The sequence below is a fragment of the Haliotis cracherodii genome, unplaced genomic scaffold, assembly GCF_022045235.1.
Source record: "Haliotis cracherodii isolate W230 unplaced genomic scaffold, xgHalCrac1.p SCAF_17, whole genome shotgun sequence".
NCBI classification, from domain to species: domain Eukaryota; kingdom Metazoa; phylum Mollusca; class Gastropoda; order Lepetellida; family Haliotidae; genus Haliotis; species Haliotis cracherodii.
Genome location: NW_027266272.1, coordinates 17889015 through 18033193, shown reverse-complemented (window position 1 = coordinate 18033193; position 144179 = coordinate 17889015). Strand labels below are relative to the sequence as shown.

Below are 144179 nucleotides of genomic sequence, written 5' to 3'. Positions count from 1 at the left end.
GAGAAGACACATGATATACATTTCAAAGCTTTGGTGAAATATTTTACATCTGGAATTGTCATGGTCTTTCTGGTGTTTCTTTGCATATTTTTTCCTATCGGGTCGAAAGAATTCTTTCCTATAGAACCAGAAGGATCACTGATGTCATCTCCACATGCAAGATCCTTGTTGGCTTCCGTTGATGTTTCATATTCAGATAAACGGCTGTAGTTGGCTTCTGTTGATGTTTCATACTCAGCTGCGTGAGTGTAGTTGGCTTCTGTTTCAGATTTAGCTGCGCAACTGTAGTTGGCGTCTGTTGATGTTTCAGATTCAACTGTGCAATTGTAGTTGGCTTCTGTTTCAGATTCAGCTGCGCAACTGTAGTTGGCTTCTGTTGATGTTTCATACTCAGCTGCGTGAGTGTAGTTGCCTTCTGTAGATGTTTCAGATTCAGCTGCGCGACTGTAGTTGGCTTCTGTTGATGTTTCAGATTCAGCTGCACCACTGTAGTTGCCTTCTGTAGATGTTTCAGATTCAGCTGCGCGACTGTAGTTGGCTTCTGTTGATGTTTCAGATTCAACTGTGGTTTGCAAAACACTTAAGATCCAATCCAGATCAGCCATTTCACATGATGAATTGTCACCGAGCTCAGAATTTGCAGCAGATTCTTCAAAATCATTATGAAACTCATCAAAATCTCCTTCATCTTTGCTCTGTGGTGCAGCAGTGTTGTTCGTGAAGATGTTTGCATCAGACAGACGACTACTACCAGTACTCAACTCATCATGTAACAATTCTCGATTAAAACAAACTTGTGCCTCTCCTGCATATGTAGAATCCAAATTGAAATTTTCTGTTGTTTCACCTGTTCTAACATCTTTTACTGTAGGATCATTACTTCCACAAACATCATCCTGCACCATCCTGCCTGGTGACAAAGAGAACCGAGAAGGTCCGAAAGCTGGTATGCCAGACTCTGTTTCTAAGGCTCTGTATCTTTTCCGATCATCACAAAGTAGTCTATCCATTGTCCACAGAAGGCCTCGTTTGCTTGGGTGTGATTCTTGTTCATGTTCCTGAATGACCTCTGCATCACATGCAATGGCATCACAATACTTGCACCATGCCACCTGCATGAGGTTCTCCTCGAGGTGGTGCACAAGACTCCCAAGATCCTCACACACAGTCTGACACACGCTGCAACTGTATGCTGACAGTTCTCTATGGCCAGCCACCAGATGAGTCTTCAGCAGTTTAAGGAGGTCTGTGGAGAAAACACAGGACTTCTCTGTACATCTGAACATCTTCTCATACTGCGCCAGGTGAGCTTCCATATGACCTGTCAGATCTTCCAAGGCTATTCCTGTAAATCCACAATGGACACAGGACATTGAACCAAACAACAAACACTCCTCAACATGCAACTTGAAGCTTCTGTAGAACAAAGTGGCATAGCCACATTTTGATCCACACACATAGAACATTGTATGGTGTGGAGGTAAATGTTTTTCTTGTTCCATAACAGATTTTGACGTCCCTGTACCATGTGTACAGAAAAGAGCTGGATACTTCTTATCTCCTGGTGTTCCGGTACAGGAAGCCTGTGTTCTAGATCTCAGTAGGTATTTCCTCTCTTCTACCTCAGGCTCTGGCAATACCTTGGTTGTCTCTGCCTTTCTTCTACCTCTTTTTCTCAAAGTTTTGTTGGATTTTAATACTTCGTCATTAGCAGGAAGCTTCTTTGCAGATTTGAATGCTTGTTGACCATAAGTTTTATTGTTTTCTGGTTCTGGACAACTACCGGTATGCTTCTTTTGTAATTCTTTCTGAATCCTTTGACAAGCTTCTTTACTTGAAGAAGAATCTGTTGGTTTGTTTCCAAGCTTAACAGAACTCTTTAAATCCAACAAAGGCTTAGAAGCAGGATGAGAGGAATGGTCATTTCCTGTCATCCCAGGTGTTTGATGACATGCACTCGCGTAAGAACTGCCCCTTCCTTTTATTCTCATATTCTTTCTTTTTGCCCAAACATTTTCACCTTTCCAAGTAGTATGACTGCTGTGTTTTCTGAGGAACGTCTCAAAATCATCTGAGTCTTTGGAATCAACAGAACATGAAGGAACCTTAGTTGGAGTACTTGTCAAGAAAGGTTTTTTCCTTCCTTTTCTCTTCATCCTGTGAGATGCTTTAGATTTACCACCATCAGTTCTCTGGGCATTCCGGCCATCTGTAAAAAAGATGCTTCTCATAAAGAACACATACAAAAACTATAGGGCAGTGGGGTAGCCTAGTGGTTAAAGCGGTCACTTGTCACACCGAAGTGAGTGGGTGTGTATGTTTTACGCCGCAATATTCCTGCAATATCACAAGGGGGGGGGTCGGGGGGAGACCAGAAATGGGCGTCACCATTGTACCATGTCGGAAATTGAACCTGAGTCTTCGTCGTGACGAGCAAAATCTTTAACCACTAGGCTACCCCTCCGAAAAGGCCCGGGTTCGATTCCCGACATGGGCACAATGTGTGAAGCTCATTTTTGGTGTCCCCCGCCATGCTATTATTGAATATTTCAAAAAGCGGTGTAAAACATACACATACTGCTGAAAGCGGCATAAAACCAAACTCACTCACTCACTACAACAATCATATTCATCCCTAATATCAATGTTTGCCTTTCGCAATTTTCACAGAATGTATAGAAGCGTCTTCATTTGCTTCAATAATAATACCATAGAGTTCTAGATAATTTTTGCCATTAAACAATATATCACGTGGAAAACCATGGGTCTGGTTAGTCCCGTAGGTACCAGGGTCCCACTCTGTACCCACCCAACCCAAGTACCCGAGGTACCCATCCCAGCCCCATTTCTTTATGCACTCATTTCACTACGACCACGAATATCCCAAATCACCCAGAATAGGCAATTTTTCATGTTCGTAGATAAATCTCAGTCATTTCTTGAAGTTCTTATTTGATTCTCAAACATTCGTAAAGTTCGCGGGAGTTCGTAGAATTGGCGAGAAAGTTTTTGTTTGTCAAAAACTTTTTCGTGGAAGGGTCCACAAATTGCAATCTTGAGGCTGTATTGTAATCTATTCGTAATTAATTCTTATGTTCTTTAACATCTACGTAATCGATTCTTTTGCATTCTTGGCTATTCTGAGCGAAATGTGGCTCCCAACATTTCTTGTCCTCAACCCCAAAACATCCCGAAACAGCTATGAATGTCCCGAGTCAACTACGAATCATGTAAGAATTAAGTAAAAACAACATTCCGCATATTCGTAACTTAGTTGTAGCTGATTCTTACAATTTGTACATGTTTCAACCCGATTAGCCACGAAAGCTTGCATTATTGGCCAAATCATCACAATTTTCATAAGTTTCCGATTCCGAGTGATTCGGGATATTCGTGGTCGTAGTGAAAGGGGGGCATTACCCGTGTCAGCCCTTATCACTTGGGACACAATATATATTTTTTCTGCTTCCATTCTATACACTTGTGCGTCCTGGAGGCACATTTCTGCGTCCTGTAAAACCATGATAGGGCATGCTGCTTATTGCCCCTGCCATATATTTTTCCTGCCAATAATCTTGTATGAGAGGATAAACTATAGTTCACCTCACCTCTCCAATGATATTACTGAATAAGTGCGTGAGTTAGGTTAATGCTAAGTCTGGCAGGAACAGCCCATGATACCTAATATCATATGAGCATCTCAGCATACAATACACGATACATATGCACTGCATTAGTACACACACAACTTTTGGGCAGATTATCTCATTAACAAAATCACAAAACACATCCTGTTCAAAAACTCACCAAATGTCCTTGCAGTTGTTGATTTTGCTGTGCTTGAAGGTGCAGAGTTTGTTGCTGCAGTTCTTGAAGTTGCTGTACTTGTTGCTGCAGTTCTTGAAGGTGCACAGCTTGTTGCTGCAGGTCTTGAAGTTGCTGAATCTGTAACTGCAGCACTTGATGTTGCTGTATTTGTTGCTGCAGTTCTTGAAGGTGAAGAGCTAGTTGCTGCAGCACTTGAAGTTGCTTTATTTATTGCTGCAGTACTTGAAGGTGCAGAGCTTGTTGCTGAAGGTCTTGAAGTTGCTGAATCTGTGACTGCAGCACTTGAAGTTGCTGTATTTATTGCTGCAGTTCTTGAAGGTGAAGAGCTAGTTGCTGCAGCACATGAAGTTGCTGTATTTATTGCTGCAGTTCTTGAAGGTGCAGAGCTTGTTGCTGCAGGTCTTGACGTTGCTGAATCTGTGGCTGCAGTACTTGAAGTTGCTGTATTTATTGCTGCAGTTCTTGAAGGTGCAGAGCTGGTTGCTGCAGCACTTGAAGTTGCTGAATCTGTTGCTGCAGTTCTTGAAGTTGCTGTATTTATTGCTGCAGTTCTTGAAGGTGCACAGCTTGTTGCTGCAGCACTTGAAGTTGCTGAATCTGTTGCTGCAGCACTTGAAGTTGCTGTATTTATTGCTGCAGTTCTTGAATGTGCAGAGCTTGTTGCTGCAGGTCTTGAAGTTGCTGAATCTGTTGCTGCAGTTCTTGAAGGTGCAAAGTTTGTTGCTGCAGTTCTTGAAGGTACAGAGCTTCTTGCTGCAGGTCTTGAAGTTGCTGAATCTGTGACTGCAGCACTTGAAGTTGCTGTATTTATTGCTGCAGTTCTTGAAGGTGCAGAGCTTGTTGCTGCAGGTATTGAAGTTGCTGAAGGACCCAATGGTGATGTGGCTGCGGGGAACATCTGAGCCTCTGTTTTCCATTCTTCATCACAGCTGCCTGATCTTACCCCATAACCTGTAACGGATACACGTGCAGTACCACCAGAGATTCTACCTACCAGTTTGCTGGACGACACTTCATCAGGAGTAGACTCTGCTGATGCTCCTCTGGCTTGAAGGACCTGAATTGACAAAACTGTTCCTGAACAGTCTCCTGAGTCAGGACACACAGCTCCCGTTCTTCCTTCACTCAAACATTCACCGAGACCATCCAACACACTATCCACCTTGTTACACTGTACATCATCATCATCATCATCATCATCATCTTTGTAACCAACTGAAACACGATTTCCTGAATCTGGATCATCATCATCATCATCATCATCATCATCCTCTCTGTAACCAACTGAAACACGATTTCCTGAATCAGGATTTGTAAGTGTTTTCTGGTCTTCCATCGTTTCGACGACACTTCCACTTCCTAAGCATGAAGCTTGGTTGGCGGGACCATCCGAGCTCTGTGAACACTGACCTTCATATGTCAGATGAGCTCTGTAATGGCTGCCACAAGCAAACAAGATGGCACATTTGTCACAGAAATATCCAATATCTTGAACATCAGCAGCTTCCTGCTGATTCTCATAGTAGGCGGCACCAAAGGTCATATAATGCCTGACTGGTTTATTCACTGCCAGCACTGACAATGGCGGACATGTTACCTCAGACAGTGCTGAAGCTTCTGATAAGTATTTGAATTTTCTTTGATCTGGATACATTTCCATCTGCTGTGTGTGTTCGTGGGTCATAAGAATATGATTTCCTTTTCTAATTTATTTGTTTTGTCTAAAATTCTATCAAGATAATTATTTTCCAGGTCTAATTCTGGAAAAATCTTCCAAAAAGTAAAAAAGTCCATATCATACATACAAAAGGCACAAGAACTCCACATCTATTTGTACTTTTGCAGAAATTGCCAGTGTTGCAAGAGACATGACACACTAAGTGTGTATCACACATTGCCCCCATCACTGATGTGTAGGCGCAGAACACACATCTTACACACATACGAACTCATCATCTATTCATACTTCTGCAGAAATTCCCAGTCTTTCAAGAGACATGACACACTAAGTGTGTCTCACACATTGCCCTCATCATTGATCTGTAGGCACAGAACACACATCTTACACACATACGAACTCATCATCTATTTGTACTTCTGCAGAAATTCCCAGTCTTGCAAGAGACATGACACACCAAGTGTGACTCAAACTTTGCCCTCATCACTGATCTGTAGGCGCAGAACACACATCGGTAGGCCTTGACCTTCGTCTGCAGCAGCCCCACCTCCTCCTCCATCGCCTCCAGCGGGATATGAATGTACTTGTAGTTCTGCTGCTTGTGGCGAAGATCTACATGTCTGGTGAAGGTATCAAAGTGTCCGAATGCAGCTGTGCAGTGAGAACACTGGATGATCAACTTCACCGGCATCTTCGATCTCAAATGTTTGATACTCTCATCCGAGTTTTCAGATCTGAAGTTGCAGGTCTGACATTTGTAGAATGTTTTAACAATGGCATCTCCATCACCTTCTTCTGAAGATTTACAACCTGCCTCTAACAGTTCAACTTCCATCTTTCCACACCAGGCACTGGTTTCCTTTCCTACATCTTCATCCATTTCCACAAGAGGATGGCGTTCTTTGTTGTGCTCAATCAGAAGCTTTAACAATCTTGTCCTGAAAGAACAACACAAGCACTGATGTTCCTCAGAAACATCCTTGTCCTTTCCTGAATCTTCTTTTTTCTTTCCCTGTCTGGTTCTGTAACATGATGCAACACCAACTCTTCTCTGTAAGCCCGAGTCGTTCTTTCTAATGATCGTACTCTTGCAACTGATCTGTTTCCCTGATCTATTGGTTGATGTTTTGTGAGTACCATCAGGACTGACCACAACATATTCCTTCCTATGAAGCCTCTTGCCAGGGACATCAAATAAAATATGGCGTGAGTCGTCTACAGGGGAATACCTCAAACACAAAGGTTCAAGTGGGTGTCTGCTTCTCATGTGTTGTGCAACTTCATATCGTTCTGATCCACAGAAGTCACAGGCACCACAACTGAAGGGCGGCATGTTAAGATGCTTCAACAAGATGTGCTTATGGAAGGAATAGAGAGAGATATGGTAGGACAAACATACACTGCAGTGAAACCTGTTTTTACAGAAAGTGCTCAGATGATCCAGCTTCTCACAGAGCTCTTCAGTCCCAAGGATAGGTTTGAGATCAGACACAAGAACACCATTTTCTTCAACTGATCCAAGAAGGGCTTGAACAGATCTCCTGGCTTCCTCCACAATGTACCATGGAGTTCTCAAGATAATACTCTTTCTATGTTCAGGTCTCAAACAAGTGATCTCATTGCAAACCATACAATGGCCAAGGTTGACCTTGAGGTGTCCCAGCAGGTGGCAATACAGGACCATCTTCACACAGATAACTCTTTTACAGATGCTGCATGCATAGTAGGAGTCATGGTTTTCATACAGCCAAAGGAGAACTTCATCAAGCACATCCTCAACATCTTTTTCACACTGCTTCGATTCCTTGAAACTTCTTGAACTTGAAGATCCTACAACAATTTGTATTTCCGGATGGCAGGATCGCAAATGGCGTTCAAAACTGTTTCTTGACATTGATGAGAAGACACATGATATACATTTCAAAGCTTTGGTGAAATATTTTACATCTGGAATTGTCATGGTCTTTCTGGTGTTTCTTTGCTTATTTTTTCCTATCGGGTCGAAAGAATTCTTTCCTATAGAACCAGAAGGATCACTGATGTCATCTTCACATGCAAGATCCTTGTTGGCTTCTGTTGATGTTTCAGATTCAACTGCGCAACTGTAGTTGGCTTCTGTTGATGTTTCATATTCAACTGCGCAACTGTAGTTGGCTTCTGTTTCAGATTCAACTGCGCAACTGTAGTTGTCTTCTGTTGATGTTTCATATTCAACTGGGCAACTGTAGTTGGCTTCTGTTTCAGATTCAACTGGGCAACTGTAGTTGTCTTCTGTTGATGTTTCATATTCAACTGCGCAACTGTAGTTGGCTTCTGTAGATGTTTCAGATTCAGCTGCGCGACTGTAGTTGGCTTCTGTTGAAGTTTCAGATTCAGCTGCACGACTGTAGTTGGGTTCTGTTGATGTTTCAGATTCAGCTGCGCGACTGTAGTTGGGTTCTGTTGATGTTTCAGATTCAGCTGCGCGACTGTAGTTGGGTTCTGTTGATGTTTCAGATTCAGCTGCGCGACTGTAGTTGGGTTCTGTTGATGTTTCAGATTCAGCTGCGCGACTGTAGTTGCCTTCTGTAGATGTTTCAGATTCAGCTGCGCGACTGTAGTTGGCTTCTGTTGATGTTTCAGATTCAACTGTGGATTGCAAAACACTTAAGATCCAATCCAGATCAGCCATTTCACATGATGAATTGTCACAGAGCTCAGAATTTGCAGCAGATTCTTCAAAATCATTATGAAACTCATCAAAATCACCTTCATCTTTGCTCTGTGGTGCAGCAATGTTGTTCGTGAAGATGTTTGCATCAGACAGACGACTACTACCAGTACTTAACTCATCATGTAACAATTCTCGATTAAAACAAACTTGTGCCTCTCCTGCATATGAAGAATCCAAATTGAAATTTTCTGTTGTTTCACCTGTTCTAACATCTTTCACTGTAGGATCATTACTTCCACAAACATCCTCCTCCACCATCCTGCCTGGTGACAAAGAGAACCGAGAAGGTCCAAAAGCTGGTATGCCAGACTCTGTTTCTAAGGCTCTGTATCTTTTCCGATCATCACAAAGTAGTCTATCCATTGTCCACAGAAGTCCTCGTTTGCTTGGGTGTGATTCTTGTTCATGTTCCTGAATGACCTCTGCACCACATGCAATGGCATCACAATACTTGCACCATGCCACCTGCAGAAGGTTCTCCTCGAGGTGGTGCACAAGACTCCCAAGATCCTCACACACAGTCTGACACACGCTGCAACTGTATGCTGACAGTTCTCTATGACCAGCCACCAGATGAGTCTTCAGCAGTTTAAGGAGGTCTGTGGAGAAAACACAGGACTTCTCTGTACATCTGAACATCTTCTCATACTGCGCCAGGTGTGCTTCCATATGACCTGTCAGATCTTCCAAGGCTATTCCTGTAAATCCACAATGGACACAGGACATTGAACCAAACAACAAACACTCCTCAACATGCAACTTGAAGCTTCTGTAGAACAAAGTGGCATAGCCACATTTTGATCCACACACATAGAACATTGTATAGTGTGGAGGTAAATGTTTTTCCTGTTCCATAACAGATTTTGACGTCCCTGTACCATGTGCACAGGAAAGGGCTGGATACTTCTTATCTCCTCCTGCAGCTCTTTGCGGTGTTCCGGTACAGGAAGCCTGTGTTCTAGATCTCAGTAGGTATTTCCTCTCTTCTACCTCAGCCTCTGGCAATACCTTGGTTGTCTCTGCCTTTTTTCTACCTCTTTTTCTCAAAGTTTTGTTGGATTTTAATACTTCGTCATTAGCAGAAAGCTTCTTTGCAGATTTGAATGCTTGTTGACCATAAAGTTTATTGTTTTCGGGTTCTGGACCACTACCGGTATGCTTCTTTTGTGATTCTTTCTGAATCCTTTGACAAGCTTCTTTACTTGAAGAAGAATCTGTTGGTTTGTTTCCAAGCTTAATAGAACTCTTTGAATCCAACAAAGGCTTAGAAGCAGGATGAGAGGAATGGTCATTTCCTGTCATCCCAGGTGTTTGATGACATGCACTCGCGTAAGAACTGCCCCTTCCTTTTATTCTCATATTCTTTCTTTTTGCCCAAACATTTTCACCTTTCCAAGTAGTATGACTGCTGTGTTTTCTGAGGAACGTCTCAAAATCATCTGAGTCTTTGGAATCAACAGAACATGAAGGAACTTTAGTTGGAGTACTTGTCAAGAAAGTCTTTTTCCTTCCTTTTCTCTTCATCCTGTGAGATGCTTTATATTTACCACCATCGGTTTTCTGCGCATTCCGGCCATCTGTAAAAAAGATGCTTCTCATAAAATACACTTACAACAACTATAGGGCAGTGGGGTAGCCTAGTGGTTAAAGCGGTCACTTGTCACACCGAAGTGAGTGGGTGTGTATGTTTTACACTGCAATATTCCTGCAATATCACATGGGGGGGGGCGGGGGGTCGGGGGGAGACCAGAAATGGGCTTCACCATTGTACCCATGTCGGAAATTGAACCTGAGTCTTCGTCGTGACGAGCAAAATCTTTAACCACTAGGCTACCCCTCCGAAGGCCCGGGTTCGATTCCCGACAAGGGCACAATGTGTGAAGCTCATTTCTGGTGTCCCCCACCATGCTATTATTGAATATTTCAAAAAGCGGTGTAAAACATACACATATTGCTGAAAGCGGCATAAAACCAAACTCACTCACTCACTACAACAATCATATTCATCCCTCATATTAATGTTTGCCTTTTGCAATTTTCACAGAACGTATAGAAGCGTCTTCATTTGTTTCAATAATATTACTGGTGACGTAGTGGATTGAACCAGAGAACCAGAGGTGAAGGTCATTTGTTCGATCCCCTGGCCACGTCATACTGTCATGTGTAAGTAACATTAGTGGTTGTAGAATTCGTTCAAATGACTGAAGTGCTAGTAAAATATAAAGAGTTGTTGTGGCCAGATGTTAATAGCGGTCGGTGACAGAGAGTTATCAACCTTTGCGTAAACTTGAAAATGGCAGACTTAATCGTTCGAGAACGTTCAGGTTGAAGGTTGGCTGTACCTTTATTCGTATGACAAGAGCGTGAGTCGAGGACTTTTCAACCTCACTTGCATTTTATTTACTTGCAAGTGAGGATTGGATACCTATTTGGAAACACCAAATACCTTCCCGCTTCAAACACTATTCTGAATTCAATACTTGAGGCAAACATGTTTCAAAACATTCCAATGTGTCAAACTTCTGAACATTCATGAATGCACTTATATTAATTCAAGGTCAGTGTTTTAACTTTACCTTCAAAACTAGGGATCTAGAGGACCCCCTATTACTGATTTCAAGGCCCCTTACAGGGAATATGAGGGTCCAATAAGCAAAATGGTTCAGTGCACTGTACTGTAAGGTTTAATAACTACCAAAATTACAGGAACTGTATAGTTCTTGTAGAGACGTTCGTCCAATGAATATAATTGTGCATCCCTTGTAAGGATGAGACGAGTCCAAGTCCCGAGTCAACTACGAATCATGTAAGAATTAAGTAAAAACAACATTCCGCATATTCGTAACTTAGTTGTAGCTGATTCTTACAATTTGTACATGTTTCAACCCGATTAGCCACGAAAGCTTGCATTATTGGCCAAATCATCACAATTTTTTAAAAGTTTCCGATTCCGAGTGATTCGGGATATTCGTGGTCGTAGTGAAAGCGGGGCATTACCCGTGTCAGCCCTTATCACTTGGGACACAATATGTATTTTTTCTGCTTCCATTCTATACACTTGTGCATCCTGGAGGCACATTTCTGCGTCCTGTAAAACCATGATAGGGCATGCTGCTTATTGCCCCTGCCACGTATTTTTCCTGCCAATAATCTTGTATGAGAGGATAAACTATAGTTCACCTCACCTCTCCAATGATATTACTGAATAAGTGCGTGAGTTAGGTTAATGCTAAGTCTGGCAGGAACAGCCCATGATACCTAATATCATATGAGCATCTCAGCATACAATACACGATACATATGCACTGCATTAGTACACACACAACTTTTGGGCAGATTATCTTATTAACAAAATCACAAAACGCATCCTGTTCAAAAACTCACCAAATGTCCTTGCAGTTGTTGATTTTGTTGTGCTTGAAGGTGCAGAGTTTGTTGCTGCAGGTCTTGAAGTTGCTGTACTTGTAGCTGCAGTTCTTGAAGGTGCAGAGGTTGTTGCTGCAGGTCTTGAAGTTGCTGAATCTGTGGCTGCAGTACTTGACGTTGCTGTATTTAATGCTGCAGTTCTTGAAGGTGCAGAGCTTGTTGCTGCAGCACTTGAAGTTACTGAATCTGTTGCTGCAGCACTTGAAGTTGCTGTATTTGTTGCTGCAGTTCTTGAAGGTGTAGAGCTTGTTGCTGCAGGTCTTGAAGTTACTGAATCTGTTGCTGCAGTACTTGACGTTGCTGTATTTAATGCTGCAGTTCTTGACGGTGCATAGCTTGTTGCTGCAGCACTTGAAGTTACTGAATCTGTTGCTGCAGCACTTGAAGTTGCTGTATTTATTGCTGCAGGTCTTGAAGTTGCTGGATCTGTTGCTGCAGGTCTTGAAGTTGCTGAATCTGTTGCTGCAGCACTTGAAGTTGCTGAATCTGTTGCTGCAGTTCTTGAAGGTGCAGAGCTTGTTGCTGCAGTTCTTGAAGTTGCTGAAGGACCCAAAGGTGATGTGGCCGTGGGGAACATCTGAGCCTCTGTATTCCATTCTTCATCACATCTGCCTGATCTTACTCCATAACCTGTAATGGACACACGTGCAGTACCACCAGAGATTCTACCTACCAGTTTGCTGGACGACACTGCATCAGGAGTAAGCTCTGCTGATGCTCCTCTGGCTTGAAGGACCTGAATTGACAAAACTGTTCCTGAATAGTCTCCTGAGTCAGGACGCACAGCTCTCGTTCTTCCTTCACTCAAACATTCACCGAGACCATCCAACACACTATCCACCTTGTTACACTGAACATCATCATCATCATCTCTGTAACCAACTGAAACACGATTTCCTGAATCTGGATTCGTAAATGTTTTCTGAACTTCCATCATTTGGACAACACTTCTACTTCCTAAGCATGAAGTTTGGTTGGTGGAACGATCATCATCATCATCATCATCATCATCATCATCTCTGTAACCAACTAAACCACGATTTCCTGAATCAGGATTCGTAAAAGTTTTCTGGTCTTCCATCATTTGGATGACACTTCCACTTCCTAAGCATGAAGATTGGTTGGCGGGACCATCCGAGCTCTGTGAACACTGACCTTCATATGTCAGATGAGCTCTGTAATGGCTGCCACAAGCAAACAAGATGGCACATTTGTCACAGAAATATCCAATATCTTGAACATCAGCAGCTTCCTGCTGATTCTCATAGCAGGCGGCACCAAAGGTCATAAAATGCCTGATTGGTTTATTCACTGCCAGTACTGACAATGGCGGACATGTTTCCTCAGACAGTGCTGATGCTTCTGGTAAGTATTTGAATTTTCTTTGATCTGGATACATTTCCATCTGCTGTGTGTGTTCGTTGGTCTCAGTCGGCCCCTTCAGCTGTGTGGTTTCAGCTTCTGATTGTATGGATTTGTCTCTCAGTTCTTCCATGTTATTCCACTGTGTGTGATGGTGGGTTTCTAAGCCATGGCCTTCCAGTACACCTCTTCCTGGATGTGGACTGTTTCTAGGGAACATTTTGGTAAACTTTTGCTTCTTCGTCTGTTTGGGTTCAGCCTCAGAATCTATCGATTTGTCTTCCTGCTCTTCCCAGCTATTCTGCTGTGTGTGTTGGTCAGTTTCTAATCCTGTGCCTTTCCACACACATCTTTCTGGATGTGGACTGTTTCTCGACATCATTTTGAACAACTTTCGCTTCTTCATCGGTTTGGTTTTGGCATCCGAGTCTTTAGATTTGTCTCTCTGTTCTTCCATTGTATTCTGTTGGGGAATTCCCACGACATGGACTTTCGATACACTTTGATCACTCCCAGGATGCCCCCTTTTCCAAGACATCGTTTCTGTAAACTTCATCTTCCTTGGTGTAGTAGCATCTGATCCTGCAGATATACCTTCCTGTTGCACTTGATGAACTTTACGACACTCTTCATTCCATATCAGCTTTGTCTGTTCCCCAAAAGTATTCTCAGAAGTGTTGCTTTGATCTGAAGGTTTGATCGATGGCTCAGTATGATTTGCACCAGACTGTAACTTGGGACTGTCCATTATCAAACCAGAAACTGCTAATACTGGCATGTCATGTCCTGGTGAACTTTTGGTAGACGCACAATAATCCTTCTCATTACATAACACAGGCATGTTCATTTCACAAGATCCACTTGTGCCATCTTGAACCTGACCCTCTAGCAGCTCCAGAGAGTGAGTGTCTGGCTTGGAACCATTGTCACAGACAGATTGTGGTTCCATCCTAGAATGCATGCAGAACCTAGAGTCTGTTTCTCCACCACCTTCAGTTACCGTGGTGACAGTTTCATTATCAGAATCGGCTTCAATGACAACTTTAATGACAGTCACATCCTCAAGTGGGTCTTGTTCAGTCGACATCTGAATATCGTCTTCAGAATATTGGCTTGATACATCCATCAAGTCTTCTTCTTCTTCTTCTTCTTCTTCTTCTTCAGAAGTATCAAGGGTCAGATCTATTATTTCTGGCACGTCATTACTTGATTCAAAGTTTGGCAAAATCAAAGTTTTCTTTGAATCAACAAGATCTGACATTTTGTAAGCTATTGAAGCATTTTCAACAAATTAAATATCTTAATGGAACTGATCTTTGCTTCTCAAGCTGGCAGATACACGGTGTTGAAAAGATGTAACGTCCTCCAGAAGATGCCAAAACGAAGCTTGTTATCTTCCACATACACTTTCCTTTTCTCCCAGCTTACCCATCTGAACTGCAGTAGATTCTGCCCATTAGACTTGAAATATGCCATCTGCCTAAAATACAAACGAAAGTCTAAGCAATTTGTTCTTATCGATGCAGAGTGTGTGAATTGCCGCACTCAGCAATATTCCAACTGTTTGACAGCAGCCTGCTAAAGAATCAAGTCTGGACCAGACAATCCAGTGACTGATAATATGAGCAGCAATGCAAGCTGTTGGGGTACGCTGACACTCCATTAACCTTGTCACCAAGCCTGACCATCCGACTGAGTGAGTGAGTTTGGTTTTACGACGCTTTTAGCAATATTCCAGCAATATCACGGCAGGGGACACCAGAAATGGGCTTCACACATTGTACCCATGTCAGCATTCGAACCCAGGTCTTTGGCGTGACAAGTGAACGCTTTAACCACTAGGCTGCCCGACCGCCCCTGGGGAAGAGCATGAAAGAATGGGGGTGGGGCACAAAATAAGATACAGTCCTAAGACCAATCCCACCCACCCACCCCTTTAATGATATTACAACACAATACCCGGTACTGATGAATCGGTCTTTTCATTGTATTGTCCTTTCACTTTATTCTTTCTTTCTTTAACTGTACCTTTTTATTATGAGTGAGTTTGGTTTTACGCCGCTTTTAGCAATATTCCAACAATATTACGGCGGGGGACACCAGAAATGGGCTTCACACATTGTACCCGTGTCAGCATTCAAAACCGGGTCTTCGGCGTGACGAGCGAACGCTTTAATCACTAGGCTACCCGACCGCCCCACACCATCCAATCCATTAAGTCACCTCATTTACTAACCTCTTACAACTAGCAATGGAATGCACCCATGAAGATCTGGGTCAGAATAGGTCTTCAGCAACCCATGCTTGCCGTAAAAGGCGACTACGTTTGTCATAAGAGGCGACTAACAGGATCAGGTGATCAGGCTCGCTGACTTGGTTGATGCATGTCATTGTATCCCAATTGCATGGATCAATGCTCATGATGTCAAGAACTGGACTGTCTGGTCCAGACTTGATTATTTACAGACCACAATCATATAGCTGGAATATTGCTGAGTGTGGCATTAAAGAACAAACAAACAGACAAAAGCAATGGAACGTTGGGCCCATTCTAACCCAGGTCTCAAAACACAGAGTGAGTGAGTGAGTGAGTATGGTTTTATGCCGCTTTTAGCAATATTCCAGCAATATAAGGGCAGGGGACACCAGAAATGGGCTTCACACTTGTACCCATGACGGGAATCGAACCCTGGTTGTCGGCGTGACGAGCGAACGCTTTAACCACTAGGCTACCTGACCGCCCCCTCAAAACTGTTGCTTCACTGCACAGTCAGCAATAGTCCCGCAATCACTGGGCCAATACCTATCAACTCTGGATAAGGCAAACAATTCACTAAAAACAGGAGCAATCATTGGGCCAAATGGCTTACAAGGATGACAAGTAAAACAGCCTGACCACCTTACCCGATCAAATCCCCCTTGTGAAGATCCAGGTTAGAATCAGTCTTCATGATATCTGATTAATTGATCTGGGACTTGTGTTGTTGATCTAGGGCGCCCTGTGTGGGGCCGATCTGTTACATTTTGGGTCTGCAGAAACCTGTTCCAAAGTCTGCAAATCACAGACTGAGAGACAGACATATTGGCTGCGGTTCTGCAAAGTCCACATGTCGGGTGTTTTAGTTCTGAAGAATGTTCTATATCTGGCAATCATTTCTCTAAGCTGATCTGGGGGCACGGGTGGCCCAGTCGTCTAAAGCACAGCGATTCGCTGTGCAGAGTTGCGTCCCTTGGGCACGCCAGAAACCTATCTTTGTGGGTTCGAATCCTGGTTCGCCCCGATTATGTTTCTTGGTTTGTCAGCACCATACCCGTGCTCGTGGGTTTAACTGAAGTGGTAAACGTCTGAGACCTGCATCACTTCGTGATTTCCTTCCACATTAAGCTGACACACCGTGATATAACTGGAATACTGTTAAAGCGGCGTTAAACCCAACTCACTCACTCACTCTAAGCTGATCTCTCTACTGATCAATTACATTTCATGATGAGCTACTTTTGGGGAGATTATAAAATACAGTGCACCAGTAGTTATTGATTGCAACACATGCAGATTTTGTTTTAAAAAAGTCTTCACTTGGAACAGGTCGGTCACTTGCCACCTGAAATTATGTTTGTCTTCTAACTCACACTTCTGTATGGCGTATATCAATCTAATAATTACCTTTTAGCCTATTTAATATTGATTACACACAAACAACGGCCACTTTATGCGATATATTTGGGGTCCATGGTTTCTCGCTTGGGACTAGCCCACAACGTCGACTAGCACAGTGGCATTTAGGCCTAACCATGTAGCATAATCTCTCGTGCACCATTTTGTCAAGTCGGTTTGCTGCAAAAAGGATGCACATAAAGAGCAAATTCTACTTATTTGCTGTCCGAAACTTCTTTCCCACGTGATATTCCTATTTAAAACAGACAACTTACCATTATGTGATCTGAGTGCAGAAGCATGGTTGGACTAAGCTCCTGTCTGTAAACAGCTTTGAGCGCAACAATATTCAACAAAAGAACCAGTTTCATTCGTGAGCATTCGAAACCGACCATTCGTGCCAAGCCGAGACTTGCCGAGTGGTCTGAGTTAGTACGCTCGCAAAGTGCCACCATGCAAATTTACTATTCCTGGCGAATGAATAAGATTATTAGCGTTACAGATACACGTACATATGATTTTATTTATGTAAATATGCCATTAACACGCAAAAAGATTCATTTTGTGATGACTTTGTTTCCCTAAGAGAAAGGAATAGATGTTTTATGTTTTGTATTTTATTTCTATTTCCCACTTCAAAAGTTTTAATGATATGGAATATATAAAGCGTAGGTAGCCATGTTATTTAACAGAATACTACCAACTTTACGTGAGCTCACACCGATACATATACGTAAGCTGCGTATTTGAGGATAAAACATACAAAACATTCCCGACATGGATGCAATGTGTGAAGCCTATTTCTGTTGTCCCCCCGCTGTGATATTGCTAAAAGCGGCGTAAAACCATACTCACTCACTCCAAAATAATTACCGATGGATGGTAGCACGAGTAAAGCGTTTACCAAAAATTAATGTGGAGAGTTTGGGAATACTGATGGCGTTATCGCTCGGATGAAGTGCCCGGTGAGATACAATATGGGCGGTGGTATTGTTTGGGCATATAAGGGAGTTTGTTTGCTAATTTCGCGAACACCTGGTATCATCACTATTTGATTGTAATTCATAAACACGTCATGGTGGAACCATTCAATAGACTCAGCTAATAGCTAGTAGAGCTTTTTAATAAACACATAATAGAGACGATATGCATAATGAACAAAACAAAATCAATCTAATGCGTAAACAGGAGGGGATGGACTTGGTGCTTCCGGAGCGGCAGCTGGGACAGGAGGTACTTCCTGTCTCGAGATAAACCTGTTGTCTCCTAACATTCGGTGTCGTATACTATAGTATATGTTATTTGTTTTTTAACGCCGTTCTCAGCAATATTCCAGCTATATGACGGAGGGCTGTAAATAATCGAGTCTGGGCCAGACAATCCAGTGATTGATGTCATGAGCATTGGTCCTCGCGATTGGGATACGATGCCATGCATCAACCAAGTCAGCGAGCGAATCTTAGAAAAGGCGCTTTATTTCTCGAAAACCACCAACGTCAAAGCCTTAAATAGGACCATGCCAATCATCCATCACAGATAAGTTATTATTTCAAAACGTATTTCAATCTGTCATTGTTTTGTTTTTTGTCAGGATGATTAGAAACTGCAGTTGTAGGGGGCACGGGAGGGCCAGTCATCTGAGGCGCCGCGATTCGCTGTGCAGCACCCTTGGGCACACCAGACAACTATGATCGTGGGTTCGAATCCCGGTTTGCCTCGATTATGTTTCTAGGTTTCTCAGCACCAAACTAGCGGTCGTTGGTTTTACCAAAATGGTTAACGTCTGAGACCTGCATCACTCGGGGCATTCCTCCCACATTGTACTGGTCACAACGGCGTTAAACCCAACTCACTCACTCACTCACTCACAACATGCAGTTCACTGGATCTCCCCGCGGACTTCAAGTAAAGTGAAGACCCATCTGACTAAAGTGGAAGGGACCCACACTTGTTTACTGAAATATCACGTGAAAACATGATACTTTGTTATGGATCACAACTTCTATATTCTTTGTAACGACGTTTCAGAGCTACGTCTTGCTCTTTCATCAGGTGACTACTCAGGAAGCGCATAGAGTTTTTATAAATTTTCAAAAAAAGAAACGCAAAGCCAGATTTGTGTGAGGTAGGAAAATACATTTATACGAGAAGCCGTACAAGGTATTGAGCCAAAATGTTGTGGAGAGCAGACTTGGAGATTGTAGTCATCTCTATTACCGGTATATAGGAAAAGTCCAAGGTAAAGGTCAGTTACCATCAATAACGCGTATGTCCCCCGTTGTGTGTGTGAGTGAGTTGGGTTTAACGCCGCTTTTAACAGTATTCCAGTTATATCACCGCGTGGGAGGAAAGCCCGAAGTGATGCAGGTTTCAGACGTTTCCCACTTCGTTGAAACCCACGAGCACGGGTATGGTGCTGACAAACCTAGAAACATAATCGGGGCGAACCGGGATTCGTACCCACAATCATAGGTTTCTGGCGTGCCCAAGGGACGCAACTCTGCACAGCGAATCGCGGCGCCTTAGACGACTGGACCACATCTGATATGGTGTGATAAGCAGCAGATTAACATTGACAACAACAGGACAGTGACCAGCTGATATTTCACTAATCCCCAACTGTGACGTTGTGCAAATTTCTCTCGAAATCAGTCCTGCAGGTGTCTTGCTCAAATCGGATTAAGAGGGGTCGTCTCCAAAGCAATGAGAAATAATTCACCGTTCACCAAATTAGATGTTTTATTAGTGAATGAGTGCGTGAGTGAGTCTCATGCTGCTTTTAGCAATATTCCAGCAATATCACGGCGTGGGACACCATAAATGGGCTTCACACGTTGTACCTATTTGTGAAATCGAACCCGGGCCTTAGGCGTGGTGGGAGAACGCTTTAACCACTAGGCTACCCGACCGCCCAGATGTTTTATTACATATATAGCCATCACGAGCATATACATTGATGTACATCACAGTTTATTTTAATTACTTTTTTATTACAATACCCATAAACAAATACACAGTCAAATTGTTTAGACCAGTTCATTCAGACATTCATATTTTAAGCAGGTATAGGAAGCACTGTCGGCATAGCGCAGGATGTTATTCCATGCCTTTCCAACCTGACAAATGAAATCTGACGTATCACCCATCCTTAATAGTACATAAGGGGCGGTCGGGTAGTCTAGTGGTTAAAGCGTTGGCTCATCACGCCGAAGACCCGGGTTCGATTCCCGACATGGGTACAATGTGTGAAGCCCATTTCTGGTGTCCCCCGCCCTGATATTGCTGGAATATTGCTAAAAGCGGCGTAAAATCAAACTCACTCACTAATAGTACATAACTCGTGCATTTTGATATTGGGAGAGCACATTAAGAATTTAACACTGATTAATATGAGTAACATAACAAATAACATCGCTCACCATCCCCCACCCCCACCCCCACCTCCACCCACACCCACACTCCCGACACGCCTCCTCAATCCGTTTAAACAGCAACAGTTATAAGCGGATTAAGCGTCAAGGGATACCATGCTGAGACTTCGTACGAATAATTAGGCCAAAGGTCGACGTCCTGTGAGTACCCCGTGCGAACTACATTGTACAGCTCACGGCCCAAGATCGTCACAGGGCTTCAGAGCAATCCTGTATAATTCGGATACTCCTGAATCAGATATCACCGAACCAATAAAAGTCATGTAGTGAGAAAATACAAAGCGTACAAATCAATAATACTGATAAATATTTATGCGAATACTGCTATGTATTGCGTGCTAACATGCGAAGAGGGTGTCCATGCTCACGTCTCATTGTCCCGTGTCATCAATGGCACTGATTCAGAGTGAGTGTGGTTTTCGGCAGCTGTTAGCAATATTCCAGCAAAATCACGGAGGGGGACACCAGAAATGGGCTTCACACATTGTACCCATGTGGGAAATAAAACCCCGGGACTTCGGCGTGACGAGCGAACACTTAAACCACTAGACTACCCCCCTCCCCTAAAAAACAAAAAACAAAACAAAACAACAACAAAAACTAGTAAGCATAAAACCATATGACTATACATAACAGTATATCATATAAACGGGTTAAGATCGCCAGCACGGTACACCACAAGAAAAACTCGTGAAGGTCCGGGTTAGAAAAGGTCTTCAGCAACCAATGCTTGCTGTAAAAGGCGACTATGCTTGTCGAAAGAGGCGACTAACAGGATCGGGTGGTCCGGCTCGCTGACTTGGTTGATGTATGCCATCGATCCGATCTCGCGGCGCCTTAGACGACTGGGCCACCCGTGTCCCCCTAATGTACTCACTGCAGATAGTGTGGAGTCGCGTTATGGCTGAATACTGCCGATGTGACTTTCAATTCTAACTCACTCGCTCACTAAGATAGTGTGGGTCATGGGAATCTGCTCAGACAAGAACAGTGATGTTCATTCAATTTTCTGAAAGAATGTTTAATCCTATTTACCTTTTCCCCACCGAAATTTGTTTTTTATCAACAAATTTTCACAAGGAATATTTTGCTCAACCCTTCCACCCACTTGCCAAAATCTACATATATACGATGTATTTGCTGCGAAACCGAATTATAATCGATATTAAAGTATATGCATATCTTAATATCTACCGCTTATAATAAGCTTTTGGGGGCACGGGTGGCCCAGTCGTCTAAGGCGCCGCGATTCGCTGTGCAGAGTTGCGTTCCTTGGGCACGCCAGAAACCTATGATTGTGGGTTCGAATCCCGGTTCGCCCCAATTATGTTTCTAGGTTTGTCAGCACCATACCCGTGCTCGTGGGTTTCACCGAAGTGGTAAACGTCTAAGACCTGCATCACTTTGGGCTTTCCTCCCACATGAAGCTGACACGCCGCGATATAACTGGAATACTGTTAAAAGCGGCGTTAAACCCAACTCACTCACTCACTCACTCACTATAATAAGCTTTTGCGTTTTCTTGTGGTTGGTTGGTTTGTTGTTTAACGCCGCACTCAGCAATATTCCAGCTATATGACGGTGGTCTGTAAATAATCGAGTCTGGACCAGACAATCCAGTGATTAATATCATAAGCATCGATCCACGCAATTGGGATCGATGACACGCATCAATCAAGGCAGCGAGCCTGACCACCCGATCCCGTTAGTCGCCTTTTACGACAAGCATAGTCACCTTTTCTTGCAAGCATAGTCGCCTTTTACGACAAGCAGAGTCACCTTTTACGGCAAGCATAAATAGAATAATCTGCCTTATTCGCCTAACACCCCCATATTTTAAGTTGATAACTTGACATTAAAAACAATTGAACTTTTTCTGATGGTTCTGTGTCACTACACCCCCAATTTTCTGCCCGTTTTAAGGTACAGTAAACTACGTTTAAAACAAACACGCTTATAACGAACTGACCGATATAACGAACTTATTGTTTAGTCCCGGCCATTTGTTGTATATATTCTGTATATATGCTCATAACGAACTTCGGTTATTACGAACTAGAATTAGTGGTCCCTTTGAGTTCGTTATAACCGTAGTTTACTGTAGTTGATTGTTTAGAGGATTTTTCCTATTCTTTTCATAGTTATAGACATATTTCAATACTAACCTATTTGTTATAATAAGCATACATCTTTGCTTCACAACCATGGAAAGTCAAACGACACCAGATACTCTATGCATTACTGTAGATGTATTGTAACATTTAACCCAGTTTAGTACTTAAACCATGTTTGTACATGAAATAGCTTCCACAGAGGATAAAGCGTCGAATTCGAGTGGCGTCGAATGCTTTGGGAAAATCAATACTAGTAATTGCTACATAGAATTTACCCCCTTTACGTGAAAGGTAACACTGAACGATAGAGTCTAAAATAAGAATTATCAATAGTTGAATAACCTTTTTTGATCATGAAGACCAGCTGAAATATCATTCGTCAAAGCACTGATGCTGTCAAACATTTCGGATCTGTTGATCGGGGAATCTAAGTAGGCTCACATCCAGTATATTAGATGAACATATTTTACAGAAAAAAGTGTTAAATTATCTTAATACAATATAATAAAAAGGAGCCCAGATTCTTTCTTCATGTTCAGAACTGAAAACTGCAGTGATCTAGACTTGCCAACTATTATAGACTTGCAGGGGCTGTTTTGGATATATTTGTTTCAGGGTGGGTATGACAGACCAGAATCTAATATGTCAATTGTAAATTCTTGCACACATCCTGAACATGCTTCTGTGTTCTCCATCTCACCAAAACGGTCATCCTGAATGGATATCTGTGCAGAATAATCGGGTCCGGACCAGACAATCCAGTGATTGATATCATGAGCATCTGTCTACGCAGTTGGGATACGATGACATGCATCAACCAAGCCAGCGAGCCTGACCACCCGATCCCGTTAGTCGCCTCTTGTAAGGGGATCGGGTGGTCAGGCTTGGTTGATGCGTGTCATCGTATTCCAACTGCGTAGATAGACGCTCATGATATCAATCACTGGATTTTTTTAGTCCAGACTCGATTACTTACAGACCGCCGTCGTATAGCTGAAATATTGCTGACAAACAAACAAAACAGCAACGAGAAATAGTCCACCCCCACCCCACCCCAGGTTTGTGAGGTGAGGTGAAATTGAGTGTAACGTCGCGTCCAAGATTATTGCACTTATATAGCGACGTGCATGCACGTGTATGTGTATGTGTGTGTGGCTGCTCACTGAGATACCATGCCGCAGTTTAACATGAATACCCCACTCAGACACAGTTTACTGACTCTGAGCCGACCAGTCCTTGTTTTAGCCCCTTAATGCCGAGCGCCAGACAGGGTAACAACAAGTACCATCTTTTAACGTCTTTTTGTATGACGCGGCCGGGGATCGAACCCCGGACATTCCGCTCTCCGGGCGGACTCTCTACCACTAGACCACGGAGGCGGTCCACCCCAGGTTTGTATATCAATAGGAGCGCTGCAGTCGTCCAGACAAACGCGTTATCGTGACCCTGAAACGTTTAGGTTCTCCCGCTGGCTTTTTATAAGTCACTCCTTCCCCATTGTGAATACCGGACTGCTTGAGCCGACACAGTGATCTTTATTCATTGAAAACTTTGTTATACTTAATTGGGTTTGAGTTATCTTTACCTTTTGGAACGCATTTAAATAAATGCCCATTCATATTTACCACTGAGATATTCATCATGGAACCATGGGGATTGTCTATAGTTATTGCTTACTCATTTCTTCAACACAGACGCTGTTGATAAAACGGCATCAGTTACAAAATAATGCGACTGCACCAGACAGTTATGTAAGAAAACACCGCGCTGCATTCGGTAATTCGTTTGTTGTCGACGAGGACTGTATATTGCGAACAAAACACCGTCATAAAGAAATTGCTCATGTATATATCTGTATTCTGTATGGTTACTAAGGGATTTGACTTCATGCAAGAGATTCCTCCATCATATAATGGCATGGTATGAGTAAAGCTTTTGACAAGTCTGAGACAAGGGGTTGTTGTCAGAATGGATGCAGTTAGAATCAGGAGGAATAAATCAATTTTTTTTGCAAATTAAACATATGCTGGAGATCACATTTTTTAAAATATCGTTTTATTTGTTGCATTTCATATTGTTATTACAAAACAGAAAACAATCGTTTCCAGTGTTACAAAAAAAAGGTGTATGACACGATGACAAATATTTATAGAATCTGTCTTAACACCCACTCATCCACTCGGGGCGGTCGGGTAGCCTAGTGGTTAAAGCGTCCGCGCGTCACGGCAAAGACCCGGGTTCGATTCCCGACATGGGTACAATGTGTGAAGCCCGTTTGTGGTGTCCCCCGCCGTGATATTGCTGGAATATTGCTAAAAGCGGCGTAAAATCAAACTCACTCACTAAAAGTACATAACTCGTGCATTTTGCTATGGGGAGAGCACATTAAGAATTTAACACTGATTAATATGAGTAACATAACAAATAACATCGCTCACCATCCCCCACCCCCACCTCCACCCCCACCCACACTCCCGACACGCCTCCTCAATCCGTTTAAACAGCAACAGTTATAAGCGGATTAAGCGTCAAGGGATACCATGCTGAGACTTCGTATGAATAATTAGGCCAAAGGTCGACGTCCTGTGAGTACCCCGTGCGAACTACAATGTACAGCTCACGGCCCAAGATTGTCACAGGCTTTCAGATCAATCCTGTATAATTCGGATACTCCTGAATCAGATATCACCGAACCAATAAAAGTCATGTAGTGAGAAAATACAAAGCGTACAAATCAATAATACTGATAAATATTTATGCGAATACTGCGATGTATTGCGTGCTAACATGCGAACAGGGTGTCCATGCTCACGTCTCACTGTCCCGTGTCATCAATGGCACTGATTCAGAGTGAGTGTGGTTTTCGACAGCTGTTAGCAATATTCCAGCAAAATCACGGAGGGGGACACCAGAAATGGGCTTCACACATTGTACCCATGTAGGAAATCAAACCCCGGGATTTCGGCGTGACGAGCGAACACTTAAACCACTAGACTACCCCCCTCCCCTAAAAAACAAAAAACAAAACAAAACAACAACAAAAACTAGTAAGAATAAAAGCATATGACTATACATAACAGTATACCATATAAACGGGTTAAGATCGCCAGCACGGTACACTACAAGAAAAACCCGTGAAGGTCCGGGTTAGAAAAGGTCTTCAGCAACCCGTGCTTGCTGTAAAAGGCGACTATGCTTGTCGAAAGAGGCGACTAACAGGATCGGGTGGTCCGGCTCGTTGACTTGGTTGATGAATGTCATCGATCCGATCTCGCGGCGCCTTAGACGACTGGGCCACCCGTGTCCCCCTAATGTACTCACTGCAGATAGTGTGGAGTCGCGTTATGGCTGAATACTGGCGATGTGACTTTCAATTCTAACTCACTGGCTCACTCAGATAGTGTGGGTCATGGGAATCTGCTCAGACAAGAACAGTGATGTTCATTCAATTTTCTGAAAGAATGTTTAATCCTATTTACCTTTTCCCCACCGAATTTGTTTTTTATCAACAAATTTTCACAAGGAATATTTTGCTCAACCCTTCCACCCACTTGGCAAAATCTACATATATACGATGTATTTGCTGCGAAACCGAATTATAATCGATATTAAAGAATATGCATATCTTTATATCTACCGCTTATAATAAGCTTTTGCGTTTTCTTGTGGTTGGTTGGTTTGTTGTTCAACGCCGCACTCAGCAATATTCCAGCTATATGACGGTGGTCTGTAAATAATCGAGTCTGGTCCAGACAATCCAGTGATTAATATCATAAGCATCGATCCACGCAATTGGGATCGATGACACGCATCAATCAAGGCAGCGAGCCTGACCACCCAATCCCGTTAGTCGCCTTTTACGACAAGCATAGTCACCTTTTACGACAAGCAGAGTCACCTTTTACGGCAAGCATAAATAGAATAATCTGCCTTATTCGCCTAACACCCCCATATTTTAAGTTGATAACTTGACATTAAAAACAATTGAACTTTTTCTGATGGTTCTGTGTCACTACACCCCCCATTTTCTGCCCGTACATTAAACTACGTTTATAACGAACACGCTTATAACGAACTGACCGATATAACGAACTTATTGTTTAGTCCCGGCCATTTGTTGTATATATGCTGTATATATGCTCATAACGAACTTCGGTTATTACGAACTAGAATTAGTGGTCCCTTTGAGTTCGTTATAACCGTAGTTTACTGTAGTTGATTGTTTAGAGGATTTTTCCTATTCTTTTCATAGTTATAGACATATTTCAATACTAACCTATTTGTTATAATAAGCATACATCTTTGCTTCACAACCATGGAAAGTCAAACGACACCAGATACTCTATGCATTACTGTAGATGGATTGTAACATTTAACCCAGTTGAGTACTTAAACCATGTTTGTGAAATAGCTTCCACAGAGGATAAAGCGTCGAATTCGAGTGGCGTCGAATGCTTTGGGAAAATCAATACTAGTAATTGCTACATAGAATTTACCCCCTTTACGTGAAAGGTAACACTGAACGATAGAGTCTAAAATAAGAATTATCAATAGTTGAATAACCTTTTTTGATCATGAAGACCAGCTGAAATATCATTCGTCAAAGCACTGATGCTGTCAAACATTTCGGATCAGTTGATCGGGGAATCTAAGTAGGCTCACATCCAGTATATTAGATGAACATATTTTACAGAAAAAAGCGTTAAATTATCTTAATACAATATAATAAAAAGGAGCCCAGATTCTTTCTTCATGTTCAGAACTGAAAACCGCAGTGATCTAGACTTGCCAACTATTATCGAATTGCAGGGGCTGTTTTGGATATATTTGTTTCAGGGTGGATATGACGGACCAGAATCTAATATGTCAATTGTAAATTCTTGCAAACATCCTGAACATGCTTCTGTGTTCTCCATCTCACCAAGACGGTCATCCTGAATGGATATCTGTGCAGAATAATCGGGTCCGGACCAGACAATCCAGTGATTGATATCATGAGCATCTGTCTACGCAGTTGGGATACGATGACATGCATCAACCAAGCCAGCGAGCCTGACCACCCGATCCCGTTAGTCGCCTCTTGTAAGGGGATCGGGTGGTCAGGCTTGGTTGATGCGTGTCATCGTATTCCAACTGCGTAGATAGACGCTCATGATATCAATCACTGGATTTTTTTAGTCCAGACTCGATTACTTACAGACCGCCGTCGTATAGCTGAAATATTGCTGACAAACAAACAAAACAGCAACGAGAAATAGTCCACCCCCACCCCACCCCAGGTTTGTGAGGTGAGGTGAAATTGAGTTTAACGTCGCGTCCAAGATTATTGCACTTATATAGCGACGTGCATGCACGTGTATGTGTATGTGTGTGTGGCTGCTCACTGAGATACCATGCCGCAGTTTAACATGAATACCCCACTCAGACACAGTTTACTGACTCTGAGCCGACCAGTCCTTGTTTTAGCCCCTTAATGCCGAGCGCCAGACAGGGTAACAACAAGTACCATCTTTTAACGTCTTTTTGTATGAAGCGGCTGGGGATCGAACCCCGGACCTTCCGCTCTCCGGGCGGACGCTCTACCACAAGACCACGGAGGCGGTCCACCCCAGGTTTGTATATCAATAGGAGCGCTGCAGTCGTCCAGACAAACGCGTTATCGTGACCCTGAAACGTTTAGGTTCTCCCGCTGGCTTTTTATAAGTCACTCCTTCCCCATTGTGAATACCGGACTGCTTGAGCCGACACAGTGATCTTTATTCATTGAAAACTTTGTTATACTTAATTGGGTTTGAGTTATCTTTACCTTTTGGAACGGATTTAAATAAATGCCCATTCATATTTACCACTGAGATATTCATCATGGTACCATGGGGATTGTCTATAGTTATTCCTTACTCATTTCTTCAACACAGACGCTGTTGATAAAACGGCATCAGTTACAAAATAATGCGACTGCACCAGACAGTTATGTAAGAAAACACCGCGCTGCATTCGGTAATTCGTTTGTTGTCGACGAGGACTGTATATTGCGAACAAAACACCGTCATAAAGAAATTGCTCATGTATATATCTGTATTCTGTATGGTTACTAAGGGATTTGACTTCATGCAAGAGATTCCTCCATCATATAATGGCATGGTATGAGTAAAGCTTTTTACAAGTCTGAGACAAGGGGTTGTTGTGAGAATGGATGCAGTTAGAATCAGGGGGAATTAATCAATTTTTTGCAGATTAAACATATGCTGGAGATCACATTTTTTAAAATATCGTTTTATTTGTTGCATTTCATATTGTTTTTACAAAACAGAAAACAATCGTTTCCAGTGTTACAAAAAAAAAGGTGTATGACACGATGACGAACATTTATAGAATCTGTCTTAACACCCACTCATCCACTCGGGGCGGTCGGGTAGCCTAGTGGTTAAAGCGTTCGCGCGTCACGACGAAGATCCGGGTTCGATTCCCGACATGGGTACAATGTGTGAAGCCCGTTTGTGGTGTCCCCCGCCGTGATATTGCTGGAATATTGCTAAAAGCGGCGTAAAACCTCACTCACTCACTCACTCACTCACCCACTCACGTGCTGCACATTTGGAGATGAAGTAATACTGCTTCAGTTCATTCTGGAATATCTGGACCGATGGAATATGCTGCGTATCTTTAAGTGAGAAAATAACATTTTTGCAAAGAATATTTTTTTTAATGCGTCATTACTTCTGAATTGGTATCCAAGCAGAACTTGTCGTTTGGTGGTATTTACTTTGATGAGCGCTGGTATTTAGCCAAAGTTCCAGTGGTGTCCAGCTCGGTTTTTGATTGATTGTCCGAGTGGGTGAGTTGGGTTTAACGCCGCCTTGAACAGTATTCAAGTTATATCGCGGCGTGTCAGCTTAATGTGGGAGAAAAGATCGAAGTGATGCATGTCTCAGACGTTTACCACTCCTATGAAACCCACGAGCAGGGGTATGGTGCTGACAAACCTAGAAACATGATCGGGGCGAACCACGTATATTGATTAAATTGTTTGTTGTTTACATATATGGTGGAGATCACATTTGATGGAGTCGGGACATATGGACAATAAGAGCCTGATGAATGTAAGAGGTTTTAACTCTAGGTTTGCTGGATACAGGCAGATTTCAAATAAATAATGCTATTACCGAAGACAACATGATTCTTCTAAAAGAGAATTCTATTCAACGGTTAAATAAACTGTAAATCTTGATATTAACATATACATTTATCATATGGGGCTGTTTTTGTTCAATCTTTCAGGCCGTCTTCGCCACGCAATGGGGTCATTTTCGCTTTGATAAGGGAGGTTAACAATCTTCGCTTCTACAATCGAGTTTTGGAGTCACATGACCTGTTTCAACGCAACTACAATGGCGTGGAATGTTGCAGTAGTATCAATCACGATAATGGTGAATGACAAAAAACAACTTCAGAAGAATACATATACGTTTATATGTATATTCCAATAAAATATATTCCAAAAGCATGTTGAGGGCTATTTGTTTTTTTTCTTGAAATTTCAAGATACTAATTTGAAATTACAAGATAACTAGTTAACATCCTAAGATATGAAAAATACGTTTACAGTGAATAGTTTTGAAATGTCAAGATCATTATCTTGAAATTTTAACTTATTATCTTAAAAGCTCAACTAAGTATCTTGAAATTTGAACTTAGTATCTTTAAATTTCAAGATACTAAGTTGAAATTATCCTTTAACCTAACTTATGTATCTTGAAATTTAAACTTAGTATCTTAAAATTTCAAGACAAAAATAAAAAAACCAAATGGTCCTAAAAGGCTTCCGTATGTTACATTTACATTATATACATTTCATTTTTGTTGGAGATATTTTTCACGACAACTGTTTCTCTTAACAAAACATGCCAGAGCTTTTCCATCACCTTGAAGAACCCAAACTATCATACTCGAGAAGAAAGTTCCGATTGTATGTGGCGAATCACCGACGGTACCCGAATGCATCACCGACCAGAGTTATCTCCCATCTCGATTTTTCGGGTGTCCTTCGGGAATACTTGCATAGTTCATTGCGCCAAAGGATCATGTATTTTGTAAACAAGTCTTAGCTCATAGGACATTCTGCAGGTATGTCATTGATGCTATATTTGTGTATTTGTTGTTTATTTTTCATATTGGTGATGGTCAGTTCTGAACAGGTTGACAGTGCTTATGGGGCTATTAAAATCTGATAGATCCAATATGGCTAGCACAGTAGATCTAGCAGGGAAAATTCATGATTGCGTGGTCTTGTCTTGGACAGTCGGACCGGTCACTGCTCACGGCTAAAATGTTAGTCGTCGTCAATCGTCCTAAACTATTTCCTTTGAAAGCAGGAGCACGAATGAAGCTACCGAAAGTCGTGTTTGTCATCAAGCAAGTAAGTTGGGACACATGGCCGTAGATATATAACAGCTTACATTGCGGCAATAAAACCAAGTGAGGCGGGGTTTGGTTGTGACACATATCTAATAATTAATTCATTAAACATCGCATGTGCCTTCACTGAGGAGTTTTTTGTTGTTTACTAAGTGAGCTTATAAGCCTACCCATGTGTCTGTCTGTCTGTCTTTCCCAAACGTTTTTCCCAAACTGGAATGAGGCTGAAGAACTTGGGGAGGATGTCAATAAGCTTAGGCCTAATACAACTTGACAAGATCTAGGAATATGAAACATTGATAAATCTATGGTGCGTGGATGTGATTTTGTCAGCCATATAGTGGTTAAACATGTGTAATAGATCTAGATCTACGATTGTCTAGCTACTGAAATAGTAAACTATTTTATATTTTTTTTAAATATTTTGAAATAAGTTTGGCATAATGTTGATAATCTTTAAGAATCTTCTGCAGAAACCACAAAGCCCCCCAAAACAGAAGCTTATGAAGATGTCGAGGGCTGTAACAAGGAGGATTCAGCATTTTTAAAGGGGAGGAGTCCAGTAATAAAACCCTCTCTCGTTGGAGGGGGTGGGGGGTAGGGACTTGATTTTTTTCACAGCTTGGAATTGAAAATAACTGAAAATAAAGATTCTTCATTTGTGGAAAGTGTAAAGGCACCATCTTCTAATAAACCACAAAGTTCAGTTCACCTGCACTCACTTTATTCATTACAGGACTTTGACTATCTGGTTCACACAACACTGGACCAATTATCCTGATCACACAACACTGGACTCTGATTATCCTGATCACATGACACTGGACTCTGATTATCCTGATCACATGACACTGGACTCTGATTATCCTGATCACATGACCCTGGACTTTGATTATCCTGATCACACAACACTGGACTCTGATTATCCTGATCACATGACACTGGACTCTGATTATCCTGATCACATGACACTGGACTGATACTGATCACACTACACTGGACTCTGATTATCCTGATCACATGACACTGGACTCTGATTATCCTGATCACATGACACTGGACTCTGATTATCCCGATCACATGACCCTTGACTTTGATTATCCTGATCACACTACATTGGACTCTGATTATCCTGATCACATGACACTGGACTCTGATTATCCCGATCACATGACCCTGGACTTTGATTATCCTGATCACACTACACTGGACTGATTATCCTGATCTCATGACACTGGACTCTGATTATCCTGATCACACTACACTGGACTCTGATTATCCTGATCACATGACACTGGACTCTGATTATCCTGATCACATGACACTGGACTCTGATTATCCTGATCACATGACACTAGACTCTGATTATCCTGATCACACTACACTGGACTCTGATTATCCTGATCACATGACACTGGACTCTGATTATCCTGATCACACTACACTGGACTCTGATTATCCTGATCACATGACACTGGACTCTGATTATCCTGATCACACTACACTGGACTCTGATTATCCTGATCACACTACACTGGACTCTGATTATCCTGATCACATGACACTGGACTGATACTGATCACACTACACTGGACTCTGATTATCCTGGTCACATGACACTGGACTCTGATTATCCTGATCACATGACACTGGACTGATACTGATCACACTACACTGGACTCTGATTATCCTGATCACACTACACTGGACTCTGATTATCCTGATCACACTACACTGGACTCTGATTATCCTGATCACACTACACTGGACTCTGATTATCCTGATCACATGACACTGGACTGATACTGATCACACTACACTAGACTCTGATTATCCTGATCACACTACACTGGACTCTGATTATCCTGATCACACTACACTGGACTCTGATTATCCTGATCACACTACACTGGACTCTGATTATCCTGATCACACTACACTGGACTCTGATTATCCTGATCACACTACACTGGACTCTGATTATCCTGATCACACTACACTGGACTCTGATTATCCTGATCACACTTCACTGGACTCTGATTATCCTGATCACACTACACTGGACTCTGATTATCCTGATCACATGACACTGGACTGATACTGATCACACTACACTGGACTCTGATTATCCTGATCACACTACACTGGACTTTGATTATCCTGATCACATGACACTGGGCTAATTAACCTGATCAAACTACACTGCTGCACTTTCCACACTTAACATACAATGCTTGCCTCACTTGAAACAACAAGGCCTTGGAGCTGTTTTTCTGTTCCAGTTATTTCAGAGAAAATGGACTTGAATTTTGCATGCCATTTACAAAGCTTAAACCCGTCATGGTGAATCAGAATATTTTAGTCAGCAGATTCTGGAATGAAAATCAGAAAAAGGAAAAGTATTTGCATTACGGCAAAAATCCCGTTGGCATGTCCTCAATTCTTTTTCCTTAATCATGGTTTTGGTGGCTGAGAGGCTCGTGATGCCCAAACCTCCAGATTAAGTTAGACGCTCATCCTTCAATGACCTTGACCTTAGACTATCACGCTACTGATAGGCTGGGATTTGTTTGGAGACATTAAAATATCAAGTTTAATGTCTGTAGTGTTAATGGTGATTAAGAAACTGATAGCTGTGGTTACCATACCTCTGTGCTGCTCCCTATAAATGATATTAAAATTGACTTGTCCCTGCAGAGCTACAGGCTGTCCCATAGAGTCTTCCTAATAGATCTCAAATACAAATCTGCAAGGCACTTTATATGCTTTCAGCTTAAGCAAAGTGCATGCATCTCGATCTAACGACAAATGCAACATGATTCACGTCTTGAGACACGTGCCTCAAATACGAGTGCGTACATTTTTTATCATGCAACAATATATTTACTTATCAAATTGGAAATTGGACTGGTAAAGATTTTTTATCCACCATTGCGCTCAATGATTTCAATCTGTCAAGTACGTAAAAAGTAGCATGATCGAAAGTAGAATATCGCTGATGTTTTGTTCAACAAAGATTTATAAGGTATTTATTTGCTGGTCCACAGGGACTGGCAGTCACATGAATTACTGGTCCAAGCCTTATAAAAACGGGTAATTACACTGCTAAACACTGCTAAAGGCAATTGTTTTAGGATGCGCGTTGGGAAGAAGTTTTTTGGTTTACGATTCACGTACATTATGGCGGGATTGTTAGTGAGGTACATTCCGAAAAAGGAATGTATTTGGAAAACACACCAGACCAGTGGCTAGCTCTGTGTTAAAACTTAAGAGGGAGCTGTAGAGAGACGTGGTTACCACAGCTAGGAAACTGACAAGGATATATGTAACGATGCCTTTAACTTGAATGCCCAAGTTGTAAGTCATGGTGTCTTGTTAAACAAGAATCTACCTACAGCCATTATCATTCATTCAATTCATTCATGTTTAACAGCGTTAGAAATTGGTACGAGTTCTGTAGTCCTTGCCAAACTGCCCAATAGTTTAGGTATCATAAGGACTGCCATATTCGACGTAATAAGCGCCAAGGGCGCTCTCAAAATTAGAAATAGGGGGCTCTTATTAGAATATAATTTTGGTGAGAAAAAAAAGAGTTGAAAGATCATAAATTTCGTGGTTTATGCTGAAAGTCTGAAATGATACAGAAGAAAAGTCGTATTATACACGAAAAATATATTTTCCAGATTTTAATTGCCCATAATTAAGAGTGCATATAACACACGAGTGCGTATTATACACAAATAAATACGTCTAAGTCTTGTGTACTGATTAATTGGAAGGGGTGCTAATTGGGATTGTTCACTAGCCAATATATTAGCAAATATCGCCTTGGGCGCTTATTAGGACGGGGGTGCATATTATGTCGAATACGGTAGTAGAAATTTGCCATTTTCAAGGGTTTTGCTATTTGTTACCATTATTAGGAATAGTGGAGTAAAAATGTTAGTTTCTATCACTGTTTAAATGGTTTGTGAAATTGGCCAACCTGACTGATAGTCATGTGGTTTATGTCCAAGCCTGCTTGCCTGGCAACTGTTCACATTGTATGACCAGGGTATTTTTTAGTATGTACGTTTCTACATTATGGATGAAGTATGATGGATGAAGTGTGAAGTGAAATAGGGTTGAAGGTCGCGTTCAAGTGTAGCCCACTGAAATACCATGCTGCAGTCTCATCAGTCCTTGTTTCATTCACTCAGTAACCTGTTAATATCCGGGTTAGAATTGGTCTTCCCCATGCTTGTGATTATTTGAAATTTTCATATAAAGGGCCCATTTCAGAAAATTCCTAGAGTGAATCCTGCTATTGTTATGGCTTTGTACAGTTCACTTCTATATCACTGACCAATTTCTGCAAAATAATGATTTTTCCCAAATTGCCAACTATAGGCACTTAGTTTGGAGTCCTGGATAAATCCTCGAAGATCTTATTCATAATTGTTGTCTGTTGGAAATGGAAATGTTTTATTCGTCCCTCAGAAGGAGACTAACAGGATAAAGTACACCTGTACCTTGTAACATGACATCAAGAGAGTAAATGAAAATGGAAATCTTGACAATGTACAATTATAGTAACTTGCTGCTTGAAGGATCCATGGCGCCAGTTAACATGCCCTGACATTGAGCAGTCTACCAAAATATTGATGTTCTTATTTTTATGAATTGACCGATGAACTTAACTGCTTAAGGAGTTAGCTCGGAAAGGAAGGGTTTGGTAGGTATATCATGTTGACTATGTTGAAATTAGTTGAAAGGGAATTAGTATAGGGGTTATTCTGACGTTTTAGCAGCAGATATTCGGCCAAAATCCACAGCAAATGTTAGTAAGCTTCCCAAAACGGAAAGACAAATTTCCCACTTCATGTTATTTGGTAGTAACTAATGTTAGGGCTTTGTAGAGGTGACGTGTGCCTCACTTGTTAATTTGAACAAAATATAAATAAAAAAATTCCACATAGCCTGTCTATGGCACTTTGTTTTCTGGATAAATCTCTGTGGTATTGAAGTAGGTAATAGGACTCTAAACTAATTTCATATAACATCGAACATCATTTGGGTGGGAAGAGCTAAAATTATCACACATAGTATATTGTTAGTTGTCCGAGAGTGGTGATGGGATTCCTATTCTCACTTCTGACCAGAAGGGTCTCTCTAATTTTGAAGTTAGGATCATGAAGAGTTACAGAGTTACGAGTGGTCAAGAAGTGCAACAAGACTCTTCAACGCATCATCTCGTTTGCTGTATGAACGAGTCACAAATACATTTGACATGTTGTGACACCGAAACTGAGCTACGTCATCCCCAGAATCTAAGGCGTGATGATAGTAAGTGGATGAAGGATACAACGCCCTTAACACCTTGGGGTACAATGGTCAGTAACCATTAGCGCTGTGTATTGGCAAAAATTGTATTGCAACAAATTGCAATTCAGGTATCTGTGACACTGATTGTACACGCAGATCTTATTTTCTATATACTGAAGTAAATATTACTTATCACGGTCAGTCGTCGCCATGGAGACAGAAAAGACAAAAGCAATGTGAGAGAAGAATCACTTTTTTTCCACCATTTTGTAAATCAGTTTTAAGGGAAACATCATTTGTGAATGCATTCCTGGGTTGATTTTAAGTTAAACAATACTAATCATTTAAGAATTGAACGTCAGTTTGGATGTGTTCATTGAAGTGTGAACGATTTAAAAGCACTGGTTAAACTGTGTGAACCTTCGACCAGGCAAAAATACTAAATTAATTATATTACTGATAAATGCAGGCATTAAAAAGTAAATCAAAAAAAGAGTTAATTGTAAACACCGATCGAGAATTCTTGGAAACCCCAATAAGTAATTCCAGCAAAAGTTCACACGATCAATTTCATAAACAATTGTTCACATCGTGTAAACTTTTTTTGTCCGTTCACAGGTATGTGAACTCCAAATATCAGATCCCGTGACTACCCCTTCAGCCAATCAGCATGAAAGAAACAGTGTAAAAAGTATGAAATTATAATAAAATATGCAGTGCAGTACTAGTAAATGTGATCATCCCGGATATCACTGGCACAGTGGAGATGAGGTGAGCTAAAAATGGTGTAAAAGCACTGGGGCTCGTCTTGTCATTCAAAATTTCGTTTACTTTGACAGCCTAAAATTTATCAAAAGCTTAACCTTGATTGATAAGTCATGAAGAAGAATAAAACAGTGTGTATTTGCGAAAAATAATAACGAGTGTGTGTAGCAAAACCCAATTGTCGTGGGACAAGACTTGATGCACATGGTGGACGAATCACTCACAATGGAAAAGCTCATGTTGATATGGGGTTTCAGCGATTGGGCAGAAATTGTTTCTGAGAAATAATACACGGTTAGAACAATAGAGAGGCATCAGAAGAATGATTTAAGGCCAGTGAATAACTTTTCTTGTTGCTCAGGATTTTGTTTATAATTGACGGGAAAGGAGAATTTTATGTTCCTATTTTATTGTACAGTGCCAATCGCAGTGGTCCATTTGTAATCCCTTTGTGAAAAGGAGTAAGCATATACTCCGTTGGAAAACGTTGTGTTCCTCATAATAAAGAAGTTGACATCCATAAATTCTCTTCCTTATGTGTATCACTTCTAAATGCCTGTCAAAGATCAGATCCAGGCTAGACTAACAGGATCGGTGGTCAGGCTTGCAGACTTGATTGATGCATGTCATCGTATCGCATTTGCGTAAATCGATGCTCATGATGTCTGTCACTGGATTGTCTGGTCAAAACTCCATTATTTACAGACTGAAGACATATAATTGGAATATTGCTGAGCGGGGCGTTAAACAAAAAACAAACAAGCATGCGACAAATTAGGCATCTTGGCACAGCATTTGGGAACAGCTTTATTAACTAAGTAACCAGAAAGGCAAGCTTATGTCGATGCTAGGCAATCGTCATCGTCATCCATAAGCTTTAAAGAACATCTGAGTTTGCGTCTATGGCGGCAGTGTCCAAAAGCTTTCTAGAACACCTGAGTTTGTGTCTGTGGCGGCATTGTCCATAAGCTTTCTAGAACACCTGAGCTTATGTCTATGGCGGCATTGTCCACAAGCTTTCTAGAACACCTGAGCTTATGTCTATGGCGGCACTGTCAATAATCTTTCTACAACACCTGAGTTTGTGTCTGTGTGTCTATAAGCTTTCTAGAACACCTGAGCTTATGTCTATGGTGGCACTGTCCATAAGCTTCCTAGAACACCTGAGCTTATGTCTATGGCAGCAGTGTCCATAAGTTTTCTAGAACACCTGAGTTTATGTCTATGGCCGCAGTGTCCATAAACTTTTTAGAACACCTGAGTTTGTGTTTACATTACCAACTTCTTCTCTGAAATGGATGGTGAGTTTGCTGAAAGTTTGTGTAGCTGTTTGTTACTAAAAGGTGTTCAAATGTGATCCAGGCATCAAAATTGAAATTTCAATATGGCCGGCAGGTAGCCATGTGTATCTTCTTAAAAACTCAAAGGGCCAAAGAGGCCAGAAACTTGGTTGATGAGATGGTCACCTTGTTTAGTACCAAGTTTGTTCAAGACATCTTGATCTGAAACCAGATGTGGCTGCCAGTGTCCATTTGGGAGTTATCAATTGAAATCATCTTTATAAACACACTGGATCAGCGAAAATGAAACTTCACTTCATTATTGCCACCAGTGATGACACCTGAATTTGTTAAAGAGGTTCAAGTCAGATTTTCAACTTGGCAGCAACAGCAGCCATATTGAAAATGCTAAACATAGCCTATATTCATGACATTAAGTACATATATAGTAAATAATAGTGGAACACAACATGTATATTCTGTTTTTGTGATATTTTGAATTTGACTTATATTTGACTTTTGCACTTTGACCTTATGGTTATCAAGCAGCCATTTTGTTTCAAACTGTAATGACAACTGTAAAACTATGTGTGTATTTATGAAAGGTTCCATATTTTTGGCGATATTTTAAATTTTGATATATTTTAGACTTTTATACTTACGTGAAGATTTCAGGGTAGAATAGGTCTTCAGCAACCCATGCTTGCCATAAAAGGCGACTATACTTGTCGTAAAAGGCGACTAACGGGATCGGGTGGTCAGGCTCGCTGACTTGGTTGATACATGTCATTGATCCCAATTGTGTGGATTGATGCTTATGATATCAATCACTGGATTGTCTGGTCCAGACTCGATTATTTACAGACCACCGTCATAGAACTGGAATATTGCTGAGTGCGGCGTTAAACAACAAACCAACCAACCAACTTCAAGAATGCTCCTAAATTCTCTCTCAAAAAACATTTCCTGACATTGTAAATTTCTTCCCCTCAGAAACCAGTGAAGCTGAAACTTAACATGCTTGTTTCCACCAATTGAATCTGATTTTCAACATGGGCGCCATCGCAGCCCTGCCTTCAGGGGATAAAAGAAGGATTGGTCGGCTTTGAGTATAATTTGTTTCAGTGTGGGAATCCATGTTAAACTAAGCTAGCAGTATAAAATCTGCTTAGGTCTGGACTGGTACAAGCACACGTGTGCATGCGCATTTCTGTAGAAGTGAAATAATTTTGAATGCGACATTTAACCGTATTTCACCTCACCACCTCACAAAGGCAGGTTTGTCTCTGCAACATCACTGAAATTGACAGACTGAGGAAGCAGAACTTTGACATGTGTAGTTCTCCTTATGATGATGAGATATATTGTTCAGATCATTAGGACTTTTCTGTGTTTTTGTGAATTTATGAATATTGCAATTAGAAAATGTATTCTCCTCAGAGGGTTTATGAGTTGAAACGATCCGTGAAGATCTGGGGTAGAATAGGTCTTCAGCAACCCATGCTTGGTGTAAAAGGCGACTATGCTTGGCGTAAAAGACGACTAATGGGATCGGGTGGTCAGGCTTGCTGTCTTAGTTGATGCATGTCATCGATCCAAATTGCGTGGATCGATGCTCATGATGTCAATCACTGGATTGTCTTGTCCAGACTTGATTATTTACAGACCGCCGTCATATTGCTGAGTGCGGCGTAAAACAACAAACCAACAACAACAATATGAGTTGAAACTGTGTATGAGGTAAATTTAACTGTTGTATATTGGAAAAGTCTTTTACATTAATACATTCCAGCGACAGAAACTAACATTTTTAGTCCACTAGTCCTTATAATGATAACATAGAGCAAAACCCTTAGAAATGGCAAGTTTCTACAAGTTCATATGATACCTTTACTATTGGGCAGTTTGACAAGGACTATAGAGCAAATGCCAATTTCTATCCTTGCATTTATTCTTGCACCTTGTGGATAGTTTGTTACTTGTTTGTAAGGGGGTGCTGTATTATCAGTGTATCGGTAGTTTGAGGTTCATTCTTTCCAAGATGCGTATCACACTATCATTTTATCAAGTTTGATATATCCGGTGATTTCAAATAGTGATTTTTGTCATGTGTTTGTCATGTAATTTCTTGGTAAAAACCTTCACTGCCCCACAGCATGCATCCAGGGCCGCAACATTTATGCGTATTTAGGAGTAAACATCATGTTGTACCTGCATGTTGTTTTGTTCTATTTATGAACTTCACTTCATACCCTAATGCATCAGATTGCTTCAGAATTCAAAATTTAGAATTATACAATATATTGTCATATGTATAGAGAATCTCACCCGAGTGTCTTTTGATATCAAATATACCAAATATACTTTTTTCATATTTCTTAATATTCTTGTCCTCAGTATTACTGGAAAAAGTATCTGTTTGTCAATAATGATGACAACTTTTTAAAAGTGGTTGTCTTTGTTGACATCTTAAGCTGTTGACAGTGTATCAGGCTTTTGAATCAGCTCAGTTTGTAGAACATTGACATTGTCATATAAAATGTCCTAACCATAGCTTTCAATTTTTGTCAAAAGAATGTCCGTAGAAAAGTTGAAATCATGAAAATGTCTTTATGCTATTTGTCTTTAGCAAAATCACTGATATGTTCAGGTGAGCTACAGTGTTGTGGCACTGTAGCTGACCTGACAGAATGTGGCCTGTTTGTCTGGCATCCAGTGTGAGCATCTTTTCTGCAGAACCCTCGTGGCCAATAAATAAGAAACTTCACATACTTGTTCCTACCAATGATGACACCTGAATTTGTTCAAGAGGTACGAATCTGAGTTTCAATATGGCTGCCATGGCCATTTATAGCCATTACTCATTTTTGTTCAAAATGTAATAACATTTAGTACATATTAAACTGAAGTAAATCTTTTACAATATTCTTAAGTTTCACCTTGATTTTTCCTTTGCACTTTAATCCTACTGAAAGCTGAAACTTATTTTGGCCTTTACTCAGTCATTTTTACACCAATGGAATGAAATTTGATACTTATGTAGTATTGGGGCTCAACATATATGATATATAATATATGATAATTTAAATTTTGACCTTTGTTCGACTCGTGAAGATTCCGGGGTAGAATTGGTCTTGAGCAACCCATGCTTGCCGTAAAAGGCGACTATGCTTGTTGTAAAAGGGGACTAACGGGATCGGGTGGTCAGACTCGCTGACTTGGTAGATATATGTCATCGATCCCAATTGCGTGGATCGATGCTCATGATATCAATCACTGAATTGTCTGGACCAGACTGATTATAAACAGACCGCCGTCATATGTCTGGAATATTGCTGAGTGCGGCGTTAAACAAAAAACCAACCAACCAACCAACCAACCCAAATTCTCACAAGATGCAAAACCTTTTCTAGTGAGTTAATGGATTCAAACTACCTCACCACCCGGAAAGAGGAAAAGAAACAAGATCTAAGAAAACACACGTTCCTTCATTCAGCTTAATGCAAACTAACATGGTGACGATAAAATTGTCTCACTGGGTAGCAACATGCTTGCCTTCAAAGGCGAATGGGTGGTCAAGCTTGCTGACTTGGCTGATGCATGTCATTGTATCCCATTTGCGTGGATTGATGCTCATGATGTCAATCACGGGATTGTCTGATCAAGACTGGATTATTTACCGTTGTCATATAGCTGGAATATTGCTGAGTGCAGCATTAACAACAAACATGTCTTTGGACCCTTTGTTTGACTGTAGAATATGGGATTCGGTAAGGTAGTGAGTTGCCACTGTGCTAGCATTAAAGAGAACAGATGCCAGCCCACTAACGGATGCCCAGTCGATGGCTTCCGCTAACCTAGTAGACACCTGAGCATCTAATAGGGGAAATTTATACAGTAGCCAAGATTGTTTATCAGGCACTCGTCACGATATGGCTGAAATATTGCCGATGTGACGTTAAATATTAACTCACTCACTCATTACCAGGCACTCGATTTTTATTTCAGATCAAGAATTCATTAACCAAACAGAGAATGCCAAAAGCAGCAAAAACATCTTCTAAGAAACATCAAAGGGAGATGAAAGAGTACAACACAAGAATCAGGACGAGGACTAGAGGAAGTCTTCCGATTACAGCTACAAACACCAACAGCCAGCCCCCAAGTTCGGTGAACGCTGCTACCCAGGAGTGCGCCAGCTTGTCTCAACATGCTGGGATCAAGAATAAGAGAGTCCCTACAAGCTCAAGAGGTAGAAGGAGATGGCAGTCTAGAGAATATTGCCTTGAAGTGTGCCAGACAAAAGTTGAAAATCTTCACCAAGGATACAGTAGAAGAATTGGCAGTCTGGGTCATGAGACAAACTCAGGAGGATCTAGCAAGAAAACAAATTGTGAAAGATATGCTACATCAGGCAGGATGAAGCTTCGAGTTCGAGACAATCCTCAGACATGTGGTGGAACTGTTGGGAGTTCTTGTAGACATCCTAACAAAAAACATTGTTTCAGATGTAAGAATTCTGCTTCCTCATCTTTTGTGACATCAAATACTATGGGCAGGAGTGACAGCATCAGAGGAACTCATTCTGGCAACCAAACTGACACTGCTAGAGGAACAAATTCTGCCAACAGGCCTGACCGTGTCAGAGGAACAAATACTGTGGGCAAGACAGACCATGTCAAAGGAACAAATAGCTCGGTCTCTGAGATAATTGATCTCACTGGAACAAACAGTGATGAAGACGTTGAATCATTTCATGAGATAATTGATCTCACGGAAACAGACACTGATGAAGACGGTGAATCATTTCCTCAGCTCATGGAAGAAGATCCCGAAGATGTAGATGATGACTCAATGGTTGTCCGTGTCTTTAGTTTCATTGATAGAAAGGCGGAGGATTTAACAGAAGAGATAGAGTTCACTCACCAAAGATTTAACAGGGCAAGACGCAATTTAGTACAGAAGTCAGAAGAATTTTATGACATTTATTCAAGTCTTGGAACTGAAATTCCTGGTGGAAATGAGGATGAGTTTTCCAAGATTGTGAAACGGTTGAAATGTTTTTCTGATGGAACAGGTGTGAGCCTGGAAGATAGCAGCAGTGATCAGCTCCATTCAGCAGGGACAAAAGACACCAAGGTATGTGAAGGGGATGAAGATAGCAAGAACATGGATGTTGAACAAATTGAACCTGATACTAAAACACCAGATCCAGTCAAGACAGAGACTAGCCAAACTGATCCAATAAGAGAAGAGACTGACAATACTGATGCCATCAGTGCAGAGACTGGCACAACTCACCCAATCAGAGCTGAGGCTGACAAAACTCACCCAATCAGTGCAGGGGCTGACAAAACTCATCCAATCAGTGCAGAAACTGGCACAACTCATCCAATCAGAGCTGAGGCTGACAAAACTCATCCAATCAGGGCAGAGAGTGGCAAAACTCATCCAGTCAGGGCAGAGTTTGGCAAAAGTGATCCAATTAGAGCAGAGGTATGCAAAAGTGATCCAATCAGAGCAGAGGCTGTCACAACTGATCCAGTCAGCAAAGAGAGTGGCAAAACGCATCAAATCCATGCAGAGACTGATAAAACTCATCCAATCAGAACATGGACTGACAAAACTCATCCAGCAAGAGCAGAGAGTGACAAAACTGACCCAATCAGATCAGAGGCTTGCACAACTCATCCAATAAGCACAGAGACTGACACAATTGATCCAGTAAGAGAAGAGACTGCCACGAGTGATTCAATGAGAGAAGAGATTGACACAAGCGCTACATTCCAAAAAGAGACTGGCAAAACTCATCCAGCCAGAGCAGAGGCTGGCACAACTCATCAAGCCAGAGCAGAGGCTGGCACAACTCATCCAATCAGAGCAGAGTGTGGCACAACTCATCAAGCCAGAGCAGAGGCTGGCACAACTCATCCAGCCAGAGCAGAGGCTGGCACAACTCATCCAATCAGAGCAGAGGCTGGCACAACTCATCCAATCAGAGCAGAGGCTGGCACAACTCATCAAGCCAGAGCAGAGGCTGGCACAACTCATCCAGCCAGAGCAGAGGCTGGCACAACTCATCCAATCAGAGCAGAGTGTGGCACAACTCATCCAACCAGAGCAGAGGCTGGCACAACTCATCAAGCCAGAGCAGAGGCTTGCACAACTCATCCAGCCAGAGCAGAGGCTGGCACAACTCATCCAATCAGAGCAGAGGCTGGCACAACTCATCCAATCAGAGCAGAGGCTGGCACAACTCATCAAGCCAGAGCAGAGGCTGGCACAACTCATCCAATCAGAGCAGAGTGTGGCACAACTCATCCAACCAGAGCAGAAGCTGGCACAACTCATCAAGCCAGAGCAGAGGCTGGCACAACTCATCCAGCCAGAGCAGAGGCTGGCACAACTCATCCAATCAGAGCAGAGGCTGGCACAACTCATCCAATCAGAGCAGAGGCTGGCACAACTCATCCAATCAGTGTAGAGACTGGCACAATTGATCCAATCAGAGAAGAGACTGGCACTGGTGATTCAATGAGAGCAGAGGCTGGCACAACTCATCCAGCCAGAGCAGAGGCTGGCACAACTCATCCAATCAGAGCAGAGGCTGGCACTGGTGATTCAATGAGAGCAGAGGCTGGCACAACTCATCCAATCAGAGCAGAGACTGGCACAATTGATCCAATCAGAGAAGAGACTGGCACAACTCATCCAGCCAGAGCAGAGGCTGGCACAACTCATCCAATCAGTGCAGAGACTGGCACAACTCATCCAATCAGTGCAGAGACTGGCACAACTCATCCAGCCAGAGCAGAGGCTGGCACAACTCATCCAATCAGAGCAGAGGCTGGCACAACTCATCCAATCAGTGCAGAGACTGGCACAATTGATCCAATCAGAGAAGAGACTGGCACTGGTGATTCAATGAGAGAAGAGACTGACACAAGCGCTACATTCCGAGAAGAGACTGGCAAAACTGATCCAATGAGAGACAAGACTAAAAAGAATTCTCATAAGACTCCTACATCTTTGGTCCAGTTTGAGCCTCAAGATATTTATGAACAATCCAAACCAACAACTTTGTCAGATAGTTTGTCTATGGTTTATCATAGTATGCAGACCCTTCATGGCAAGAGAAAACTTTCCTCAAGTGTCCATGAAACTTATGGAAAGAGCAAAATACTAAAACTGACTGATGTTTCTACAATTTCGTGTGACATTGTGTCAAGGTCATTGTGGAATGATTTTTGTATCACGACCGAATGCACTGATGTAGAGCATGTGTCTTGCAAGACAGCGGAGTGTGACACTTCTCCCAAACAAGCAGCTGCAATATTTCCATCAGAGACAGCTGGTACCAAAAACGATGGTGAAAGAAAAGCAAATACAGTTGCAGAGAATGATGCCAAGAAAGATACCTCTAATGGGCCAGACACTTACACAGTGGCTAAGAATGACACTGGGAAACATAATACTGATATAAGAATTGTTATTTACCCTGAAAGAGAAGTCATTACTGTGGCCAAGACTGACATTGCCAGAGGAACAAATACTGGGACCAAGACTGACACTGTCAGAGGAACAAATACTGGGACCAAGACTGACACTGCTAGAGCAACAGATACTGCCAACAAGACCGACAGTGTCAAGGGAACACATTATGTGACCATGTCTGACACTGCTAGAGGAACTAATACTGTGGGGAAAACTGACAGTGTCAGAGGAACAAATACTTTGGCCAAGGCTGACTCTGCAAGAGGAAAATATTCTTACAACAAGACAGACAGTGTCAGAGGAACTCATTCTGTCAACAGGACTGACGCTGCTAGAGTAACAGATTCTGCCAACAAGTCTGACAGTGCCAGAGGAACAAATTCTGTGACCAAGACTGACAGTGTCAGAGGAACAAATTCTGCGACCAAGACTGACAGTGTCAGAGGAACAAATATTGTGGCCAAGACTGACAGTGTCAGAGGAACAAATACTGTGACCAAGACCGACAGTGTCAGAGGAACAAATACTGTGGCCAAGACTGACAGTGTCAGAGGAACAAATACTGTGACCAAGACTGACAGTGTCAGAGGAACAAATACTATGGGCAAGAAAGACCATGTCAAAGGAACAAATACTGTGGCAAAGACTGATTCTGCAAGAGAAAAAAAATCTGGCAACAAGCAAGACAGTGTCAGGGGAACAATATCTGTGGCCAAGACTGACAGTGTCAGAGGAACAAATACTGTGAGCATGACTGACAGTGTCAGAGGAACAAATACTGTGGCCAAGACTGACAGTGTCAGAGGAACAAATACTGTGGCCATGTCGGACACTGCTAGAGGAACAAATACTGCCAACAAGACTGACAGTGTCAGAGGAACAAATATTGTGGCCAAGACTGACAGTGTCAGAGGAACAACTGTGACCAAGACTGACAGTGTCAGAGGAACAAATACTGTGGCCAAGACTGACACTTCTAGAGGAACAAATACTGTGGCCAAGACTGACACTGCTAGAGGAACAAATACAGTGAGCAAGTCTGACAGTGTCAGAGGAACAAATACTATGGGTAAGACTGACAATGTCAGAGGAACAAATACTATGGGCAAGACTGACAGTGTCAGAGGAACAAATACTGTGGCCAAGACTGACAGTGTCAGAAGAACAAATTCTGCCAACAAGACTGACACTGCTAGAGGAACAAATATTGTGAGCAAGTCTGACAGTGTCAGGGGAACAATTTCTGTGGTCAAGACTGACAGTGTCAGAGGAACAAATTCTGCCAACAAGACTGACAGTGTCAGTGGAACAAATACTGTGGCCAAGACTGACACTGCTAGAGGAACAAATACAGTGAGCAAGACTGACACTGCTAGAGGAACAAATATTGTGAGCAAGTCTGACAGTGTCAGAGGAACAATTTCTGTGGCCAAGACTGACAGTGTCAGAGGAACAAATTCTGCCAACAAGACTGACAGTGTCAGAGGAACAAATTCTGCTTACAAGACTGACAGTGTCAGAGGAACAAATTCTGTGGGACTGACTCACAGTGTCAGAGGAACAAATTCTGCCAACAAGACTGACAGTGTCAGAGGAACAAATACGGTGAACAAGACTGACAGTGTCAGAGGAACAAATTCTGCTTACAAGACTGACAGTGTCAGAGGAACAAATACTGTGGCCAAGACTGACACTGCTAGAGGAACAAATACAGTGAGCAAGACTGACAGTATCAGAGGAACAATTTCTGTGGCCAAGACTAACAGTGTCAGAGGAACAAATTCTGCCAACAAGACTGACAATGTCAGAGGAACAAATTCTGCCAACAAGACAGACAGTGTCAGAGGAACAAATTCTGCCAACAAGACAGACATTATCAGAGGAACAAATTCTGCCAACAAGACTGACAGTGTCAGAGGAACAAATACGGTGAACAAGACTGACAGTGTCAGAGGAACAAATACGGTGAACAAGACTGACAGTGTCAGAGGAACAAATACGATGAACAAGACTGACAGTGTCAGAGGAACAAATTCTGCTTACAAGACTGACAGTGTCAGAGGAACAAATTCTGCCAACAAGACAGACAGTGTCAGAGGAACAGATACTGTGTCCAAGACTGACAGTGTCAGAGGAACAAATTCTGCTAACAAGACTGACAGTGTCAGAGGAACAAATTCTGCTAACAAGACTGACAGTGTCAGAGGAACAAATTCTGCTAACAAGACAGACAGTGTTAGAGGAACAGATACTGTGTCCAAGACTGACAGTGTCAGAGGAACAAATTCTGTGGCCAAGTCTGACACTGCAAGAGGAACAAATTCTTGCACCAAGTCTGACACTGCAAGAGGAACAGATACTGTGGTCAAGACAGACAGCGCTGGAGAAATACATGCGCTGGGGAGGACTGACAGAGTTGGCAGTGTTACTGTGGCCAACAAGGGAAGCAAATCTGCATGGGAGAACATATCTGGTGGTTCATCACAAGACCTCAAGTCCTGCAAAGACCCAGCTATATGTGTACAAGAAAACACAAGACAGGGCAACAGGAACGTTATGGATATCCCAACATCTGCAATACTTGTGTCTTCAGGTCTAAATAAGTCATTCCCTATATCAGAATCCAGTTCGGACAAGACTAACTGTATTACCAGTCAGCGTCCATCAGATCTGTCACAGCCACTTACAGGAAGGAATTTATTGAACATGCTTCTGAAAGAGACACTATTTTGCAGAACAACTTCTGTGGATTTGCAAACAAATGTCATGTCTGACATTTCCAAGAACCTGGGAGTAGCAGCAGCAGCATCTTTGCAAAATGAGCTGTTGAGACCATCTACTACCGCCTCCTCACTGACTGAAGTCAAAAAGGATGCCTCCAGGGCTGCTGTAACACATGGTCCAGAGCGACCTCAAGACCTGAAGAAGGATCATCGTGTCAGACAAATATTGGCTACAATTCAAAACTATGAAACTAAGGTTAAGACTGAACCTTTGGAGTATTTGTTGCCTTCACCTCCCAAAGGTGCTTTTCCAGAAAAGAACGTGTCTGATTTGTCAGCATCTCCCCTGACCATAGCTGTAAATTCACAGCTTACGATCAAGGGGGAAACGTCTTTACCAACAACAACAGTAAATGTAGCTCAAGATTTATCTGAGATTAACTCTTATTCGGTGTCACATGGATGCAGTCCGACACCAAATCTGAAGACTGAAGTATCTGCTTCTTCTGTGAACATGGGACAGATGTATGACTCAAATGACACTCTTAATATGCAAAACACTACATCTTATGCTCAAAACAGAAGAATACAGGATGGAAAAGAACCATCTGGTTCTGCATGTAAGACATCCTCTTATGGTTGGGCTGTCCCTCCATCTACCACACACCAAGCTGGACCGTCTGATGGATCAAGTACATCTGGTTCTGTACATAAGCCTTCCTCTAATGGTTGGGCTGTCCCTCCATCTACCACACACCAAGCTGGACTGTCTGATGGATCAAGCACATCTGTCAGGATGTCGGGGGAAGTAAGTATAGTAAGAGCATTGCCAGTATCAGGTGTTATGTCTGTAGATCAAACAAAAACTCATGTGCGGAGGTACATCCAAGATCTGAGAGACTTGCCCACAAGACCATTCTCAAATACCTTTCAGTATGAATCTCAAATTAATGATGACAGTCGATCATATCACCTGCCAAATATGATGCGTTCTCCACAGATATCAGTTCATGACTCTAAGCCATCACATCATTCGCCATGTTTGAAAAGTTTGGTAAATAGGTCATCACATCATCCACAAAGGAAGGTACATTCAGCAAAAATGTCTGTCAACGGCTTCAGCCCATCACATTACGAGCCCCATGTAGAGCCTTCAACACAACATTTTGTTAATTGTCGGGGTGTATCACGTCAGAAACCATATTCGAGGCATACACAAATGATGGCATCCAACTGTAGGGGTATATTAAATCCCAGACCATACTTGAGGAGACATTTACAAAATATGTCCCTTGATGCTTGGCGTCCATCAAATTGTACCCCATACCCAAGGCCTTCAGCACAGATGTCGGGTAATGGTGGGAGTCCACCACATGACCCACGATCCTTCAGGTGGTTCTAACCAATGTCATTTACTCACTGCAGGCCATCACATTGTACACCATACGATATGCCATTGAATGGAGGTAGTCCATCTTATCGCCCACCAAATATTGGTGGGTTATGTTTGTTAACAATCTTAGTTTTCGCTAGAAAGCGGTTAAATGTAACATATGTTATATTTGGGATAACACTAGTAATTCTAGTAGTTTAGGGGGGTTGAGTCCAATCGGTATTCGAACCCACACTGCCAGAGTGAGGCACCTAATCGCCAGCACACAAAGTCAAAGTCCAATATCATTAAAATCAAATCTTATTTCTCGCTACCGCTAAACAAAGATGTGAGGACATCCCATTACGGGTCACGTCAGAACGACCTTTCGCGAATTTTGACCGACCAATGAATTGACTGACAAGAAAACGACATTAGCCAATCAGAAAGCAGGTTTCTCGAGCTTTACGAGACTAGTTTTAAACTGGCGACTACATTTCAAAACACATTTTAACGTATTCTCAACTAAAAAAATTAAAAACTGATAAGAACATTCTGGCATGGCTTATAGATGGCCTAGATTGTATAGATATAATCATAAAACCCGTAACTGTCGTTCGGAATACCCCATATTAAATATCTCGTGAGTGCATGATTAGAAAACACATTCTGACAGTCACTTTCATGATCTGGTAAGCAAGGCTCTGATTGGTTGGATGAAAGGTTGTTCTGATGTGACCCTTAATTCAATAATTTTCAGGGACAATTTCTTCTCTTATTTATTATAAGTCCCAGATCCCCCATACCCACTACGCCCTACACCAGAATAACTAATGTGATGAGTGGTTGTCATACCACATTCATTCATTACCCAATGGCAGACTGGGTGACTTGCTTGATTTACGGGCCATGTCATGAAGCTGGAATATTGCTGAGTTCAGTGTTAAAGAACAAACAAGCACACATTCACACATTCCGTACACCTTCTCTGTAGATAAGAAGTTTTCAACATTTTGACAAATAATTTACATACATCAGACAGTTTCGTAGTACCAGAGGGCGGTTGGGTAGCCTAGTGGTGAAAGCATTTGCTCGTCATGCCGAAGACCCGGGTTCGATTCCCAACATGTGTGAAGCCCATTTTTGGTGTCCCCTGCCGTGATATTGCTGAAATGTTGCTAAAAGCAGCGTAAAACCATATTCACACACTCATTCTTAGTACCAGAATCAGCCTACACAAAGTTTCTCTCTTAACAGTTCATGCATATACATCAGTTTTGTTTCCAGAATACATGGCTGACAATCTATGGAAGAAATGAAGCTTCAGAAGTGTCCCACTATCCCCCAACACGTAATGAAACAGACACACAGCCATTTGGACAAGCGCAAACTGGAGCACTCACAGATAACCCAACACAGATTGCTCAGTCTCATTTTCAAAGTGGAGTACATAGTGTTGATGAAGCAAGACATCTTTTGCGAACTGTACCAGCAAACCAACCTATTATCCAATCTCACTCAAGATCAAATGAAATTCATCGGCAGACAGGATTATACCAGAGCCATTTCTCCACACATGCTGGAGAAATAAACCATGACAAGAAATTACCCAGGGCAAGATCCAGATGGGATCAGCAGTCACGTGTGACCAATGCTAAAGGTTCACCTTTAGTCCCAAACCTAAACACTCCATCTTCACTTCCAGTTTCTGAATTGTACAAGCAGTCGTGTGCTGCATCTAGATGGGATCAGCAGTCACGTGTGACCAATGCTAAAGGTTCACCTTTAGTCCCAAACCTAAAGACTCCATCTTCACTTCCAGATTCTGAATTGTACAAGCAGTTGTGTGCTGCATCTAGATGGGATCAGCAGTCATGTGTGACCAATGCTAATGGTTCACCTCTACTTCCAAACCTCAAGACTCCATCTGCACCAGTTTCTAAACTTAACAATCAGCCGTCTGCTTTAGGCTATAGTGCATGGCATACATTTGATAACCAGGCTACCAAAGTCTTCTCAGTGTCAAACTCTCCAATCCTGACTTCCACTGCTCCAATGGTGTCCTCAAGCCAGAAGTGTAAGCCTAAATCCATAATGATCCCCCGGACAAACTCTCCAATCCGGACTTCTTCCACCGCTCCAATGATCTCCCCAAGCCAGAAGAGTATGCCTAACTCCATAATGATCCCCTGGTCAAACTCTCCAATCCTGACTTCTTCCACTGCTCCAGTGATGTCCTCAAGCCAGAAGTGTATGCCTAACCCTATAATGATCCCCTGGTCAAACTCTCCAATCCTGACTTCTTCCACTGCTCCAGTGATGTCCTCAAGCCAGCAGAGTATATCTAACGCTCTGCAACAATCAGCATCTGCAACCAACTTATCAGGGGATTCATCCAGTGTCACAAATATGAACACTTTACCAGGGACAGACTTTTATTTCAAAGCTTTGTCCACAATTCCGGTACTGTCCACAGTAACACAGTCATCATCCGTGTCAAACATCCAAACCTATTCTACAGGAGAGACATCTTGTTTCAGCAATATGAACACTTCCCCAATGTCAAGCCTTACATTTCAGACCCTGCCTCCAGTGCAGCTATTGCTCTCAACCCTGCAGACAGTACCTGCTCCTAATCCTTCAGGACCATCAGGGAAGCCACCTCAGATGTCACCTTCAAGAAGACTTCCTAGCATAGCAACGCTTCTTCCAAATCCATTGCCATTGATGTCCTGTCACATGTCAAATCCTGAACACTCATCAGTGGATATGGCAAAATCCCAACTTCGCTTAAGTCTGCTCCAGACACAACTAAACAGTCCCATGTCTGTTATTGGACCACAGGCATTGAATGTGATGCCTCATACGGTGGAAAATCCATGTCCCAACCAGCCAAACAGTCCCATGTCTCTTATTGGACCTCATGCATTGAATGTGATATCTGGTTCAGTGGAAAATCCATGTCCCAACCAGGCTAACAGTCCGATGTCTGTTATTGGACCTCATACATTGAATGTGATACCTGGTACGGTAGAAAATCCATGTCCCAACAAAGCTAACAGTCCGATGTCTGTTATTGGACCTCATACATTGAATGTGATACCTGGTACGGTAGAAAATCCATGTCCCAACCAAGCTAACAGTCCGATGTCTGTTATTGGACCACATACATTGAATGTGATGCCTCGTACAGTAGAAAATCCATGTCCCAACCAGCCAAACAGTCTGATGTCTGTTATTGGACCTCATACACTGAATGTGATGTCTCATACAGTAGGAAATCCTTGTCCAAACCAGCCAAACAGTCTGATGTCTGTTATTGGACCTCAGGCATTGAATGAGATACCTGGTACAGTGGAAAATCCTTGTCCAAACCATCCAGACAATTTTGGGGCAGTTAAACAACAGATGTCAGGAAATGTTAATGATCAACCTCTCCTGACAAGTAGCTTGTCTTCAACAAACAGGGATCAAATCAACACATCAGAGAATGGAAAAGTCAGGTTTACAATTAAAAGACATCATAAATCCCTTGATCAGAACTCTTGGAATGTTGGAGGTGCCTTCCCAAGTCATCAAGGAGGATTGTCACACATGTGTACAGGTCAGAAATGCCTTGAGAAAGGAATAACAACAGAGGCCGGTAAAAGACTTTTGATGGGTAAGAGATGTCAAGACAGGAGTTTCAGAAAAACGAAAACTCTGTCTGAGACCTTTTCACTTTCAGAGGAACTTAAAGCGAAGAGTTACACACAAAAAGCAGATGTTGATTTGAATATCTTGGAAGGTGTTTCCAATAAACCGGAGGTAAAAGTGGAAATTGAAGACTCTTCTTCCCATGATGTTTTTGCCAAAGTTGGAACAGCATCAGAACTTTTGATACAGCCTGGGGTTTCTTCAGAATTGTTATCCCAAGAAAAGGTAATTGATGATAAGGTATCAGTTTCTGCTCAAGAAAGCCCACCAACAATCATATGGGACAAAGATGTTTCAGATCATCAAGGACCACCATCCAAACAAAATGAAATGACCTTTTCACACAAAATTTCATTCCCTGCTTCTGCAAGCGTTGCACCAAAGCAAACAGAATCTGATTTATGTTCTCCAGTCAAACAAGGAACAGTTTCCAGAGAAAGGTTCCCTGGTACTTTTTCAGCGAATGTGAGAGTAGCATCATTGAAACAGAGAGACAGAGGTTCTCAGGGGTCAGATGTGTCCACACTGTTGAAACCAGGGTTAGATTATAATAGCTGGGCTGCCTCATTACTAAAGCACCCAGGAGCACCAACTTCAATAGGTAATGACGTAAGTTCTCTTCTGAATGTTACATCAACCTCTCCACCTTCCAGAGAACAGGATTCCTTGTCAGCAGCATCTCAAAGACCAACAGCTGGTTCTGCAGGAGAGCCAGCATCAAGAGGGTGTTCTTTATCACAGCAGCATCAAATGTCTGATGAAACTGGAGAACTAACTTCAACTTATGTGCAGGACATATCCGACTCAGGTTCAAAAATATATAACAGGTGCTCTCTATCACATGATGGTGACAATTCAGCTGAAATTGGTCCAGCATCTGAAAGGAAGAACTGTGGTGCTTCTAAGGAAGTGCAAAATGCTGGTGATAAAGAATTATCATCAAGAGTTAAGGACAGCTGGTTGTCTTCATCCCATGATGTTCTGGATTCCTTTGTTGTGGGATCTACAAAGTCTCAACTGGAATGCAGTTTGCCATCATTACAAGTTGATGGTACTGTAGAGCCTACCCTTCCTGAAACCTTGGATGGTGGACAGAAGCATGAACATTGTCCATGTGAAGGTGATGACACAGATGCTTCACATGAGACAGCTGAAAACAACACTAATTCTGATGACATAGAAACTAGCAGCAAATGGGAATATGGTGAGTCATGTGCAAGAGCTCAATATCGTCTCAGTAACAATCGGAGGATAAACAGAAGTGCTTTTGAACAAATGCTGGTTATATTATATACCAATAAAAAGCCAGGGTTGATCTATGTAAACAATAAGGACAGGAAGGTGCCATTTGCATCTCATGTTGGTGGTGAACTTGGCTTTAGTAGTCCATGGGTAACGGTGATGAAACCTGACTTGGACAACCAAGAAATGATTGATGTTGAGACTGTGATAGCTGATGAGGACCTTCGGCAGAGTGAACATGAAGTGGACGTCCAGAACGCAGAGTGCCTGAAAGTGGAGTCGTCTACCTCAAACACTGCAGTGAAATCTACGCAACAGATGCTCCAGGGTAAGACTGTTTCAAATGAAACAAAGAAAAGAAAAAGAAAATCCATTGATGACCTTAAAAAGAAAAGAATTAATAAAAAGTACAAATCACAGCAAGAAGATTTGTATCGTTCTCCATGTTACAACAGAAAACTTGCATCAGAGCTTCCAAGAAGATGTTCCAGATCATTAACCAGAAGATCAGGAGGGAGGGAGATCTCCTCAGAAGAGGACAGTAGCAGAGAACCTTGCAGTGTACCCATTGACAGTAACCAAGAGTTCCAGAGACGTAGAAGTACCAGATTAGTTATCAAAGACAGCATTAGTTCTCAGGACAATGGATGCAGTTGTGATAGCTTGATTAGACAGAGACGTTCTCGTGTTCATTCATGCTTTGCATGTAGTAGAACAGACACACATTGTACAGGAAATGTCAAGAACATCACATACCCCTCCAACAGGTCCAGTGGAGGACACAGACGTCGAAGTACCAGATTGATTATCAAAGAAAGTATTGTTGAGGAGTGGGTGAGGACAACGGGAACACAATTACAAAAAGAAGAAATTGCCCCAAATCCTTTAAAGGACTTGCCGTCTGATGCAGATGGCACTCCCTCCCAGACACGGATGTTCTATGTTTGTGGATCTACTTGTGGATTTTCGAGTCTCTACGGGGATGAGCTCAAGATGCATGCTTCAGTCTGTACATTACCTGGTGCATTGGATTGTCATCATTGTGGATTTACAGCCAGTGATGGAGATGCTCTTGTTGCTCATGTCCATAACCACTCCGACAGGTATGGAAATCTGCATGAGTGCAGCGTCCCAAATTGCGAGTTTGAAACAAACGTGTTGCACTCGTACCAAACACATGTTCAGGAACACCATCCACTTGTCACAAGACATGTATGTAATGATTGCAAAAGTGTGTACAGTGATATAGATGGCCTGATCCAGCATGTGCATGACAACCTACTGCTCATTGTTTGGTGTAAGTACTGCGATGCAATAGCTTGTGAGGAGAAGGTGATTCTGGATCACATTGAGAAGGTGCATCAAAAGACTCTTGGGACTTGGACAATGAATGAATTGCTTTGTGGTGAAAGAAAATCTGTTGCGAAATTAGTCTCACAGCTGCATGAGAATCCATCTGCTGGGGTGGACAGTCTTCCTGGGAGCTTCACTGATGGGGTTGAAACATCAGATGCCAGTGTAGAAGATCAGGATGTGGATATGGTAAGTTTCCTGTCAGAAGTGGAAAATGACACTCCTCAGGATTGTTTTGTGAGCAATTCTGCAGAAAGAATCCTTCCACGGCAAGCTGGTGTGGCTTCTAATAAATCAAGCAGTGAAGATTAGAAGAACAGATTTTCTCCATGGTAACACAGATGTTGATGGTGGTTCACAAACATCTGCAGTTGCCAGTGGTCAAGAAAATACTTGTTCAAAGTAAAACCTCATACCTCTGAACTCATCACAATAATTCTCAGGGTGATGATTCACAGAGTGATCTTAGTCCTTAGGCTACAACAACCTAGCCAGGGTGATGTCACAGAGTGATCTTAGTCTTAAGATGATCGTAACACCCATACTTCTACATAAACTTAAAATAGTCCTAGGCCTAAGGTCATTTTTGGGAGTGGGCCTTAAGGGCAATGGTCCACATAGTGATCTTAGCGCTTCGATGATCGTAACGCCCATACTTCTGTATAGACTTACAATAGTTGTAGGTCTAAGATTGTTTTGGGGAGTGGGGCCCAGGGATATGTTCCACAAAGTGATCATTGCCCTACGATGATCGTAACACCAATACTTTTACATAGACTTACAATAGTTGTAGGTCTAATATTGTTTTGGGGAGTGGGGCCCAGAGATGTGTTCCACAAAGTGATCATTGCCCTACGATGATCGTAACGCCCATACTTTTACATAGATTAACAATAGTCCTAGGCCTTAGGTCATTTTTGGGAGTGGGCCTTAAGGGCAATGGTCCACATAGTGATCTTAGCGCTTCGATGATCGTAACGCCCATACTTCTGTATAGACTTACAATAGTTGTAGGTCTAAGATTGTTTTGGGGAGTGGGGCCCAGGGATATGTTCCACAAAGTGATCATTGCCCTACGATGATCGTAACACCAATACTTTTACATAGACTTACAATAGTTGTAGGTCTAAAATTGTTTTGGGGAGTGGGGCCCAGGGATATGTTCCACAAAGTGATCATTGCCCTACGATGATCGTAACACCAATACTTTTACATAGACTTACAATAGTTGTAGGTCTAATATTGTTTTGGGGAGTGGGGCCCAGAGATGTGTTCCACAAAGTGATCATTGCCCTACGATGATCGTAACGCCCATACTTTTACATAGACTTACAATAGTCCTAGGCCTTAGGTCATTTTTGGGAGTGGGCTTTAAGGGCAATGGTCCACATAGTGATCTTAGCGCTACGATGATCGTAACGCCCCCCCTTCTGTATAGACTTACAATAGTTGTAGGTCTAAGATTGTTTTGGGGAGTGGGGCCCAGGGCAATGTTCCACAAAGTGGTCTTAGCGCAACAACTTTCATATGTATAAGCATTTATATAGGATTTCATGTTTCAAGCAAGTTGATGTTCAATCAGAGGTGTTTCATTTCATATTGTACAACTTTTTCAATTATTAGTAGCACTGTGTAAATCAGGATGCATTTAATTTTGGTCAGAATTTAACTGTGGATGCAACCATGCTTTGTATTGGAAACAACTTTATGTTTTTGGCATCGCAGGGACATCATCAGAAGCATATCTTCTAAATAGCCCCGGGGCATATTTATACATTTATCTGTCATGTTGAGGTCATCCTAAGGTAACGACAGTGTTGCGCTACAGTAGTAGGTCACATTGACCTATATAGTAGTATATGTTATTTTTATTGTTACATTGACTTCCACCTTAAATTGGCAAATACTTTCTGTTTAGTTTTTGTTTGTCCTGTTATCACCTTTGCCAAAATTACAACATTGTCATAATAACATGATGTAAGAAATGTTGAGGTTGTATGTTTTGGAGTTTTATCTGACATTTGCTGTAGTCCAGTGGCAGAATAGCAGCCTCTGAGATCAATCAATGAGTATGTACCCGGCAATTGAAATTCAAACATTCATGCCATAGGACAAGTAGAAATCCCATCATGGTAGATCTCATAGACCAGTAGCATTTGTGGGCTATAATTCTGAATAAGTTCTCAATGCTTCAATTTTGCTACAAATTGGAACTGAACAAAACAATGGACAGAAAATGAAAACATAGTAAAACATTATGGTCTCATTCAAGCAGGACCAATGGCAGTCAGGTAGCCTAGTGGTTAAAGTGTTAGCTCATCCAGATATCCAGAGTAGAATAGGTCTTCAGCAACCCATGCTTGCCATAAAAGGCGACTATGCTTGTCGTAAGAGGCGACTAACGGGATCGGGTGGTCAGGCTAGCTGACTTGGTTGATGCATGTCATCAATCATAATTGCGTGGATCGATGCTCAAATCAATCACTGGATTGACTGGATCCAGACTCGATTATTTACAGACCACCGTTATATAGCTGGAATATTGCTGAATGCGGTGTTAAACAACAAATAAACAAACAAACAAAATCATCACACCGAAGACCTGGTTTCAATTCCCGACATGGATACAGTTTGTTAAGCCCATTTCTGGTGTCCCCCGCCATGATATTGCTGGAATATTGCTTAGAGAAGTGTAAATCCATACTCACTCACTCACTCAAGCTACAAACTCTGATGACTAGTGAAATAACCTGTTAAAATCTGGGTTAGAATTGGCCTTCAACAACCCATGCTTGTCATTAGAGGCGACTAACCGGATTGGGCGGTCAGGCTCACTGACTTGGTTGATGCATGTCATTGTATCCCAATTGCGGGAATAAATGCTCATGATGTCAATCACTTGTCTGGTTCAGGCTTGATATTTTACTGACCACCGTAATAGAGCTTGAATATTGCTGAATGTGTCATTAAAAAACAAAAAATAAACTAGTGAAATAAATAAACATCTCCAATGTTATGTTTCTTCATCATAATTACTATATTGTCAATACATCACATTCCTCCATCATCAGACCCGCGAAGATCCGGGGTAGAATAAGTCTTCAGCAATCCATGCTTGCCGTAAAAGGCAACTATGCTAGTCGAAAGAGGCAACTAACGGGGTCGGGTGGTGAGGCTCGCTGACTTGGTTGATGCATGTCATCCATCTCAATGGTGTGGATCGATGCTCATGATATCAATCACTGGATTGATTACCGTATTCGACGTAATAAGCGCCCCGCTCTAATAAGTGCCCACGGCGATATTTGCTAATATATTGGCAAGTGAACAATCCCAATTAGCACCCCTTCCGATTGATCAATGTATACAAGACTTATTTATTCGTGTATAATACGCACTCGTGTTTTATATGCACCCTTAATTATGGACAATTAAATTCTGGAAAAATATATCTGTCGTATATAAAGTCAGGCTGTCTATAAGCCACAAAATATATTTTTAATTCTTTTTTTTCCACCAAAATAATATTCTAATAAGAGCCCTGTATTTCTAATTTTGAGAGCGCCCTGGGCACTTATTACGTCGAATACGGCATGTACAGACTGCCGTCATATAGCTGGAATATTTCTGAGTGCGGCGTAAAACAACCAACCAGCCTCCATCATCAGTGAATACATGCAGTGTAGTAGTGATGTATATCCGATTTTAGGATGAGTATTGTTCACAAAAGTCAAGTGAGTCTGCTGTGTGCATGAACTTTTTATAAAGTATCACAAACAAGAGTGAGGTCTTGGTGGGAGCTGTAAGATCTGAGTGGGGGAATAGGTCAAAAGTTTTGAGAGCAAAAAGGCCCGAGGTGTTCCTTTTCAACAAATCCCCCCGAGGTCTTACTACTCAACAAGACTGAATTTGACTTATGATCCAACATCTTAGACGGATACATTCATTAATCAAACCACACAGTAAGTCCTGGCTATGTATGTTCACAGTCGCTCCCGGCTTTATGCTTGAGTTCAAGTACTTGCTTAGAGGAGAAAACCCTATAGAGAACAATGGGATGACTTCACCGGAGGTTTATAAGTGACATTAAGGCATGAATAGGGGATATGGCTGCAAGGCTATGGCACATTTTGCGTGAGAGATATTGCAGATTGGTTGCAGCGTTCGCAGGTTTTCCTCACTGGATGCAGAAAGTGGCTCGATTTGTTGGCTAACAATATCAACGTAGGACTTTGTTTTCATAAGTTTTTGTTTGTTTGTTTGTTTTACGCTGCACGCAGCAATATTCCAACTATATGACAGCAGTCTGTGAATAATCGAGTCTAGACCAGACAATCCAGTGATTGATATCATGAGCATTGATCCACGTATTCATAAGTGATAGAGGAACAGTGTGTATACAAAGTGTTGATAATGTACTGCAAATCATGAAATTAATGTCGCCAAATTAATGCAAGTGTCAACCCCTTGCCTGAAATGTGTCATGAAATTAATGCAAGTAGCTCTGCCTTTGAGTGAGTGAGTATTGTTTTAGCAATATTTCAACATTATCATAGCAGGGGACACCAAAAATGGCGTCACACATTGTACCCATGTGGGGAATCGAACTAGGTACCACACACATGCTCACACACACACGCTCACACACACACACACACACACACACACACACACACACACACACACACACACACACACACACACACAGACACAGACACACACACACACACGGGACATGTATTGTAATTTCCATGAAATCAAACCAGGAAATTCCAATTACTGCATATTCAAAAGGCCAGGTCACCAACAAAGATTGTGGAGATCCTAATCTTAGTGTTGATGCAGGAGTTAGCGCAATCCTTTGAAGGTATGTGAGCAGTGTTATGTATTCACAAAGACTGCTTTTACTGTACGGGACATGCTCACTCCGATGATGAGCAGTATTTTGCTTGTAATTATGAGATTATTTGACAGGTTATTTGTAGGTGACATCATACACAGTTAGCTATTGTCATAACTGCTTGATGAACGCAACACCTTTCTTGCTGAGAAGCTTTTAATATAATGTTCAATTACATTGCTTGATGTGAGCTTTTTCCGCCCATTTGCAGTGAACCTCACATGACACATGATGAGGGAAACTCACATTTTCGCATTAGTTTCCTGATTTTATTCATAGAATCTGGAACTTTAAGTAAATTGACCCTAAAATGTAGGAAGGAAGGAAAAAATGTGAGAACGAGATAAAAGTGTTGCAAGTGAAATGATTGGTCGCTTTGGTTGCAGGAAGAAAACAATTTATTGTGACCATTGACAGCATTAAAATGAGTTTCCGACTTCCTCATCCTTATATTATAAAAGAGCACAAACAGCGTTGATAATGTTATGTCTTTTTAACCAATGGCACTTATCATTTTTAATACCGGTGTAGAATAGGACTTCAGCAACCCATGCTTGCTGTGAAAGGCGACTATGCTTGTTGTAAGAGGTGGCGAACAGAATTGGGTGGTCAGGCTCACTGACTTGGTTGATGTATGTCATCATATCCCAATTGCGTTGATCGATTCTCATGATGTCAATCACTGGATTGTCTGGTCCAGACTCGATTATTGACGGACCAGTGTCATATAGCTGGAATATTGCTGAGTGTGGCATTAAACAACAAACAAACAATACCTGTACCACATTCTGATAAGAGTATTTGCAAACTTCAAAAACTTGTGTTAATAACAAGAAGTGTATATAAAAATTGAAACATTTATAATTGGTTTTCAAAGTTATTAATTTATGGAATTAGTTTTTTAATCTGTATGAATTATTTCTGTTGCATAGGTTTTGTAATGGCGAATATGACATTTGGAAAAAGGACGTGTTATCTAATTATGTACTTAACAAGGCCGTAGTGTCCCTTTTTATGGGCTAATTTTTTAAAAGAGGTGTTCCTTTAACATATTAAAAGGTTTTTAGATGTTATCATATCCAGATTGCGTCGAGCGATGCTCATGATATCAATCACTTGATTGTCTGGCCCAGACTCAATTATTTACAGACCGCCATCAGATAGCTGGAATATTGTCGAGTGTGGCATAAAACAACAAACCAACCAACCAACCCTCTCTCTATTGAAAAGGACTTGTAGTGCAAAAGACTAAATATATGACGCACTTAATTTAATAATTTGCAAGTTAAAAGTTTTTGTTAATTCTATATTTTATACTAATTCGTTGAAGATGGTGAGTCGGTAAGTATGGTTTTATGCCGGTTTTACAAATATTCCAGCAATATGACGGCAAGGCACACCAGAAATGTGATTCACACGTTGTATCCGTATGGGGAATGGATCCTGTGCCTTCAGTGGAAGAAGCACACGCTTTAACACTCCGCTACCCCACCACCTCTCACATAGGATAGACCAGTCAAACAAATGAAAATATATTGAAACTATTTCTGTTATTTGTTTTTTTATGATGGCCTTGGGTTTCCAGTCAGTCTAAATTGTGAAGTCTTGTTTTATGTCTTTTTATATCTTTTATCCCTTCATATCAGATTTTTACGGTGATGTTTTCACAGACGATCAATAATAATGATTGCGTCTTCACATCTTGATTCATTCCGTATGATTTCAATATTGATAAAATATCCGCTCATCTAGAGTCTTGAAGCACTCCATGCTACACAATGGTGCCATTAGCAAGGAAGTGTGTGTTGACGGACATACCTCAGGGATTTATCCAGGATTCCGGACTAAGTGCACTTGGCAGGCAATTTGAGGAAAAAATCGTTATTTTGCTCAAATTGGTTGGTGAAACACAAGTCACTTCTACAAAAAATACATTTCTTGTAATTGGACTTGGATGAGGAAATTGGTGATTCCATTTGGGGAATTTTTTTACTGAGTTTTGGGGCGGAACACAAGACCTCTGAGCAGGTCGAGATAAATCCCTGAACCGTAGATGATGTGTTGGTAAACCATTACATTCAGTCAAAGCCTGCATTGAATATGCTCTCATCATACTGTATTCGACGTAATAAGCGCCCAGGGCGCTCTAAAAATTAGAAATAGGGGGCCCTTATTAGAATATTATTTTGGTGGAAAAAACAGAGTTGAAAGATAAATTTCCTGGTTTATGCTGACAGCCTGAAATGTTTATGTACGACAGATATATTTTTCCAGAATTTAATTGCCCATGATTAAGGGTGCATATAACACACGAGTGCGTATTATACGCGAATAAATAAGTCTTGTATTCATTGATCAATCGGAAGGGGTGCCAACAGGGATTGTTCACTAGCCAATATATTAGCAAATATCGTTGTGGGCGCTTATTACGTCGAATACGGTATTTGTTTGGAAAAGTTCTTAAGAAGAGCTGGCATTGATAGTTTTTTTTCTGTTTCTGAATGATCAAGTTCCTATATGTGAAATAAATTTGTTGCTGATTATGAGATACTGTTTTTTGTGCTAACGAATTCTCAGAGATCCAAAATGTGAGTGAATGAGTTTAGTCTGGACCAGATAATCCAGTGATTTATATCATGAGCATCAATCCACACAATTTGGATCGATGACATGCTTCAACCAAGTCAGCAAGCCTGACCACCCGATCCCGTTAGTCGCCTTTTACGGCAAGCATGGGTTGCTGAAGGCCTATGCTACCCCAGATCTTCACTGGTCTACCTGTAGGGGTTTCCGGCTTCGGTCAAACCCATGAGTACATAGACATGATGCTGATATACCTAGAATTGTTATTAAGGAGAAATCTCCTGATCCTAGGTTTCTAAAATGCCACATGTAGAAAATCCACTTCTACAATACATGGGCATCATTAGGAGGGAGTCAGGGATGTGTGTTTTATGCTGCTTTGAACAGTATTTCAGTTACATCATGCTGTCCACTTCTTGTGGCCAGAAAGCTCCAGGTGATCAAGCAGGTGCTTGACATGTACCGCTTTGGTTGGTAGTTTAACGCCACACTCAGCAATACTCCAGCTATCTGACGGCGGTCTGTAAATAATCGAGTCTGGACCAGACAATCCAGTGATTGATATCATGAATATCAATCCACGCAATTGGGATAAATGTATCAACCAAGTCAGTGAGCCTGACCACCCGATCCCATCAGTTGCCTCTTACGACAAGCATAGTCGCTTTTAATTGCAAGCATGGGTTGCTGAAGACCTAAATAGCTAACACAGAATTTTGGCTGACCCCAGAGTATGGATGTGACGAACACAAAATTATAATCCAGATGAATCAGGGATCTCAAACAGGATCCTGGCATGCCTGAGGAATGTAACTCTGTCATAGACAACTGGGCCACCCATGCCCTCCTGGCATTATAAGGAGCTGCACTTCATCATCAAAGTGAGTAACTAAAGAACAAACCCCCTGTATAAGGAGCCCTACTTCGTCATTAGAGGGAACAAGGAGAGTGGAAGCCTCTCCTGGCATTATGCAAGGAGCTGTACTTCGTCACTGGAGGGGAACCCCTCCTGGCACTATTTAAGGAGCTGCACTTGGCAGTTTAGAGGAAATACCTACTGAGAGAACCTCTGAAATAGAGACTGTGACTGCTAGAATGATATTTATATAGACTAAGCATCTATTCCTCTCTTTCAACAAACAACAGCTTGACAGAATTTTTACATACAACCAAAACATAAAATCCATTTTGTTTGTTGTTTAACACCGCACTCAGCAATATTCCAGCTACATGTATATGACGGCTGTCTGTATATAATCGAGTCTATACCAGACAATCCAGTGATTAATATCATGAGCATCGATCCACTCCATTGGGATACGATGACATGCATCAACCAAGTCAGCGAGCCTGACCACCCAATCCCGTTAGTCGCCTCTTACGACAGCATAGTCACAACACATAAGCAGTATACACTGGGTTGTCGTATAACATAATGCATTGCTCACGAAAAACAATATTTTGAACTTCTAGGCTATTAAATTGAATTACAGTGAATTGATATCATTAATATGTAGCTCATGATGTACTTGCTGTGGCATTTTAGTCTCGGAAATCTTAAAACCTAATTCAGAAATAAAATAGGTCCTTGTTATTTCAAGGTTGGGTGATACTGATGTTGGTAGACATGAATACATACCTTGTGTGAAGGGGAGATTGATTTTGTTTGATGTTTAACGCTGCACTCAGCAATATTCTAGCTATATGACGGTGGTCTGTAAATAGTTATAATCCAGTGATTGACAACAAGCAATTGGGATAGATGACATGCATCAACCATGTCAGCGAGCCTGACCACCTGATCCCATTAGTTGCCCTTTACAGCAAGCGTGGGTTCACTTATATAGTGCATGCATGCATGCACGTGTGTGTGTGTGTCTGCTTGACAAACCTAGAAATATAATCAGGTGAACCGGGATTCGAACCCACAATCATAGGTTTCTGGCATGCCCAAGGGACGCAACTCTGCACAGCGAATCGTGGTGCCTTAGATGACTGGGCCACCCGTGCCCCCTGTTAGAGTAGAGACAGCTTCGGAATTTTGATTGAAAGTAATGATAAAAATGTTTGAAAACATATAAATACAATTTGTATTTATTCAACAACTATGAAATAACAGTACAGAAGTATTTGGTACAAAAGATGAGGTGTTTATCTGACAAGACAATTTTCCCATTAAATCATTCATTGACAAACAAATTTCTAAACATAAAACCGAATAATGCTTATTCAAGGGTGTAAACAAGATGACAAAAGATTGCTGGTAACAACTAAACAAATTTGAACCCCATAACAAAACAATTCTGATAAACACTTTTGTCCAGAACCTTGCAGTGCAGAATCAAATATATCATAGATTTGAAAGGTTCATATCATATCCAAACATTTTTATAACTTTTATTTCTCATATTGGACGGTAGGGCTGGGAAGGGTAACTCGGGTACCCGGGTCGGGTGGGTACTGAGTAGGACCCGGGTACCCACAGGACTACCCGGACCGTGGTCAGTCACGTGATATATTGTCTAATGACTAAAATTATCTGGTACTCTATGGTTACACTACAAGTCATTAATGTTTGCTTTTCTTTCTGACTATGCACTAGGGGTGACTGTTGGTCTGGAAATCACTATTGCGATAACTATTGATATTGCAAGCAACTTTTGCGATAAATATTGACAGTTTTCAGTGTATCATTTCAGATTGATTTTAGAGTTGAATTAAACCTTGGAACTGAAGTTTCCTTTGAATGTCATAACCATAACAAGAAATAAAAAGTAAAGTTTGAGATATGACCGATTTGTTTTTTCTTTACCCTAATAATTTAAGAAAAAGCAACTTCCACATTATCATGTGTAAATTACTTCCACTCATGATCAAAAGAAAAACAAATTTTAACAGCCTTGCATGTATTTTATTGATATGCTAACTGAAATCGATACTAATGATCGGAAACTGATTTAACAATTGATTTATTGACTTTAAATGCTTACCAATAGCAATATATCGATATTTCAATGTATCGTGACACCCCTACTATGCACCCATTCCTTCTGACTTTTCATATGGTTGAATAAACATATAACTTCAGTCAACTTCAGTGTATGTATGACCACATTGTTTAATACATGAATCTAAATACGTTTTGCCAGGGCTATGCTAAAAAAGTTCCCAAACGGACATTTTGAGACATCTCCTGAGATCTACAGTGGGTACACGGGTAGGGTAGGGTAATAATCAGAATATATTCTTGATACTGTGATACATGCCTCTCCAAACAAAGGTTCTTAAAGACACAAGTGCATACTTATAATTGGTTTCAAAATGATTTTATATGCAATCAAAAGTAGGTAGGTCTATTCACAAAGCACAGTAAAGCTGATTCAACAGCATAAGTGTAAGACATTTCCTCTCAAAATTCTCAAAACCAACTTTCGAACTTACAAATTGATGATGACTACAATGAGTTAAAGTCAGTGTGATTTGAAAGATATTTTTTATTAGTTTAAAAAATATTTCTTTCTTCTTTGCATGTATAAAACAACATTTTGAATTTTTGGATTCGATAACAATTTACTATTATCTACACCGGGGTAGATTCTGGCAACTCCCAGATTATACCCCTGGGGGTAGATTCTGGGAAGTCCCCAAAATCTACCCCAGGGTAGATTCTGAGAGCTCCCAGAATCTACCCAGGTGTACTCTGAAGGAGGGGTAGATTTTGGCAGCTTACACCAGGTAGTAAATTTGGACTCGTCCCAGCCCTATTGGATGGTAAATATAACATTTATAACCCAACACATAACAATCCATATGCATGGGCCAAACAAGCATAAGCTACAGGGTAAAGACCAGTGACATGTTAACACAACATGGGTTCAACATCTGTTATAATGCATGTGGAAGGACAAATGTTGAGAAAGGTCCCAAAATAATCATTCCAATACAACTCTGATCTTTAACTCCATCATTGTGGCTGCTTAACAAACAATGCTATCTGTTGATGCTGTGGATAAACCGAAGCACTGCAAGAGCCAACAATCTCCAACTATGTCTTCAAGTTTAGCATCCAAGCATCACATCGTCTTCCTAAGTTGACAACAGGGAAAAAGTCCATCACCACACATACTGCATCTTTGGATCCTGCAGGGAACCAAGAAGGATCTTTCCTAGCCATTTCAGAAATATATTTGTAACCTAAATGGAAGCATTCTACTAATCTGCTTGAGTTGGTAGTCTTGTGTAAAGCTCTTTTTCTTGCTTTCTGTTTGCTTTCGAACATATCACTCCCAGTTCTCAAACTGTCTGAGTCTGCCATGAGTTCTGGTCTATAACAAGGCACTTTCTGTTTAGCTGGTCTACCTCGTTTCTTTGCTTGATGTTGGCTTTTAGAGAGGCCATTGCATCTGCTGCAAGAACTGTCTGCATCTGTCCTGAGTTCTGATGTATTAAGAGGGATGTTCTGCTTAGCTGGTCTACCTCGTTTCTTTGCTTGATGTTGGCTTTCAGAGAGGCCATTGCATCTGCTGCAAGAACTGTCTGCATCTGTCCTGAGTTCTGATGTATTAAGAGGGATGTTCTGTTTAGACTGTCTACCTCGCTTCTTTGCTTCATGTTGGCTTCCAAAGAAGCGACTGCATCTGCTGCAAGAACTGTCTGCTTCTGTCATTAATCTGTTACAAGGGACTTTCAGTTTGGGGGGCCTACCTCGTTTCCTTGCTTTAGGGTTTAAACAGTCAATCCTGGTGATAACATCTGGCCCGTATTCTGATGTTCTGTTTTTACGCGGTCTGCCTCGTTTTGTCTTGAGAAGTTGGTTTTCAGTTTCCACATGTGACCAGATGATATCAGTCATGACCTCTTCTTCCATTTTCTGTGATGGCTGTGTACCTCGTTTCCTGGGTTGACATCGACTCTGCTCATGGTTACAAATGAAGCCAGTGTTTTGATTAAGAGAAATTGTTCTGGATCCATTCTCAGATGGTCCGATTGTCCTGATGTCTGAACTGTGTTCACATGGTCCCATCGGCCTGATGTCTGAACCATGTCGAGTTGGTTCCATTGTCCTGATGTCTGAGCCAAGTTGAGATGGTCCCATCGTCCTGATGTCTGAACTGTGCTCATATTGTCCAGTCATCCTGATGTCTGAACCAAGTTGAGATGGTCCCTTCATCCTGATGTCTGAACTGTGCCAAGATGGTCCCACAGTCCTGTCTGAACTGTGCTCAAATGGTCCCATTGTCCTGATGTCTGAGCAAAGTTGACATCGTTCTATCATCCTGATGTCTGAACTGTGCTCAAATGGTCCCATTGTCCTGATGTCTGAGCAAAGTTGAGATGGTCCAATCATCCTGATGTCCGAACTGTGTTCATATGGTCCCATCATTTGGATGTCTGAACTGTGTTCATATGGTACCATCATCCTGATGTCTGAACCTTGTAGAGATGGTTCCATTGTCCTGATATCTGAACCATGTCGAGATGGTTCCATTGTCCTGATGTCTGAACCATGTAGAGATGGTTTCATTCTTCTGATGTCTGGACCATGTCGAGATGGTTCCATTCTTCTGATGTCTGGACCATGTAGAGATGGCTCCATTCTTCTGATGGCTGGACCATGTAGAGATGGTTCCATCGTCCTGATGTCTGAACCATGTCGAGTTGGTTCTATTGTCTTGATGTCTGAACCATGTCCAGATGGTTCTATCGTCCTGATGTCTGAACCATGTCGAGTTGGTTCTATTGTCCTGATGTCTGAACCATGTTGAGATGGTTCCATTGTCCAGATGACTGAACCATGTCGAGATGGTTCTATTGTCCTGATGTCTGAACCATGTTGAGATGGTTGTATCGTCCAGATGTCTGAACTGTGTTTATATGGTCCCATCATCCTGATGTCTGAACCAAGTCGAGATGGTTCTATTGTCCTGATGTCTGAACCATGTTGAGATGGTTCTATCGTCCTGATGTCTGAACTGTGTTTATATGGTCCCATCATCCTGATGTCTGAACCATGTCCAGATGGTTCTATCGTCCTGATGTCTGAACTGTGTTTATATGGTCCCATCATCCTGATATCTGAACTGTGTTCAGGTGGTTTCATTGTCCTGATGTCTGAACTGTGCTCACATTGTTCAATCATCCTGATATCTGATGCTCGAGCGTACTTTTCCTCAAAACCCTTCTTCGATGTTGTTCTTGTCTGTTGAGCAGTATCGGAAATATTTTCACCTGCTGCTGATTGCTTCTTGTATTTTGGATTGCTGCAAGATATTCTACGACCATGGTCTGATTCCCATGTTAATATCTGCTTAGATCTGCCCTTTCCACATGCACCACTTGCTTTACTTGACACCTCTTTGTAGCCACCAGAAAACAAGATGGAGAAAAGATTTCTTTTCACTGCTCTGAATTTCGAACATCTCGGCCCTTTGTGAAGCTTGTTGGAAGCAAAATCCTGAACAGGATGTACTCTTGAGTACTCGCTGATGTCCTTGAACAGTTCCTTGACATCCTCAGGTGTCAGGCTACTGTCCTGGTGATGCCTTTGTTTAAGTCTTTTCAGGACCTGTTCATTCTTAGATTTCATTTTCATGTTCTCCCTTATCCTGATGTCTGAACTGTGTTCAAATATTCCCATCATTTTGACGTCCGAACTGTGCTTAGTTGGTCCCATTGTCCCGATGTCTGAACTGTGTTCAGATGGTTCTACTGTCATGTCTGAACTGTGCTCAGATGGTCCCATTGTTCTGATGTCTGAACTGTGCTCAGATGGTTCTACTCTCATGATGTCTGAACTGTGCTCAGATGGTTCTACTGTCATGTCTGAACTGTGCTCATATGGTCCCATTATCCTGATGTCTGAACTGTGCTCAGATGCTTCAATTGTTCTGTCTGAACTGTGCTTAGATGGTTCTAATGTCATGTCTGAACTGTGCTCATATGGTCCCATTATCCTGATGTCTGAACTGTGCTCAGATGCTTCATTTGTTCTGTCTGAACTGTGCTTAGATGATTCTACTGTCATGTCTGAACCATGTTCAGATGGTCCAATTATCCTGATGTCTGAACTGTGCTCAGATGGTTCTACTGTCATGATGTCTGAACTGTGTCCAGATGGTTTCATTGTCCCAATGTCTGAACTGTGCTCAGATGGTTCTACTGTCCCGATGTCTGAACTGTGTTCAGATGGTTCTACTGTCATGATGTCTGAACTGTGTTCAGATGGTTCCATTGTCCCAATGTCTGAACTGTGTTCAGATGGTTCCATTGTCCCGATGTCTGAACTGTGTTCAGATGGTTCTACTGTCATGATGTCTGAACTGTGCTCAGATGGTTCTACTGTCATGATGTCAGAACTGTGCTCAGATGGTTCTACTGTCATGATGTCTGAACTGTGTTCAGATGGTTCCATTGTCCCGATGTCTGAACTGTGTTCAGATGGTTCTACTGTCATGATGTCTGAACTGTGCTCAGATGGTTCCATTGTCCCGATGTCTGAACTGTGTTCAGATGGTTCTACTGTCATTGTGTCTGAACTGTGCTCAGATGGTTCTACTGTCATGATGTCTGAACTGTGCTCATATAGTCCCATTATCCTGATGTCTGAACTGTGTTCACATTGTCCATTCACCCTGATATCTGAAGCTTGAGTATACTTTTCCTCAAAACCGTTCTCCGTTCTTCTTGTTTGGTGAGCAGAATCTGAACCATTTTCACCTACTACTGATTGCTTCTTGTAATTTGGATTGCTGCAAGATATTCTACGACCATGGTTTGAATCCCATGTTAATATCTGCTTAGATCTGCCCTTTCCACATGCACCACTTGCTTTACTTGACACCTCTTTGTAAGCACAAGAAAAAAAAAGATTTCTTTTTACTGCTCCGAATTTCAAGCTTCTCGGCCTTTTGTGAAGCTTGTTAGAAGCAAAATCCTCAACAGGATGTACTCTGGTGTACTCACTGATGTCCTTGAACAGTTCCTTGACATCCTCAGGTGTCAGGCTACTGTCCCGGTGATGCCTTCGTTTGCATCTTTTCGGAGTGTGCTCATTCTTAGATTTCATTTTCATCTTCTCTAAATTTTCTATCATTTTCAAACACTTGTTGCCACCAGTCACACCATTCTCTGTGATATCTCGTACCAAATCCACCGATTTTGTCCTTGTTTTTACCATCCCAGATGATTCCAACCATGGCACTGACGAGCCCTGAAGAGTCTGATATGAATTATTTGAGGCTAGTGAGGAGGATCTGCCTTCAAAACACAGCTTAAAGTCACCATCACCTGGTGAGACTTCAAGTCTGGAACACATTCCTATGTTACTTAAATGTTTCTTTACCAGGTCTGAAGGCTGTTGGACCCCTTGTAGGTGGGGAGTTTGTCTTGCTATTCCATGACAACTGGCGATGTCTTCCACAGATTCTGTCAAACTTCCATCTACTGGCAAAGGCTGTTGGCCCCCCTGTAAGTGGGGAGTTTGTCCAGCTATTCCATGACAACTGGCGATGCCTTTCACAGACTCTGTGAATCTTCCATCTACGGGCAAAGGCTGTTGGACTTCTTGTTGGTGGCGAGTTTGTTGGAGAACGAAATCAGGGTGATAACTGTCACTGTCTGGTGGACATTCTTCTTCCAGTGACCCTCTTGAGCTTAAATTTTTTAGCGTTGGCTTTTGTACTCGCTGTAAGTGATGGGTTTGTTTTGGGGCACCAGTGTGATTTTCTAATGAAGTGTCTTCTCCCAAAGGCTGTAGGATATCCTTTAGGCAGGGAGATTCTCGTGGGACATTAGGAGGATCACAGTCTGGTGGGGGATCAACATCTGAAGTTCCATCATGGCACAGAGAAACCTTAGTCTTACCTGATCTACCAGTAGTGATATCTGGGTTAACACTGTCACACATGGTCTCCAAGGGATGGTACCTCAATGAATGTTCAATGAATTTCTCAAACAGTGTTGTTTTAAATGGGCAAAACCAGCATGGAATTGCTCTGAGCTGAGCAATATTTAACCGAGTAGCCTCCTGTAATTCATCTCCATACAAATTGTCCCACCTGTGTTCTTGTTGGTTGTGGATGTGGAGCATCTCTGAATCATCAGTCACAAATGTGCAGAAGAAACAAGCTATGTCTTTCACAGTTTCGTCTGTTAGGTTGCTGGTTACCTCTTCAACATCTGGCTGTGTTGGTGGGCCTTCTTTAAGAAGATTTTCCTTTGGTATAATCTCTTGAGGTTCCGTTCTAGACCAGCAGTTTTCACAGCTATCAACATTATCAAGGATTTTTACATCTGTTATACATGAGGTACTATCCATCCAGACATATATCTCCTTACAGCTGCTGAGATGGACACTGTTATCTGTTGGGCCTACAACAGCGTCGTCTATCACCTGGGAAACTCCATCATTGTGGGTGCCATCACAGACACTGTTATCTGTTGGGTCGTCAGCAGCAGCATCTATCCCCTGGGAAACTTCATCGCTGTGGCTGCTGAGATGGACACTGTTATCTGCTGGGTCTACAACAGTGTCGTCTATCACCTGGGAAACTTCATCGTTGAAGCTGCTGAGATGGACACTGTTATCTGCTGGGTCTACAACAGTGTCGTCTATCACCTGGGAAACTTTATTGTTGAGGCTGCTGAGATGGATGCTGTTATCTGCTGGGTCTACAACAGCATCACCTATCAACTGGGCAACTTGGATAGGAGATGGGCACTTTTCTACACAACTTGCAACACCATTATGGCTTGAAGCTTGTGAAGGGGATGGTTGAAGTAGAGAGTCATTTTCATTTGACTCTACAGACATATTTTGCTCTGATATATCAGATATTCCAAGTTTTTCCTGATTCCCGTCAATCTCGCTTGACTGTCTTATGCTACAACATTCAACCATATTGTCCGTCTTTTTTGATAACTTATCAGTGTTAGAAATCACCCCTTTATATTTAGGGAATATATCATTTGTTTGTACTAACTTGCTCTTAAAAATGTTTACCCTATGAGAACTTTTCAATCCCTTTGATAAGGGAAAAATGCAGTATTTATTTTTCCGCTCTTTGGACTTAGCGCGAGATAGTCTTACTACTTCATATCTGGAATAGTCCTGTTGGTGATGGTCTTGCAGATGACCCACTACATTAACAATGGTACTGGCAGTAAACTGACACATGTAACAGGAAAACTTGGAATTGTCAACATCCTTGCTGGACTTCCCTTGCTTCTGCCCCACCTTGTGTTCTCCATTGATTTGGTGTGTACCCTGAAAAATAGATGCTTGTTCCATGTCAACTGACCCACCAGTTACATCATCTCTATTCACCTTTGGGAGTTTTGCAGGAAAACATTCCTCTGTACCTGGAATCTGAGGATCTGTGAAATCTATCTCCGAAATTTGGTGATGGCCTTTCTGGTTGTTCTTTTTAGGTTCATCATGTTCATAATCTGGCACCTTTTCCTGATATTGTTCTTGGCAGCATATTTTGTGCCCACAGCTTTCATCATCAGGATCTGTTTGTTGTTCAATTTCAGTATTTTTAGGAAACTTCCGTTTGTTCTGGTCACTGCTTTCCTGTTCATTTCCAGTTTCAGAATTTCTTTGGGACCCTACCTCGACCTTTTGCTGGTCAGGTTTGGGAATCTCAATAATTTCACACTTTGATTCTTCCATCGTTGTTTCCACGTACTCACCTGGATCAAATGCCTCAACCTCATCATCTTCATCCCCCGATGAACCTCCTTCCCAATCTTCCAAAGACCCATTAAATATCCTATCAAATTCAGCTTCTTTTTGAGTCAGCAGCCCCCCTTTCCTGTAACCATTGGTAACAAGATCCTGACCCATATCAAAGTCATCGCTTATAAAGCTGAATACATTAACAACAACAGTGTCTTCATCTGCTGCTTCCCTGTCAGGAACGTCATCAGCTCTGCCTTGCAAAGAAAACGACATCCAATCTTCCTCCTCCTCCCCTGTCAAATCAATGACCTCGTGCATGCTGGTACATAGACTGTCACCAACACCACAATCAACGCCCAGATCCTTTGAACTATTACTTTTCTCTAAGGGCATGGCTGGCCAATAGACATGCTTGTCCATAATGTCACATAATGTTTGAGTTCCCGCTCACAATAGATGACTTCTGCTTCGGTTTAAGAGTTGATGGTGCGCAGACTCTGCAACAGAATTTGCGGGTCATTAGGATTCTGTCCTCATCTCATATGACCAATCATCATGTGTTAACCATCATATGTCCTGCCTAATGGCATGTGTTTACCATCATATGTCCTGCCTAATGGCATGTGTTTACCATCATATGTCCTGCCTAATGACATGTGTTTACCATCATATATCCAGCCTAATGGCATGTGTTAACCATCGTATATCCTGCCTAATGGCGTGTGTCTACCATCATATATCCTGCCTAATGACATGTGTTTACCATCATATGTCCTGCCTAATGGCATGTGTTAACCATCATATGTCCTGTCTAATGGCATGTGTTTACCATCATATGTCCTGCCTAATGACATGTGTCTACCATCATATATCCTGCCTAATGGCATGTGTTAACCATCTTATATCCTGCCTAATGGCAGGTGTTTACCACCGTATATCCTGCCTAATGACATGTGTTTACCATCGTATATCCTGCCTAATGACATGTGTCTACCATCATATATCCTGCCTAATGACATGTGTCTACCATCATATATCCTGCCTAATGACAAGTGTTTACCATCATATCTCCTGCCTAATGACATGTGTCTACCATCATATGTCCTGCCTAATGGCATGTGTTTACCATCATAAGTCCTGCCTAATGGCATGTGTTAACCATCGTATATCCTGCCTAATGGCATGTGTCTACCATCATATGTCCTGCCTAATGGCATGTGTTTACCATCATATGTCCTGCCTAATGACATGTGTTAACCATCATATGTCCTGCCTAATGACATGTGTATACCCTCATATGTCCTGCCTAATGACATGTGTAGACCCTCATATGTCCTGCCTAATGACATGTGTAGACCCTCATATGTCCTGCCTAATGACATGTGTTAACTCTCATATGTCCTGCCTAATGACATGTGTAGACCCTCATATGTCCTGCCTAAAGACATGTGTTAACTCTCATATGTCCTGCCTAATGACATGTGTAGACCCTCATATGTCCTGCCTAATGACATGTGTTAACTCTCATATGTCCTGCCTAATGACATGTGTAGACCCTCATATGTCCTGCCTAAAGACATGTGTTAACTCTCATATGTCCTGCCTAATGACATGTGTAGACCCTCATATGTCCTGCCTAATGACATGTGTTAACTCTCATATGTCCTGCCTAATGACATGTGTTAACTCTCATATGTCCTGCCTAATGACACATGTATACCATCCTAGGTCCTGCCTAATGACATGTGTTTACCATCATATGTCCTGCCTAATGACATGTGTTTACCATCCCAGGTCCTGTCTAGAGACAAGAGTATATCACCAATGTGCCCAGGCAAAAAGTCGCACACGTTTTCCATGTCAATGGAAGTCATGTGATATAGAGCAAGCTAACCCCGCTCAATCCAACAGCTGTTCTCTATCAATTGTGAATTTGTTTGAACTATTTTACAATGTCATATTAAAACACGTCGGTAAGATAAAATCGTTGTAGCAGGATCACTCGGGGTACATGGGGTTTTATGCGCCCCGTGAGAGTGGAATAAAACATAACGAGGGATGCATAAAACCCCACGTACTCCTCGTGATCCTGCTACAACCTATAATGCCCTGCCTAGTGACAGCTGTACTGGTATATCATCTTATTACCCACAGGGTGAAGAGACAGCTGGAGAGATACTAAATCTGTACGTCACACATGTCATACAAGGCCGACCGTGTTTTGTTCGTTTTGGTTGAATAACTGTGACCTCGCTAAGGTCATGAATGAAAGGTCATGCCGGAACCTTTTCTTTTTTTCATTCATAAACAATGAGTCTACTTCCAGATTAACACTTTAATTTTATTAAATCAAACAAGATTGTCAAATGTGTCAAATTTTCTTTGAATTTTATATTATTCATGCATAGGTTTACGACAGATATTTTTATAATCAAACTATATCTATTTACTATGTACTACTACAAATAGATTGAGGTCCTCAACGTGATGAACCCAACCACCTGCCTGACTTCTAATTTTGCAGTAAAAAATATCCCTATACCTGATATGGGAGTAATATCCCACCTAGTCATAAGTGTACTAGATATATATCTTGCCATAATTATTAGTGCATAGCAACATAATGCTCCGCCTAGCGACAATGCACTAGTATATCATCATGTCACATAACGGGTAGGTTTCTCAGCACTATAAAGACAATGGATTCTGTGGGGGTCATCTACAGATTAAAATGCAAATATACAAGGTCAGGTAGGTACTATTTTCAGAATTGATGATCAGGGACCTGTACAAATTAGAATTAGGATAATTGTTGTCATTATCAAAATAATAGTCTAAGATACCGAAAATTAGTAGCTGAGGACTCTCATAAGTGCAGAAACTTTGGATATATAAATTGTTCAAATCACCATGAGACACCAGCCAGCCATGAGTGAGTGAGTGAGTTGGGTTTAACACTGCTTTTAACAGTTTTCCAATTATATCACGGCCTGTCAGCTTAATGTGGGAGGAAAGCCCGAAGTGATGCAGTTCTCAGACGTTTACCACTTCAGTGAAACCCACGAGCACGGGTATGGTGCTGACGAACCTGGAAACATAATTGGGGCAAACCGGGATTCGAACCCACTATCATAGGTTTCAGCGCACTCAAGGAACGCATCATCTCTGTGATGCCTTAGACGACTGGCCCACCGATGCCCCCCCTCAAGAAAAGTTGCAATGTTTAGATACTGTTTGTGAGTGTATTTGGTGATAGAATTTAAAGACATTATGATAAAGAGGTTATTAAGCTCACCAAGCGTACCATGATACAATGATTATTCCTAATACGAGATAGTTACCACCTAAAACACACTCGCATCTAAACATCTATTGCTTACACAACTGTGGGTGAGAAACAAACAAATGTGCAATTGAATCCAAGTCTGTGATTGGCCACTCCATGGTGATGACCTAAGGTCAGATTATGACAGACTAGTACTTAAGTCATTGATAAGTTGAAATCACCTACGTCAGTGTTGAAACATTGTGGTTCTGAAGTGTTAATAAATGTTCTTTGATCTTATCTAGTTTGCATTATCAGCTTGATAATCAAGGGTGCCAACTACCACTCTCTTGGCATCCGGCATACCACTTAATTTCTCTTGGCATCCAATTTAAGAACTCATGAATCATATCAGTGTACACAGTTGGTACTCGTAAATTATCATGGCAGTCTGTAAATAATTGAGTCTGAATCAGACAATCCAGTGATTGACAACATGAGCATCGATCCACGCAGTTTGGATCAATGGCATGCATCAACCAAGTCAGCGAGCCTGACCACCGGATCCCGTAAGAGGCGACTAACAAGATCGGGTGGTCAGACTTGCTGACTTGGTTGATGCATGCCATCGATGCTAATTGTGTGGATCGATGCTCATGTTGTCAATCAATGCATGGAATATTGCTGGAATATTGCTGAGTGGGCATTAAATAACAAACAAAAATATAATGGATGACCATGCATGCTATTAGTGAGTGAGTGAGTGAGTGAGTGAGTGAGTGAGTGCGTTTGATTTTGTGCCACTTTTAGCAATATTCCAGCAGTATCCTAGCAGGGGACACCAGAAATGGGCTTCAAACATTGTACCCATGTCAGGTATCAAACCCAGGTCCTTGACGTGAAGAATGAACGCTTTAACCACTAAGCTACCAGACTGCCCCTTGCATGCTATCAAGCTTTGAGATAAATATTTTATTGATTTCTCACTCACTGCAAGAACAAAAAGACGAAAAATAACTTTCACAACTTTGCATTGGCCTCCACGTACAGATAAACATTTCATGGCATCCACGGCACTACGGCATTCGAAATACCACTTTGCAGGGCTCGGCATCTGGTCTACCAGAAGGAGGTTGGTTCCCTCATAATCTACAGATATGGCGGGAACTTTTTTTTGTGGAAGGTCACACTACGTATGAGTAGTAAGCAGAAAGCCTGATGACATCACTCATGACTTGTTTATGTATTAATGTGCCACTGATACTGAGAACACGAGTGAGTGAGTGAGTGAGTATGTTTTACGCCGCTTTTAGCAATATTCCAGCAATATCACGGCGGGGGACACCAGAAATGGGCTTCACACATTGTACCCATGTCAGGAATCAAACCCGGGTCTTCGGCTTGACGAGCGAATGCTTTAACCACTAGGCTACCCAACCGCCCTATTGAGAATACGCAAATATAATCTTACAACTTGTTGTTTCAAAACATACCTACTCGCTGCTGATTAAATAGTTTGAAACAACTCGTAAGATAAATGGTATCTGACAGACACTACTGTAGTAATCGATAAATATCCTGCCTAATTGTTATGTATGTCATCATAATGCCCCGCCTAGTGACAGCTGTAATAGTATATCATCATATGTCCTGCCTAATGACTATGGTATACCATCCTAATGTATCGCATAGAGAGAGGTCTACTAGAGTATCACATAGATTCTGCCTAATGACTGGAGTATATCATCATTATGCCCGCTTACCGACAATGAACAAATTTCCGATTGAGAGAGGTATGTGTGTTTTGAAATGATCGGCTTGTGGTTCTCTGTTGAAAATCATAATAAGCTATAGTATGTGTCGAGCATCACTCAATATTTCACCTAGAGCCTGCGTTACCAGGTCTGTTCGACGTCGACTAACAGGCATTATGATGTTATATATACTGCCGAAATGCGTGGTTGAAATAAAACACACAATCACGTGTTATTGAAACTCAGTTTCACCAGAGACCATATATCGGTTTATCAGCACCGATGTTGGGTATATATTGTCTGGTTTTACATAAAATGTTATAAATATAAAAAATGGATTTGAGTTTCATACCCGTCATTTTACCAGACTACCGGCTACGAGATCTTCGATGTCTCACCCGCGAGCTTCGTGTTTAGCGATGTACGAATCAGTACCGCTGATTGGGCCGTTTTGTGGCACGTGCGGGGGTCGCCTCAAAACAATTTGTATCATTTATAGGGTTGGCGTTCCTTTCAGTTTCGCCGATTTGCTAATTCTTGGAAGATATAATGTGTTTCGTAACTGTTTTGTAAAGTCGTTGCCAGGGAATGGGTGTGACTGGCGTAATAGTCACAAATTGTACTCATTTGGAGGAATTAACCATGGTCGTCATTGTCGTAAACAATCAACAAGACATAAAACCAGTTACCAATCTCATTATAATCAGACCTTTAGTTCTCGCTACCGCTAAACCGCTAACCGGTAGCGAGAACTGAAATCTGATTTTAATTAGATTGAATCAATTATATTCCACACCAACCCGTGAAGATCCGGGTTAGAATTGGTCTTCAGTAACCCATGCTTGTCAGGTTCGCTGACATTATTTGACGCATGTCATCGTATCCCAGCTGCGTAGATCAAAAGACAAATATGATTCACTACGATCCTAAAACACTTGCCTTCATATACGAGTACTTATATTTTAGATCGTGCAACGATATATTTACTTATCGCTTTGGAAACCGAACCACAAAAGATTTTTATCCATCACGACTCTCAGCGACGGCGGCCCAGACTCTGAACCCTCTCGATTCCATCCCGATGACTACATAGAAAATTGCATGATCGAAAATATGAGGACACCTATGTTATGGCAATATTTTTTCCGAAGCGGAGCGTGCTACAGTTTTCGTGGGTTTGCGAATCATGTAGGTCATAGCTGGGTTGTTATCTTAGTGCGGTATGTTCCGATTGGGAATCTAGTAGGAAGACACACGTGACGACCAGTAGCTCTGTGTAGCGGCAAGTCAAATCAAAATCGTTTATAGGGAAAATGGGCGGTGGGATAGCCTAGTGGTTAAAGCGCTAGCTCGTTACGCTGAAGACCCGGTTCGATTTCCCACATGGGTACAATGTGTGAAGCCCATTTTCTGGTGTCCTCCGCCGTGATTTTGCTGGTGTAAAACCATACTCACTCACTCACTCAGTGATAGGGGGCCGCACAGAGATACGGTTACCACAACTAAATAGTGAATAACACCGCTTTTAACAGTATTTCATTTATATCACGGCGTGTCAGCTTAACGTGGGAGGAAAGCCCGAAGTGATGCAGGTCTCAGACGTTTACCACTTTGGTGAAACCCACGAGCACGGGTATGGTGCTGACAAAACTAGAAACATAATCGGGGCGAACCGGGATTCGAACCCACAATCGTAGGTTTCTGGTATGCCCAAGGGACACAACTCTGCACAGCGAATCGCGGCTCCTTAGACGACTGGGCCACCTGTACCCCCCTCATACCCGTGGTAGGAGGTCTTGTCGTTTAGGGACCGACCATTTGATATTCTAGGGGAGGGGGTTGTATCAAGATTAGATATTTTTCAGCTACAAGTACAAAACCAGATACTGTTTTATTTAAACTACGAGGCTGATGTTTTTTTTCTTATGAAAATAACCTCGCAACAATGAATGTAATTTTACAGTGTTATCTCTTTTTCAACAGTCTGAAGCCTATTAATTTCTTTCAAGAAATATCGGGACAATTTATTTTTTTCGATAAGTAATATCAACGGTCGATCGGTCGAGGGAATTCTCCTGTGCTTCGTCAGCGTTCTTTGCCTATACGACTCCCAATACCTTAGCACAGACTTACTAAGCGCTAACATCACTTCGTTGAACAGACCCCAGTTTTCGTTTTAAAAATCAAACAAAACTAATTTTACAAAATTTGCATTTATTTAAAGAAACAAACAAAACATTTTGGGCATAAATTGAGCTTCCACTTTACAAAACGCTAATTATATAACTGGTGTGTAAAATATCATAAATGTTATCCAGATTCAACAACTAAACACATATGGATAACCAGATCACACCATGAAAACAAGATTCAATGATAACATTGTTATCGTCTACCTTAGAAAAAGCCTCGATAGTGCATTTGATACGCGGTTGACGCGTTTTAGGCCTCGTCGGAGTGATGATACGGTCTACGTAAGTCACATTTAGTTATAGCTAGCAGTTCCGGGCATCAATAACTTGGTCTAATACCACAGATCTATCCATATACCCAGAACGCATGCACCATTTTACTCACGTTGGTGCATTTACATACGTTAGTAAATAAACACATTGGTCATTTTCTATGTTATGCGAACGCATTTGCTCTTGTTTGTCGTGTAACGCCACACTCTAATATTCCAGCTATAGGTCTGTAAATAAAGGCGTCTGGACCAGACAATCCAGAGATTGACATCATGACCATCGATCCACACAACTGGAATACGATGACATGTATCAACCAAGTTTCCGAGCCTGACCACTCAGTCCCTTCAGTCGCCTCTTACGACCAGCACGTATGGCTGAAGACAAATTCTAAAATGAATCACGTAAGTAATATTATTATATTACTCGAGGAATAAATATTGCCCCGACTTCTGAGATGTCGCAAAGCTACAGATACACATAAGCAAATATGCTCCATATGTGAAGAAGTCAAGCGAATGAATTGCGATATTACTGACGTGGGCTGCCAGTGTTTAGTTACAGACACTCATTTTCGTACTTCTTGTGGCAAACGCACCCAATTTTCCTTTGGCTTGAGCTTATCACAAAATTAATCGAAAACAGTTCTGGTCATTCGGAATATGTCGTACCCGTTGCTGTGCTCATGACCAGTGTTAAAGTCATCCCACCACGCTGATTGCCTATTTGTTTTCCAAATACATGTATTCTTTTCATTGGTTAAACCAGCAGGTATTTGGTAAGGAGGATATCTTCTAACTTCTCTGTTGTAAGACAACTACCTTTCTATGACCGTGAAGACCCGGGTAGACTAGGTCTTCAGCAACCAATGCGTGCCCTAAAAGGCGACTATGCTTGTCGTAAGAGGCGACTAACAGGATCGGGTGGTCAGGCTCGCTAATTGGTTGATGCATGTCATCGGTCCCAATTGCGTGGATCGATGCTCATGTTGTCAGCCGCTGGACTGTCTGGTCTGTACTCGATTATTTACAGACCGTCGTCATATAGATGGAATATTGCTGAGTGCGGCGTTAAACAACAAACAAACAAACAGCTACCTTTCTATGTTGAGATCCAGATCTAAACTAGATACAAACGTGATTGACATATATAAGTGATAAAATGTACCCACTTATTTACAACTATGCGAACACATAGCATATTTTACTTTTAAGTACGTTCGCAACTTCACACATGAGCAAATGTACTCATAAGAGTAATATAGTGTATGCGTTCGGGGTTATAGTTCTCATAAAAGTGAATTTAGAGTGAGTGAGTGAGTAAGTTTAGTTTAACGCCGCTTTTAACAGTATTTCAGTTATATCGCGGCGTGTCAGCTTAATGTGGGAGGAAAGCCCGAAGTGATGCAGGTCTCAGACGTTTACCACTTCGGTGAAACCCACAAGCACGGGTATGGTGCTGACGAACCTAGAAACATAAACGGGGGGAACCGGGATTCGAACCCACGATCATAGGTTTCTGGCGTGCCCAAGGGACGCAACTCTGCACAGCGAATCGCGGCGCCTTAGACGACTGGGCCACCCGTGGCCCCCGATAGGCATTTAGAAGTTTGGAGAACATGAATACGTGACACTTTTTATTGATAGCAATTTCTTTTATTCTTTGTACGGAATTTCAGAGCTAATTCTTGCTCCTTCATCAGGTGATCTGGATCTCAGCATTCACCTGATGAAGGAACAAGAAGTAGCACTGAAACGTTGTTCAAAGAATAAAAGAAGTTGCTTTCGGTACAAAAGTGTCAGGTTTTCACTTAAAATTTGTTGGGAAGTGGGCATTTTTAAGAAATTATTAAGGCAGTTACAAATCTACAAATCTTTGGACAACGCCCCCTGCGGTTTGAAGTGTGCAGAGACGGGCCTACAGCCATTTTGAGGACGGTTTGGTTCTCTAGCGAACCTGACGCACTGTGAGAGGTATGGCGTCTGCGATAAGTTAGAATATTGTGCATTTGAATTGGAAAAGCCGTTTCCTAACTGTGCATAATTGTCTTCTCAACATTTAGGGGCGGGGACAAGCGGCGGTCGAATCAGGAGAAATAAAATTCTTTTAATAAAACCTTAACTTGAGAGAGCCGGTGCCCAGTGTTTCTATTAGCAGAGATCATATACCAATATATATCGATATATCGGTATATGGTCTCTGCTAGTAGTAGTGCACCAGTATGATGATTGGCACCAACGTTGGGCTTCATTATTGGAAACATATATGCCAGGAATGTGATCCCGGAATTCTGCTACTAAAGGCTACCTACCCCACGTACTGTTTGGCAACAATGCCAAGAATCAATTGCAACCCGCACTAGGTCGTATGAACAAGTATCTTTGAATACCCAAATGACTTATTCCACAGACTTCTGAAACTCGAACCATACCAGCCATACACTATAGGCACATGGTAATTGCATTGGGTATAACAGACACCATTAAGTATGAGTTACAGTCTAACAAAACGGGCTGTGAATGTTTTGAATCACATTTGCTGGTCCACCAATTGATCCGAGTCTAGATTTGGTTTAAACTGTCTTTCAGCGTAGCACACAGATAGCGAGGTCGGTGTGGCCAATTTTGAATTCACGAACGCCCATTATGGGGATTATATTTCAACAAATCAATCATGACGTCCCAGCGTCACTGATATCGACTGCGAAGACTCGGATGTAGCTAGTGTCCCAGACGTATAACGTCAATAGCAATCTGCCAAGAAAAGGGCGAGTGCATGACCCAGCTTAATGGAAATTACGTCGACAAATGCATGGATTGTAGGCATAAACGGATGGTTGTTTTTTAGGCCACGGTAAAAAATACCGCATCGCTATCACGTTGGCCAGAGAATAATTAAATCGGGGCCGTGCGCATCATTGGTTCACAGTATATGTCCACTAAAGCACTTCATCATGGTATATGATTTAACACCATCAGCCAGATTAGGTCCTCGATTATCCAGTGCATCTTATCGCCATCTTATTATTTATCACAAAAGACTGGAGATACAATACGCTGGATAATCGAGGGTCCACCAAATGCGGAGCCATCGTCGTTTATAAATTACTTGCAATTCGAGTGTGCAGTCCAATATATTTATAATTTATAACCCAACCCAACGCTGAACACTTCCTCCTAAAAATAATTCTGTTGATTTGTAAATCACTGTGGACACTTTTGCATCACGACTCTTTGGATGATGCAACAAGCCGAGTGGCCATTGTTAAACACACGCCCTCTGTCGGTGAGAAAATATTGGTGTTCGGCGTTGTGTTTTATATCTATAGTTCGCTACAGAAACGTGACGCCGAACACTAAAACACATCGCACCGGCCCGCAATCTCATTAAAATCAGATATTAGTTCACGTCACAGCAAGCACTACGATCTGATATTAATGAGATTGCACCTGCCAGTTATATATTAGATTTGAGAGGGATCATTAATACTTCCCATGGCGTCTGTTTCTATGGCCACAGAGTACAGAGTTTGGATTAAACGGAGACTGTAGGCTCGGGCAGATTGGCAGTCTTGAAGATAGGCACCAGATTGAGGCGAGTATACCGGACCCCATTCGTGACCAACTCGTGTTATTCCGGGACAAGCCGAATAGCTACTCGTGCCCCTCTCATGGCCATTTTTGCGACCGGGTTCCACCTTAGCGCATACGGGCATACCGAAAACAATTGTCAACTCGTTGCGTAATGGTTCACATATATCTCCCCATATATTATATATATTTCAGATGCAATGTAAAGCACATCTGGTCATGCGGAATTATACAGAATAGTTGAACACATTTAACTGTGCCTTGGGTATATTTTTAGATGCACGACATACGTAAAATCAAAAAATATTTCTGAGGGATTCTTTGATGAACAACTTGAAATCATACGCGCATTCTGATTGGTTTGTCGTATTTTCGCACATAACATGCATCGTTAGGGGGACGAGTCTTCTTGCAGGTTACGGAAAGGGGCGAGTGGTGACGAATGGTCCGGACCCCTATTGTAATACAGGAACATCAATAAATTAAGAGATCTGTGAAACTATGATCATTACACAATGGTCACTCAAGAATATATACACGCTTCACGCATTGAGCACTGTTCCAACACATATATCCACACACATATAGGAGACCCCTTTCACAAGACCTTTCTTCTTCTTTTTACGGACACATTAAGTGTGATACTGTTCTTGTCACAATTGGTATTCTTTTGGACCCGTTTTGCAAAGTTTGCCTTCCTTCATGACGTCTTAACCTCACTCGGATCCGCTCGGTTAATCCGCTACCTACTTCCGGTTAGCAATGCGTAATTATATTGAGTGAGTAAACTGTAAACGCCAGATCCCGCCGAATGTAGTCCGCAGGGCACCATAGCCGTTTTATAAGACGCGTTATTCTGTGCTCAATAGAAATTAGGTATAGGCATTCATTTGAACACAAAAAAAACAAAACGGAACAATTGGAACAGGCGTATTAGGATTATAGATGTGAAAAAAATAGTTCCAATACGGAGACCAGCTAGCGCTGGTCGAGGTCCAGTGAGACAGGTCGAGTGGTCACCACCTCGGAGACAGTCCGTTAATGATCCAGTATATGTCCAATAACACTTACAGAGATGAGAATATAAAGCATCACTACATTGATGACGCCACTTTGTCCGCCATTACACATATCTCTGTCGTCACAACACTGCCGTTTGATACAGCCAAGCACGTAGTGGTTCTTCTTCATGGCGCAATCAGAAAACTGGTTATCCGTGACGGGTACGCATGGCCCAGCAGAGCATGTCCTCACCACAGACCTCTGGATGACGCCGGTGTGGTTCTGGTCCAAAGAATATTCCACTTTCTGGAAGACAACAGGACAGGCATTAAATATCAACATGATAAGATGTACATGTCTTAGATGCGACCATTTGATATTTTGATATTCTTGATTTGGGTTGGGAAGATTTTATCCAAACAAACTTAAGTGTCCCAGCTCATGCTTGAAAAAAATAGTCATATTTCAGACTGTTTAAAAGAAGAAGAAATAAATTGCCTCAAAAAATACTCATTTTTGCAAAATGTCTTTATTTAATAATTTAGGTTTACAGTTTTAAATTTAATTATGTCTGGTCTTGCAGCTGTAGCTGAAAAAAACATATCCAGTCAATATCCATGTCAACAACAATATCATCATTCTGGGGTCAAGTCAACAACAATCTCACCATGTAGGGGCCAAGTCAAACAATCTCACAATTTAGGGGATCAAGTTAAACAATCTCACCATACAGGGATCAAGTAAAAAAAAATCTCACCATGCAGGGTCAAGTCAAACACTTTCAAAATGTAGGGGTCAAACAATCACACCATGCAGCTGCAGAGGTCAAGTCAAACAATCTCACTATGCAGGATCAAGTCAAACACTCTCAAAATGTAGGGGTCAAGTCAAACAATCTCACCATGCAGAGGTCAAGTCAAACAATCTCACCATGTAGGGAGTCAAGTCAAACAATCTCACCATGCAGAGGTCAAGTCAAACTATCACACCATGCAGGGCCAAGTCAAACAATCTCACAATGCATGGATCAAGTAAACCAATCTCCTCATTCAGGGGCTAAGGAAACCGATCTCATCATTCAGGGTCCATGTAAACCAATCTCATCATTCAAGGTCCATGTAAACCAATCTTATCATTCAGGTTCCATGTAATCCAATCTCCTCATTCAGGGGCCACATAAACCAATCTCATCATTCAGGGGCCATGTAAACCAATCTCCTCATTCAGGGACCAAGTAAACCAATCTCATTATTCAGGGGCCGCAAAGCAAACCAATCTCATAATTCGGGTTCCATGTAATCCAATCTCATCGTTCAGGGGCCACGTAAACCAATCTCCTCATTCAGGGGCCTGGTAAACCAATCTCCTCATTCAGGGGCCACGTAAACCAATCTCCTCATTCAGGGGCCAAGTAAACCAATCTCCTCATTCAGGGGCCAAGTAAACCAATCTCATCATTCAGGGGCCTCGTAAACCAATCTCCTCATTCAGGGGCCAAGTAAACCAATCTCATCATTCAGGGGCCGCCAAACAAACCAATCTCATAATTCAGGTTCCATGTAATCTAATCTCATCATTCAGGGGCCTGGTAAACCAATCTCCTCATTCAGGGGCCTCGTAAACCAATCTCATCATTCAGGGGCCTCGTAAACCAATCTCTTCATTCAGGGGCCTCGTAAACCAATCTCATCATTCAGGGGCCTCGTAAACCAATCTCCTCATTCAGGGGCCAAGTAAACCAATCTCATCATTCAGGGGCCGCCAAACAAACCAATCTCATAATTCAGGTTCCATGTAATCTAATCTCATCATTCAGGGGCCTGGTAAACCAATCTCCTCATTCAGGGGCCTCGTAAACCAATCTCATCATTCAGGGGCCTCGTAAACCAATCTCCTCATTCAGGGGCCAAGTAAACCAATCTCATCATTCAGGGGCCTCGTAAACCAATCTCCTCATTCAGGGGCCAAGTAAACCAATCTCATCATTCAGGGGCCACGTAAACCAATCTCCTCATTCAGGGGCCACGTAAACCAATCTCATAATTCAGGGGCCTCGTAAACCAATCTCATCATTCAGGGGCCACGTAAACCAATCTCCTCATTCAGGGGCCAAGTAAACCAATCTCCTCATCCAGGGGCCAAGTAAACCAATCTCCTCATCCAGGGGCCACGTAAACCAATCTCATCATTCGGGGGCCAAGTAAACCAATCTCATGATTCAGGGGTCATGTCAAACAAGCTCACCATGCAAGAGCTACGATCAGAGGCGCAGGTCATCTTCACGGCTTTATAGTTTGCATCGGGGTCCCCATCACAGTTGTCGGCAATGCATTTCCAACACTGGAGGGAGGCTGCGCACTCAACTGGAACAAAACATGACATAAGGGTAAAGGTCACTTCCGTTTGGAGACACGACTTCCAAGTTAACCATTAATCAAACCCGCTGAACTATGTTTGGTAGTGACAAATTTGCCACCCAACATTATCAACCATTTTTGTGCAGGCCTCGGTGGCTGTGTGGGATAGATCGTCGGTTTTTACTGCTGTTTTTAGGTGCCTTACTCTGATAGAGTGGGTTCGAATCCCGGATGGGACTCAAAATCAACAAGGTACTAGAGTGTGTACTTTACTAAGAAAGTATTATACGAAATATAACATTTGTCACATGATCAACGTTTCCAAGATTCATAGTTCAAGTCAATATATCTCTAATGATTTGTTTGTTTTGGGATCGGTAGGTTAAGTGAGAAGTTTAAATGCTAATTTTGTTAAAGGGGCAGGGTATTAAGTATTTTACGCTAATGTGACTACTTACTTCCTTTAGAGAAGGCTTTGCTTTTATTCTCCTTGTAAAGTGATAGCATTGACAAGAAACTATATATAATGCTTTGTCGTTTAACGCCGCACTCAGCAATATTCCAGCTAAATGACAGCGTCTGTAAATAATCGAGTCTGGACCAGACAATCCAGTCATCGTGAACATCTGACCCACGCAATTGGGATACGATGACATGCATCAACCAAGGCAGCGAGCCTGACCACTTGATCCCGTTAGTATTGCCAATTTGGTAATACCCTCTATGGTTATAAACAGTTTAATATGAAAAAGTATTCCCGCAGTGAAAGCATTTTCAGATTTCTGATTGCCTGGATGATAACACGAGTAAGATTGATTGGATCCCATTTCTATGTTTCATGGCTTGATATTTAATCGTGTCAATAGACGTATCATATTAAAAATAATATTGAATGGTTTGAGTTATGCTCCGGAAACGAAACGTGACGGACGGGCCACATTCCACATCCCCTGCAAAACTTTATTTGGGCGGTGCATAATAAGAATAAGAACAAAACAATTATGTAAATGTGCATGTTTTGTTGTTTGTTTGTTATTTAACGCCGCACTCAGCAATATTCCAGCTATATCACGGCGGTCTGTAAATCGGGTCTAGACCAGACAATCCAGTGATTAATATTATGAGCATCGATCCACGAAATTGGGACACGATGACATGCATCAACCAAGTCAGCGAGCCTGACCACCCGATCCCGTTAGTCGCCTCTTACGACAAGCATAGTCACCTTTTACGGCATGCATGGGTCTAAATGTGTATGTAGAATTATGTACTTTAGAATACAGCGATTTTTTGCAACAATGAAGTTCAGTTCATGTACTCGAATTACTACTTCCTTGTTGTCATCCATGTTTCATATGGTATAACCCTACACTTGTGTATTTGTAGTCATTCACTTGATGCTCAGTTAAAGACTTTACTTCAGGTTTCAGCGGTAGCACAACTCAGGTTACCTGACAATTCTCATTTTGCATTTCTCGTGTCTGGGGTAATTCAATCACGATATATGGCTTATAAATCCGGGCCTGATGTGATGAATGTTTTACACGTTATGTAATATGCACGTGACAGTGCAGCAAGAGAGGAATGATCAGTTGACCAGATGCCTACATTACCTTATTAGTTCGAAGACAAAACTGTGCTTCAGTTGTGTTGATCAATGTAACAATACGCCCTTATACAATCAATAAAAAGCGACAAATGGGCTTACAGGTGGCGCAGCATAGGTCGCGAACTAGTCGAGATTTCTGGGAAAATAGCAATAACAAAGGCAACATCCCCTCCCGGAGAATTGCCAGAGATTAGAGCCCCTTTAAGTCAAACAAACACCCTGGCCACAACTAGACTGTTCTTTTTTTACTTGTAAAATTGATCTGTGGATTTTGTAGCAATTCAAAACCTCAAATGACATAAATGATTTGAAATAAACGTTACGTTTGGCATTCCAAGTCGTCGTTCAAAACGTGCCTGCATGCATGCAGTATAGGGCTTAAACGTCACTGTTAATATACAATAAGTAAGTTATATCACGGGCGGCCAATATGCGGAAGCAGGCGGGTTTCTGTTCGAGACAGTAATACTTTCCGATATAAATGAATTTACCCCCAAAACAATTTGCATGACTCCCTCATTCCCCCGGAATATTAAACGACTCGTCCCTGATCAATTCTGAGCAATGTGTGTAGCCTCACGGTTCAGAGAGGGTGCCCCAGATGTCTGCTTTGTCAGCCATACTGGAGTTATTACACATATATTGAAGCTGCTGAGTAGGTTGTATTGATATTTAAGGCTGTATCACAATATGTACATGACTTGGTACTTAACTACCCATCATAGGGAATTGGAACAGGCATGGGGAAGTGTAGGGACGAATTAACCGAGGAAAGCTCACATTTAAAAGGCACACATTAGGTGCAAAATCCATATTCCTATTTTGAGTCCGTTTTGTTATGTAATAAAGATAGTTCTATTTATTCATCATTCGGCAAGGTGAAATATTATGTAGCCTACATGTAGTAGAATGACAGACGGGTCCAGAATTGGGATGGGGGATCACGTCGGGGGACCCACCCACCCTAGGATGGGGGTGGGAGATCACGTCGGGGGGGGGGGGGGGGGGGGGGGGGGGGGGGGGCACCCACTGGATCTGTCTGTTATTATGAGTACAGGCAGCAGATGGGAAGCAGAACGTTCGTAACACACTAACACACACACAAACTGTATCATGTGTAACTCAGAGAGGGAGTCGTATCTGTACCATGTACCTTATGAACGGAGCCGGACACGACAATAACACCACTCGGCTGGGTTGTGATTATTAAAACGAGGCTGTTTAGACTATTGTTTACAAATTCACTTACAGGCCATACGGAGACGGATCCCTTCGTAATCAATCCCCTCACTGAGATAACGAATCGACCACTTTATCATGAAGCTGTATTTCAGCTGCTATCAGTATGACTAACGTACAGCTTGAAGCAAACATACACGAGTTGTGACCCACTCGAGCTGGATACACCGATGTGCTTGAAACTGACAAGTTGGTGCGGAAGTTTGTTCGCTCGCTCATCCAAGCTCGCCAGGTCACATGCAAGTTGATGAAACAAACCAAGGGCTATATATCGTGTATTCACCTACCTGCAGACAACAGCAGTATCATCCGACAAGAAAAGAACATGTTGATGACGTTAGTGCATTGGTCATGTGTACAGCGGACAGGAACTTGAGACGAATCCACACATAACGTCACCACACTGCTTTATTCGTTGTATCTAGACCGTGAAATATCGGCTCAAAATAGCTGCCTCCGGTTCTCGCTCGTGTGAAATGTAAAGCCCTATTGCCGCGATGTTGAGTGCTCCACGCCTGTGTGTGATGTTCACCATCAACAGCACTGCATGATTGCCCCGTGTCCGTTGCTCTTAATGTTGCAATTAACACGATTATTAAGGACGGCTCCAACTTGCGTGCCAGTCGGTGAAATTGACATTCCTCGTTTAAGATCAAACGGGTTCTGTCGAAGTGTTTGTGCATGGCGTAGCTCGATGAAAAGTTCCACCTCGTGGCTCCATGCGAGCTATCAAGCATTTTACGAGCTTTGGTTAATTCGATAGCAGGTCTGAAAGCCTGGAGAATTAACATCGGGAATATCGTGTTTTTCCAAACTAGACTTACGTTTAGCCTCTGAAATGAAAATACTTTAAGGCTAAGCATTTTTTTTATTGTCTTTTAATGTGTAATCAAACAGCAATGAGCATCGCTGGAGGCTGAAGCACTTAGTCTTTTATTCAGAACCTGAAATATTAATATCCGTAATCTCCAAAGCAATTCGTCAATACTTTGGCAAGTCTAGATTTCTTCTGAAATTGAATATATTTTCTCGGCTCTTTTCTAATATCTATTAGGGGCGGTCGGGTAGTCTTGTGGTTAAAGCTTCGTTCGTCACGCCAAAGATCCCGACATGGATACAATGTGCGAAGCCCATTTCTTGTGTCCCCCGCCGTGATATTGCTGGAATATTGCTAAAAATGGCGTAAAACCATACTCACTCCATTATCTATAAGAAGGGAATTTAACACCTAAAAATGATAGTTTAGCTTGAGACCTAAATTGAAGATTTCTTGAAGACATGCATCCGTGGGATGGTTTTTCTATTTTTGTAATTTTAGTTTTTTATTTGTGTGCGTGCGTGCGTGCGTGCGTGCGTGCGTGCGTGCGTGCGTGCGTATGTTTCAGGGACTGTACATACAGGAGTCTGCCTGGAAATGTGTGTACAAATTGTTCACATTTCCCACGTGACCAAAATTTTTTTCCACATTATTATTGATTATTATTATTGGGTATTTTATTTGCGGGACAGATTTTTTCTGAAATAGCGAAACATTTCGAAAGTTGCATTAACTACATATATATTTCACGCTGTCCGTTGAAATGCGTCCATTATAAAACGTGACATGAATAAATGATCATGTGTTCGAATCCCACACTCACCTTGAGTACGCATGATCCTTGCTTGGTTGGTTGGTTTGTTGTTTAACGCCGCACACAGCAATTTTCCAGCTATATGACAGCGGTCTGTAAATAATCGAGTCTGGACCAGACAATCCAGTGATTAATATCATGAGCATCGGTCCCCGCAGTTGGGATCGATGACATGCATCAACCAAGTCAGCGAGCCTGACCACCCGATCCCGTTAGTCGCCTTTCACGGCAAGCATGGGTTGCTGAAGACCTATTCTACCCCGGACCTTCACGGGTCGCCTGATCCTTGGTATGTCAGCACCATGACGTGCTGGATGTCACTTAGTGGTGACGCCTAGGACCCGCATCACTTGTGGCTTACAGACATATCACATCCAGCTGACACGCGGCGTGACATAACTGAGTGTACAGTTCACAGCATGCACCGTTACACAAGTCACTCACTCACTCAGGGGATACTTTACGTATTCGATCTAACATACAGACTTGCCAAAGTAAGACTTACGTTGGAGTTTTCCGATGAGGCGGATTGTGTTGGAGTATTTCGATAAGGCGGATTGTGTTGGAGTATTTCGATAAGGCGGATTGTGTTGGAGTATTTCGATAAGGCGGATTGTGTTCGTGTTTTGCGATAAGGCGGATTGTGTACGTGTTTTGCGATAACGCGGATTGCGTTGGAGTTTTCTGATAAGGCGGATTGCGTTGGAGTTTTCTGATAAGGCGGATTGCGTTGGAGTTTTCCGATAAGGCGCATTGTGTTGTAGTTTTCCGATAAGGCGGATTGCGTTGCAGTTTTCCGATAAGTCGTCTAAAGTCCCATTCACATGGACACTTTTACTTACGTGAGTATATATACTTACATAAGTAAATTTACTTATGGTGGCATGTGAACGCATTTGCTTACGTGAGTAAATATATTCCAGGAGTAAAGAGACATGAGTAAAAGTATATTTGCTACACCTGATGAGGTCTAGTAAAAGTATATTTACTCATAAGTATAAATGCTCCTGGAGTATTTCTGGTCATGTGAACAGATTCTCCATTTGCTTACGTAAGCATATTAAATCCAAAGGGTAAGCTGCATCAGCCAAAATCACAACTGGCATTGATACCTGCTTGTCAGGCAATCTCAACTGCCTGGTCCAGTTTGGGAACAAGTCGTTTGTCTCTCCTTTATAGTACAGTTCTGAATTGCCAAGGACCCTGGCATCATGAACTTTGCCTGGTCATCCTACATTCACGTCAGTGATTATGTACTGATGGTTACACAATGCTTGTAGGAGAATATAATAAAATCCTTTCCTATTGAGGTAGTCACCGTGAGCTAGTGAAGGTGCAATTATGGGGATATGGGTTCCATTAATTGCCCCAGCACAGTTTGGGAATCCCCATGTCTCTTGGAAGCCATTAATGACAACCTTTAATTCGTCATCTACTCGAAGCTTCCCATATTTTGCCAACAAATTTTCTGTAATTGCATTGCAGATATCATGCACACATTTAGGCACGGTTGAGATACCAACCCCAAACAGGATGCTGATTGATCTAAACTCCGCAGAGGAGGAAAGCCAGTAAATTGTTATGGCCACCTTGTGATTCAGCTCCAATGGTTCCCTCACATACATTTCCTGTGCAGGAAAATACGGCTGTAGTTCCTTGCAAAGAACATAAAATGTTTCGCGTGTCATGCGAAAGTTATCGATCCACAGTTTGTCATCAATGATCGTTTGACGACATTGTTCCACCAGTGTTGAGAACGTTCTCTCTTCCACAGTTCTCTTTCCTGGCATAATCCTAAGACTAATCCCATACTAAGAAACTATGGAAAGTCTCTCTTTCGTCTCTGGTTGAGTATCTTCTACAGCGACATGGCCTCAGATGATAAAAGTCCACAATATATTTATGAAATGATGTTTACTTCTGCCTTGCATAAACTTTATGTGAACGCAATGTAAATATACTTTTGCTTACATGAGTAAATATACTCCATGAGTAAATTTGCTTACATGAGTAAATTTTTTCCATGTGAATGGGGCTTAAGGCGCCAGGTAGTTATCTAAAGCCTCATTTACATGCCCACAATTACTTCTGTGAGTGCATTAGCATATTGAGTAGACATACTAACTGGAGTAAAGTATCTTGACTTTCTGTTCACATGGTCATTTATACAATGACAGTATCTCTGATTTGCATACTGTTGGTACGTTCCGTTATGAAGCCTTTTTAGTGATTTAAGTCAGACATAAGTACGCGCAATGAGTAAACTGCTGATTCTGTAAAGGAGGCGAGATTGTGAGTACTCCCTATGTGTTCTAGGATAAACGAAGGACAAAAATGTATGGGCATGGAAGCGTTCACCGTCAGAGGAAATTTCGACATTGAACAGTGGACATACAATTTCAGCATGACACAAGAAACATTTAATTTCCTCTATGAGGAGCTTCCCTGTCAGTGGAACTCCCGTGATAGAGCCATTGATCTCCATCACAGAGTTGCCAAATAGAGTTGCTAAACATATATATTGTTTTGCCTCCTATGCAGAATACAGCAAAATTGGTAATCTTTTTGGGGTTGAAATCGCAACTGTGTTGACATGTGTGAACACAGTATGTGCTGCTACATCTGAAACACTTCTACCAACATATGTGGTTGGTTGGTTGGTTTGTTGTTTAACGCCGCACTCAGCAATATTCCAGCTATATGACGGCAGTCTGTAAATACTCGAGTCTGGACCAGACAATCCAGTGATTGATATCATGATCATCGATCCACGCAATTGGGATTGATGACAAGCATGAACCAAGTCAGTGAGCCTGACGACCCGATCCCGTTAGTCGCCTTTTACGACAAGCATAGTCACCAAGATATGTGACTTCCCGACAGGTGCTCAACTCCTAAACGTCATCAATGGAGGGATATCAACTGCGGGGGGACCATTGATGGTACCCATATCATTACCGTTGCACCGGCCATTGCCTCGACCGAAAGGGATGTTGCTCAGCCATTCTCCAGGCCACATGTGTCTACAGATATACAGTAAGCTACGGTTATTACGAACTCAAAGGGACCACTAATTCTAGTTCGTAATAACCGTAGTTCGTTATAAGCATATATACAGCATATATATATATATATATATATATATATATATATATATATATATATATATATATATATACAACAAATGGCCGGGACTGAAAAATAAGTTCGATATATCGGTCAGTTCGTTATAAGCGTGTTCGTTATAAACGTAGTTTACTGTATCACTACACACATTAACGTGTGATGGTCGGCCATGCCAGGGTGCATGATGCCCGTGTTTGGGGATCTCAGAGATTTACTTTAAAGGGGAAACCAATGATGTGTTCCCCTAGTTACCAAAGAAGCTCAGACCGCCTAGTGGTAGAGCGTCCGCCCGGAGAGCGGAAGGTCCGGGGTTCGATCCTCGGCCGCGTCATACAAAAGACGTTAATAGATGGTACTCGTTGTTGCCCTGTCTGGCGCTCGGCATTAAGGGGCTAAAACAAGGACTGGTCGGCTCGGAGTCAGTATACTGTGTCTGAGTGGGATATTCATGTTAAACTGCGGCATGGTATCTCAGTGAGCTAGCACTATCTATCGGCATCAGTCCGGACTAGTACAAGCAGCCACACTGTTCTCCTTGGTGATGTCATCTTTCCTCTAAAGCCCTGCTTACTGAAACCGTACACACATATAAAAAGTCTTACAGCAGCACAGAGGTTTTCAACGACAAGCAAGTCATGGCTCGGGCGACCATCGAGAACACCTTTGAGCTTTAAAGGGAAGATGGCGACATATCCATAAGGACTTGACCTAGGGTTTACCAGCACGGCTGTGAGGGGCGGTCGGGTAGGCTCGTGGTAATGGCGTTCGCTCGTCACGCCGAAGACCCGGGTTCGAATCCCCCGAGGGTACATTGTGTGAAACCATTTCTGGTGTCCCCTGCCGGGATGTTACTGGAATGTTGCTAACAGCGGCGTAAAACCATACTCACTCACTCAGAACTTTTGTGAAATGAGACACGAGAGATACATGGACATACAGGTGGAGTGAGTGAGTGAGCATTATTCCAGTATATCACGGTGGGGGACACCAGAAATGGGCTTCACACATTGTACCCATGTCGGGAATCGAACCCGGGTCTTCGGCGTGACGAGCGAACGCTTTAACCACTAGGCTACCCGACCGCCCCTACATACAGGTGGAGGCAAGCCAAGGTGACCATGACGATCATCATGATGGCGATGATGAACCTCTCCCAAGTGCAAGCAAGCAGCCTGCGTATTTCGTCAATGCGTGACATGTTTAGGGTTCTCAAATTTGTCTGTGGTATAATACTATGCGTCACCAATCCTCGTGGGACACCTTCCTCTGTGACCCGTGGAGATCCGGCGTAGAATAGGTCTTCAGCAACCCATGCCTGCCATAAGAGGCGACTATGCTTGTCGTAAGAGGCGACTAACAGGATCGGTGGTCAGACTCGCTGACTTGGTTGATGCATGTCATCGTATCCCGATTACGTGGATCGATGCTCATTGACCAGATTCGATTATTTCATACTGCCGCCATATAGCTGGAATATTGCTGAATGCGTCGTTAAACAACAAACAAACAAAACCTTCCTCTGTGCCATAAAAACTGATGATGATTTACATGTCGCAATTTGTATTATTAAACCTCTGAATAAAAGTACAAAGCCTCAATTACTTTTTTTGACACAGCAATATTCCAGCTCTATAACGGCGGTCTGTAAATAATCGGTCCCGTTAGTCGCCTTTTACGACAAGCATAGTCGCCTGTTACGGCAAGCATGGTTTGCCGAAGACCTATTTCCCCCCCCCCCTTTTCGTGGTGCAAATTTGCTTCTGTAGTATTAATATTCACGTGTGCAGAACCGTTTACATGACATATTTACTTACCCTAAGTAAATTTACGTACGTAAGCAAGTATACTTATGTAAGTGAACGTGTGCATGTAAATGAGGCTTAAGAGTGCAGAGTTGCGTCCCTTGGGCGTGTCCGAACCCAAAACGGCTGAGACCTGCATCATTTCGGGCTTTGGTCCTTCATTAAGCTGACAGTGATATAACTGGAAGGTTGCATACTGGTCACAGCTGAATTACACCCAGGTCACTCACCTCTTAAAGAACTGAGCTGGGGCCTTGATATGAGTATAATGGTGGATCAATTTCAGAATTGATATCCAGCAACCCGAGCGTCTAACGGGATCGGGTGGTCAGACAAGCTGAATCGGTTGAGCTCATGAGTTGAGCCCAAGATGTCAATCAATGTATTGTCTGGCCCAGACTTGATTATTTACAGACCACCATCATACGGCCGGGATATTGCTGAGTTCAGCTTTCAACAACAAAGCATTATGTATAATTTTTTGTCATTGCAATCACCTTACGAAGAGAATAAAAACAAAGTTTTTTTCTCTAAAGGATGTAATTATACATGTTAGCGTTAATTACTTAATATTCTGGACTTTTAACAAAATTAGCATTTAAACTTCTCCCCAAACCAACTGACCCAAAAAGTTAAATAAATTTTAAACGTTTCACATATTCCACAAATATATTTCTATTCGTACCTTCCCAACATCACTTGTTAGCCTAAGCTATACGAAACCCATAAGAAAGATAAAAAGGAAACAGGATTACCCCTACTCATGCAAGACAGGCGTTTATTCAAGGGCTTGTGGCGTATTACTTAAGGTTATTTCTGTGGGAGCCAGGAATCAAAGATAGCGACGCCGAGCATCACGGCAGATAGCATGACCAGCGCCTATAGAGAGATGGCACTGTGATTATATATACATCGATTATATACACATGTCTCAAGCAGTGCTCTCACACAAACACGTCCCGAGATTACGGATTAATCAATGCCTACAAGTCGTTAGAAAGAGATATTTTTAGAAAGATCTTGGTTTTAAAAAGAAAACCATTACAAATGAACAGAAATGTAAATACATGGATATTATCGTCAAGTTGAACTTGAACATTCATTTTTTTTTCACTTTTATGACATATATCTATAAAGCATGTATATTTGTGATGTATTTGATAGTTTATAAAGTTGTGTTTTGGCAGTGCTTCGACTGTTTTCAGCCTCGTAACGTTTCGAAAACTTTTTTTAAATTTTAAATTTAAATGGAAATTTCAAGTGTATACTTTCTTTTGCCCGGCAGTTTATCTAAAGGTTTATGGTTTTTATTACATATAAAGTCTACGTTTCACACAAGGCATCAAATACAACGTCTAACTGTCTAGACCAATCCAGAAAATGGGCACCTGATCACTGAACATGGAACCCCTTGGAGCCTTGTAATGGGCCTTTGTTCAAATATTTTGATATATTTTTTTCTTTTATCAGGAATTAACATGCTCGTCTTTTTATCAACTGATCACGCACCTAGGTGTTCATATCTTAGGTGAAAAGGGATGGAAAATATTTCAGAGGACCCACAGATCGTTCTGCTATAATGTTGAGTTTCTCAAGAAACCCGGAAATCCGGTCGGTGACAGTTGCAAACTTGTACATACAGTTAAAGGGAGACTATAGGCCCTGTCTGCAAACTCACATTTTGTTATGAATACTACTTAAATGGGAAGTGTACACGCTAAAATTGCTTTCTTTCTTATTTGAAACAAAACGCAATTTTAGGATAAGTTGATATCAATATTTAGAAATATACACTCATTTTTCTCACACCGAAAGTAGGAAGCTCAAAATATGTGTGGAAATGTTACAAGTACAAGAAAAATAGGTTGATTTATGAGTGAATTTGCCCTTTAAAAGAAGTTAAGGAACACCTGATGTTTTTTTCACAAGATAGAATAATTATAGCATAGTCACCAAGATATGTGACTTCCCGACAGGTGCTCAACTCCTAAACGTCATCAATGGAGGGATATCAACTGCGGGGGGACCATTGATGGTACCCATTTCATTATGGTTGCACCGGCCATTGCCTCGACCGAAAGGGATGTTACTCAGCCATTCACCAGGCCACATGTGACTACAGATATACAGTAAACTACGGTTATTACGAACTCATAGGGACCACTTCTTTTAGTTCGTTATAACCGTAGTTATAAGCATATGTACAGCATATATACAACACATAGAGGGGACTACAAAATAAGTTCGTTATATCGGTCAGTTCGTTAAAAGCGTGTTCGTTATAACCGTAGTTTACTGTACTTCTTTTGAGAAGTAGATGTATACATAAACGTATCAGTGGACGATTACCCAAATTACATAATATAATGTTTCAGTTTGACACAGGTCATTTCTTACTTCGTCTCGATCTAGACCAAGGGCACCAGATCACGAAACACAGTCATCCCCTAAAGGAAATTAATTTCGTTAATCCGGACATTTGTTAGTCCAATTTCACTTGGAACCGTACCCTCGGGATTATCGTTGGTTTGGTTGGTTGGTTGGTTTGTTGTTTAACGCCGCACTCAGCAATATTCCAGCTATGTGACAGCAGTCTGTAAATAATCGAGTCTGGACCAGACAATCCAGTGATTAATATCATAAGCATCAATCCACACGCAATTGGGATTCATGACGGGCATCAACCAAGTCAGCGAGCCTGACCACCCGATCCCGTTAGTCGCCTTTTACGACAAGCATAGTCACCTTTTACGGCAAGCATGGGTTACTGAGGACCTATTCTACCCCGGAAGCTTCACGGGTCTCGGGATTATCGAAGTTCCGCTGCATATATACTGAGCGAAAGAAATTAGGGATCATGAATATTTTGGGGGTATTTTTTGGTAATGAAGTCTGAGGTTTGTTTTAATGTGTTCGGTACATAAACATGTTTCATTATCCATATCGTTGGTTCGGTATATACGAACCTCCAGTCATTGAGAAACAGCAAGATAGTTCTCATTAAGTAGGCTATTAAAATGCCTGACTTTATATATCACCACACAAGTGAAAAATTAGATGTCTGTCCTTGTCTCATTATGTTCATTTTATTCATCCTTTCGGGCGGTCGAGTACTCTTGTGGTTTAAGCGTTCGCTCGTCACACCGAAGACCCGGGTTCGATTCCCGACATGGGTACAGTATGTGAAGCCCATTTCTTGTGTCCCCCGCCGTGATATGGCTGGAATATTGCTAAAAGCGGCGTAAAACCATACTCACTCACTCACAATTATTCATCCTTGCACATACAAAAACCGTGACAAGAATGTTTTATATAAGCAAGTTCGTTCTGTCCTTGTATAATAATAGTTGTTAGATATCCTGGTGTCATCATACGTATTGTACAGAATGAAGACCTGACCTGTCTATATCGACGGGGAGATCTGGCGTGATAGTGGTACTTTTTCATAATTTATAGAATAAATAGGAAATGTTGTTGAGTTAAAAGTACTGTAAATGTTTTTGAAGACTTTGTAAATTAGATTTCAAATAAAAATGATTCAAAGAAATGTTTGCGCTAGATAAAATATAGTTTTAAAGAACTATGTAGTTTAAGTTTTACATATTTAAACATCTAGCTGACAATTTACTGTATATAAGTTTTATATCGACTCCGTTAAATGACTAATCATCACATCGATAAAATAAGAATCACGCGACCGACAATACCTATGACGTTGTAAACAAACGGAAGTGACGTACTGCACAACGTTAGTGGTTTACGGACAGCCGGAGGCGTAGCAAAACATAACTAGGAAGGACATTTCAGTTAAAATGGTGACGAACAGATCATATTTGCTGGCATTTGCTGTCAGTATTACACTGTTTGCTATTGCATTCTCGGCCACCACAACTGCTCCATCGACGACTTCAAAACAACCAACTACGCAACCAAAAACGACACCAGGTCCAACACACCCTTCAAGTACATTGACACCCGAAGAAGGTAGCTATGGGCCTAATATTTAAAGTGACATGTTAAACATGCGTTATGTTTTCAGAATTACTTTAATTGCCCAGTTACAGAAGTTGAAAAACTATGCCAAAGTGAGGCAGCTAGCTTGCGTTGACTATCATTATCAAAGCGCTGCATGTTCGTCACGACATTTGACAGATCATGCAGTTACTAATTATAACTGTGACAGGTGACAATTCATTGGCGTATTCTTTGTTTGAGATGTTGGGTTCCAGTCATTAATGTGACCATTTGCGATGATGTAAACGTAGTAGTACTGTTACTAGTGATGTTAATTCATGAATCGTCTCATAACTGTTCCAACTTCATTGTAAACAATTCTTACAACAAGTACCAAATTATTTCACCTAACTAAACTTCTACTAGCTAACAATTTGTCCTGAAGCATAGAGTTAGTATTGTTCTTGACACACGCACAAACTGACTTGATATCAAATCAATTTTGTTGTTGTTGCAGCGAAAGAATCTAACAGTTTTAGCCCACTGGTCCTTATAATGATAAATATAGCAAAACTCTTAAAAAGGGCAAAGTTCTACTAGTCTAGTGGTTAAGGAGTTCGTTCGTCACGCTGAAGACCCGGGTTCGATTCCCGACATGGGTAAAATGTGTGAAGCCCATTTCTGGTGTTGACTTGTATTTCACTGATAACAGGATGAATAATGAGGATGAAAAAGCATTCATGCTTAGTTTTATACTATTGTATTATAAAATACCTTCAAATTTGAGAAAATAAGAACTTTAACCCAAATCCCAATTTTGAAAACATGATGAGTATTTTTCCAGTTTGCCTGCCAAGGGCACTTAGGTGCGAATCCTACATAAGTTTTCCCTGAGGCAGAAATCCTGTTTATTTGAAACATGGTTTTACTGAAAATATTACTATGTGTCACAGATCTGATCTTGCACCTATCTATACGATACGCAATTGTATTGTTATGGTTGGTCCTGGGCCCCCGAGGTTTGCTCCTGTGGTATTTAAAGTTGCGGATCCCCTAAATCTAAACGTCTAACATTAGCATTATGACAAGGACCCCATGATTTTCTGTAATACAGCAGCTTCCATTAGTCGACAGCATCAATGTTTGGGATGAGAGTTATCTCCCTGATAGGGGGAGCGCCAGTTTTAACCTGGAATCCCCACGGATCCCTAGGTTCAATTCTACAGCAACAAACCAGGACGTCGCAATTTAATTAAATTCAGTAAGAAAACTTTATGGATAACTTCTGGTTTATTGCATCTAGTGATGATTCCATGTAGATTCTTACACCGTTATCAAGCTGGAGTGACAATACCAAATGATGAGAGGTATATGTGCATGACATGTTGTGATTAGCAACAGATTAACAGGGACTTGTGTCCAGAGACCCCAACAAGATCCAAACCACCGTCTACATGAAACCTACCCATTCTGACCAGTACATTCACTTCAACCATTCCTCCCACCATTCCTCCTAAGTCTGCCATCATCTCCACACTGACCAAGAGAGCCAAGAACATCTGCACCAGCAACCTTGACCTTGACCAGGAACTTAAACATCTGCAGCATGTCTTCACCAATCTCAACTAGTACCCTACCATGCTACTGCTAGTGAAGAGGACCATCTCCATCACACTCTAGCCCAAACCAAAACAAACTAGACCAAAATCCGCCCCTATCACAATCCCCCTACCCTACCCTCTCATCAAATCAGCAGATTACTAAGAACCAAGAAGGCATCAAACCCACTGGCTCTCCATCTATTAGAACCACCCTCCAAGTTTATGGCCCAACCCCCTCCAACAACCAACCCCCTCAAAGGAGTAAGCTATAAGATTAATTGTGACAGTGGTGACTCGTACATTGCTGAAACCTCCCGCCCAGTAGATACTTGCGTCAAAGAACTTAAATCCTCAAAAGCCATCTTCCTGAGGCAGTGGAGTTTACTGACTGTAAAAGTCCAGTTTCCACCCTTGCCGAACTAGGCTGGAATTATTTTTTGGCTGGACTAAGAAGTCTGTGTAACCCAATCAAAATCGTGTAACGAAATCAACATTCGGTTCTTCAACTGCTGTGCAGATTCAGGTCGTTTGTACGATTTGTATAGCATGTGTACCGCCAACTTGGCATCAAAAGACATTTTCCAAATCTTTTCATGTTTTTAATCCAGGTGCTCAAGTTATTTGATCCACTGTGCAAATTAGGCCCATTTTATTACAATATAGATCTTGATTATTGATCAGATCATTTTGACTGGGTGCCGCTATTTTGTTTTGAGCAATTGCAAGTGATATGAGAGGTGGAATCTGATTGGTCAATAGGAGGGACATAGAAGGGGCATAACTCATAATAGACACTGGTGGCGCTACGGTTGAGCCCAGAAATTCCAGCTTCGTTTGGCAAGGGTGGAAACTGGACTTTTACATTCAGTTAACTCCCTAGCCTTGGGAGACAGGAAATCAGCCCTCTCCATCTTCCCGAGGCTAGTGAGTCTTGATCGTCTTGACTGGGCGCTGCAATTTTGTTTGAAGCAAATGCAAGTGATATGAGAGGAAGCATCTAATTGGTCCATAGGAGAGGAATATAAGGGACATAACTAGTAATAGCCACTGGTGGCGCTACGATTGAGCCCCGGAATTCAAGCCTAGTTTGGCAAGGGTGGAAACTGGACTTTTAAAGTCAGTTAACTCTCTTGCCTCGGGAAGATGGCCCTCTCAGACCACCAGCAAATGTCCCCTAGCCGTCAAATTCAGTTTCAACCAATTCAACCAAACACCAGGACTTCACCAAAAGAAAACTCGCAGAAGCTATAGAAATACGCTGTCACCAACTTTTGATCAACAGAGATCAAGTGGATTACATCTCGTGTGCCTATGAAGATCTGATCAAGCAATAGATTATTTTAATTAGGATCCAATCATTTGTTACAACTGTTTAATTCTTTTAATCCTTATCCTTACTGGACATCTGCCTTCTTCACCTGTGTGCTTCATTACCTGTGTGCTATTTGTTATTCTTACTGTACATTTTGCTCCATCCAATTATCTGTATGCAACTTGTTATCTATTACCTGTTGTGAAGGTTAATTTGCTTTTTATCACAACATGTCATGCATATATATATCTCGAAGAGCTCCAGATAAGCTTTTGGTGTTGTGGGTATTTTACCCATGCATTTTAAAATCATTGGGTATCAGTAATTCTATCTGGGTATTCAAACGAATGATCATGATGTAATTGTCATCGTGGAGTTTGGCAAGGTTGACGGAATGACCGTTTATAATTTCAAAATAAGTTGCTGATTTGCTAATCGAATACACAGGGTTACTTCACAATATTTTGATGATACCCACAAGTTTGATTTTTGTAGCGTATCTGTAATGTTTGTTGCGTATTTGATACGCTTGGATTTTATTTTACTGCATATTTCTGCATTTCTGATGCATATGTTACTCAGATGCAGAGCTTATCTGAAGCTCTGATCTCATCTCTTGGTTGTAGTCACTCCACTCCACTACATCCAAATGCTGCTATATGCAATAAACCAGAATTTGTCATCCAGAAAGTTATACGTTTTCTTACCATGTTACCAGATCATGAGAGTGACAGTCAGAATGTGTTTTTTAATCAAGCAACCTCGAAAAGGTTAACACAGGGTATTTCGAACAACGGTTACGGGCTGTAACAACGGACTCCATCAAAACCATCTCTACCTCTCGCTTCAATGGATAAACATTTGAACCAAAGAAACTTTCCATAGCCAGTGAGAATACTGTCACACAATCTCGACCATCTATTAAACATTCTAGAATGTTTTTTGTTCATTTTGCAAATTTGGAATATTCAAAATATTTCTCAAAATGTTGTCTGTAATGGAAGTGGATGAGTAGCTACTTTCTGATTGGCTAATGTCGACTTCATTTGTCGGTCAAAGTTCATGAAGGGTCATTCTGACATGAACCGTAATGGGATGTTCTCATAGCTTGTTTAGCGGTAGCGAGAACTGAGATCTGATTTCAATGAGACTGGACTCCCTTAATTTTGAACACTGATATAAGAAATTTACATGTGTACAAATAATTTCAATGTCCATCTCTTTATTTCAGAATGTCATGCCAACAACGGTTCCTGTGAGGAATGTATAAAGGCTGCTAAGAGTGAGGTATGTATTTCAAACTAATATATACTACACAACATTTGATAAGGACCACACCTGTGACTAAAGATGAGTCTTGGACAGTAGTCTGTCAGTGGAAAACAAAGATGCTTATAATGACATCAATCATTAGGCGGTATTATTCCATGGATAAACAGTTGATAACAACATTTACTACTCACTCATCATTATGATACCTCTACAACTTGCAACTGTATCTTGGCCACCAAACATTTGGGTCCTTCGCAAATGTTGAGTAGTACACATAAAAACGTGATTCGAACCATCAGCTATGAGTTTTTGATACGACCTAAACTTGGGTGGGTGGATTGAAAAAATATATTTATTTATTTCGGATGGATTAATAAATATTTTTTTGTACATAAAAACATGATTCGAACCATCAACAATGAGTTTTCGATACGACCTAAACTTGGGTTGGTGTATTTAGAAAATATGTTTATTTCTTTGGGATGGATTAATAACTAATTTTTTGTACATCCCTGATACGTCCAATCATTGACAAAAAAAAATTCACTGCTATTTGTCCCTGTGTAACCTCAGTTGATAAAGTGTGACTATGGCTGCAAAGCCTCTTGACTTTGAGATCATGTCCAGCAAAAGGGGAACGACGTAAGGCGCTATTTTGGTCTAACAAACAAGAAGGGCTGTTGGAAAGTGAAAGAAAAAACATGTATGTTAGTGGAAATATATTAACTTTCAAAATACAGACCCAAGTATCACAATATAATGCAATACAAAATTCCAGATGATACAGTCCTCAGATACGACCACATCTATATTAACCATTGTGTTTACTGGTCTTTGTTCTGAAATCAGACACTTTGTTTATTACTTCCCATTACTTATCAATGATTTTCTCAATCCGTTTACTATTCAGTGAGATAATGAACAATAGGGAAGAAAATATTGAACTTGTTGAGGAAAACTTGTTAATGTGCTAACCTACATGACCTGTTTGACCATTCTCCTGTCCACCTCTGTGGTCCAGTGGTTAGAGTGTCTGCCCAGAGAGAGGAAGGTCGGTGGTTTGATCTCTGGCCACATCATACCCAATCTCATTAAAATCAGATCTTAGTTCTTGCTATCGCTAAACAAAGATCTGAGGACATCCCATTATGGGTCACGTCAGAACGACCTTTCATCCAACCAATCAGAGCGTGGCTTACCAGATCATGAAAGTCGGAATGTGTTTTTATCCCCCTGGCATATAATGCGGGGGAATATAGCGATCAGCCAGTCTGTCTGTCCGTCTGTAAGTCCGTCCGTAATCATTTCCTTTTCCAGGGCAGAACTCGATAATAATTCAGTGTATTTGATCGAAACTTGGCATATCTATCAGTCACATACTGAAGTTGTGCCGTTTGCTATTTAGGAATTTTAGAAACTTTTATTTTTTACGTTTCCATGGTAACAAGTTGGACTTAGGTTCTATAAGGATGGTGTTCGTTTCCGGAGCGTAACTCAAAAACCATTAAATACTTTCTTACAAAACTTTGCATGTCTACCAGGCACATACTGAACTGGTGCCTTTTGCTATTTAGGAATTTTTTATATATTTTGTTTTTACGTTTCCATGGCAACCAGTTGGACTTAGGTTCTATAGGGTGGCGTTCGTTTCCGGAGCATAACTCAAAACCCATTCAAAACTTTCTTACAAAACTTTGCATGTCTATCAGACTCATGATAAACTTGTGCCTTTTGCCATTTAGGAATTTTAGAAGTTTTTTTTTTTTACGTTTACATGGCAACAAGTTGGACTTAGGTTCTATGAGGGTGGTGTTCGTTTCCGGAGCGTAACTCAAAAACCGTTAAATACTTTCTTACAAAACTTTGCATGTCTACCAGGCACATACTGAACTGGTGCCTTTTAATATTAAGGAGTTTTAGAAATGTTTATTTTAGAATTTCCATTGCAGCTATTTTGACATGGGCTAATCAGTTAGGGTGGCCTCTTGCCGACACGGCAATTCAATTCCCATAACTCTGTGTAGAAATTCAGTTTGGCCTGATTTTACATATTTTCCCCCTTTTTGTTATAAAAAAAGTATTAACTTGCATGAAGAAAGACACAAATAGTAACATACATTCATTATGTTTGTATTAATGTACTTTTGAAAAAAAAATAACAGTAATCTTGACTTAGAAAGGGAAAATGTTAAAAAAAATGATGCAAAACAGTAGGGTCATTTCAATTGGCAACTGCAAACTTCATTTGATGAATTTTGTAATAATACTTATATCATTAGAATCGCAAATGCTTAAGGAATACTATAACGCACCGTAACGCGATGATTTTCGCCAACTTCCATGTGTAACGCGGTGGCGAAAAAATATCAAAAGCAGGAGAAATGTGTTGGAATTGGTGGGCAAGCCATTCGCGCGTTCAAGGGAGATAACCGAGTGCGGCTTATTTACCATCAGCTGCCAAGAAGAAGAAGCGGCAATAAAATATACAACTCTAAGTACATCATCATTATTAAGCGTAATACAATGTTGCCTTCAAACAAAAAGACATTGGAGAGAGAATGAGGAAATTCTCAAAAGCTTTGACTGTCTCAGGTACCCAAGAAATGACATTTCGTTACATTTTGAGAGCTCTTTTACCGGATGTGCAGACAACTTGAGAGTTCTTCGACCGGATCAGCTGACTACTTGTGCCTAATGTCAGGTCTCATCGTATTGTCAACGCAAGTTACACCATGTGAATTAATTATGGTAATTCCTACAAACACAATCGTGATCTTTGCTGTAACACACAGGAAATGTTACGTAATGACCATGTCGGGCAGGTGTTCTGTTTATGTAATAAACTTGTCAGTGTCACCAAGTTGTTTTTACAGTGATTTATTGCACCTCGTTAATAAAATCAAAGCCAGCATTCCCTTGAACCCACGAATTTTGCAAGAGAAATTTTAGTTGTTTAGTTGTTTATGTTTATATTGTTTATGGCATTTTCTTGTTTTCATGAATTTTGTATGACAATTTTGATAACATGAGAATCGCAAATGCTTACGGAACACTGTAACGCGGGTGGCGAAAAAAAAGGAGAAATGTGTTGGAATTGAGACAGCAAATTTCAATATATTATAACCATGATAACGCGGTTGGTTTCCGTGGATATCGCCTGACAAATATGTATGTGGGATTTTATTATATGTAAATCTGCCGCCACACAATTGAATCGAAAATTACAGTCCCCAAGAAAATACATTTTCAGAAAAGATCGAAAGCAGGAGAAATATGTTGGAAATTAGGGGAGCATGTGGTATTTTATTAGCGATTTTAATTGTGACAGCATATATATGTGTGTGTGATGGCGATACTCACCTCAATGTTCCCTTCCGCCGCTTTATTATGTGGCGATACGGTACGGAATAATTTGAGCATGCGAAAGACGTTCGTGTGATGTTAGTCATGTCAGTCGGCATTTGTCGCCCCGAGTTATCGGCACGGACACGATGTTTAATGCCAGAATATATACATGAGAAATCTTTGTCACATGTGGTAACCAACCACGATATGTCCACGAAGTTCCATATTTTAAACATCCGCGCGATTTCCATCTGAAGAACGGTCAGAATATAACAATTCAGCAAAAACGATAAGCATTGTTGTAATCAGACCAACCATGATCCGGCAAAAAGCTTTATTCCGGCGCAGTGGTGACCTGGCATTACACCTAATTTGCATATCATGTGACACAACATTTCGTAAACAAACACGCTTATTCTGAAATTAGAAATGCAAGCCTTTCTGTGCGCTTTACATATTATTTGGCATAATTATTTAGACTGTATTGCTACTGGCTATAAATTATCGCCAACTCCCCGTTGTCGCACGGGATATCATTTTAATTTTGCTCGTTTTCATTAGAAGAAAGAAATATTTATCCGAAAATGATAAACAAAACACTAGTGAGGAAATATTTTTTTAAAAAACCCACAATAATCGCCAAGCTCGAATACAGTTTTATCAAAGACATGCGGGCTAACGCGACTAATTCACTCAAAAATTAAAAAAACCCACAATGACGCACTTCCGTTCTGGCATTGCTTTCTATCGGTCAGTCATTTCTTTCTCAAAATACAATTCTGGAACCTATTTGAGCTGTACATAGCATGTGTATATATCGAAATCCATAGTACATAAGATAAGCATGTAGAGATCGAATTTGGTTAATATTGGTTTGTCAGATTGCAGACGACAAATTGGTAATGTCACTTGTATAACTGAAGCGCATGCGTGATCACGTGGCACGCGAAAGTTCTAACAGAGATCAACTGAATCTTATTTCACGAATTGAAATCACGGAGTGACAGAAATGAAAAATAAATGACGATAACTGGTCGGTGACCAGTAGCTCTATCATGTCTACAATGAGGTCATGACACGACGTAAAAGTGATCTGTGCTGTGTATGTATTGAAATGTTCTGTAATGAGCATGTCGGGCAGGTGGTTCTGTTTATGTAATAAACTTATCAGAAGTTGTTATACAGGGATTTATGGCATTTCCTTGAATCCACGAATTTGATAACATTAGAATCGCAAATGCTTACGGAACAGTTTTTTAACTATTTTCGCCATGTGTAACGCGGTGGCGAAAAACATTTAAAAAGCAGGAGAAATGTGTTGGAATTGTGACAGCAGATTTCAATATTTTTAAACATGATAACCATGATGGTTTCCAAGGATACCGCCTGACGAATATGTATGTGTTGTTTTATCATACATATAAATCGAAAACAACAGTCGTCAAAAACGGAGATTACAAGAAAAAATGGCATACATTTTCAGAAAAGATCAAAAGCAGGAGAAATATGTTGGAAATTGGAGGACATGTGGTATAATATTAGCGATTTTGATTGTGACAGCATATATGTGTGTGTGATGGCGATGTTTACCTCAATGTTCCGTATCGACACTGCATTATGCAAATGCTTACACAAATGAACACACGGTTGTTTTCGACTATTTTCGCCAACCTCCATGCGTAACGCGGTGGTGAAAAAAGATCAAAAGCAGGGAAAATGTGTTGGGATTTGGGGGGCATGTGGAATTTTAATAGCAATCAAAATAATTGTGACAGCAGATTCAAATATTTAGAACCACGATATCGCGGTTGATTTCCATGCGTAAAGCATTACCAATATGGATCTGGGGTTATATTATATATGAAACTGCCGCCACACAAATAAAATCGATAGTAAAATCCCGACTGTCCTCATTGGATAAATGTTGCTTAAATATACGATTAGCAAGCATTAAATTCAAACGTGTTGCGCATATGTCTTTTACCCATTCCAACTGGTGGTTCTTTAAGGGACCACCAGTTGAAAAGGGTAAAAGACATATGCCTGGCGAATCATATTTGCATTACCAGTGGTGCTAAGCGCTTGCGGGCTTTTTTATACATGTTATAAGGCGCCGAGACAGCGACAACGAACTTGTGGTAAACATAGTTTCACGGAGTTTTTGCTCAGTTTAGTTACTGCATAAAACATTATGAAATCGGGTAAGTCGAAGTGAAACGGCGATTACCTTGATTACTTCCATGACTTACGCCGTGGCGAAAAAAGATAAAAAACCCAGGAGAAATGTGTTGGAATTGATGTGCATGTGGATTCAAGCAATTGAGATACTATGACATGCCAGCAACCCATGCTTGCCGTAAAAGGTGACCATGCTTGTAAAAGGCGACCATGCTTGTAAAAGGCGACCAACGGGATCGGGTGGCCAGGCTCGCTGACTTGGTTGATGCATGTAATCGATCCCAAATGCATGGATCGATGCTCATAATATTAATCACTGGGTTGTCTGGTCCAGACTCGACTATTTTACAGACCGCCGTCATATAGCTAGAATATTGCTGGGTGCGGCGTTAAACAACAAACAAACAAACGATGACATGCATCAACAAAGTCAGCGACCCTGACTTGGTTGATGCATGTCATCAATCCCAATTGCGTGGATCGATGCTCAGTATGTCAATCACAGGACTGTCTGGTCCAGACTCGATTATTTACAGACCGCCGTCATATAGCTGGAATATTGCTGAATGCGGTATTTAATATATGTTGTGTTGGAGGGAGCGTTATTTACATGAGCCAGTTTGGCCTGTTATCAAATCTCAGATGAATAAAATATGATTAACCCTTATTACATGTTGCGGGGTGTCTTATTTCATACAAAACCAATGTTCTTAAACACATCACCTTGGGTGAAACAGATTTATTTCCTTGTTTTTAGCGTCGATTTCATAATGCTTGCATGCGTATGGGATAACATAAGATTGTTGTTTGATATTGTTAATATGCTGTGGGGCATTTGATATTTACAGTCCACATGCCCACGGTGATTTTCTAATATATATTTCATATGCATACAGTACTTCTAGAAATAATGCAAATTCCTCAATCGGCATACACATGTGCCATACACAGGAAACTCTGTATATTTAATTATCCACTGTCTTTGGCAGTTATACAGTCATCCCCCGCGATAACGCGGGTCTCGGGGCCCATGGACGACCCCCGCGTTATTCCAATTATGGAATGTAGGTCGGGTGATAGTTGAACTAAAGAGGAGTCCAATACATGTACTGTATATGCACACTTGAGGACGTATGTGCATAAATGAGTAAGATCGATTTTTTGTAGAAGTTTTGATGTTCCGTTATTGTTAACTACTTTGACTGTTGGGCCCATTTGAATGCAAATATGGTAAGATATACATGAATGAAATAATCTTTTGGGCTTGAAATTTCATAACTTCGCCACAGATGGGTGTCCCGTCATGTCGGGATAGCGTAAACCACGCAAACAGTGCATTGTCCAGTGTCTGGTCGTACCCTGTCTTTTCCTGCTTCATGCCAAGGCCTCCGATTCTGTCTTTAGCCTGTGAATTTCTTTCTCTCTTGATCAACGCTGACTTCTCCGCAATGCTTGTCGTCTGCTTTTCAATGATGCCATGATGAATTGGTACAGAAAAAACTGGGAACTGGACTTTTATATACCCAGTATGATTTCAGCACTCACTTCTTCTCACTTTTAATGTTGTTTCAGATTAGTTTTAACTCTTGCATACGCGACAGCTTGATGTTCAAAACTAGTCACAGCAAAGATTGATTTGTTAAATTGATGAAGATGGAAGTCGGATCATAATTAGGTCCAGATACGGAAAACCTACGTCGTGTGTTTTAAACAAATAAAAATAACAGGTGTTCATTGTTGTTTGGATATTATTGTATTAGGTAATCCCTGTGCTATCACCAAATACGCGTAATCAAATGGGAAACAGCATGAAATTTATGGGAGCCAGTGATCACCCTGCGGTCAACTGGGATGACGCAATACAGCACGTGACTTCTCCATAAATGAACTTACCCCTCCACGTTAAAATATGTCGCCTCTTGTTTTGTTTACATTGACAAACAGGGGGATAACTGCACATTCCATCAGCAACTAATATATATAAAAAGCCAAACAGACCGTGCACGCGTTGGCACAATATCCCGTAGTTGTTGCCAAAATATTCTTCATTTCAGAAGGTATATATATATATAAACTTCATATATGAGAGAATCACGATTTCTTTCCGTGGTATAATAGTTGATGACACCACGAATTAGCCAAAGTACTATGTATCGACATCACAGGCGCAGCGTTTTGCAAGAATGCAACGATTACTTGAATCGGAATTCGCTCGATCGTTCATACTTCCAGTCACTGGCGAAGAATTGTGAAAGTGTAAGAGAATCGAAGCGAAGCGAAAATTAATGTATTGATGTCAATATCGAAATATTTTCTATATGATTGTATATGAACACATTTAACATTAATAATATACCAAGAATTGCCCAATAACATATGGAATTGATAACGGGGTAAAATATATTAAAACAAATTATTATCTAAAAATATTATGCTATTTTAATATAATACATTTTTATGCTGCTGTCACCCATCTTGAGTGCCTCATGTTTCAGTTAATTTAATATGTTTTATGTACATAAACATGTACAAAGACATGGACATATCAATAAGAGGTCTGATTTACTCCTAAACGTTCATCCAGTAATGAATGCGTCAAATTAACAGTGACAACAATAACGCGTCAGGCTGTACTTTACAATGACACAACCTTACGAGTTTCTTTGTCAACAAGTAAGGGTTAGTTTCTGGGATATGCATTAAGGCACTTATATCAACTTTTTACAGACGTGCACGTCTCGAATTCCTTGAATTGGCTGTATGGCAACGTGAACCCGGGAATGATTTTAATTGTTGACAATCGACCGTGCAGCAATATACATCTACAATATACTTCATCGCTATTAGGACCCGTTAATCCGACAGCCTCGCACTCCTGACATCGACACACCAAATTTGCAACGAACTGCTGAAATCACTTTTTAATTAGTCTCGTTAATCCGACACAGTGATCAACGTACTCCGTGGTCATCTGCCCGCGAGTACACAGACAAGTGTTTTGATGCGAGACGAGTCGGCGAGTAGCTGCTTATTTCAACGTCTGCAGAGATAAACTTGCTTAACAATAAACAATTACGGCTTTAAATAAACAAAACAGGATTAATCACATGCCTCGATTACCTCAATCTCATTAAACTCATATGCAAATTCTTGCAACCGCTGTGGACATTACAGGTCACGTCAGAACGACCTTCCGCGAAGTTTCACCGACCAATGAAATTACTAACAGGAAGTCGACATAAGCCACTAAGAAAGCAGCTTTCTAAGCATTTGCGGCACTAGTTTCAAATTGGCGACTTGCATTCCCAACTATGCCTTATAAAGAATTTTAAGTCAGACAAACAGTCCGTATCAGTAGTTTTTGAAAAAGTATTCCGCTAACATAGTAACATAACAATATGATTATTTCCTTTTTTAGTACAACGTGTTTGAATTGTTATCGAACGTGTAGTTGTCCGATTTTCGATCACGAACGTTAATACTACCTAATTTCGTTTATCCGACATAATTATATGCAACCAATAATGACGGATTAACAGGACTTGACTGTACAATGAACACATCCGACCTTAAGAGGACGTTTCACAGTGAAATATGCCCCGGTCACATTCCCACAACAAGAAAAAAAGTATCAACATAGTTTGCTTAGTGTTTGTTAAATTGTCGATTCTTCTTCTCATTGTTAACATAGCAAACCACATCGCGGTTGTTTGTTACACTACTACAACTAACTTGTGATTGTCATGTTTTAACATATTATTGGCAGCTGCTGTAGAAAATACCCATGTCCTTGAGTGTACATACAACGGTTCAAAATTACAAAACGTGTCTATTTTTCCGTTCTGGCCGACGTAATGTTAATTCATTGGACCTTCAAAACCTGTGTAGCATCGTTATCGTAACATTTAAATGACAACAAAATAAGTACACACTATTATTAATATCAATATCTTCGTGAAGATCCGGGTTAGCATGGTTAGAACTGGTCTTCAGCAACCAATACTAACGGGATCGGATGGTCAAGCTCGCTGCATAGATTGATGCATGTCATCGTATGCTCGTGAATTCACTGGATTGTCTGGTTCAGACTTGATTATTTACAGTCCGCAGTCACCCAGCTGTGCGGTGTTAAACAACCCCACAAAGAAACAAGTCACCTCGCCGTAATGAAGTCCGGGAGTCAATTATTGTCGGTAAACCGCAGTGCATTTTTTAATTCCAATAAATAACGGTAGAAACGATGAAACATACACGTAAACACGCGCGCACAGGCAACATTGTGTGTAGAAAACATACTGTCCACATGTTTTCAGAATTTGAAAAACCAAGTTGGCCAATGGAATTTATGCCCGGGTAAAAATATTTGCATAAAGCGAATTCCGACCTGTCGACAACGGACAAGTACGTAAACCATCTGTCTAGTCATTGAAAAAGATCATGTTTTCTTCCCCATTTATATTTATGTTTGATGTTATTATTCTTGCATTTGCTATAGTGTAAATTATAGCTTATGCAACATATTGTTGCCATAACACGCGCAATTGAACTTGCTACAAACACCCGCCTGAAACACGTGGTGCTCTTTGTGATGCTGATGTATCCCATAATTATTATTGTAAGTGCTCACCAATAAATGGAGCTGTTGATGACATCTGAACATGATTTCAGAATGAACATGTATATTTGGTGGGACTAAATATTTCATAAAGCAAAGAAACAAGACAACAGGCGTACGGATTTCTTCCGTTGACTTTTATTTCTAACATCCTCAAATAAACGATCAAAAAGATATGCCTTAACTGTTCCATGACGTGGATGAAATAACTAATCAGCTGCTACCGTATTTTCTTGAGTATAGTGAGAATTTTTTGTCCAAAAAACAGCTGTGTAGAAGAGGGGGCGCACTGTACACGAAATAATGAGTTTTTATAATTTTTTTCCCCATGGAAAGATATTGCCGTGAGCACGTAACACCGGAAATGCCATGTCAACAAATCCATACTGAAGTACGAAAATTAATCATGTAATAACACTGTCTGGCTATAAAAAGTGTTGTTTTTTTGTATATCTGGACTTATGCATGTAACTTATTTCATTAATTTGATTCAAAATTCCTTTTAATATTGTTTTAATTAATTTCGGCGAAATCGCGTGTGAAGCGAGCGGAAGATCGCGCAACTCACCTTTATTAACAGCAACCACGGTCAGATTACCGCTATTGACGCCTTGAAACGAACATTAATTGACAGAGAATGGATACATATATCATAAATGCCATACTTTGACTCGTTAAAAGTAATATTTGTTACAGTTTGACGATTCTATGTCAACACGTAATTCTCGCGATCACGTGCGCGAGAGCCTTGACAGTGACTGGTCAGACTGGTTCCATGTGAAAAAGAATTCCCCGGCAATAGCGATCAGCTGCTTCGCTAAGGGATATTATTATTTAAAATATGTCTAGTAAAAGCCGCAACTAAATTAACAAGATATTGGGATATATTATTCCTGATAAAAAATAGTTTCAGATACAATATTTGCCGTTCCTTGCATTAAAATACTGTAAAGTTATATATCATTGGGTGTGTCTTGACCGAATCACCGGTAGATTCCAAGAATACGTGTGTACAGCTGATTGCTGTGTCCGGCTTAATTGCCGAGAAAATACACAAGGTAACCTTAATCCCTGGATGTAAAACAACGCCTGGCAGAACACAAAATCCAATTTAAACGGTAAATAAACATGTCTGGTGATTTTTTATCTCAAATTTCGAATTTGTACTGACCAAGTTTTTCATCACCCGTTCGTTTACCGGAATTCGCTGAAGGGGTAGATATACGGTGTAATTTTTTTCTGCACTTAGCATTCGATTTTTCCCCCCAAAATACTGAATGCCCTAGATGGGGGTGCGCACCATACTCAAGAAAATACGGGTAATTGATAAAGGAAATACCCACACACATTGTGTGAACTCTCAACATCAACTGAATATTCAACTGAATGTCATATTAAATCGTAGACCATTCATTGTGTGCTATGATGAATAGATAAACCACTAAACTCGTGAAGTTCACGTAATAATTTTCAAACAATCCTGATAGTGCAACACGTCAATTCTAAATCACACACATTCAAGTACACACACGTCTTTCCATGTATTCACATTCACCCGCTAACCGCACAGGCCGCGGACAGCTAAACGAGCCTCCTGGTGGTAATGAAGGCCGGGAATCAACCAAGCGCTAACGGTGAAGTGACACCAATACACAGGATATTCAAAGTCCTTTTACACGCGCTTCAGTGACTTTGCCCACTCACGCGAAAAACCGGGTCCTGCAGTAGGAATTGAAAATCCACATCCCAAAGAGGCCACCCTGACTGCTAATAGAAATGTTGGGTCAGTTACCTGGTTTGGGACCATAACATGTTAAAATGGGTGGGCGATATAGATGACTTCGTTGACTATACGCTTGTTTCTTGTAATTTGTCATTTGTTTGCATAAAAAAAACCCACAGAAACACACGTTTTACTTTCCATTTCATATGGATGCGACCATGGTGGATCTTTTGTTGGTAAACAATGTATGCTTCTTAAAGAACATTAAACTCTTGACTCATTACATACAGAATTGCACATTTACTTGTGGTTACTTTACAGACAGCTGCCGGGGGGATATGTCATCTTTCTGATGACTCTTGTCTAATCATGCGACCATGAAATATTTAACATGGGGTATTCCGAACGACAGTTACAGGTTTTATGATTATATCCATACAATCTAGGCCATCTATTAGTCATTCCAGAATGTCCTTCTTATCAGTTTTAAATTTTTTAATCGAGAACACGTCAAAATATGTTTCGAAGCATAGTTGCCAGTTTGAAACTAGTGTCGTAAAGCTTGAGAAACCAGCCTTCTGATTGGCATTGTCTTAGAACTTATTATTTGCAAAATTTTCAGTGTTTCTACTGCTATACCGACCACACCTGCCAGTTGTACCCTTTGGGTGATGTCATCCCAAAAAACTGTGACCTGTCCAAGGCCAGATGGGGAGTCTGCTGGGGTGAGTAGTCCTGTGTCTTGGTGTGAGGAAGGGTGGGAGATGGGGAGTCTGCTGGGGTGAGTAGTCCTGTGTCTTGGTGTGAGGAAGGGTGGGAGATGGGTAGTCTGCTGGGGTGAGTAGTCCTGTGTCTTGGTGTGAGGAAGGGTGGGAGATGGGTAGTCTGCTGGGGTGAGTAGTCCTGTGTCTTGGTGTGAGGAAGGGTGGGAGATGGGTAGTCTACAGGGGTGAGTAGTCCTGTGTCTTGGTGTGAGGAAGGGTGGGAGATGGGGAGTCTGCTGGGGTGAGTAGTCCTGTGTCTTGGTGTGAGGAAGGGTGAGAGATGTCGAGTCTGCTGGGGTGTCTGCCGGGGTGAGTAGTCCTGTGTCTTGGTGTGAGGAAGGGTGGGAGATGGGGAGTCTACAGGGGTGAGTAGTCCTGTGTCTTGGTGTGAGGAAGGGTGGGAGATGGGGAGTCTGCTGGGGTGAGTAGTCCTGTGTCTTGGTGTGAGGAAGGGTGAGAGATGTCGAGTCTGCTGGGGTGTCTGCCGGGGTGAGTAGTCCTGTGTCTTGGTGTGAGGAAGGGTGGGAGATGGGGAGTCTACAGGGGTGAGTAGTCCTGTGTCTTGGTGTGAGGAAGGGTGGGAGATGGGGAGTCTGCTGGGGTGAGTAGTCCTGTGTCTTGGTGTGAGGAAGGGTGAGAGATGTCGAGTCTGCTGGGGTGTCTGCCGGGGTGAGTAGTCCTGTGTCTTGGTGTGAGGAAGGGTGGGAGATGGGGAGTCTACAGGGGTGAGTAGTCCTGTGTCTTGGTGTGATGAAGGGTGGGAGATGGGTGCTCAAGGGTGTGAGGGGGTGATGGAGACGTCATCCCACATAGTGGTGCTCTGGGTCGTGAGGGGGGTGATGGAGGCGTCATCCCACATAGTGGTGCTCTGGGTCGTGAGGGGGGTGATGGAGGTGTCATCCCACATAGTGGTGCTCTAGGGTGTGAGAATGGGTGATGGAGATGTCATCCCACATAGTGGTGCTCTGGGTCGTGAGGGGGGTGATGGAGGTGTCATCCCACATAGTGGTGCTCTAGGGTGTGAGAATGGGTGATGGAGATGTCATCCCATCCCACATAGTGGTGTTCTAGGGTGTGAGGAGAGTGATGGAGACGTCAACCCACATTGTGGTGCTCTGGTGAGTGATGGCGACGTCATCCCAAATGGTTGTGCCCTGGTGTATGAATGGATTGGGGCGATGTTGACACACATAGTGGTGCTCTAGGGTGTGAGGGGGGTGATGGAGGCGTCATCACACATAGTGGTGCTCTAGGGTGTGAGGGGTGATGGAGACGTCATCCCACATAGTGGTGCTCTAGGGTGTGAGGGCAGATGGAGGCGTCATCCCACATAGTGGTGCTCTAGGGTGTGAGGGCAGATGGAGGCGTCATCCCACATAGTGGTGCTCTAGGGTGTGAGGGCAGATGGAGACATCATCCCACATAGTGGTGCTCCAGGGTGTGAGAATGGGTGATGGAGGCGTCATCCCACATAGTGGTGCTCTGGGGTGTGAGGAGAGTGATGGAGGCGTCATCCCACATTGTGGTGCTCTAGGGTGTGAGGGGGGTGATGGAGACGTCATCCGACGTAGAGGTGCTCTAGGGTGTGAGAATGGGTGATGGAGGCGTCATCCCACATAGTGGTGCTCTGGGGTGTGAGGAGAGTGATGGAGGCGTCATCCCACATAGTGGTGCTCTAGGGTGTGAGGGCAGATGGAGACATCATCCCACATAGTGGTGCTCAAGGGTGTGAGGGAGTGATGGAGACGTCATCCCACATTGTGGTGCTCTAGGGTGTGAGGGAGTGATGGAGACGTCATCCCACATAGTGGTGCTCTAGGGTGTGAGGGGTGATGGAGGCGTCATCCCACATAGTGGTGCTCTAGGGTGTGAGGGGTGATGGAGGCGTCATCCCACATAGTGGTGCTCTAGGGTGTGAGGGGTGATGGAGGCGTCATCCCACATAGTGGTGCTCTAGGGCGTGAGGGGTGATGGAGGCGTCATCCCACATAGTGGTGCTCTAGGGTGTGAGGGCAGATGGAGGCATCATCCCACATAGTGGTGCTCTAGGGTGTGAGGGGGTGATGGAGGCGTCATCCCACATAGTGGTGCTTGAGGGTGTGAGGGGTGATGGAGGCGTCATCCCACATAGTGGTGCTCTAGGGTGTGAGGGGTGATGGAGACGTCATCCCACATAGTGGTGCTCTAGGGTGTGAGGGCAGATGGAGGCGTCATCACACATAGTGGTACTCTAGGGTGTGAGAAGGGGTGATGGAGACGTCATCCCACATAGTGGTGCTCTAGGGTGTGAGGGGGGTGATGGAGACGTCATCCCACATAGTGGTGCTCTAGGGTGTGAGGGCAGATGGAGGTGTCATCCCACATAGTGGTGCTCTAGGGTGTGAGAAGGGGTGATGGAGACGTCATCCCACATTGTGGTGCTCTAGGGTGTGAGAAGGGGTAGTGGAGACGTCATCCCACATTGTGGTGCTCTAGGGTGTGAGGGGGGTGATGGAGGCGTCATCCGACATAGTGGTGCTCTAGGGTGTGAGAATGGGTGATGGAGACGTCATCCCACACAGTGGTGCTCGAGGATGTGAGGGCAGATGGAGGTGTCATCCCACATAGTGGTGCTCTAGGGTTTGAGGGGGTGATGGAGGCGTCTTTCCACATAGTGTTGCTCTAGGGTATGAAGGGGTGATGGAGATGTCATCCCAACTGGTTGTGCCCTGGTGTTTGAATGGATTGGGGAGATGTTGACACACATAGTGGTTCTCTCTGGTAAACAGCCGGGTAGCGATGTCGACATTAGTTGTTCTCTCTGGTGTGTTAAGTGGGGAGTAGGAGGGAAAAAAATATCAGCCGAATTTTCTCTTTGTGTGTGATATATTCATACCTGTATTGACTCTTCTTTTCCAGTGAACTTTAAGGCGCTGATCATCGCGATGTCCGTCATCGGAGGAATCATCATCCTCACCATCACTTGTTGCTGTATCAGATGTTGGTGCTGCAAAGGTGGAAACAAGGGAAAGTGAGTTGTCTTGGTGGTAGTGATGTGTGTGTGGATGGGGGATGGGCCTAGCAGCCAAAGACCCTGCAGTTGTTTGACTAGACTTCTTTGGAGTTTAACGAGTTGACAAAGGGGGAGACAGGGTGTCCCCAGCACTCCATTGCTGGTTGTAAGGGGCGACTGAATTGGGCTACCCGTGAAGATCCAGGTTAGAATTGATTTTCAGCAACCCATGCTTGTCGTAAGATGATTTGGGTGGTCAGGCTTACTGACCTGGTAGATGCACGTCATTGTATCCCAGTTGCATAGGTTGATGCTCATGATGTCAATCACTGGATTGTCTGGTCCACACACTATTATTACAGACCACCGTGGAATATTGCTGAGTGCAGCATTAAACGACAAATAAATGAGTAACATAAACAAATAAATGAGTAACATAAGTAACACGGTGGTTAATTAGGAGATAAACATACTGTGTTTTCAATGTAGAGCTAGGTTAGCATGAGGTTTCAAATGTTAAATTTAGCGCGGTTAAATCTACAGGTAACCTAGCTCTACATTGAAAACACAGTATGTTTATCTCCATTCTACCATGACTAAATAAAACGCAAACTCTTTGGTGTTAGCAAATATACTGAGTGAAGCGCCATGGGTTGAGTCCAGTGTTTTGAGTGGGTTATCGATCTGAATTGCGGAATCACCGAACAAAATATGCTGCTGTATATACGCAAGCAGTTTGTTTACACCGTAATACTTCGCTCGAACATATGACAGGCATTGAAAGTATATAATGACGGCAACTTGGTAAGCTAACTATCACGCGTCACCATTATGACGTCATATCCCTCATTGTGACGCAAAAGATATGACGTCACAGTCGTATATAGAAAAGCGCCAAAATTCCAAGCTCTCTGTTGTCTCCAAAACGTATATACATTCCTTTTCTTGATTTCTGTCGTATTTTTCTGCACGAAATGTATTGCCACACATACTTTGAATATTGTAGTAACCGCATCTGTGCATTTTGTAACCTTTAATTGTAGATATAATTATTTAAATGTGCCTACCGACAATGACCGAAAATAGTACTATTCTATCAATTTTAGCTTCCGCGGTGATGCGGCCGTCAAACCAGCTGTTTCAATCAGAGGGGGTTTATTGTGTTTTAATAGCATCTGATTGACCAATCAGAATCGAGTAAATTCCGAATTCATGGTAGAATTAATGACAAAACATATCATGGCCATGACAAAATATCTATGGTCATATGAAAAGATCAGGTGTTCTTTAACTTCTTTTAAGGAATACATAGATGGTCCCGACTGTTATCACTTTGAAGATGGGTATCCTGACTTCTAGGGTTCTGAATTTCATGGTCAGTAAATTGTGCCCCTCTTGCATCAGTACGAGTGACCAAAGAAACCATTTGTTGCAGGTACATGAAAGATGAAGCCAAATGGGATCGACAGAAGACGGAGCGTAAGCAGAGAAGTGAAGAGAGGAAGGCAGACAGGAAGGAACGGATGGACGAAATCAGAAGGAAATACGGTACGTATCCCACACCATGCAAGCATTCTCATCACAAGTTCTTCATGTCTTTACTAACATGTCAGTGATTTACACGGAGATAAACATCTGTGATAAAACGTGTCTTACATCGCGAAATGCATCAAATCACGTGAGCTCCTTGATTAAAAACATGAAAAGATTTGGAAAATATCTGCTGACAACAAGCTGGCTTTGCATATCCTGCAATCGATCGAAATCTGCAGGACAGTTTACGAACCGGATTTTGATTTCAGTGCGCGATTTTGTTTGGACTATGCATAGACTCGTCAGTCCGGCCAAAATGTAACTCCATAATACCAGCCTAGTTCGGCAAGGGTGGAAACTGGACTTTTATAGTCAGTTAACTCTCCTGCCTCGGGAAGATTGAGATAAATGGCATAAGGACATTTTCAGGATTTTATTAAATTTTCATGGAACAATATTCTGTTTCATCATGTTCATTGCCAAACTTGAATAAGACTCTGAGGACGTTTTGGATGATGCTCCAAGAAAATGGACTGATCTGGAACCCTGCCCACATGCCTTTGTTTGTGATGAGTGATCGAGGAGATGAGGACTATGGGGAAGGTTGGGTAGGATAAGGCCACAATAAATGAATTATTAGATTTTCATAAATAAGTGGTGGAGAGAGTTTATTTTAAGTATTTATCATCTTTGAAACAAGCTGTGCTGCAGTTTGCTGTGCAGAGTTGCGTCCCTTAAACGCGCCAGTTACCTATGATTGTGTGTTCAAATCCTGGTTCACCCCTGTTATGTTTCAAGTTTTGTCAGCACCATACCCGTGCTTATGGGTTTCACCAATCTCATCAGATCTTAGTTTTCGCTGCCGCTAAACAAAGATCTGAGGACATCCCATTATGGGGCACGTCAGGCCGACCTTGCGCGAACTTTGAGTGACCAGTGGAATGACCAATCAGAAGGCAGCTTTCTCGTGCTTTACGGCACTAATTTCAAACTGGCGTCTAAGCTTCACAACATATTTTGACAAACTCTCGATTACAAATTTGAAACCTAAACAAAAGAACATTCTGGAATGGCTAATAGATGGTCTAGATTGTATGGATTCAGTCGTTAAACCCGTAACTATCGTTCGGAATACCCCGTGTTAAAGTTTTCGAGGTTGTATGATTAGAAATCACATTCAGACTGTCACTTTCATGATCTGGTAAGCGATGCTCTGATTGGTCGGATGAAAGGTCGTTCTGACGTGACCCCTAATGGGATGTCTTCAGATCTTTGTTTAGCGGTAGCGAGAACTAAGGTCTGATTTTAATGAGATTGGGGTTTCACCCAAGTAGTAAATGTCTAGGCTTTCCTCCCACATTAGGCAGACACACGTTATATAACTGAAGTGCTGTTGAAGGCAGTGTTAAAACACAACTCACTCACTTATTAATCAAGATTAATTTGTTGTTTGCGCTGTCTTTGCATTCATCTACTGTGAAAATTGAGTCAATGGCTTGCATATGTTCAAATTTTAGATAAACACTTCCAGAAAATCTCTAAAATCAACATTTTGGACACATTTTAGCTTTGTCCACATTTGCTGTTGATGAAAGCCTGGTAAAACCTGCCAGTGTTAAACTGAGTAACGGGGCGTTAGGGTAGCCTAGTGGTTAAAGTGTTCGCTCGTCACACCGTAGACCCAGGTTCGATTCCCAACATGGGTACAATGTGTGAAGCCCATTTGTGGTGTCCCCCGTCGTGATGTTGCTGGAATATTGCTAAAAGTGGCGTAAAATCAAACTCACTCAATTGTTCTTCCTCAGATTCGTCCAGCTAAATAAAGTGCCAGGCTAAAGAAAGTATCCACTTGAAAATTGGATTTGACCAAAACATTATGAAAACATTACTACTCTGAAAGCAGTCACCGAAACATTGCAAAGTTATGATTTAAGCATGTTTTATCTACAAGGAAAAGGATTGGGCACAGGTTTTCACAACTCTCCCAAACTTAGGGCTCAAAACACAACTATGATACCTCTATCAAATACATCTCCTTGAATATCAATTTCTTGTTTGTTTCATTTTTAGCTACAGGGCCCACTTGCGCAAAGCGTTCTTAGCCCTAAGATGATCGTTACTCCCATACTTTAACGTAAGCATACAATAGTCGTAGCGCCAAGATCACTTTGTGCAAGTGGGCCCAGGTGTATACTTTCTTTTGCCCAGTCGTTTAGAAATGTGGATTCTAAGAAACTTTTTATGTTTCTAAAGGTTTGGAAAGAAATGGGTTTTTTTCTATCAAGTTATATCCAACTTTGTATTATGTTCTTCTGGTTCCTGCTTTTGAGTTTGTAACCATGGTAACCTGCCAAATGTAAAATTAATAACACGTTTTTTGGCCATGTTTCCATCCTTGATAAATATAGTCCATAATGGTGAAATTATGAGCAGGATGTAGTTTTTTGAAGGGGGCGAGGGTGGCCCAGTCGTCTAAGGCGCCGCAATTCACTGTGCAGAGTTTTGTCCCTTGGGCACGCCAGAAACCTATGATTGTGGGTTTGAATCCCGATTCGTTCCGATTATGTTTCTAGGTTTGTCAGCACCATATCCGTGCTCATGGGTTTCACCGAGGTGGTAAAACGTTTAAGACCTGCATCACTTCGGGCTTTCCTCCCACATTAAGCTGACACGCCGTGATAAAACTGGAATACTGTTAAAAGCGGCATTAAACACAACTCACTCACTCACTCACTCACTCACTTGTTTGTTGAAGAGAAACTTTATCACAAATTAGATTAGTACCCTTTGTTTAGCAACATTATCATTGTTTTGGAATTAGGTGAAGTGAGATGAAATGAGTTTTAACATCGTATTCAAGATTATCGCACGTATATAGCGATATCAATGCATGTGTGGCTGCTGATACTAGCCTTACTAATGCTGGTTTTATAGTACTGGCCCACTAAAATCCCATGCCCAAATCCCATTTGGGATGATGCGGCCTAGGGATCGAACCCCGCCCTTCCGATCTTCGGACAGATGCTCTGTCCACTAGACCATTGGGGCAATCGGTGTATGGAATGTTCTTCGGACAGATGCTCTATCCACTAGACCATTGGGGCAATCGGTGTATGGAATGTTCTTTGCAGGACACGAACATTACTTGTATTAATATGACAATTTGAATTATAAAGGACTGCAGAAGAATTAAAGTGAATTAGGTTGGTATCTTGATTTAACCATGATTGAAATGATAGGTTCTCAGCCGTTGTTAAACTCTGTGCAATGTCACCCTGGAAAACACCTTGCCTGAAAACTTGTTATTTTAGTCTCCCCTGATTTTTTCAAATTCAGCACTCTTAAACAACACACGTTGACCAGATGACCATCATCACATAAGTAATTTAATTGACTGTTTGCTGTAATGACTTTTGAGTATGAAATGAATTTTTGCACTTTGGAAATATATCTCTGAAAACAAACGGAGAATGACAAGAAGAATCTGGTCACATTATACTAAGACCACCCACTCCCACTCACCACCCACTGCCACTCACCACCCACTGCGGTTCATCATCATTGTAAGTTTCCATTGATTCCTGTATTTTAGGATATTCCTAAAAATATTACCGTATTCGACGTAATAAGCGCCCAGGGCCCTCTCAAAATTAGACATAGGGGGCTCTTATTAGAATAAGAAAAAAGAATAAGTTGAAAGATAAATTTCATGGTTTATGCTGACAGCCTGAAATATTTATATGCGTGAGATACATTTTTCTAGAATTTAAATGCCCATAATAAAGGGTGCATATAACACACGAGTACGTATTATACACGAATAAATAAGTGTTTTGTACATTGATAAAATTGGAAGGGGTGCTAATTGGTATTGTTCACTAGCCAATATATTGGCAAATATCACGTGGGCGCTTATTAGAGCGGGGCGCTTATTACGTCGAATACGGTAAATCAAAATAGCATCTTGTAGGATTGATGAAAGGTAAACCTGGTTAAGTGTAAAAATAAATATGAATATTTTTAAGAAGTGGTTACTTTAAGCTTAGCATGTTTGGATTCTTTGGAAATTACTCTTTTGTCTGCCATTGATTTTCCACACTCATCATCATATTTTAATGATGTTAAGGTAAGACAACATAGCATCTTCATCCAACTTTTGGGGGCGGTCGGGTAGCCTAGTGGTTAAAGCGTTCGCTCGTCACGCCGAAGACCCGGGTTCGATTCCCGACATGGGTACAATGTGTGAAGCCCATTTCTGGTGTCCCCCGCCGTGATATTACTGGAATATTGCTAAAAGCAGCGTAAAACCATACTCACACACTAAAAGGCGACTATGCTTGTCGTAAGAGGCGACTAATGGGATTGGATGGTCAGACTCGCTGACTTGGTTGATGCATGTCATTGATCCCAATTGCGTGGATCGATGCTCATGATATCAATCACTGGATTGTCTGGTCCAGACTCGTTTATTTACAGATCGCCATCATATAGCTTGAATATTGCTGAGTGCGGCTTTAAACAACAAACAACAGATATGGCAACCAATTTCTGTTCTTCAAGTTAGTTAGAAGCAAAGTTGACTTATTGCTTTTCAAAACAATGTCTCTTCCAACCAAATGTTATCATCTTGTGGTTTGGGTGGAAATTTAACATTTATGTTGTCACAGTAATGTTTCTAACCAGCGTATTTTCAATTTCAACTCTTTTATCAACAACCTTAGACCCGTAAAGATTCGGGGGTAGAATAGGTCTTCAACAACCCATGCTTGCCGTAAAAGGCAACCTTTACATGAAACTTTTATTGTATCTTGTGATATATAAACTTCCCTACTTTCATGCACCTCATAGGAATTGGCTTCCAAGGTAAGTTTGCATTAGAGGCTGCTGAGAACGTCCTGTTTTACCTCATTATTTCTGTGATGAGTTGCTGTCCTCCATTCTTTGTTACCTCATGTGCATGATATTTACTTTGTTGTCATGGAAACCTTATAAAAGCTCAATTGATATGTTTACTAGAGAATGCCATTTTATCATGTTTATTCCAATTGTTTGGGAACTTTTTGTTTTCCTTTATTTTGGAATAGGTTCTGTGGTGTTTTGCCATCCATCTTGCCTTTTGCGGTATTTGAGTTGAATTTGTTTTACCATTATTACAGAATTATTGTTGAAGAGAGCAGGCTTCTCTTTACTTAATGGTAAACAATGTTTTTGTTAATAATTCAGTTGCATTTATGTAACAGGTGACCTGTTAAGCTATTGTTTGTGTGGCTCTATGAGGGGGCAATTTGACTAATTTCCTTAACAAATGCTGAACTTATGTCAGAATCGTTACCGAGACATTTAAGATCTGATTTTACACATTTGTTTTCCTTTTGTTTAAAAAGTGTAAAAAAGACATGAATAGTTATATATATTTTTGATGAATGTTATTTTAGGACAAGGAAATAATGAGGTAAAACAGATAAAAACAACGTCTTATTATGTCCAAGAGAAGAGTGCCTTTATTATGCCTGTTGTCATTATTTATCATGTACCAATGTCACAATTTTATGTTTTATTGTTTCATGTTTGTAGCATCTTTTCTGCATGAATATCATTTTTTTATTTCACCTATTATATGTGGCAAAAGAATAGCCACGTGTCGCTGTTTCATTTAGCTATGAAATATTATAAAGGCTTCCTTTTGTGCTGTATTAGAGTTTGAGTAGGATCTCAGTAACCGTGGTAACCCCTTCATAATGGACTCAAAAATATTGGAGGGTGGTCAGAGTGACTTTGAATCTTTAGGAGTAGACAATGAGTATAGGGTGGGGGTGATATGATATAAAGTTTGTAGGCCTGAGTCAAGGTTATTAAAACAAGTCAGGTATCAACATGGTCAGTATTGTTTGTCTCTCTCTGGGTATTCCTGGAAAGAATAGGTCCCCAGTATCATGAACACCCATGTTTGACTCTCTCTGGGTATTCCTGGAAAGAATAGGTCCCCGGTATCGTGAACACCCATGTTTGACTCTCTCTGGGTATTCCTGGAAAGAATAGGTCCCCGGTATCATGAACACCCATGCTTGACTCTCTCTTGGTATTCCTGGAAAGAATAGGTCCCCGGTATCATGAACACCCATGCTTGTCTTTCAGTGGGTATTCCTGGGAAGAATAGGTCCCAAGTATCATGAACACCCATGTTTGACTCTCTCTGGGTATTCCTGGAAAGAATAGGTCCCCGGTATCATGAACACCCATGCTTGTCTTTCAGTGGGTATTTCTGGGAAGAATAGGTCCCAAGTATCATGAACACCCATGTTTGACTCTCTCTGGGTATTCCTGGAAAGAATAGGACCCGGTATCGTGAACACCCATGTTTGACTCTCTCTGGGTATTCCTGGAAAGAATAGGTCCCCGGTATCGTGAACACCCATGCTTGACTCTCTCTTGGTATTCCTGGAAAGAATAGGTCCCCGGTATCATGACCACCCATGCTTGACTCTCGTTGGAGATTCCTGGAATGAATAGGTCCCCGGTATCATGACCACCCATGCTTGACTCTCTCTGGGTATTCCTGGAAAGAATAGGTCCCCGGTTACGGCGGTATCATAAACACTAGTGCTTGTCTCTCTCTGAAGATTTTTAGGAAGAATAGGTCCCCGGTATCATGACCACCCATGCTTGACTCTCTGTGGAGATTCCTGGAAAGAATAGGTCCCCGGTATCATGAACACCCATGCTTGACTCTCTCGGGGTATTCCTGGAAAGAATAGGTCCCCGGTATCATGACCACCCATGCTTGTCTCTCTGTGGGGATTCCTGGGGAAGAATAGGTCCGCAGTGTCATGAACACCCATGTTTGTCTCTCTGTGGGGATTCCTGGGGAAGAACAGGTCCCCAGTGTCATGAACACCCATGCTCGTCTCTCTGTGGAGATTCCTGGGGAAGAATAGGTCCGCAGTGTCATGAACACCCATGCTCGTCTCTCTGTGGGGATTCCTGGGGAAGAATAGGTCCCCAAGATCATGAACACCCATGTTTGTCTCTCTGTGGGAATTCCTGGGAAAGAATAGGTCCCCAGTGTCATGAACACCCATGCTTGTCTCTCTCTGGGGATTCCAGGAAAAAATGTGCCACATTCAGCAATATTCCAGCTATGTGACAGTTGCATATAAATGACCAAATCTGGACCAGACAAGCTGGTGATTTATGTGAGCGATGTCCACATGTCACTGCATCTGACCACCAGATCTAGGTTGTCTTTTACGACAAGCATAGGTTGCTGGGGACAAATTCCAACCAGGAATCACGACATTGTCTGAATTATTGGCTGTGTGTAGTCAGAAGACAAACAACATCCCAGAACAATAAGTTACAGTGTCGGTTGAAATGAGTCACCTAGATATTCAGGAATCAGATCTCCCAATAGGTCAAATCAGCCATATTTGCATCATTAATATATTTTTTCTATATTTTCAGGTCTGGTGAAAGACGATACCCCGTATGAGCGTTTCGATGCTTAAGACTTTGTAACTATGGCAGCAGTCATCAAGTAACCATGGAAACTGGTCTCCAAGAGTCAATTCACCAAAGGGGGTTTTCAGCATTCTACAGTGCTAACTTTGTGCTTCATTCATTGTGATATTTTGATAGCCAACCAATCAGTTTTTGAATTTTCTGAAATAAGTTCCAGGGCTGGTGACATTTTAGACGTCATAATAATTTTCTCAGAGCTATATACCCGCTGAGAATGTATGATTTTGAAGGAGACTTTCGTCATCGCTTTAAGTACTCACGGAAATGAAAAAAAAATGTTTTTTCGACCTCAGATTTTAAATAAATGCAGTTAATATACAAAATATGTAAATATTCAAACAACTAAATTAGTACTAATTGGGCCGTGGCACAAATACAGCATATCAAATGTTTTTATGCCTTTTTACACGTAAAAGTGTGTAAAAATGTGAATAAAACAGACTATTGTGAAACAGGGCATAACTAGGTGTAAGTAGATCAAGGTGACCTATGACACCTTGACGACAGGTGAGAACAGGTGCATAATGCCTATAGTCTGTTTCTGCTATGTCAATTTGGACTTTTTTATTTTTGAATGTTGCAAGTGCCGACAAATTACCTCCTGTAAAGTACATTTTGTATTGTTCACTGAGATCAAACTAGCAAATCCAGACTAGTACTTTTCGAGTTGTTTTGTTATTTCGTATTTACAGCTACGTAACACTTAGTGTCGATTTTTAAATTGAGAAAAACAGGGTATTTTTCATTTCCGTGAGTACTTTAGTTGTCTCATAATGTTTTATTAATACATCTATGAGTAGAATTGTTTTCCATGATTGTTGCCTCTCCTTTTTTGTTCTTTGAAATTTGTTTAAATGTTTGAAGATAAATAGCTTAAACGGCTTGTGAAAAACATATAAGTCTGACGAATTTGAAAAACTGCTGTAGTAAATAAGAACACTATTTGGCTGTAATTTAATATTGTTCATTTACATCTTGGACCTACAGCCTGTGCCAAAACATTTTGAGTCTTCTTGCCCAAACTTGGCCGTCAGCGTAACATATTGTACATTTTAGTGTTATAAGCTGAGCTTACTAGACTATCTGGATTATTCGAGGATTTGGACTAGTGGTTAAAGTTGCAGACGCGGCTTATCAAAAATTAGTTTTTACTCACCAGTACTTAGTATGTTGTGAAACAATAGGTGGGTATTTGTGATATAGGTGGTTAGGGAATGAAACATTTACATGATTTTCTTATTGACAACTCATAGAACCTGTACATAATGTTCATCAAACTCCATTGTGGATTATACACCAGATAACCGGTAATATAAGCACATACACAACCAGTGTGTGAAACTAAACAGGCTAGTCAAAGAGTCCTTGTCTTTACTGTAATGTTCAAAATTGAAGTTTGCTGGATATCTAGATTAATATTGAGAATACTATATCAGAAAACACAAAATACCCTGGTAACTATTTATTTAACACTGCTAAGTATTCAATATATTCAAGCAATGGTTTCGTTGAAAATTCTATAAACTTACACTTAACAAATTAATGCCAATTTGTTTTAATGTTTTTCAATCAGAGAAGTGCTTTATTATGTCAAGCTGATATCACATCTTCTGTGCTTCCAATATTACAAGTGTATTCTGTTTGAGAGTATTTAGCGTCCAAGGGCTTGATCACAAAGCATTTGTAGTGTTACGACAGTCGTACGTCTACGTTAGACATTGCAATCACTCTGTGGATTGGGTCTTCAGTATTATTTGCGAACCTACAAAGATTCCTGCCATTCCGTGCCTATCTTCATGGACCCAGTCTGCACATCATCTAGTTGTCATGGTACTTGAATTTCCTGATAATCACAATACATTTCAGGATAATATGAAATTCTTAAAGATACAATTCTTTCCAGTTTCTTGTAGCATATATCTGTTTGTTGACATCCCTACTGTATGTAGATGGTAATGCAGGAAGTGACAGTTCTAAGTGTGGGTGGAGACGTCAAGTCAGTCATCATTCTCTAAACCTAGGTATTTGTGGCCATGTGTACTTAGGTTTTCTTTGTCAGTTCGCTGTGTATTTTTTTTTGTGTGCCTTCTTTCATGAGTCAAGGGGAGGTGGGGTAGCCTAGTAGTTAAAGCGTTAGCTTGTTACGCCAAAGGCTCAGGTTCAATTCCCACATGGGTACAATGTGTGAAGCCGATTTCTGGTGACCCCCACCATAATGTTGCTGGAATATTGCTAAAAGCGACGTAAAACATCACTCACTCATTCCTGAGGTCAAATCCCAGACCCACCTTGATTAACATCCTATGTTTATCACACTGTGCCCATGGTAGTTCATTTCACCAAAGTGATAAACTCCTCCAGACTCCATCAATTTTGGCTTTCCTTCCATGCCGTGATATAACTGAAATTCTATCTCGTTAAACCTAACTCAATCACACTATGTCTCAGAACTCCCTTTCCACAAAGCGATCTTAGCGTTGTTAAAGATGAAATCGTAACTCCTATACTTAAAGACGGCGTTGTGGAACGGTACCAGGTGTCCCCTTTCACAAAGCAATCATAGCGCTACGATTGTTGTAACGCTCATAGTTTAAAATAGACTTACGACAGTCATAGCACTAAGATTGTTACATGAAGCGGGCCCCAGACCCTGAACCGTTACTTCCTGTTATGCGTGTGACAGGATGTGCAGACAGGATGTGCAGGGGACATCCTCTCGTCTCATTGTTTACTGGTCCCGCAGGAGCTAAATCTGTCCAACAATTTCATGCTTGTGATTTATGCCAAAAATATTTTTCTACAAATTAACCATTTATATGTAATTATTTTCCTTTTCTATGACATTATGTGTGCTTTTTGTGTTTGTATGTGCAAATACATCAGGCTATATCTTCACTGCAGTTTTTTTTAATATTGTTATTGATGATCAAAACTGGTTTGTAACATGGTGAACTTTGGAATTGTGAATGAACCTGTTAAGAGGCCATTTTAGTTGTTGGTACTTTTTTTTGTTTAACTTCATGTTAAAAATATGATAGATGCTTCAATTTTACTGCTTGCTCAACTCATTCTCTTCGCATGGTGTTGGAATTTGTCAAAATAATTTACATTCCTCTCAGTGAAATGTTTATTAGATTGTATTGTGATAAGATAATGAAGGATATCCTACATGTATGTCCCCTTCTTTTTCAGTTCACTTGAAAGATTATTTTTATGATCATGATGATACTTATGAAAAGAAGCAACACTCACTATTCATTAGGTGGGATAGCCTATTGGTTAAAGCATTCGCTCGTCAAGCTGAAGACCCTGATTACATTCTCCACATAGACACAATGTGTGGAGCTTGTTTCTGGTGTCCCCGCCATAATATTGCTGAAATATTGCTGAAAGTGGCTTAAAACCATTCTCACTCACTCACTATTCATTGCACATTTGAAGCCATCTGACTGAATACTTTGGTCCCAGAGGATCTTTATAAAGACATTGATTTTGTTTCTTTACATTGTCAAAAGGTGACAGGTAGTATGGTCAAGACCCTACTAGTCAAATTTACAGGGAGACACCGATGTGGCTTTCAGGTGTATAATGGAATCCATGTTAAACCTTCATGATATTGCTGATAAACCTGATGATATTGCTGAAAAGAACATGAACGTGAAATTACAATCTAGAAACCTTGCTATGGAAATTGACAAAAACAGAAAATAAATTCACCTGTGTATTTGATTATTTTTCTGATAGATTTTGGTTTACATTTTTTTTAACGTTTTTTTTCTTCACTATTATAACTTTATGCCCATTTCTTATTGCTCATCACAAAGTGGTAAACGTCGGAGACCTGCATCACTTCGGGCTTTCTTCCAAAATCAAGCGGACAGGCCGTGGTATAACTGACATACTGTTCAAAAGGGCATAAAAACCAACTCACTCACTCACTTTTATTGCTCACTTCTTTCATTTGCTAAAAACTCTTGCAAAATATAGGTCATGCTTGATTTTTGATGCAATGTTGTGTTTATCTTCCAATTCTGATAGACGATATTCTTTTACAAAAGGAAGGACCTTGTGGTGAAGGGATGACTCTTTTATCAAACATGTTGTATATATATATGTATATGTATACGTCACGCTCAGAGTCACAGTATTTGTGGAAACCTATTTAGTATCTACAGTGCCTTCAGTGGAAACCGTCTGATACCTGCATCACTTTGGGCTTTCCTCCCACATTAAGCTGACATGCCGCGATATAACTGGAATACTGTTAAAAGCAGCGTTAAACCCAACTCACTCACTCACTCAGTGGAAACCTTGCTATTACAGTGTAACTCTATATCCATGTCTGACAAAACTGTATTTCATTTAATATTTCACTAAATACAAATGTTTCTCATTATATATATGTATATCTATATATGTACCCTCCCTTTGGAACTAACATTTGAACTCCAGTACCAAAAATACCCTGAAATGCCTTCTTATTTAGTAGCGTGGCGTTTTCATAAATTCTGATGTGCCTCTGGCTGAAGAAGGTACTGCAGCTCACATGCAGCACACATGGAGGCCAGGATAGGCTGGTCCCACATTCAGTCGTATTAAGGACCAACCGTTTGATATTCTAGCTGTGGCTTGGGATTTTGAATCGAGATTAGATACATTGTAAGCTACAGCTGCAGAACCAGATATTTTTTATATTTAAAATTATGAGCACCTTGCAACAATGTAATTTTTGCTGCTAATTTTTCTCTCTTTTTTTAACAGACTGAAGCATGATTGTAATTTTTTCATAATTTCCCGGGACAATTTATTTACCCCCCAACCTCCAATTCACATGGTCGGTCTCTCATTACCCTTGTTTGGTTAGTACATATTAGACATGAGCCACCTTATTAACCAACAGTGCTAAAAATGACTTATGACCTTACTCACTCAGCTTTTCTTCTGTATCTGTACCGTGTCTTGACCACATGGGTGATTTTCGGGATAATTACGGTACAGTGTCTACATAGGTTGTAAAGGACTTCATCCTTCTTTTTTGTCAGATGATTTAATGCTATGTCTTATTGAACATTTTATGTATGCATTATTACATATATAACCGGATTGTTTCTAGATGTTTTAAGAATCTGTTTGAAACAATTGTTTAATTTTGAAACATGTTGACAAGCGCCCGAGTTGTATATGCTGTAAACATTCATGCAAATATTACCAAATGCAAACTCAACACAAATTAATTGTTGTAAATTTTGATGTATTTTTAATCCCTTATTATGTTTTTTGGTTTGTCAGCACTATGCACACACTCCTTCGTTTCATCAGAGTGGGGGGCGGCCGGGTAGCCTAGTGGTTAAAGCTTTCGCTCGTCACGCCGAAGACCCGGGTTCGATTACTGACATGGGTACAATGTGTGAAGCCCATTTCTGGTGTCCCCCGCCGTGATATTGCTGGAATATTGCTAAAAGCGGCGTAAAACCATACTCACTCACTCACTCATCAGAGTGGTCTGAGGCCAGTATCGCTTCGGTCTTTCCCACATCAAGTTGACATGTGATGATATATCTGAAATACTGTTCAAAGCAGCTTTGACCCAACTCACTCACTCTCAATTGATGTAGACCATTTGGGCTTGTGGTTGATTTGTAATATATATGATATGGGTATGGTGTGTATCCACTCTGTTTCTCAATCCTGGATCAACCTATGCATAATGTCACACACAGAGAACTATGAGTAAAACAACCTACCTTTATTTATGATATTATTATTATATAATAACACCTTGTAAATTAATTAGGGGCGGTCGGGTAGCCTAGTGGTTAAAGCGTTCGCTCGTCACGCCGAAGACCCGGGTTCGATTCCCGACATGGGTACAATGTGTGAAGCCCATTTCTGGTGTCCCCCGCCATGATATTACTGGAATATTGCTAAAAGCGGCCTAAAACCAAACTCACTCACTCACTCACTGTAAAATAATTACTTCAGTCAAATTTAAGTTATTGCGGCAATCCATGAACTATTGCTAAGAACTAGTCTCAGTATTTAGGTCATGACCATCCTCTCTAAATTTCAGTATTCAAGAGGAGACAACTCTCACTGACTTTGCACAAGCTCTGCTTGGTTTCTGAAAGTGGGTGTTTAGATGCTTTGTTTCATTACAAATTAATGAGATGTTTGTCGACAGACTATTGTTATATTGTAAACAGTATTTATCTGAAACCAGTAATCACTAATCAGATTCTATTTTTGAGGGAAAGTATCCTTACTTCAAATGTCCCTTGATGTATGTAGAATATATCAGTATTTTCATACGAGACAGTGCCTTGCTTTATGGAAATAGCCAGTGGTGATCAATATTTTCTGAATTTAACTTGTATAGTCAATACCTGCCAAAAAGAGGAAATGACTGCCCAACTGTTGAGATCAAACTTTGAAATCTGTTGTATTATAGTTTTGATTGACAAGAAATATTCATTTATGTGAATAAAGATTTTTGATTATTTAAAACGTGTTGTAATTTCTGAGTTATAAATGCTGTGTACGGCCATCCCTGGAACACCCTTGGATTGAACATATGCCACTCAACATTTGCTAAGAATAGTCATCTGTAGTCAAAGGTGTGGTCCTGAGCAAATGTTGGGTTGTATATGTGTCTGTTTACCTGATAACCGTCTTGTAATGCGACTATGCTTTTCATAAGAGGTGATGAACAGGATGGGGTGGTCAGGCTCGCTGACTTGGTTGATGCATGTCATTGATCCCAATTGCGTCGATCGATGCTCATTATATTAATTACATTTGTACTGGATTGTCTGGTCCAGACTCGATTATTTACAGACTGTCGTTATATAGCTGGAATATTGCTGAGCGAGGTGTTAAACATCAAACAAACCAACCAATCTTGTAATGCAAATAATAAGCATCTACAAGATATATGGTCACTACCAGTGTCATAGCACCATACGAATATATCCTTAGTCCACTGGATCACGGAGTCTTGCAGATAAGAGTGACAAAACCCTTTCCATATTCAAAAGAGATGTCTGCCAAAATCAGAGTCGATTGTACATGTATGATTCTGACTATATCATGAGCACTTGTTTATGAATCACTGTCAAATAGTGATATCAGGTGTTCACAAAAAAGTGAGTATCCTGTCCACCCATCACAAACACATGCAAAGGCAAGTCAATTGTTCAACTGGGAAAATATGGTACATACGGCACAAGTGAAAATAGGGAATCATTTTTGTCACTGATGAGTCAAATTTGGAAATATCATCCACGTGTCAGCCATAACACTTTTTGAAAGCTTTACTGAGGCCTTGATTGTTGTAACCTTGATCAAACAACTTTTGAGTAAGAGTCGTATGATGCTATTTGAAATCTTGGAAAGAGCATGCTCGATTGTACCTCAAACGTTGTGAAGTGCAGACACCAAGGGATGGAGCTGAAGAAACACTGCTTGACGTGAAGGAAAAGTTGACTATTGGGAAGTTGAAGTCATCCCTCTAGTCATACAGCCTTGTGGAGAGTCTTGTCAATCTGAATATTTATGCATAGATCTAGATGAAACAGATGAGGTGGCCTCGCTGGTCTCCTTTATTTCTCTAGTTCAGGTGGGTTTGTTTGTTGTTTAACGCCGCACTAAGCATTATTACAGCTATATGACGGCGGTCTGTAAATAATCCGAGTCTGGACCGGACAATCCAGTGATTAACGTCATAAGCATTGATCCACGCAATTGGGATACAATGACATGCATCAACCGTCAGCGAGCCTGACCACCCGATCCCATTAAGTCTTCAGGGACCCGTTCCACAAAGCGAACTTAGCGCTACGACTGTCGTAAGTCAGTGTTAAAGAATGGGAGTTACGACCGACTTAGCGCTAAGATCGCTTTGTGGAACGGGGCCCAGGTTGGTAAAACAGGAAGGGAATCCCTGAAGCTTAAGTTAAACTTCTTGGCCAAGTTACTTTCTTTGGAGTTTGCCAATCCGAGCAGAAATTCCAATTCACATGCCTAATGAAACAGATCAGCAAGAAGGGGAGCCCAAAAGGTGCCTATGTGGATGCCAGCTTCTTTCCTCCATGTCTCACATCTAAAGTTTATACAGGTGTTATTGCATCTTCCCGAGGCAAGGGAGTTGACTGACTTTAAAAGTCCAGTGTCCTATCATGGTATAACATTTATACTAAGTTATCTTATAATAATTAGATCTACATCAAGTGCTTTTATGAGTTATCATGGTGTAATATTTATACATCATTTCATATAATTATAGTTTAGCAAATAATAATTATCATCAGGTAAAATGCATACATAAAATATCTGTTTCAGTTATAGCTTTTTAGATAGTTGCTAGCCTAAGGTAATGGGAGCACATCTTCTAGACATACTATTCAATAAAACAAGTGTTACGTCTACATAGTTAATTGATTTGAAGCTTTTAGATAAAAGCTAGCCTAAGGTATCAAGATCCCATCTCCCAGACAAAGGATATGTCTTTTAGTCTTATAGATTACATTGAACTATTTTATTTAAGTATATCTGTCATCACCTACCGGGGTATATTAGAATAACATTTCAGCAATTACTTCAATTATGACTCATTAAGGATTAGCCTCCATACAAGCTCGTCTCTATAGGGCATTAAGGATTAGCCCCAATACAAGCTCGTCTATAGTGCATTAAGGATTAGCCCCAACACAAGCTCATCTATAGTGACACCATAATCTCTTTCCAAGCATCCAGTAAATATGTCAACAAGATTAGTGCCAGTCCAACAGGATTAACAGGATTTAGTATTCCCCTCTGTCTAGCCATCCATTTAGCATAGGGCACAACCAATCGTGTATCAACCAATCCTATTCCTTTTTATTGTTCAATTATTTTTTTAAATACATACTGTAGCCAGGTTTTAACACACTAAGATGTCTCACCGGCTCTTACTGGGGAGCCTCCAAAGATGCCCTCCTCTCACTCTATACAGCACTAATTAGATCAAAACTAGACTACGGCTGCGCCATATACAATACCCTAAACAATTCGCTATCTAAAACACTTGACTCAATACAATACCAAGCCCTTAAACTAATTACACGCACCCAACATGGCACCTCCTACACCTCACTTCAGGCCTTACAGGGGAAATGCCACTAAATCTACGCATTACTTACTTACTTATATTGGAGATTTAACGTGCGCTTTCCGACTGCAAGCGTATGTCGCACACGGGCCCGGCCAGGCCATTTAATGTGTTTCCAAAAAGGGGAAAAGTGAGTTTGTGCAACCCAGGAGGGGGACTTTAGGGGTTGCTTGTATAGTAATTTTGAAATTTTGAGATTTGGAAAGAATGCAAAGAGTGGGTGGGGGACGAACTAAGGGAGCTGTGTGTGTTGGGTGGTTATCAAATAAGGTAGTTTGGGTTTTAATACTTTATTTTATTTTATCTACGCAGGGAACATCTAAGCCTTAATTTCTAGGCCGCGTCCCAAACAAACCCTCTCATCCAAAACTTAATTAAGCAAAACATTAGCCCAAGAAACCAAGCTCTAGCTCGCAAACACCCCTTACTCACCCGAATATCCCAATGAATAACTAACTACCTCAATGAACACCAAACTCAAAATCTTAAACAAGACTGCAAAAAATCAAATATCTTCACCCCTAAACTCAAAATACCCAAAATAGACACAACGCTAGCAAACCAAATAAATAAACAAACCGACCCAAACATAGCTAAAACCACCACACTCGCATACATACACGAAAATTGGCCAAATTGGTGTCACATATACACTGACGGATCTTCAGACCCGATCTCCAACCACACAGGCTTCGGAGTCCATACCACACAACCGGTTATATCCACACAATCTTACCGACTCCCTAACAACCAATCTATATTCACGGCCGAACCTATGGGCATGGCCTCAGCCCTACATAACCAACAATCTAAAAACAACAATAAAATCCTACTTCTCACCGACTCCCTTAGTGGACTACAAGCCCTCCAAAACAAAAATACCAAAAAACGACCAAAATTAATAAACCAAATACTTAAAAGCTCTAACGACCTAACAAAAGCAGGCAAACAAATAACCTTCTTGTGGATCCCCGCCCACGTAGGAATTTACGGCAACGAAAGCGCCGATAAAGCAGCTAAATTATCTCTCAAAATACCAGAAATAAGCCTAAACCTACCCATCTCAAAATCAGAAATTAAAAGTGTAAACAAACAAAAAATAACCAAAATATGGCATAATCAATATCAAAACTCAAATAGTCAAATCAAAAAAGTGCTCAGAAAACCGCTAGCCAAACCTAAAATCCTACACCCCTCAAAACAAATTGACAGATTAATTACAAAACTCCAAACAGGACACACTAACCTAAATAACCACCTAAAAAATCTTAAAAGGCACACCACAGGCAACTGCCCCCACTGCAAACAACCCGAAACCACAGAACACGCACTCATCCACTGCACCCACTACCAAACACACAGAACCACACTACAAACCACCCTCAATCTAAATAAGGTTACTTACTTACTTACTTTGTAGATTTAACGTGCGCTTTCCGACTGATGCGTATTTCGCACACGGGCCCGGCCAGGCCATTTATTGTGTTTCCGAAAGGGGCGAAAGTGGTGTGTGCAACCCAAGAGGGGGCTTTAGGGGTTGCTTATATAGAATTTGGGAATTTTGAGATTTGGAATAGATGCCGATGGGGTAAGGGAGGAGAACTAAGGGAGCTGGGTATGGTGGATTTTTGTGTGTTTATGTAATTTTGATTTGGTGGATTATAGTGTTTTTAGATGCGTTTTATTAGTTCCGTTTTGATTAAGAATACGCCTAAGGCCTTGAAGTTTTCTAGTTTATTTTGTGGGTTTAGTATTGCTTCTAGAGTGAGAGCCTGGTTTAGATTGAGGGTGGTTTGTAATGCGGTTCGATGTGTTAGGTAGTGTGTGCAGTAGATGAGTGCGTGTTCTGGGGTTTCTAGTTGTTTGCAGTGTGGGCAGTTACCTGTAGTATGTTTTTTTATTTTTTTTAGGTGGTTATTTAGGTTGGTGTGTCCTGTTTGGAGTTTAGTGATTACTCTGTCGATTTTTTTTGATGGATGGTGAATTTTTGGTTTGGTTAGTGGTTTGCTGAGTACTTTTTTGATTTGGCTATTTGAGTTTAGATATAGGTTATGCCATTTTTTGGTGATTTTTTGCTTATTTACACTTTTAATTTCTGATTTTGAGATGGGTAAGTTTAAGCTTATTTCTGGGATTTTGAGGGATAGTTTAGCTGCCTTATCGGCGTTTTCATTACCGTATATTCCTACGTGGGCGGGTATCCACAAGAAAGTTATTTGTTTGCCTGCGTTAGTTAGGTCGTTGGAGCTTTTAAGTATTAGATTTATTAATTTAGGTCGGTTTTTGGTATTTTTGTTTTTGAGGGCTTGCAGTCCACTTAGGGAGTCGGTAAGTATTAGGATTTTATTGTGGTTTTTGGATTCTTGACTATGGAGGGCTGAGGCCATGCCCATTAGTTCTGCCGTGAATATTGATTGGTTGTTTGGGAGTCGGAAGGATTGTGTAGTTTTAGTTGGTTGTGTGGTATGGACTCCGAAACCTGTGTGTTTGGAGGTCGGATCTGAAGATCCGTCCGTGTAAATGTGACACCAATTTGACCAATTTTCGTGTATGTATGCTAGTGTGGTGGTTTTAGCTATGTTTGGGTCGGTTTGTTTATTTATTTGGCTAGCTAGTGTTGTGTCTATTTTGGGTATTTTAAGTTTAGGGGTGAAGATATTTGATTGTTTGCAGTTTTGTTTAAGATTTTTAATTTGGTGTTCATTTAGGTAGTTTGTTATTCTTTGAGATATTGGGGTAAGTAAGGGGTGTTTACGAGCTAGAGCTTGGTTTTTGGGGCTGATATTTTGGTTTATTAGGTTTTGGATGAGAGGGTTTGATTGGGATGCGGCCCAGAAATTTAAGCTTAGCTGTTCCCTGCGTAGACTTAGTGGCATTTCTCCTGTTAAGGCCTGGGGTGAAGTGTAGGAGGTGCCATGTTGGGTGCGTGTAATTAGTTTGAGAGCCTGATATTGTATTGAGTCAAGTTTTTTAGATAGAGAGTTGTTTAGGGTGTTGTATATGGCGCAGCCGTAGTCTAGTTTTGATCTAATTAGTGATATGTAGAGTGAGAGGAGGGTATCTTTGGAGGCTCCCCAGTTTGAGCCAGTGAGGCATCTTAGGGTGTTTAGGTCTTTACTGCATTTAGTTGTTAGGTTTTGGATGTGAGCATCCCAGGTGAGATGTTGATCGAAGATAAGTCCTAAGAATTTGGTTTGTTTTTGAAATTTGATTGTTTGGTTGTTTAGCTGGAGGATTGGGGAGGCGGGTTTCATGTTTTTATGTTTGAATACTATTCCTGTTGTTTTTTCTGAGTTAAGGGAGAAGCCCCATTTGTCAGCCCATTGTTGTATTTTATTAAGAGATTTTTGGAGTAAATTTTGGGCCATATTAATACTTTTTGTGCGGATCCAGAGGGCTCCATCATCCGCGAATTTGGATGTGTTTACTTTAGGGGATAGGCCCTCGAAGAGATCGTTTATCATTATATTAAAGAGTGTGGGGCTGAGGATACTGCCCTGGGGAGTGCCATTTTCTAGGGGACACTGGTCCGATAGAGTATGGTCTATCCCCACTGTTATTTTACGTTCGTTTAGAAAGTCCTGAATGTAGTTTATTATTTGTCCTTTTAGTCCTATTTTTTTAAGTTTTTGTATTAGCCCGTTGTGCCAAACCATGTCGAATGCTTTGGAGAAATCCAGAAAGATGCCTGTTGTGTATTGTTTGTTGAGTTGTCCCGTCTTTATGTCCTGTTCTAGTCGGGCGAGATTATCTAAGGTTGAGCGGCCAGGAGTGAAACCGCTTTGATCTGTGTTTATGATGTTATTTTGAGTTAAGTAGTGTTGTAGTCTATTTTTGGCCATAGATTCCATTACTTTACATAGGTTTGAGGTTAGGGATATTGGTCTATAAGAATTTGCCTGGTTAGTTGGTTTATCGGGTTTAGGGATAGGGATGACTAGTGCCTGTTTCCAGGGAGTTGGTACCTGTCCGTTTTGATAGATTAGGTTATATAGTTTAAGTAGTGCCTGGAGTAGGTTGGGGGGGAGTTTTTTGATTATTTGGTAGGATGTTAGGTCTAGTCCTGGGGCAGTTCCCTTTTTCCTATTTTGGAGTACGTACTGGAGTTCTTCCATTGAGTAAGGTTGGTTTATTTCGAGGTTATCATTATTTGGTACTTTAGTAGGTTTGGCTTCTGCTTTAAGTTTTTGTTGGAATTTTTCGCTGAAGTTATTGTTGCTGCTTATGGCCGAGAAGTGGTTTGCTAGGTTATTTGCCTTTTCGGTAGGGTTGGTTGAATTGTTTATGTTGGGTGTTTTTTTGTGACGTTTTAAGCCTCTAATGGCGTGGATTTTTCGCCAGACTGTTCTGGCATCTGTGCGATTATTTACTC

At 41.3% G+C, this 144179-nt stretch overlaps 4 protein-coding genes across 5 annotated transcripts; 3 read left to right on the top strand and 1 right to left on the bottom strand.

Annotated features, from left to right (window-relative positions):
- Positions 1 to 42006: 42006 nt before the first annotated feature.
- LOC139464656 (uncharacterized abhydrolase domain-containing protein DDB_G0269086-like) lies at positions 42007 to 44455 on the top strand. The gene is made up of 2 exons (XM_071246178.1): positions 42007 to 43695; positions 43766 to 44455. Exons 1-2 carry the CDS (start codon positions 42007 to 42009, stop codon positions 44453 to 44455), a joined length of 2379 nt encoding a protein of 792 aa, XP_071102279.1.
- Positions 44456 to 44505: 50 nt separating this feature from the next.
- LOC139464655 (streptococcal hemagglutinin-like) lies at positions 44506 to 64379 on the top strand. Its single transcript, XM_071246177.1, has 3 exons — positions 44506 to 48808; positions 51266 to 56040; positions 64269 to 64379. The coding sequence occupies exons 1-3, from the start codon at positions 44506 to 44508 to the stop codon at positions 64377 to 64379; spliced, it is 9189 nt and encodes a 3062-aa protein (XP_071102278.1).
- A 19131-nt stretch (positions 64380 to 83510) lies between these two features.
- Positions 83511 to 91982, bottom strand: LOC139464932 (uncharacterized). Its single transcript, XM_071246535.1, has 3 exons — positions 91584 to 91982; positions 88336 to 88454; positions 83511 to 86397 (listed from the first exon to the last, which is right to left on the bottom strand). Exons 1-3 carry the CDS (start codon positions 91621 to 91623, stop codon positions 86128 to 86130), a joined length of 429 nt encoding a protein of 142 aa, XP_071102636.1. The 5' UTR covers positions 91624 to 91982; the 3' UTR covers positions 83511 to 86127.
- Positions 91983 to 101600: 9618 nt separating this feature from the next.
- LOC139464931 (pituitary tumor-transforming gene 1 protein-interacting protein-like) lies at positions 101601 to 137166 on the top strand. Of its 2 annotated transcripts, XM_071246533.1 has the most exons (7): positions 101601 to 101839; positions 105954 to 106009; positions 118478 to 118580; positions 121518 to 121629; positions 123047 to 123159; positions 127993 to 128007; positions 130606 to 137166. In XM_071246533.1, the coding sequence occupies exons 1-7, from the start codon at positions 101668 to 101670 to the stop codon at positions 130647 to 130649; spliced, it is 615 nt and encodes a 204-aa protein (XP_071102634.1). In that variant the 5' UTR covers positions 101601 to 101667; the 3' UTR covers positions 130650 to 137166. The 2 variants fall into 2 exon arrangements, with proteins under 2 accessions (XP_071102634.1, XP_071102635.1); XM_071246534.1 differs by lacking the exon at positions 127993 to 128007.
- Positions 137167 to 144179: the final 7013 nt, after the last annotated feature.

Excerpts from the sequence above, each read along its gene's own strand:
- LOC139464931 (XM_071246533.1), top strand. The coding sequence starts at position 101,668 with ATGGTGACGAACAGATCATATTTGCTGGCATTTGCTGTCAGTATTACA. Across the intron at positions 101,840-105,953 it reads TACATTGACACCCGAAGAAG|AATGTCATGCCAACAACGGT; the intron begins GTAGCTATGGGC and ends TCTTTATTTCAG. Across the intron at positions 118,581-121,517 it reads CAGATGGGGAGTCTGCTGGG|TGAACTTTAAGGCGCTGATC; the intron begins GTGAGTAGTCCT and ends CTTCTTTTCCAG.
- LOC139464656 (XM_071246178.1), top strand. The coding sequence starts at position 42,007 with ATGCCAAAAGCAGCAAAAACATCTTCTAAGAAACATCAAAGGGAGATG. Across the intron at positions 43,696-43,765 it reads AGACTGACACAATTGATCCA|AGACTGGCAAAACTCATCCA; the intron begins GTAAGAGAAGAG and ends CATTCCAAAAAG.
- LOC139464932 (XM_071246535.1), bottom strand. The coding sequence starts at position 91,623 with ATGTTCTTTTCTTGTCGGATGATACTGCTGTTGTCTGCAG. Across the intron at positions 88,455-91,583 it reads GATACTGCTGTTGTCTGCAG|TTGAGTGCGCAGCCTCCCTC; the intron begins GTAGGTGAATAC and ends GTTTTGTTCCAG. Across the intron at positions 86,398-88,335 it reads CTGATCGTAGCTCTTGCATG|AAAGTGGAATATTCTTTGGA; the intron begins GTGAGCTTGTTT and ends GTTGTCTTCCAG.
- LOC139464655 (XM_071246177.1), top strand. The coding sequence starts at position 44,506 with ATGAGAGCAGAGGCTGGCACAACTCATCCAGCCAGAGCAGAGGCTGGC. Across the intron at positions 48,809-51,265 it reads AGAACCATCTGGTTCTGCAT|TTTCTGAATTGTACAAGCAG; the intron begins GTAAGACATCCT and ends CTTCACTTCCAG. Across the intron at positions 56,041-64,268 it reads AAGATCAGGATGTGGATATG|AGGGAACAAGGAGAGTGGAA; the intron begins GTAAGTTTCCTG and ends CTTCGTCATTAG.